This window comes from Chelmon rostratus, chromosome 2, assembly GCF_017976325.1.
Source record: "Chelmon rostratus isolate fCheRos1 chromosome 2, fCheRos1.pri, whole genome shotgun sequence".
Lineage (NCBI taxonomy): Eukaryota > Metazoa > Chordata > Actinopteri > Chaetodontiformes > Chaetodontidae > Chelmon > Chelmon rostratus.
The window spans coordinates 2,217,872-2,321,450 of NC_055659.1; the positions used below are offsets into that span (position 1 = coordinate 2,217,872).

Consider the following 103,579-nt stretch of genomic DNA (forward strand, 5'->3'; position numbering starts at 1 on the left):
CCTAAATGGGGTCAAAATGTGGTATGAATTCATGAAAATCTTATGTCTTTTTATCTATAAAGTGGTACTCAACACTGGTAATGTGTGCATACCTTTTTATTTTTCTGCCTGTTCAGCAATTAGAGCAGCACATATAAAATCTTTCACAAACCAGCTCTTTTATGTTCTGTCAGTCGAGAAACATAAATATTCATTAACCATCAGCATTTTGCCTGCTGTTACATGCTTATCTATCTCTGTAACGATCATACATATTTGGACTTGTGTACATAAGCGTGTTTTAGCACATCAGTGCTGGACCTGACTCATTCTGCTTTTAGGAAAATAATTTTGGGCAGTGCCTTTTTCTTAGAAAATATATAATATAAACATACTAAATTGTGTCACGCCCGTGTACTGCTGGGCAAGATAACATAGCACTGTGCCAGAAGACGAAGTATAACACTTCAAATTGAGAAGCAGAGTGTCAGAGGAGTGAATGCCACGTTCTAAACATCAAACATTGATAATACCGGGGATTTGTCTGCATGTGTGAACTATTAGACTGACAGTTGCAATAACAGCCAAACAGTATAAATAGAAACAGTGACAGACAGAGTGCCATCAATGACAGAGAGAGGGACCGTCACGAGGCTGCAGGAGCGTGACCATGTCTTGGTCATAACGTTGTCTTTGTTTTCAAGGTTGATTCACCACAGACTGACTGAGAAAGTAACAGCAGAAATAGACTGCTGTGACCTCAGACACAAAGGCACTTAATGGAAACAGCCAGTTAAACAGACAAAGACAGAGCAGATGGAGAGTTTAGATCTTGTCCTGTCTTGCTGCTTGTTCTACATTCAGAACAGACTGCAGTCGTGGCCCCAGCTCACCTCTTCAGAGGCACCAACACTGACAAGTGAAAAGTGCTGCTTCGACTTTTATCTCTGACTTCCTGCTAAGCTATTTGCATTCATTTTTTTCTAATGCTATCAGAAAGTTAGGTTCCTGCAAACATTTCTTTAGAAGTAGTGGAATTTGCAGGTTAATGCTTTGTTGGGACAGTTGGGAAGCTTTAAAATTTAATTTCATTATTCAACTGTTGTTGCTTCATTTGAAATGTTGCTTAAGCAGTTTTAAAGCCACAAATCCAACACTGAGAGACATCAGGATGGTGACCTCTGACCTCTGTATATCTTTGAACTGTCCTGAATACACACTTGTGACATATTTACATTGTACTTGTTTGCATATTTACAGTTTATTATCTGTAGTTTTTGTACTTTATGTTTTAGGACACATTACATCTGACTTTGAGTACTTTGGCATGAAGGAATTGCATTGGCACGCTTCCCTTCTACATGACACCAGTATGGAGATGCTCTGACAAAATAGCATATTTTACTTCACATTACAAGCTTGGGTTCATATGTTTTCCCTGTTTGCAATATTTACAGCTACCAGTATCCAAAGCGTAGCATTAGTTTGGTGCATCACCACAGTAGGCAGCCATGGTAAAGAGTGTTTTGAGACGTACAAAGAAAGAAATAGCGATAGATAAAAGTCTTCACTGGTTTTTGGTTAAGGGTCCACCAGAAATGCATCTCACCCTTAGGGGAAATATCAATTTTTGACATTTTAGTCCTGCACAGGGAGACTTACAGCCTCTACAACACTAGACTAAGCTCTGAGGTCTGTTGTTTTCTGGGTGTGCTGGTCAGGTCATGAGGATTATTCACATCAGCAGTGCCCGGTACAGCAGGGACTGTGGCTGTGTTCAGTCAGGCTCTGATGCTAACGTCATGCTGCTGTCACGGGACGGGCCGACAGTGACGGTGGAAGCGATGAGAGCAGATGAGGGCACAGCTTTGGGTATTTATGTGGTTTGTGAACTCTGCCTACAAATGAAATGGCTTTTGAATTTTCTGAAATGTGAAAAATATCTAGACTCATCAATAATGAATCAGAATAGTTGCCACCCAACAATTCAGAAACCAAACTGTCACGCTGCAGCCATTTCTTTCTTCAGATTTCACGACAGTGGCTCAGATTGTCAGATTTTCACCTCCTCATCTTTTCTCCTCTCCCTCCTCCTCCACAGTGATCTGCAGCTTCCGGGGCTCAGTGGCTCAGGGTCTGGCTCTGGAGGTCGGAGAGACGGTCCAGATCCTGGAAAAATGTGAAGGTAAGATTTCGACCTGATGACTAACTTGATGAGATGCTGCGAGGGTGGATGTTTGATGCAGCAGTAATGTCCTTGATCATTCAACAACAGTACTAGAGCACCACTAAAGCACCAGTAATGGCTGTAAACATCCTCCAGGGTTAGAGATGCTGGTCTCCCTCCGAGTCATTTGCATACAAACAGTAAGAATGAAAATCAGGAGGGAAGTGATGTCGATGGGAAAATCTGGACTTTGAGGCCCTTTAAGGAGCCGTTGGTTAACGGTGGCGTTCTGCACAGATGAAGCATGTGTGTCATCACTTACCAACAAAACGAGGAGGAAGAAAAGTAGTTGAACTGCTCTGAAATGCTTTTATATGCACATTTTTCTTTTGATCCTTGTAGAAATTAAATTGTAACCTGTTGGCTGAGTGTCAGACTCAGCAGCTTTAAGAACTCTGCTCATGAGAACCTGTAATCAGGTTTTCAAACCACCATAGTGTGAATGTGAATTAACATTAATTAATGTCATAGAGCTGCTGTTGTGGTACTGCTGTAGGTATTCATTTAAACTTCTCTTCAGGGGGTTGTTTCAAGACTGCACTCTAACTGTTGTATTCACAGAACACATTGTTGGATGATGTTGGATTATTCATGAGCGCCACGTCTTTTTCTGGTCACACACACACACAGTCATGACACACATGAATCACACATGATAACTCAGGATGGTTGATTTGTGGAGGCTCTTTTGCCACCAACTCTTCTGAACGCCTGTAAATACTGCTGAGATGCTCCATGCAGCCTCATCTACAACGTCGTTAAACTGTAATGAATCAACGTCCGTTTCAGAAAGAAAAGCTTCCACGTTAATGCTCCTCTGGCTGCGTTGTCACAGATTCACCACAGTCGTAGTCATCCTCATTGCTGAATCCATAGTTCTCTGAAATAATGAGTGTAAACAGCCTGTGATAACCTAGTGCAGGCCTGGGGGAGAGCCCAGGTTATTGGTCGATGTTGCTTCCTACTTTGACTCGCAGAAATTAGCAGCTCGAGTCCGGATGTGTGTGAAGCCAGGAAGCGTTGTCCTTTGCAGATAATGAGTGAGTATGTGCTTCATTAGCCACAGCTGGGCAGGCCGCTCCCATCGATCCAGTGCCAGCTGCTGATTGGGTCTTTCTTTACTCATGAAGAAGAGCGAGAGGGGCGGAGACGGCGTGTTCAGTTGATGGAAAGAGAGAACGACATGGGTTTACTTCTTTCTTCTGGCCTCACCTCCTCCATCCTCTTCTCTTTCTCTCTCCGGTCATCTTTATTGTCCTGCCGCCTTCCTCTCTTTCTTTTCCTCTGCATTTTTCCTCTCTTATTGTCTGCTTGTATTCAGCCTTATATTCAACCCTTGAGCTAACTTCATGGCTTCAAATCAGCCTCTAATTTGCTCTTGTTATTAAATGCGACCCTTCTCGAGGAGGACAGGAGCTATTATCTGAGCCGTTGTGGCAAAAACTGGCATCACAGCTTCCTTTAACACACAGTGATTATCAGGGCAAGCCAGGGCTAACTGTTGTCCAAGATCCCCACGCCAATTTCAAGATTTCCCCAGCTTCTGTCATTATATAAATATGCAAATACGCTTTTAGAAAATACCCTCAAAACAATGGTTGGCCAGTGGTGCAAAACAGATATTTATGAGAGTGTTTGTTTGCATACTTAGAAGTTATTTATATTCAAACATGTTTTTAAGATGTGTCCTTTACAAAAAACTGCAATAATACTTAGAAATGTGGTCAGTGATTATGTTTTATGTCCTTTCTCTTTTTCTTTACTTTCATTTGTCTACACCTCTCATTTCTACTGCAGAGCTTTTATTTAGAAAGTACACCGACTGTCGACGATGCAGAGAAAATGTTCAGATGTATCTGTGGATTGGCTTTCCCTGCCCTCTTGCACTGTGGCTAACACTTGTCTGCCTGCACTAATGCCAAATTATCCCCCCCAGACAGAAACTCAGTGGCTATTATGACAGTTGATATGGAGATGTCAGCGACAGGAATGCAATCCCCAAATTCCGTCCTTAAAATACAGATTACAGTCATAACACTTGAGAAAGCATTAGACTTCGATGAAGGGCGTAGCTGCAGTTTGAAGTGTGAGATTTTGACGCTTAGTACCGTCAGCGTTACTGAAGGGCCCGCAGTCACAGCGAAGAGCAGCCTCTCGTTATTTTGGAGAGGCTTCTCAGCTGTTACAAATCTTTTATAGCAAGCTGCTGCTGTTGTTGGTGTCCATGAGAGAGATGGCTGCTGGTAAATAACACTGAAGAATTAAACAACTAGGCTGTGAGGAGATAACCCGACCTCAAATCATGATGTGGGTAACATGAGTCGCTTTGGTAGATGTAGAACTATAGTGTTTAATTTAGTTTGTTTTACAGGAAAGTATATTGTCTTCAAATCTATTTTCTGCTTGATAACACCGTGAGTCACACACCAGCGGTGGATTCAGACTGATTTTGAATTGAATGTGTTGCAGATTTAATATTGGGAGAACTCAAGCTAAAGGCGGCAAATTCTTTTATATGTGGCACCCATCATAAAAGATAAAAAAAAGATAAAAGAGGAACAGACAACTATAAATATATCTGACAGTTTATGTGCAAATGATGTTTCCATTGATCATCTTCATCTTTAAATGAATGTTGTGTAAATAACAGAATCAATCAGCATATCAGTCATCCCCTAATTTTAATAGTTGGGCCTCCACTGAACTGCTCCGTGACCATTTAGCCCTTTTCATATAGACCAAAAAAAGCACGAGTATAAGAAAAATGAAGTTACGACCCACCAGCATGTGTGGACCTACCTTGCATTCATGTTTTGGGATGTATCCTCATGGTTGAATGCACTTCCTGTAAGTCGCTTTGGATAAAAGTGTCAGCTAAATAAATGTAATGTAACAGGATGCTGCTTTTATCTTAAGAGCAGGAGAAGGAGACAATGTGCTTCAGTCCATTATTGTTAACTTTACTGCTGCTGTTTTGTGGGTGATGACTATAAATGTTGGCGATAGTTGTCTCCCCATCCATCGGTAATGAACTTGGCAGTAAAGGAGAGTGGATTGAGCTAACTTCAGTAATATTTTTTGCAAAGTTTCTCCTTAATTGCATCATATCTGCTAATTGTTTGACAGTGTGTTTGCAGCTTTACAGCAAAGAGATGAGACATGAGTAAGTGCCAGCGAGGGTTACTCATTTCTAGTCCCAGAAGGCAGAAGATGGGCAGTGACTGTGTTGTCCAGACATGAGTGCAGAGCTCATTGCACCACTCTGGAGCCAGAACAGAGAAGAGCCTTGACAGAGGTGGGCGAGCACAGGCAGAGGAGCAGGCAGAGGAGCAGGCAGAGGAGCAGGCAGAGGTGCAGTGGTCTGGATGGGATGTGACCATTGCTTCACTGCCCTGAAGACCAGCACCAGAGTTGGGTGGGAGCAGCAGCAGGAGTGGTGAGGAAAGTCCTGGTTGAATGTCAGGCGAGCAGCAGCAGGAGTAACTGCAGAGGTCTGATCGTAAGGAGAAAGGGAGGAGGACGTTGCGGTAGTTCAGGTTGGAGGTGATAAGTGCCTTGATGAGCACCTGAGCTCCCTGGTGAGGAAGGAGTGAATGCTCCTGGTGTTGTGAAGGAGAAATTGACGGAGCTACTGCCGCGATGTTTGCAGGAACGACAGGGTCACTCCCAGGTTTCCCTGCATCCCGGCTGACACCGCATGTTGGTGGACTCCTCCGTGACGAGACCCTTAACCTGGAGTTGTCTGGATTGATTGAGGTGGTGCCTTGACATCCACACAGATGTGTCAGGCAGACGAGCAGCGGACAGCGATGTGTGTCAGAGCTGTTTTATATCCAGAAGTAGCTGAAAGGTGGAAGGATGGAACAGTGGCTGGTTGTTCGGCAGCGTGAATGATTCTCAAGTTTTCTCTATTTGTTGTTATGACAACCAATGAAGTACCCATGGTGCGTTATCAGTCTTTTCCCTGGCCTGATCATGCATGTTCCCAGTGAGTAGTGTGTTGAATCAGCTGCAGTTCACATCTGCAGTTAGTGAGTCACTGTAATTACAATCAAAAACACCCTCTTGGGTACTATTACTGCATCGATAAACAATTCCTTTCTTCTTAAGCTCTCTGAAAGTTTGCTCTACAGGGACACGAAGCATAATTCAAGACTCGTATTTGCCTGATTTGATAGCTTGATGGAAACCTGCGTTTGTTGTAGAATGCTGTATGCTTCATAATGAGTTCAGTCCTCACCTGCTTTAACTCAACAGAAGGGGCTCCTTGAGTTCTCCCACTTACAGATGATTTACAGTGATTATTAGTTTGAATTATTTTGATAACGGAGCTAAATGATTATTCTAATCACAGCTTAGTGAGCCGTTTGGATATGGGAGGCGAGATGATTACTCTTCTTCATACGTGCACACAAACACCTGCTCTGTCGTCTCTGCTGTCATGGATAAAACATAATCATATACACAACCACACGTACAGATTCATGTTTCTTCTCCAACTTTCTGTCCTCTTGTGTTTCTCTCATCTCATACTGATGCAGAAAACTCACTCAGCTGCAGACACACACACACACACACACACACACATCCTCATTTCAACCCGTACAAATATGCCTAGACACTGCTGGTCCCGCCCCAGGCTGATTTCCATATAGATGAGAGGCTCGGGAGTAAACACAGCCATCTTAACGAGGGAGATAAATGAATCTTGATTGGTTATTAATTAACTGGCCAATTAAGCCTCCATCTTCATATTCATATCAGATTATGTAGAACTGCTGAAGAATGGAACAGGATTTTGCAGGAAGATAAGATGAAAGTTAGTATGAGGCATCCTGGCTGAAGCAGTGTTAGTGCTGGTATCACTGGAGCGTTTTTCTAAATGTTTAATCAGAAACAGGTAATGATCGGTTCTCAAGGACATCACTGTGTTTCAGGGTGCCATTATTATTTTTTACACTCTTTTAAGACATTTCTTTACAGAACTGTCTTAAACTGTGTCTTATGGAGCACAAGAAGTACACTGTGAAAACTCAGATAATGTCAGAATGCTGTCAACTCTGATAAAAGTAGAATAACTTGTCTTTCCAGCCGTGTACCCTGTGGTAGTTTAAGAAGGTCAAAGTAATAATATGCATCATTTTGACATAAATAAATGTCTCTTTTGCTTCTGTCACTGACAGACAGTGGTCATCCAAGCTTTACATTTCCATGAGCCGGAGACATAATCATTTTTATTTCCACTTGGATGGAGACAAATGATGTCCCCGCGGACCGAGAGGATTTGTGGGTGCTTCCCTGTATGCATTCAGTCCCTCGATACACGTCATTTTCAGCTGTCAAGTTTTTACTTCAAGTTGAGTCAACTTTAATGACAGCTTTCTGCTCCGCAGAGACATCTGATGAGTGTCCGTCCATGTGGAAAGAACTGTTGTGCTCTCTGAGACTTGTTGGAGAAGGGGGATCGTCACTGGCCCACACACACACAGAATAGTCCAGTACTGCAGGTCACACAAGGTTACGGGTAGCAGCTCCTTACAGCTCCAAAATTTCCCAGACTTTTTTCAGTATCAAAGTAGTCCAATGATGGTTGTACGTCCATTCATACACTGCAAACAGTAACTGCTAATAGCTAATTCAGCATACTTTCAATGATGCCAAAATATAAGCAGATATAGATTAAATGACAGGTTGGTTTTCTTTAGCTCACACAACCTTCACCTTCAAACCAAATCTAATCCTGAGCCCTTTGAAGAAGTTAATCTGTAGATTCAAGCATACAGTCGACCTCTGCTTTAAGAAAACTCTGTTTCTTTGTTTGGAAAGTAAACTGGAAAACTGGAAAAGAAGCAGATGTAACTTTAAATATTAACCAGTCACAGACTGGAGCTGTCTGACTTTGTTATTAATCCTTATTAACTATCGTACATTGCTCATATAGTAGACCCAGTAATCAGTTGCCAGTCAAATAATGCAAATTGTGCAGAAATCTGTAACCTTTTGTTTATTAGGTTATTGCTTTGAAAAGACAAAACTAGTTCTGGCTTTGATTTCTGAAGCAAGTATTTTTGGTACTGCAGCACTGAACTACAGTAGTAACACTGCAAAAAAAAATCAGTTATCAAAAACAAAAAAGCTTTAAAATGGGGGAAAAATAACTTTAAATAAGCAAAATTATCTGGCAACAGAAGAGGAAAATTTCATTTACCAAGGTTTGTAAAACAAACAAAGATATCTAGTCTGAGAGCTCAGTTATCTAAATCTGGGTTGTTCATCCAGAGTAAAACATGTTTGTCTGCATACAAAGAAATTCTGCAGATGGACTTAGTGATGAAATAGTTTTATAATTCTGGAAATTCTAGTTTCGAGCGTTAAAGCTGTAAGTAAGAAGTTATATTATTAAGATAATTATAGACTTAAAAGCTTGAAAGAAGTGAAAAGGCTCTAACATAAAAGCTGCCTGGTGAAAAGATGAGTCTTGTCTTGTCATATATTGCCTTTAGATTTCATCTTACTTACATTCACTTTTTGCAGTGGATACCAGCATTTCTGCATGTTTTAGTCCCAAATCCGGAATGCTGTACAGTATTACAGACCAGGTTCCAGTGCACGGTGGACTTTCAGGGTGTTTTTTTGTTTTTTTTCATACTTCGTGAGGCAGTCATTGCTTCCATGGACCTCTCTTTTCTTTCTTTATTTCTTTTGGCGAGCTTCTTGTTGAAAAATGTTTAAATGTTGAAGCCGAAGTCGCCTTGCACATTCAGTCAGACTGCTGACTCATAACCGTTTTTGTCTCCTCACTGAATCTCTGTTTGCTCGACTGTCTTAGTCACTCGTGTTTGTGTTTGCTTTCAGGATGGTACCGAGGATTCTCGACGAGGAAGCCAAATGTCAAGGTAAGAGAGACTGACAGCTTCTGCTCTTCAGCTTTTCTCTCTTCACTCTTTCACTATTAACTTTTTATTTCTCTGAAACTCTTGTTTTCTCCTTTCCCTCTTTTTCTTCCCACATCTTTGATTCTCTTTCTTCCCAATCTTTCTCAGCTGTGGCGATGTTGAGAAATGGGTTATTAATACAGCCAACGTCTCTGACTGCATTCTCAATGTGAAGGAGACTTGTGTAAATAATCTGTCCAGCTAGTTCCTACTTTGTTTTGTCTTAATCTCGTATCTTTGCTCTCATGTCCGGCAGAATTTCAGCTTCACGCAGTGGTAGACGATGATGGACACTGTTTAATGCTTGAATTTTATGCTGCAGAAACAAAGAGTGTGAAGTGTCTCTCAACCATTGAAGCACATAATAGTTAGCTTCTTGTAAACAGAGCAATATATGATTCCCAGCAAAAAATCAAGCACTGAATCAAGAAGCATAAGCACTAAATAAACATTCCTGTGATCAAATAGTGTAATCCTGCTAAAAACACTTTGCGTCTCCGAAGGCTGCGTGTAGGAGTCATGACTTCAGTGCTTCTCACTTTCTGCCTGTAGTGCAGAAATTGCAGAAACAACACAAATGCTTGAATTTAGCTGAGATGTTGCTTTGCATGCTAACGATAATTAGCTACTGAATCTAGACTCTAATCTAGATTCCCACGAGCCATTAACTTGAAATGTAAACTTGGACCCCCCGCATTGTGGTAATTTATTTCTTCATTAACGCATTTTTGCAATGTTAAATCTGTGACATAGACTGAATATTTGCTTCAGCAGAGGAAACACTGGGCCGTACTTGACATTCAGATTGGCTGCTCGTGCTTTTCAGGGGGAACATTTCACGCCTTTAAACAGTCGAGACATGTCAGGAGGGGGGAGAGATGTGGAGGGACAACAAAGGTGCTGGCTGATTGTGAAGTGGGGGCATTGCAGGTTGGCTGAAAGGGCGCCAACACAACTGTTAACACTATTATAAGTTATGGATAATCTTACTCATCGTATTGAAGTGCTGTAAAAACACAGGTGTGTTGCATCAGTGAATGTTAGTCCATACTGTGCACCACAGTGTGTGATGGTCCAACATAATTCTAGCTCTCAGTTGATTGTAAGCATGTTTTTATCGTTAGCAAGACTTTCTGCATCTGATTCACAGCAGTGACGGCAGTAACCTGGTCTGTGGTTTGATGAACCCAGCACAGCAGCACATGGTCTGATCTTTGAATGCAAAGCAGCCTGGGGGCTGTCGGGGGTTTGTATCTTACTTAGATGCTCTGTACATCACACTAACTATGATAGCAATGTGACATGATGGTAACTACAGAGAAGCAGTTCTGTTTGTTGCAAACGTGCCCTGTAGCTGCAGCTGATGATATCACACTGTTGTCAGATGAAACCCACATATCGTGAAAAAGTCTTTCAGGAAGGAAGAAAGAATACTAAAGTCTAAAACCCTGACAAGTGTTCTGGAAACTAAACAATAGGTTTTTGAGGAGTTTTTTTTTTTTGACATAATCATTTTAAAAACACCCTCAAACATAAATGTGTCCTCTTTTAAGGATGAAAAACAAATACTCACAAATGGGTTTGTCGTCCACAAACTCTGCAAAGCATAAATCACTCCATCAAGGCCATGACAACATACTGCACTGTACAGTGAATTTTAGGCACATAAGTGCTCCTCAGATTGTCCAACAGCATCTGTTTGGCACTGTGACTGTCTGAAAGTGTGCAATATTTACTCAACAGCTACGAACACTGTTATGTTGTGGTCGGACGACACATCGAACAAACTACCTGCAGCTCTTTTTGAGCATCGTCACACCTGTAGAGTAACATGCTGGTATTAAAAATGATGCCTCTTATTATAGCTCTCAGATAAACAACTTCATTGCAGTCTGTAAAATTCCATCAGCACTTCCTGCAGCTCCTCGAAGCCTCATATTCAAATATATCCAGGTTGATGCTTTTACCCTAATTGGCTCTCAGTTCTGCCTGTGTGTAGGATATTGCACAGGTAATCTCACTGGGAAATGAACCCAAAGCCCTTCCAGGTTCATGCATCATGTCCACAGGTTGAGGATAACCATCATATATATACAGTCGAATGTGTAGCATGTGTCCTGTATAACAGATTGGTAGTTCATCATAAGCAGGGGCTGGAAAATGGATTAGAAGATGTCAGTTTCATAAAAAATTCACCTTTTCACAGGATGAAATTGAGTGTGATTGGATAAAAAAGGAGACTTTAAAAAGTATTTGTCAAAATTTCTTCATGTTCACTTTATATTTTGTGCTGTTTAGAAGCAAAGACGAAGCCCAGAAGTTTCAGAAGAGTAACAGTTTCAGTAAGAGTGTGTGACTTGCAGTCCTGCAGTGGATTATATCTGCTGAATGCAGCACAGTGCGATTAGGTAATCAACAGTCTCTTAACTAATTTTATTACAGCAGCCGGATGTGACTCACACTAACAGCTTTACATCCATCTCTCTGTTTTAAACACCATGTCTGGATCATGAGATAACAGCCTTCTAGGTTTTCAGTCTTAAAGAAAAGATCCTCTTCTTTTGTAAGAGACTTCACCGTCCAGCTTTACTGTATCTACACAGCAGTGTTTCCTCTGGCTGTCCCTGCTGGGTGTTCTGTGCTGTGGATAGGAGAGGAATTACCATTAGAGTGGTCATCTGCTCTGTTTTTTTATTTCTTCTTAGAAATCAGCAGTCAGAGAAGGTGAGAGGTGAGAAATTAAATCAGGAACACCCAAAACACGGACAACAAACCAACAATGCTGATTTGAAGTGACAGTTAATTTTCTGGTGGAGTCTTTTGATGTGGAGCTGGTAGGCTGTCATGCAGAAACTCACACTGTTATTACCTGCTACTATAGCGAGAGGTGAGCGTGTGGTGTTCCTGCAGCACATGAACATCAGCTCTGATGGCGGCTGCAGCGCCTCCAGCCTGTTTGCATTCACAGCTCATGTTTCAGCATCCAGAAACGGTCCGACTTCGCAGTTCTGCCGTGTTGTTGTGCATCAGTGCGATTGGTCCATTTCATCTGGCTGCTCTCGCCAACAGCTGTGTGTCCCACAAGGATATTTTACAGCCTCCTAATTGAAATTCCAAAAGTTTCTTATGAAAGGACATATGTACAATATTGTTACCAAACTATAAAAGAGAACTGCATCCATATAGCCTCCCTCTGAGACTGGCTGTGTGGTGCTACTGTCTGATATATGAACACACTCGTATTTCCATGTCACACAGTTCCAGGATGCTGCTGAGCCTCTGATAAATGAGAAGGACTCCTAGAGGTCATGGGCTCAGCCGTTAGAACCACTGAATTAGGCTTTAAACAGATAAAGTTTGGGTGAGGAGTTCAGGGATAGAGTTTGTTTAGACATTGTAATGTCAAGTATGTAATGTATGTAGCACGTGAAAACATTTCTTGGACGACGTGTTAGTAAGCTCAAAATAAGAGTAAAATGTGAAACGCAGAGTGAGTCTTTAAAAAGCTGTCAGATAGGTACACAGAAAGGTTGAGCTCACTTACAAGTGAAAATCAGCTCTCACTGAGAGCTTCCAAGGCTGCACCTCCAGAAAAAACCTTGACTTATAGTGGACTAATATAACAGCTTGGCTGTGGGCGGCACACTGCCACTCATTTCTGTAGGTTACAGGAAGGGCAATGGGATGCAGCACAGCAGGGATAATAAGAAAGAAAAAGTTGAGGCTCAGGTTTCCTCATGCAAATCAAATATCAGGGATCTTGAGAGCACTGCAGAAGAGATCAGTGTTTAACAAAGAGAGCTCAGCTACCCCACCTGCATATATACTGCATGTCTCCTTCACTTTTCTTACCACTGAAGCACACAAGAGGAAACAGAACCAAATAGTAAAAGTGTGAATCTCAACTTTCATCACAATAAGATTCTTTGGACAGCGATACAGTATGTGATGACATCACAATGTCTGCCACGATACGGCTTCAGGCCGATTCAGTTCAGGGGCCTGCAGTCGATATGACATGATGTTATTTACATCAACAGCCAAGTCAACTTTAACTGGCTCCACTAACACACGTAAAACAGAAGAAGAACAAGAATATTCGATCAAAGAATAAATTGGGCTCAATAATACCTGTAAAGGTTCACAAACAAAGCAATTGTTTTGCATTTTGCAATGATAAATTAGCCTAGTATTAGCTAGTGGGCTTTTCCTCTACTCATCACAAATGCATATATTATTTAACGTTATTCTTTATCTAACTCACCGCTGGTTTAAATCATTGATCTCCCGACAGAATACGATGGTTGGATTTCAGCCTGTGTTGAATCAGAACAGTTAATATTGGTATAGTGAGAGCAACACGTCAGTACTGCAGAGCGAGAAGCTCGAAGATTTAAAATCATGAAGTATCGAGTAATGTAGCGACCTCAGGAACCAGGATGTCGCTTAGAGGATGAGATAATGGGCCTATAGTCTATTTGTCTGACGCGCTTCTCCAATGATCTGCTGACACAGAAACGTGCATGGTGCGGTCAACAAAAAATACGGCGACCCACTCAAACCTCTTCCCTGGTGAACACAGGTGAACAGGTGCTTAAATCAACTAAGTGACACCCCCCATATTCCCGTGACCCAGATTCCGCAAATCACTGCCACCAATCACAACAAAAAAAATACCAGAACCAATCAAGAGCATAATCAAACCTTTACCTCGCCTTCATGGCTCCTACAAGTAAACTTTAAACTGAAACATGCTTAATAACAGCTGTTGTAGTTTCTTTCTTCATGACAACAACACAGTTTAGGAAAGTGTGTTTATAACGTAGGAGCTCGTCTGTCCGCTGATCGAACACCAGACAGTTAATTTGTGTTACGGAGGAGGAATTTAGAGGAAGGTTTGTTTGTTATTGTTGAATGTTCAGTAGGAAGCATACTGGCCTGTGTGTGTGTGTGTGTGTGTGTGTGTGTGTGTGTGTTTGTGTTTAGTACAGTATAAAGAGAGACAGGTGGAGATGTGTGTCATTGTGTCATGTATGCAAACAAGCAGCACAGCTTGTATGATTATGCCCACTTGCAGGCTCCAGTATGGATTTGTATCCCTGCATACCTTGCTGTGTTGTGTGTTTGTGTGTGTAAATGTGAATGTGTGCGCTCTCTCTTCCTCTCCCAGCAGCGAGGCATCAGCCCAATCCCGTTAGTTCCGCCCTAATCACCTGGTTTCTCTACAATAGGCTCGCTGATCGAAACGAATCGCTGTGTCTCCCTGAGGAAACGCCTTCCCGCTCTGACTCGTCTCTAATGCAGCAGCGCTATAGACAACTTCGCACTTTGAGCTTCATCATGATTCAGATTACGTGGACCATCAGGGCCACAGAGAGGGCAGCTCACAGTCAGAGGGAGCAGTGTTTCCCGAAGCTTCGATCAGAGTCAGGAATCAGTCCAGTACAGCATTAAATACAGCTTCATGACCACAGAGATACATGAAGACATCTGACACAGCTGAAAGTGCTCGAAGCTTCAGATAGGATTTATGATAGAGGAATATTCTGTTAGACTGCTTTTGATTATACTGCACTGTATTAGCACATACAGCTGTATAAAATAAAAAAGAGAAACCATGAAATACCAGCATGCTTCAGCAGGAGAAGCCTTCATCACAGTGTTTGGGCTTCACTGACACGCAAATGATGATTCTTCCCAAATCTTGAATTTGAGGAATCTGAGGAGGAAATTCTGTTGAACTTCTTCTGCTGCTGCACCATCGACAGCATCCTTAGCACCTGCGTGTCTGTTGGTCCTCCTCCCCTCAGGGAGGTGCTAGAGGACTCGTTGTTCCAGGACCAGCAGACTTCTTCTCTTCAGCTGTCACCTTGCTGATCTCTGCATCTTGTCTGCTAACATAAGAAACCATAAAAACCAAGTTTAATTTTCTGGATGTAACAAGCTTTTTGATCAGTTTGCATCACTTGGTTAAATATGTAATATGTGGGCCTTTTTTTCTTATACGACTTATGTTTGAACACTGTTACCATGGAGAGTAGCACTGCGTTAAAGTAAAGAGTCCTGCTGTAAACTGCTGAAGCTGAGCCAACAAAGGTCTTCAGAGATGTTCGCCCTGACCTTTGAATAGAATACATTCTAAAGAGAATTATAATAAAAGCAGCAGCTGCTGGCTGCACAGACAGTGAAGAACCCTGAAGACACGATCTGAAGTGGGCACGTGTGTGTGTTTGTCTTCGACTGTGTGTGTGCTGTGCACTGTCGGCATTTAGAGACATTTAGTTGTGAGTTTTGTTGGCAATAGTTTGTTAATTGGGTAAGTTTAAGATTGTTTTCTCTAAGTTTATAATATAATCTTAAGTGTCAGAGAAACATTTTTGAAAATTAAAGTGTGTGTCTGCGTGTGTGTGTGTGTGTGTGTGTGTGTGTGTGTGTGTATGTAACTGATTTTGTGCTGTCACTGATGCACCCCCCACAGCAGGACAGTGAAGGACGATATGTTTGTGTATGAGGTGACTCCTGATTCAAAGTGCCAAAACTGAACACACACCTGTCTGCCAACTACTCTGAGCCAGGTGTAGATACACACACACACACACACACACACACACACACACTGCAAAGTGACCACAGTCTTTTTTTCCCAAAGACATCTAGCCTAAATACTCTGTGTGTGCGCGTGCGTGTGTGTGTGTATGTGTGTGTTTGTGTGTGCTTGGCTCAGTTGAGTGGAAGCGACTGCCTGTCCACTCACCTTCCAGCAGAGATTAGACCAATCAGGGTGTCGGAAACAAAGGACACACACACACACACACACACATACACACAGAACCAGTGGGGCCTTTGGGACTCTGCTTGCTGTGCATTAGTCGCGGTCATCACTCCATTTTAACATGGATCAACACAGTTTGGCTCACTGCTCTCATGTTCGACTCTCTGCAGTCAATATTAACTGTACACACTCCAGTTACCAGATAATAGAATATAATAAATATAATAATATAAGATATAGGTCGTCGCTTCAGAATTAATGTAACTGAGACACTGAGTGTGACCTCAAATGACTCGACTACATGGTCTCATTTATGAGGTAAAAACGCTCTAAATCAAAATTTAAATCTAATAATCTACAGAAAGATCTGTTGATGAGCTCGGTTATACGGTTTAAACATTAAAAACTGGTACTAATATAAACATTTTAAATAAAAAGTATGCAAATATGGTTTTGAAGTCTTGAAGCTGTTTGAGCGATGCTTGATACCTCAGCTGCTCATGTACTCAGCTTTAAAGTAGACTTTAAAGTTTCAGTCAAACTTTTGCCAAATAACATATCATGTATTTATACTGCTGCAAATTCACTCTCTAAATTGGTGTTTTTATACTTTGTGTAATATATATAGATATATATGTTTCATTATAAAGCTAGGGGCTGAAAGTTGACCTGAAGTGAACTACAGTAATGAGCGGTGAGGCTTTTAAAATGATTTTATCTGTTTTGCAGGTGGACAGGAGGCACTAATCTGTAAACATTCTCAAGTTTGTCTTTGGTTCCACTGTGTTTTAGATGAAATGTACAAAGATTTCTAAGAGGAGCTTTATAATAGAGGAACTGAGGGCCAGTGTGTGTCTATACATTCAATTAAACAGTCTTTTAAGTGTTTTTCAAACATTTTTTGACTGTGGTTTTACATTTCTTCTACATATAACATGTAAAATGTGATACGTGTTTCTGTGCTTTGGTTGTCAGTGACGTTCAGTGTGGGATTATTCTGTGACGTCTGTCAGTTTAGACCCAGTTCGGCTTTGGATCATCTCTACATCCAGCATTGATGAAATGCAGCTTGTTAGAGGTTCTGTATGTTTTGTGTGTGTGTGTGTGCATGCGTGTGTGAGTGTTTTGCCACACATGTAACATGCTCTTTTAGCATCAGGATTGTAAATTTCCTTGTTATGAATGAGGGTCAGATTATCGACCCTGAAGCTCCTCCAGGTTGGACATCTGAAAGCAAATTATTTGAAAGGAAGAAAACATGGAGAGAGAAAGGAAATGTTTTTGAGTGTGTTTACTGCTGGCTGTTTGCTTTCACTGAGTTTTATCACTCTGGGATGTTGAGCTCCTACCACTGCTCCAAACAGTGGGCATTGAAGGCTTCTCTCCAGGGAACAGTGTGTAGAGATTACACCTGGCACAGTATAAACTGCTTTTAGACTGCCTGAGTCTGGGCTGCCAGCACCTGTGTGTTTGTGTTGTACATAATTTAGGAAGGGACAGAGGATCTATTCAAAGTCAGATGTCTCCAGACTGTTGACATCTACGATATGGAAATTTAAGACGTGGGCCCAGATGCTGAACAGAGGTTCTCCTGCTGGACTGTTGGAGAGCTGTAGCTTGTTTTTGAGAAGCTAATAATAATATAGATGATGATCCATTTTATTTCTAAACACCTTTCAAGTCACCAAAGGACACTTTACAAATCAACATGAGACAGCCGATGCATATATGTATAGTGATAAAAGAACAGATTTATTAGGAGTTAGCAGCAGGAGAGAATAATGTGAACAGGTGAGTGCGGAGGTGCTCTGGTGCAGAGGGAGAGCCTGCCCTGCCTCCACACTGTGGAGCCTGGAGGGGGGAGTGGAGAGTGGATGGCCATCAGAGGAACATGATGAGCGAGTAGGTGTGCAGGGACCATCAGATCGGTAGGGAGGCATCAAACCATGGAGACATTTAGAAACAAAGAGAAGTACTTTAATGCAAATACATAAGTATAGTAGTATTATACTTAGTATTTAACTGGGAGCCTGTGCAGGTGCTGGAGGTTAGAGGTGCTGTACCTCCTGCACCACATGCAGCTGATTTCTGGACATACTGTGGTCTTCTTAACCCCCAGTGGCTGCACAAGAGGAAGAGACTCCTCATCCTCGAAGCCTTTCCTCTTGTATAAAATTGAAATATTAAATGAAATCACTAGCAGGATGTAAATCACTTCCTCACTCCTGTTTCTTACAGTCTTTCTGAGCTCTTCATCATCTTGGACAGTTTCTGCAGTGTAGACATTGAGAGCTTTGGACTTTTCATTTTCATTTGTCATGACTTTATGATCTCTGCTGCAGCAAAATACGTAAACGAGCCAATATAGGACACTATAAATGGACTAAAAGACACTCACTAGCCTATCAACTATAAGCTGCAAACAACCCATGATGACTGCAAGGCGCTCTGTGGGAGCTGATGTGACATCTCTACTCTCTGTTCAGAAATAGCTTCTGATGTTGTGAACACATGAATGTCTCATTCTCAAATACGAGAAGACCACCAGAAAACAAAAAAATCGTCTCTCTTTGTGGTCAATATTTACAATCACAGCTAAGATGAGTCACCACAAACGTGTTTCTGCATTGATGTGAAAGGGTCATGAGTTGTGTGTGAGGTGTTTTCTAATCTGAGTGAACAGCAGAGACTTCCATGTCGCTGATTGATTACATTGCAGTTAGATTATTTAGTTACAGTTACAGTGCAAAGTGGGAAAGAATGCAAATATAAACCATCAATAAACAGAATAAACGTATCCATAAAGCCAGTACTGACATGAAGGATAATAGCTGAGGGATGAAGCAGTGTCTCGTCGTTTCAGTCAAAACTCAAAAGCTCAAACTGCAGCCGAACTGTGTTGAAAAGCAGCAGAAAAGATGCAGCTACAAAAGCGATGTTTTTATTTATTGTTACACAGAGCATGTGTGTCTTTTGGGCACTGCTGTCAGGTCATATAACTATGAAGTATAACCAGATGTGAGCGGTCTTCCAAAAATATCAGCCAGGAGCAGCTATTTAGAAATTTAGCAGACCGGCCTGACATAAAGAGGAAAAAGAGAAGAGAATATGCACACGTTCATTATGACTCCCCCCGCCTTCACCGAGCTAATAACAAAATCTCACTGCAGTGCAAATGTCCCCTCTCACACTGTTTAGAAAGATGAGCTTTGTCGAAGAATCAAACAACAACAAAGGAGGAAGTTGTGCAGTTCTGCAGTTGTGATGTAATCACTATTATTTTATCATCCCGGCAGAGTCAGACACGCTGTGTGAAATTATAGACCGGGACCGTTACGGTGCTGCATGGAGACAAGGACGATGAACAGAGCAGAATACAACAAAAGAGCTCTGAAAAGATGAGAAGAGAAGCGATGGGAGGGTTAAGGTTAGAAGATAAACTCTGTGAGAACAGTGGAAGGACCAAACCGAAGAAGAAAGAAAAGAAAAGGAAGACTGAAGCACACAAGCAGCTTTTTTTCAGAACTGACGGCAATACAAGCTCATCAACAGGTGTGACAGGAAGGAAACAAAAGAGAGTAATTACTGTGCAGCGGTGGAAACAAAAGAGGAGGAAGGAGAGAAAGGGGCTGACGATGACCTCTGACCTTTACAACATGTCAGGAAACATGATGGCAGACAGGAGGAGGAAACACAGAGTGATGTTCCTCTGCAGCAGCCACTGATGCTCGAGATCACGTTGAGATGAGTGCGCTAAACGAGCTAAAAATGGTGAAACCGGCACATTGAGCACGGTGCAATCTGCTAATGTTTTCAACCATGACTTGTGAACTTTTGTGCAGCGTTTGAAAGCCGCGTGCTCTGCTGACTTTGATACGAACTCATAAGTGCTTTAAACTCCTGATATCTGAAGTGTTTTTTAATATGTCATGGCCTCTAAGTGGTCACCGCCCACTGTCTTTATATAAAGGATCGTCAAGGACTCTGGCTCCGCTGCATGCGGTGCTGTACTTTTTGTTCCTTTCACAGCCGATGCCCTGCGCTGAACTGCAGCAGTTGTGATTATATGCAGACGTTTTCAGTGTGTCTTGTCTGCAGAGACCTTCTCTGAAAGTCCACCTGTTTGATATAAGACCGGACATCGACACTGAGAGTAAATTTACTGTGAATAATCTGGAATATTTGAGCGCTGCTGCTTTACTGAATCCATCTTGTCAGATTAAGGCAGAATTCACATCAAAATGTTCCTGTTCTGAATCTGAAACCATCTTTTTTTTTTTTAAGACGTGAACAGTTTTCAGGTTGTCCATCCGTCTGTCTGTCTGAAGAATTAATACGCTGATTATGACAAAACTTCACACAAATGTCTTAATAGGATAAAGTATTGAGATTTTCTATCCGTCAGGTCAAAGGTCAGCTTCACTGTGACATCATCATGATGTGTCTTTTCTGTCTGTTATTCAGCAGCAGAACTCAGCAGAAGGCAGGTTGTGACCATGTTTCACATTTGGTCAGATACTGAATTGGTGTATCTGATCTTCCACCTTGAGACTGAGCTGATTGTAAAGATCTTCTGTGCTGCAGGTTTAACGAGTGAGAAGTGTCCACGTTTGCTGATATTGATCTTCAGGTGATGAGTCCTCTGGACTCCTCTGGAAAAATCGTCTTTAAGTGAAGACAGCATGTTTCTCTCTGGTTGTTATTGACCAGAATCAGACATGTCGATGCAGTGAGAACTCCCATTTCACCAGCAAATACACCAAATACCTTTTTTATTAAATCCCTTCACTGCTTGTGAGTCTGGACAGACATGGATGTAAATGAACTTGACTGGTTGGTGAAGGTAAACAACCAGGAAGTGGTAATTTTACTTTAAACAAATCATCTTGTGGAGGTTTGATGTGGTTCGGCTGCCTGGTGGAGGTCAGGTTTCAGTGAAATGATCTGCACTCTTCAGATTTGGTCGACTTGACTGTTGTACATGTACTGATACTCCCCCTCATATTGTAGTATCCAGTTTTCAGAGCATTTTTATGTTCTAGTCAAAGATGGCTGAGCATGGATCTGAGCTTTTTGTGCCATCTTATGTAACTTAAACACGTTACACAGTTTCCTCAGCGGCGGCGCCTTCGACTCTCGACCTCAGCGTGGCTCCATTAGAACAGTGCGAGTGTGAAGATGTGATCGCCGCCTTGTGCTGACCTCTAAGCTGCCTCTGAATTCCAGCTCAGATTGTCCTGTTTAATTCACACCTCACTCTGCCTGCACAAATGATCCGACCCTGAACTACCTTTACTCTACGAATTTCATGTTTCCAGTCATGTGAATGTGCAAAGTTAGTCTGTGTATCAGCTTCTTTTTTTGGAGGACCAAATCATTTATGACCCGGAGTGTTTTCACCACCGGTCAGCAGTAAGTTTACAAAGAGCGTGAATTATTTAAGAGTGTAGCAAAGAGAGACGTGGGAGAGAGAGAGTGGAGGGAGGAAGTCAGTCTGATATCAGGCCAGCGTTGTTATTTCACTGAAAGCAAACATGAGCGACTGACTGCTGATACGATGATCTCTGACCACAGTTACAGTCTGAATCCCTGCAATTAATTCAAATCATTGTTTTTACGTTTTTGTGAATTTTCAACATATTTAAAGGACAAAGACATACAACATACAAACATTTAGTGTTTTATTAGTCTGACGTGTACAGAGAATTTCTGACTTATTATGGTGCTTTTCCATAAATGTGTCAGTGCATTCAAAAGGGTTTTTTACCCAGAAAATTATGCTACAAGACATCAGATCAAAATGTGACAAACTTGAGTTTAAGAATAAAAAAATGCGAAGTATTTTTTCAGGTAACCTGTAACCTCGCAGTTGCTTTTGAGGAGTATTTGATAAACAAACTAAAACTACGTGTGAAATACTGAATATAACTGGATGTGAGTTGCGTTTATTCGGTTGTGTTTGAGCAGAACAGATGAAGACAGAGGAGTCAGACTGTCCATTCAGACAGATGGACTGAATGTTGTAGTTGGTGAGATGTTGAATAATTTACAGCGGCAGTGAAAAGCAGCACCTACTTTAAACTTTAGAGGCAGGACTGTTGCCTGCGTCTCGTCTCTCTAACCTCAGTGAAACACGACGGACTCGTCTGCGCTCGCTGCTGTAATCTGCCTCATCCGGAGTTCATGTTAGTTAACAGCTGAACCTCAACACCTTCAGCTGTTTGCTCGTCTGTCCTGCTCAGCCTACGAGACGACAGGCACTCAGCACCACATTCATTTTACATCACAACTCCCAAACTACCTTCATGCTCCTGATTAGATTCAAACTTACAACAAAGTGTTTGAAGACGCACGTTAGTGAACATCTAACGTCCTCACACATCCCACTCTGATTGTAACTGACTGAGACATTTGTCCCCGGTATGTCCCAGCTGTTCCCAACAGCATGTTTCTCTGGGACATGTTGAGACATTCAGTTCATTCCAGCTTCCTTTCAACAGTTGTTCAGTGCCGGCAGAGTTTCCCCTTCCTGGTTGGTTTTGCTCAAATCAAAGGAAGTAAAGATTTCCAGCTTTAAATAATAATAATAATAACACTTCAATCATGCTGATGTGAACATGCTAAGCTTTATCATGAGGCCTCACAGGAGTTTGTTGAAATGGCTAATTAGTATGATTAATATAGTCTGATTAATATATAAGTAGGAAAATCCTGGAAATGAAAGCATCTCTTTACACAGTTGGACATTGAATGGCACAGTATAGTATAGTAGTAGTATAAATGGCAGTATAAGCCAATATTGTTTGCATAAGCAGATACACATTTGCACACAATCTCACACACACACACACACACACCACACAAACACACACACATATGGCCAGTGGAGCCTATCAGACACAGTGGTGTTTGGGGTATTTAGCTGGATAATAAACCATTATTTGTGTTTGTCTCTCTGACAGTTTTAGGAAACAAACAACTGTCTGTGAGGTACCTTTGACAAACACTGAACACCTGTTGGGAGTTGTGAGGTAGACAGGAAGGGAGAGGGGGGTGTAATTATGTGTCTCTGTATTATAATCATCCCCCCGCCCCAGTCTTCCTCTCCATCTATTTCTTTTTTTTCTGATTTTCCACTGCACGTCTCTCTCATAAAGAGTGTTCCTTCTTTTTCTTTGACTCGTGTTGAGATACGTCATATCTCAGAAGTGTCACAATGATTGGCCCCTGGAAGGCCCTTAAAACACAGGTGAGAACAAGGTGACGTACTGCACTTCCAGCACACCGGTCCAGAGGGAGGCCGCTATTTGTGGGTGGATGACATTTTTACTGCAGCTTTGTTTCTCTTCTGTCTCTCTCCCTCACTAATCCTTGTGCCTGTATCCTGTATCCTGCTTCTGTCTGTCTCTCTGTCTGTCTCTCTGTCTGTCTCTCTGTCTGTCTTTACAGGAGTTTATATTCATCTCTTTTTGTCTCTGTCTCCATCTCTTCTCTCTTTTTTTCTCTGACGAGATGACCTTTTTAAGTGAACCAGTGCTTCAACACCATCAGCTAAATTAGGAACAGCTCAAACTCTATGACCTCCTGCCCATCACACACACACGCACACACACACACACACACACATTCACACTTTGAGCAAGGTAGCATCAGAGAGGAGCCTGAGGTGCTCTGAGTGCACTGACCTGTTAACAACCATCCGTTGTCACAGCTAACTAAGCAGAGACAGGAACAAGATGTACTGTGTGTGTGTGTGTGTGTGTGTGTGTGTGTGTGTGTGTGTGTGTGTGTGTGTGTATGTGTGTGTGTGTGTGTGTGTGTTTCCCCATGCACACTCTTTTTGTTTCATACTATCTGGTCTACATCTGATGTCTCCATTATCACAGCAACCCTGTTTTATAAAATGAACTTGACATCAGAACGGTCTCTTTCTTTCTCCTCTTGCACTCACATTTTTAGAGTTATGTATCAAACTCGGACACATTTTTTAGAGAATATGTGCAGTGGCCGACAAGGGCAAACGCTCTGCGGAAGCCTAAAAACATGCAAGTCCAGAACAAATCCAACAATGGAAACGTGCTGCAAATGAAAGCTACAACAAATAAATCACAAGCAACCACGCAGCAGATACAGAAACAACGCAATGTCTAAAACACACAAACTCTGAAAACAAATGCAAAAGAAAGACGCTATATTTCCAGACAACACAGCGGAAGAGCTCCAGGCCTCCAGGGGGCGCACTAAGTGGAACAGCTTGATTTCTGACCTGGGAAACACCAGACGAGAGAGTGTTTGTTTTTGATGCGGGAAGAAAAGGGGAGTAGAGTGGCTGCTTGCTGTTGCTTTGTTGTAAAATTTTAATAGACTAAGGCCAACTTTAACAAGAATACGAACCTTTTTATGTCTTGTCACTTCTTTACTCCACTTTTCTTCACGCATCAGACACAAGCCTGGAGCTCGTCTGCTGTGTTGTCTGGAGTTTGTGTGTTTTTGCATTATTTCTGTCTTTGCAGCGTGTTTGCTTTTAGTGGATTTGTTTTGCTTTCTACAGCATGTTTTTTCATTTGCAGCACGTTTCCGTTGTGAGTAAAATCCAAACTATAAAACAAGGTGAAATAATTACAACGAATAGCATCAGTTAAGAAAAAGCCATAAGATAGAAGAAAGATTTAAAGATGGTTCTGAGGATTATATGATAGTGTTTGTTTCCACTGCAGCAAAAACAGCCTCATTTTCATGTAGTTCATCATCCAGACGCTTCAGCTGAGACGTGGCTGTGAAACAGTGAGGCTGCTAACAGAGAGCTGTGTTGTGCATTAGGCCTGATACTGGGGATCAATGATCTGTGTTCTCCAATTAGTCTAAAAAACACATTTTAGCAAATTCTGAGTCTGCAGGGGTCTCCGAGCTCAATATCCACCAGTTATTTATTTATTTGTTGTGTTTCAGTCTGATCTACTGTCTGATTCCTGATAACAAAGTTACCGTCATCATTAAATCGGTTGGAGAAAATTGGAGATTTTTACAGCAGTGGAAAACAACCTTTATAGGCTCCGGCAGTTCAGAGTGTCTGAGAGAAACAGCTCCTGTGAGAGTTATATTACATTTGTGGATTAGCATTTTTCTGTTGTAGCTGGTTAAGGTGGAGCCTTTTTTATAGGTCTACCTTTCAGGATTTTCCTAAAAAACTAGCGTACAGACTCATAGAAGGTGAATCCCTGTCAATCATCACATGACCCACTTGATGTGCGGGGGGGGTGTTCGTCCGCAGAGACCCTGCCCTCTGCCTGTATTTCCTCATTTTCTTGTTACTTTGCTGGGTTGGGGATGTTTCTGGGCTGCCTTTGGGCAGTGGGTTTGTACCATTCAGCCAATAACAGCAGGCAGGTGAGGTCTGGACTTTATAGACAGGTAGCGACCAGGCTGACGCTGTAATCTGTGTCTGAAGCTTGTCTAAGTTCTCCTGAGTGGACACAAAGGCAGTTAGTTAATGTTGCTGTTGGCTTGTTGACTGCTGTCTGTAACTAGACACATAATTGTTGTCTACTGATGTGCATATTAATGAGCTTGGCTGAAGACGGCTAAACTCGTTGGCTAATTAGAGCCAGTAATCCGACCACAGCATTGCTGTTTATTCATTTATAGAAACAATTCCATTAACACATGATAAACCCAAACTCTTGAGCCGCTGTCTTGCGCAGGTATGTGAAGCTGCAGGTGGTGCACTGTGTTGTGTGTGTGTTCTGGTAACTGTGGTCAGGGTCAGGGTCAGGGTCAGGGGGGCGTGAGCTCCCTGTGGTATTGATCCGGGGAGGAGGGACCTGCAGGGTTTGAATGTTATGTCTACAAACAGTAGGTGACAGTTCCTGCGTAGTCTGGGTTGTGAGGCCGGTAAGAGTTGGAACAGGACTGTTTCCAAACTGTGTGTGTTCACGGCTCTGGGCAGACAGGTAATTGAGCGAGCTCCCTGGAGGCTGGGCCGGCACCTCTGAACCACTCCTGTCAAACGCATGGCTCACCACAGTTACTCCATTTCTCCTTAGCACGATTGTTCTCATTTCTTCCCGCCTTTATAGGTCTCTCTCCGACACCCTCCGTCTCTTCCAAAAATACATTCACACTTGAATAACACCCGCAGGTGCTCCCCTGTGTTTTATTATGCGATGTTTGACCCTAAAAGGTCTTTTGACAGGCTGGCAGAAAACATCTCTGTCGACAGGAGAAGCAGCTGAAACGTCGTCGAAACGACAGCAGGGTTATTATGCATGATGGCACAGGAGGACTTTCTTTCCTGAGCGCCGGAGGCTGCGCTTTCATAGCACAGATAGGACATACATCTTCATCCGCACGCACGCACGCACACACACACACACATATGCAGACGTGCTGGCAGCTAAGCTAATACTGTACCTACATTTTCTGCAGCTGAGGGAACACATCAGTAGGAAACTAACACACACACATAAACATGTACAACGGTGTGCAGAAGGTTGTTTTCATTTAGGATCAACCAACCAAGCATGACACACACACACACACACACACAAACACACACACACACACACACACAAACACACACACACACACACACACACACACAAACATGTCCAATCTTAAAATAGACTCCCTCCTCTCTGCTCCTCTTCTCCTCACTGAAACATGTAGTAGAATATGGATAAAATCCCTCCAGTGTGAAGGTTTGTCTCAGTAGACATCTGCAGCACCAGCTACAGTTTGTTAATTCAACATTATTTTTTCATTTTCTTCACTCATAATTCGCATAAAATATTTCCTCAGTCCTCATTCCTTACTGCCACATTTGATGAAGACTGTGTGAAGTGTGTAAAGATTAAGTAGGAGGACCAAGAACAAACACTTATACTTCAGATAGAGATATCCAGCACTTTCCTTCACACTGAACCACGCAGGGTGTCAGTGGGTCCTCACAGCAGGGGCCACACATGCTGCAGAGACACTGATTGGCTTGTCAGAGACCTGGGGTGAAAACTGTGCCGCACATCTGTTGTTTTGCAGCTTTAAAGAGAAAATAAACTAATTTGACAGTAACCTAGTCGGACAAGTTCTCCATGAAAATTAGCCTGTCATATGTTATATAAACATGCAACCAAACGTTTTTCATGATAAATTGAGAAATAATGAGCCTAACAGGGAGAAATGTTCAAGAGAGAAATCCAGTATGCTCTGCACAGTGCCTGCTGGGCGCAGTGGCCAGTGCACATCAAGTGAGGTGTACTGTCATCAGTAAATGAGTGGAGACACAAACATCCAACAGAGGAGTTTACTCCAAACTGTTCTGTAAAACAGGTAAAGTGAGTGAAGACCAAGAAAAGGTATTTCTATATATCTACTGTATCTGCAGTGTGAGTGTTTATAATAGGCGCTGCAGTCATATGAAAACCAAGTGAAGCGACCTGCGTAGCATGCTAGCATCTCCCATTATAACCTTCACAGTGCCTTACATGAATTATTCAGCAGTGCACCTCTGAGACACCGTGCATGTGCTGTAGCAGGGCTGCGCACGTCGCTCGTCTTCACTCTACTTGTATTTAGCTTGTTCTGTCTGCTTGTGTTACAGGTTGGGGGGGTAGTGGAGGGAACTTTACATACATGAAATATTGGTAAAAAGAGCTTCACTAACCCTTTTAGCCGCTCTAGCAGCATGGCGAGGTCGTTCGGCCGGTTAGTCCCCTGCTGTCGAATGTTGGATGGATTACTGTGAAAGACATTAAGGAGTTAGGTTTAGTCATGGAAATAGCTGCGGAGAATCCAGCCCTCCATTTTCTGCCCCTTATGTAGATCCGTGTTGTGCTAGCATCAGGAGAGGAGGCAGAAAGGACCGATTGGTCACACTGTTTCAGATATACAATGCATTATGGAAAGTGTTTAAGACAGCACTTCACAGAATGTACACCAGAATTATGTCGCTCCTCTGAGACTAACTAGCAACACTGATTGGAATTTAGTGGCCTGACAGCAGGATGTTCTGTAGGTTTCTGCATTCAAAAGCATATAATGCAAACATAATGTTGACATGTCATTATGTGCACATTAAAAATCAAATTGAGACATTTTTGTCTTTGAAAAACCATCAACCAAAGTGGAGAATGTTATATTCATGCTGTAATCACATAGCGCTGTAAGAAGAAGTGATGCAGAGGGTGAGGTGGCAGCACTCGCTCAGCTCCTGAAGATGTGCAGGGTGCCTTCATTTCATTTGTTTGTGGCGCATGTGGCTACAAACTGCACAGTATCTCCTCATTAGTGCAACCACAGAAAGGATGGTTTGAAGCTGTTTTTTTGTCTTTCTTGACTGTTTTCTCTGTCTCTGTCTCTCCAGGGAGTTTTCCCAGCCAGCTACGTTCACCTGAAGAAAGCCATCGTCACCAACCGAGGGTGAGTTTACCAGCCTGTGAAACTACACCGAGCACAGTCTCAGTCTCACTCTTTCCACACACCTTAGTCTTTTTTCTCTTCCTGTTCACATCTTTTTCTGTCTTTTGTGTAACACAGATGTCAGTAGCACCTTACGTGTATATTACCTGTTTTAAATAAAGATGAAGTGACTGTAGGCGAGCAGCCACAAGTTCACTTTGTAAGAGAGAAAGACGAGGCCTGATACTGTACATTTAATCAGCTGAATATGACAGAAGTTGGTGAAAGATGGGGTGGATATGAAACCATGCAGAATGTGATGTAAGTGTAATAAAGTGAGCAGTGAGCTGGACACAGTCTGTTTCAGATCAGACAGCTGGAGCTGCTCCACACTGCTGCTGCTTTCACTTTCCTTTCATGGTGTCAGGTCGCGGCGTGTTGGGACGCTACATCATATCTAATGTAAAGTTTGAAACGATGATTGAGCCCCGTCAGCTTGATCCTTTTATCAGATTAGCACTCAGTTCCTTCCTTTTTCCGTCTTTCCAAATCGATTTTCAGCCTCTGGAGCCTTGACGCAGCATCTTTTTGGTAATTTTTCTCCTGCTGATAAGAAGCGGTGAAACGGCGCTCATGGTGCCTCGTACAGCAGACGCAGCGGGGTGCACTGTGTGAGCGTCACACACAGGATATGAGCCTGGTTTTTAATAGCAACAGTGTTTGTGTGTCAGCGTCTTTGTGCCATTCAACACTGACCTGATTGTGTGAGACAATGCAAGCTTAAGTCGCAGTCGTCTATCTGGGACGATGCCACAGATGAGTATACTTCATTTTCCACACTGCTGGGAGGCCTTTTCTTCCTCTTCTAGCTAAAGCCATTTAGGGGCTAATTTGATGAAATCTGCTTCTCTGTTGGGATCTGTTGTTTTGAGACCCATTCTCTCTAAATAAGGTATGAGCCTCCTCGCTTCTGATTCCCTTCCAAGTTCAAGAGTACATATTTTAATACATTTGCATAATGATTGGAAAAGCTTTTTTTTTTTTTTAACTTCAGATTAATCAGAGTTACAGAGCGTGGCTCGATTTGCATAAGAGTTTTTTAATTAAAGGCAGGGAGAGTAAATTAATTGGAATTAGCGAATCCTTTACTGTTTCAAGTAGACCTCCAGGGCAAAGAAAGCGAGAGTTTGCAGTGGAGAGAGTTGGAGTGTGTTTTACTGAATCTAGGCATCTGGTGCAAATACAAGGTATGGAGTATTGACCAGGTAGATCTGAGAGGAGCATAGATACATGCATGTGTGTCATATGTGTGGGTGTGTGCTTGTGTGTGAGAGAGAGCATGAACATACTTATTATTATATTACAATCTCATTGCTAGATTAAATTAAAGGTCAGTAAATGTTGGGGCGTTCCGGTAGCTCACCTTGCAGAGTGCGTTCAGGTAGCTCACCTGGTAGAATGCATACTAACATGCATCAAAGCTGAGTCTTTATTGCAGCGGCTCGGGTTTAAGTCCAGCCTGGACCCTCTGCTGTTTGTTCCAGACAAAACAACAAACGATGGAGGTATATTCCACTTCTTCAGACTAGCTATCCAACATCAAAAAAAGATGAATTTTGCCCTGCGCAGACCCTTCCGGATGGCAGAGAGCCTCCCAAAAGCAGCAGAAGTATTAGCCAATGAGCACAGACTTTCTCTTCTTCTGCGGTGGATATGCGGCACTATTCCTCCTCAACCTCCAATTCCTTTGCTTTCTTTTTAATGGCCCAGTGATTTTAATTAATCTTTTCAACAGTTTACAACCTGGATGTGAGAAAATAAATGTGCATAGACAAAGTTTCCGGTTGAAATGTACTGTGAGTGCACATAATTTAATTTAAAGTAGTTTGACAAATTTACAACCTATAATAAATCCTTTCCTTTAGCTCATTGTTCTGTGCCGCCTGCAGTCTCTATACTCTGGAAGCTGCCAGTCATCTTCAGGGCCTCATTAGTGTAAGTCATCACAGTGAGACGTGGGTATTTATATGTAAGTGCAACATGCAGTAAAATGTGTTTTATTGATTTTAAATTGTTCGTGTTGTCAGCCCAAACATCACCGCGGAGTTAATACATGGCAACACAGACGTGCAGCAGCCTCCAGTTTCAACACTGCGTCAGGTTGTCAGGATGTTGTGATGAACGCTTTGCCAGCTGTCTGCTTCTCTGCAGGATAAATACACTCTGAGAGCTGACATTTATAAATATCAGACAGCAGCACCCCCGCACTTCAGGATCACACCCAGAGAGACAAATAAACCTGTGAACACACAGTGAGACACACAGACAAGCGGCAGTAAACATGCATGTGGAAGGCATATCCAACAACACACACAGCAGGTATGAAAGAAGGAAACCCAGGTACACACACCTCAAACATCTCAGACCCCCTAAACAAACGTCCTCCTGTAAGTCCACTGCTCCCTGAGTGAGCTCCATCACCTGCAGTTAGTCACTTTGCTGTTTCAGTTGTTTTCATGCAGGTGCAGAGCAGGATTAAGGTATTAGTTTACGATGGCTGGAAGTTTTTGGGATGGATAGACGTGAAAAGTGTTTGACCAGTGACTTCAGCCCCAGAGACGAGGGTTCACATCCACCTTCTAAATAATATATAAATATATGTAAATATGCCCCTTTTCCTTCGTGTCTCCTCCTCAACAGCTCGTACAACACAAGAAACGAGTATGTGTTTGTAGTGATCATATAAGTATCTTTGTCTGTTGTTTCCAAGAATGTCCAAAGCTTGACTGCAAAAGAACCATTGTTGGACAAAACTATTAAGACACTTCTGGTCAAGAGTCATTTTTTATTTCTTGTCCTGTGTAGATGAAGCTCTCCATGTACACAAAAAAGTATTCATATCGATGTGCGTTCGTGCAGTGTCGTAAATACTGTTGCAGCCATAACTGAACATATGATGGCTTATCTGCACAGAACATGTGGTCTGCAGTCTACTGATCAGATCGTAACTGAGCTACACACACATACACACACCACCTGCATGTATAAAATACAGGATGTTTCTCTTGCCTGAGTTGTGTTTTTCAACTGGTCAACTTTGTATATCCAGTTTAGCAGCTTATCTATACTTTCAGAGTTACGTGAATGAATCATTACTTGGTTTTCACCATCAACTCGTGAGTGTTTCGGTTCACGTGGATGTGAATGAACAAGGAAGCTTTAAAAGTCAAAGTGATTTTTTTGAGATTGTGATTGACAGATCAGCTTTGTTCTAACATCAGATCCAGCGTCACCATCTTTGATGCTCGAGCTCTTTTTGTGTTGAGACCTCAGTCCAGCCGCAGACATCGACTGATCAGTTCAACTCAGTCACTTTACAGTGAAGTTCAAATGAAAGATTAATGCAGGAATCATATCAGAAAATAGAATATATTGTCCTGTTTACCAGACAACATTCAAGGTATAAAGGCTGAATAAAAACATTCAGCATATCTGAGATCCTTTCAGACGTATTTGTACTAACTGACAGGTCCCGAGATAAATATGTCAGAATAATGTCATACTGGTAAAATCATGGAAAGATCTGACTGTGTTTTACACAATGCAATGAAAAGTCATGAAATCACAAGACTGGATCTGTGGTGAAACAAAGTCAAGAGACTGAATAATAAACTGCTTTAAAGTTTTTAGCAGCTGTGGGCTTTAATTATTTTCTGGACCAAGAAAAGAAAAGAAGTTCCCAAAACTCACTTTTCTTCTTGAAAACAGAGACAGAGAGTGTTTGTAATTCTCTATGCAAATGTTTTATTCTCAGAGGGAATTACATGAGAAGAGACTGCTGGGGTGGAGGAGAGAGAAATGTTAGGGTGGAGCGAGACTGATGGAGGACAGAAGTGTCAGCTTGGGGCAGAGAGACGCTCAGAGACAATCAGAAGGTGCTTTGAGAAAATATGGACGCACATTTGTACACAAAAGGAAGAAAGACGAGAGGACAGAGAGGTGAGGCAAGGTGAAAGGAAGAAGAATGAAAGCTGGAAGGATGAGAGCGAGAAAAGACAGCAGGTAGAGAAGAGAAGGAGGAAACAAGGAGGAGAGAGATGGACGAAATTAGAGGAGAAGGGGTAAGGAGAGAAGACTCGAGGAGAAGCAGAAGGAGGGAGAGATTAGATTGAGTGAAAAGTAGAACAGAGGGGAAAAGGAGGAGAACCGTCTGAGATACAAGTGTAACTAATGTGGGTGAAATCACCAGGCGGCCGCCAGCTACGGCTCAGCTGGGAGATCAGCTAATCCAGCGCCGCTTTTATTAATTAATCAGTTATGAGAGGGAGAGAGAAGAATAGAAGAGAGGGAGGAGAGGGAGGGCGACACAGAGAGGGGAGAGGTGCTCTAATATTCCTGACTCCAGGGCTGAGACAGTGACTCAGCTTTCAATCTCCTTCATGTTTAACCTGATGTATGAAGGCGGAGGAAAGGAAGCGCAGAGCTAGCGAGCGATGACGGTGCTTCGCTCGTTCACTCACTTTGGAAACATTTGGAGGGTTGGCGCCTAACAGCGCAAACTCCCCGTGGAAGAGGGTAGTTATTTTTATCTGCCGTCGTTTCTGTGCTTCTCTTTAAGATATTCAACACGTCAGTTTGTTTCGTTAAAGGTCGGGAATGTCGTGATGGAGCGAGTGCACGTTAATAAGGCGGCAAAGTCTGAATGCGACAGTGGTGGAAGAAGTATTCAAGTACAGTACAGAGTTATTATGAACAACTAATGATGCTGAATGGCCCCCTTGCTTATTATCTAGGATCACTTTAAATGTGTCCAGTGAGTCACAGCTATGTGCTGTATTTAGTGAGAGGGGTGATTATAAAATAAGAAGAAACTAAGGAGAGAGAGAATGACCTTTGGTGAGTAGGAATAAGTTATGAAAGTTCATCATTTCCCAAATAAATCCTCAGAGCTGACCGTCACCTCATACCTCAACTTTTTTAGTTTTCGAAAAAAAAAAGCATCCTCTGTCAATGGCTGACAGACCTTTCGGACGGTCCTGTCTTGTCAAACCCAGATGTAAGTGATATCAGTAATAATGACTGCATTGCTGTCAGGTGAGCAGGCGTTGGTTACACATCACATCACTGGGTTCTCTGATTAACCAGCACATGACAGGTAGCTGTGAACGGGTCGTTCTACCTCTGCTGCTCTGACGAGTTTCGACACATTTCACTTTAATTCACCGTTGTTGAAGCATAACTGTCTGTGAAGCAGCACAACAGACCGAAGTCTGAGGCAACAAACAAGGTCAACTGTTTATTGGATTTCTCCCTGTCTGTTTCTGTTCACTGCTTGCTGTTAAAAGTAGATTTATACTGGACACGTTGCTCTTTGTGTCCTTTATTAAATGTGCTTTGCTTGTGGTCGTCTGAACTCGGTGTCAGCAGTCATTAAACTCGGTGTCTGTGATTAAAGCATGTGTGTGTTTTTCTGCCGTCTCCCTGTACAGGCCACATGAGACTGTGGTGCCTCTCGAAGACCCCATTGTTACCGAGGTGACGTCAACTCTACAGGAGTGGGCCTTACTATGGAAGCAGCTCTATGTGGTAAGAAGCTCAGAATATTACCTCGTACATCGTATTACATCGTATAACGTCCCCATAAAGAATTGATTTACAGTAGTAGCTTGGAAGACCTCATTATTTATACGTTTCATGGGACATGGGGGGTTTCTCATTGCAGTCTCCTTCCACTTTGACTGCACTCAGTCAAACAGTCAGTCTCCTTCATAAATTCATCAGCCTTTCTGCTGGTAGAAGCTAACTTTGTGCACATGCATGCACTCCATGACTTCAGCTTCGCTGCGTCTCAGTCAGTTTGTCAAACAGAGATGTGTCTTAAAGATGTTTGGTAATGTTTGCAGGGATGACGGCTCTGAATGTCCACATTATGTCGATCAGTGGGGCGTTTTCACTCACCAGTAGATCACATGTTAAGATTTAGAAGGAGAGACAGCTGCACAAATGGAGGCTTTCAGTCTTCCCTCAGATATGTGAAGCATTCCACATTTGCTTGTAGTGTTCATTTCTTGTCCTCGTGCTGAGAAACCCGCAGCATTATGCAGAACGATATTTTTCACTTTGTGCTTTCCTTTGAGGTTTTGTGCTCGACATTGTGCGTCTGCGCTGCTGTGTTTGTGTGTTTGTGTGTGTTTAGCGGTTTAATCCCGTGTTAAAGATGTCTCCCTCTGACACTTTGAGGTTGGTAAAGAGCTGAAGATCTGCCACAGGTTGTCGACGTTTTGTTTTCAGGGTTTTTGTACCTTTGAATCTTTACCCTCCTTTTCTTTTTTGGGGGTTTTGTCGAGTCTGTCGAGTGTCAAAAAGAAAAAGTTTACAAAGTTCCTTAACCACTGAACAATATATTATTTTACATGCTAAATTTTACATTTTCTTTTGCCTTCATAATAAGTGATACATCCTTTCTATTCACACTTCCTGCATGTATAAAAATGTGCTCTATTTTTAACTTTATTTTATTACCACTGTTCAGCTGAGTTTACTTTCTATGTTCTCTTTATGAAAGCCTGTGGTTTGTGTTTTTTAACCCCCACAGCACCACAACAGGGTGGTTTCTTTGGGCTGCAGTTTCAGGTTGTTTCCAGCACAGATAATACCCTATGTATGTTCTGTTCTGGGGTCGGCTGAAACAGGCTTATGTCGGTTAATCAAGAGCTGTAGTGAATCTGTGTCCTTCAGGAAACTGGGAGGCTCTGTTATACTCGTTTGTTTCAGACGTGCTGATTGGTGCACACCAGGTGAAGTTCTTCCTCAGTTCTTGTGTCTTTGATGTGAAGCACTTGGTGCACTTGATTTTCTTTGCTGTAAATTTAAATGAAAGCTGCTATACAACTAAATTATTATTATTATGTTATTATAAAAATGACAGTCTCTATTATTGTATAAACTCAGGGATGAGTCATCTCCTTAACATTTAAAGTTGAAGCAATGAATACTCACCCAATTATGGACTAACAGGTTATTTTTTCATTCTCGATAATAAAGAAACGCTGAGCTGCCTCTTACACCCAATAACAGTAGTGGAAACACCACGTGGCTCCTGAGAAGAGATAAAGTCCACTTCTTTGGGACTCAAGCTAAAAATGTTTGACAATAGCAATAAAATGCATTATTATATTATTAACATGTGTCATTATACTGTAGGTTTGATAGAAATGCTCCTGAAAGCACTGATGACAGAGCTGTCAGTCAGACTGTGTGACTGAACATGTGGAGGCAACATGAGCCCCCTAAATGTAAATCATTACATTTTAGAGTGATGTCTTGGTTTAATGCTTAATGTTAATGTTTGGTTTAAGCTTATGGTTACAGTAGGAGCTGGAAGGATGCACATATGGGGATAGACAGTAAAGAACGACTGACTTACATATACACAGTGTGTGTTTGGATAAATCCATGTGGAAAAAAATAAGAAAACACAAGACAATAAACAATGAAAAGATGAGGGAGGGATGGAGGATGCTGAACTGGGTGTATATGAATGGGTGAACTGTGGAACCAGATAAACACCAGCTCTAAGTGATCTTCTGGCTTGTCAGAAGGGGCAACAAAAGTTAAAAAGTGTGATATAATAGTTTACAGTTGAATTATTATTATTAAGAGGAGAAATCACATTGAGCACCAACAGACTACGACCTCACACAGCTTGCTACATACTGTATATCAGACTGTTCAGTAATATAAAATTAATGTTGTATCAACTCTTTGAATAAGACACACAGCATTTCCCTAACCTATGATGAAGGGAATCACATGTATGGATGCACATGCACATACAGAGCGTAACACACAGTCCAGGCATCTCTCTCGCTCTCTCTCTCTCTCTCTGTCACACACACTCACACATACACACACACACACACACATGCATGTGTGCATGGTGCAGTGACACCTGGATGAACTCACAGCGTACAGACACAGTGATGTACTGAATTCTCAGTAAATGGATGTTTGGTGACAGAGAGCCGAAAGGCAGAGTGACTCTCTCTATCCCACACCAACACACACACACACACACACACACACACACACACACACACACAGGTGCACACAGAAGCACACAGGTACAGTGCTTTTGTGTCCTTCACTGTATTATGTGGGTACATTTTGTCTGTCAGTGTCATTTTGTGAACACACACCCACTCTTGTGCTTTGTTTGTCTCTCTCTTTCTTGTGTTCATGGCCTTTGCACACTGCCGCAGGGAATTTATACATCGCTGGATGTGTGTGTGTGTGTGTGTGTGAGTGTGTGAGTGAGTGGAAGAGAGTGTGTAACATGTAGAATGTTGGGAAGCATGTCTGAAAGCAGAAGGGAGAGGGGGAGGAAATAGCAACTGTCAAGGGAGCAACAGAGGAGAGAAATTATAGACTGAAATTATAGACTGAAATTATAGCCAAAGAAAAGGACAAACTACTGAAAACTTGGATCTACTACATAAACTCAACATAAAGTGCTGTTTAGCTCAGAGTAGAGGGTGGCAGATTATCTGAGCACTGCAGCGACCAGAACTTGAGACAGAAAGCAACTTAATGAATAATAAATAGTAACTGAGAGACCAGAAGCTGGTCAGAGAGACCGGTGGACATGATGCAGAACCAAAGAACCAAGAACCAAAATCTTAACAAAAATATAACCTACATACCAAGAATTCAGCACACCCTCGCAGCAAAACAAGACTTAGTAGTTACTTGGGGGGAAAAGTGACACCGATAGTGGAGAAGAATGAGCTGAGCTCTGACTCCTGATTTATTCTTATTTTATCTCTCGTGTTTTATGGTTCTCATCACTACCATTTTATTCAATTTGTTAACTTGTATTTGGCAGAAAACCCAAAATATATTATAAGTACAGCAGTACAGTGTAACACTGGACATTTCTGTCAAGCACCTTCAGATACAACAAGCACATACAGACGCAGCAGAGGAGGCTTTAATGTAACAACAAACCAGCTGAGCTTGTTGCCGTATGAAGCGTGGCGCTAACGTTAGCTCTGGCTTTCTGGTTCTTTAACTGGCTTCAAACAAGGCTTAATGTTCACACAGTTTATCTCGACTCTTCCTTAAATATTAAATACTACGGATAAAAACAGTAAATCAACATAAAAATGGCAAAACTTAAAGGTTTGAAGTTTGAAATCTGTGTTGATCCACCCTTGAGCTTCAGTTTTGAAGTGAACTGAAAGTGAAGTGATTTGCACATGCATATAGCATAAAGGTTTTCTGTTTGTTGTTGTTGGGACATCAGTGGGGTCAGTGTTATGTAGCGCAGCCCTCTACCTGCATGTGATCCCAGCCTCAGTAAAGCACATCTGCTTTAACATTTGTCAAACACCAGTGACAGTGATGAAGCCAGCACAGGTCACCAGCCGCCTGGACTACCAGCAGGTCAAAATTCAGTTTTTCTAATACTTTGATTTATGACCCAGTAAACTGAAAACTAGTTAATCAGCCTCAGCTGTCCAACTGATTTTAATGCTAATTAGTAAATTTTATCATGCTAACAGTAAGATGGTGCGATAACAAATATTATACCTACAAAACATTGTCTCCTCGTGAGCATGTTGGCGTGTTGATGTCAGCCTTCAGATCAAAGCACTGCTGTCCTTCAGTACAGCCCCACACAGCTCTTGACTCTTAGTCTTGTTTCATAACACGATGCAGCATGATAGTTGTATAGTGTTTTTTTTTTCATTTCACATCATCATTGTCCTGACATTGTCAGCTCTTCACAACCTTCATGCCACTACTTTGCTTAATTATAGTCATGCCAATTAGGCAAACCTGAAAAACTGAGCAGAAGAATGAGAACAGAGGGAGGAAGTGCAGCGATGTAGCGAGAGCGAGTTTAAGAAAGCAAGATAAAGTTTGCAAGAAAAAGAATTCAGACTGAGAGAGAAACAGACACATCACATGACCTGGATCCAGCACTCTGCTGCACTCTTCTCTGTTCTCGCTTTCTTTTTCCTCCATGTTTTTGATGCTCTCTCTGTCTTTTCCCTCTATCCCAGCCCATCGTCCTTCTCCTACATTCCTCTTCACTCTCTGCTGTCTGTTACATGCTGATGTCAAACTAGATAAGATTGCGTGTGTGTGTGTGTGCATGTGCATGTGTGTGTGTGTGTAGGTGGGATAGATGTGTGAACAGGAAGGCGGGCAGAGAGGGAGTGGTGACAACTGAACAATGATGGAGGGATGAACGCAGAGGGAGACATTTTTTTTTGCTGTGAATTGTGCAGAGAAGTGTGTGTGTGTGTGTGTGTGTGTGTGGGCGTGCGAGCGAGCGTGCGTGCATGCATGTGTGAAGCCGAGAGAAAGACGAATAGGGGGGAATGACAGGAAAGACATCCAGTAGGAGGAGGCCTCGTTCAGCTCTTTTAGCTTTACAATGCAATAACACGTTCTATAGCTGCACAGAAGAAACGACACGAACAAAGTGAATGCACACAGACCCCGGGTGGAGTTCAGGGCTGAAATGTACAGTATGTACTGTGTGGATGATGGGATGATGGATAGCCAAAGTTTATTATTCAGTGTGTGAAGGTTCAACGACCCTTGATGTAAACTTGTCTGACATTGTCCATCTAAACCTTTAGTTCATATTGCTTTTAGCGTCTTTTTGAGTAATGCAGCAGTGATTCAACCTTTGGCTGTACTGTGTGCACATGTAGTTTCATATTGATCTGCCTCATCGGAGTTTTATTTTATTCTTCCGACCACATAAAGTCATGTTATTTAAGTATTGAGCAGAGATAACTAGAGCGAACATACAAAACATCCACAAAAATCCAAGGAGAAAATGTCACTCTGCAAAGAGAGAAGAGAAAAACACAAACAAGCTGTAGGATCATCACTTTCAAAGATGACCTGCTAGTTAATAAAGTTACAACTCAGTCGCTGATTCAGTCCGTCATTAATGAAGCTGCTCGTAAAGTGAACAGAAAACAGAAGATCCTGGAGGTTTCTTAAAAAGCTGTTTTAAAAAAGAGAATCAACATATTAAAAAACAGTTAGAGGCCACCGAAAGATTTGTCACAAAAGCTTTTAGAGCTAAGCTAAACACACACACACACACACACACACACACACACACACACACACACACACACACACACAAAGCACTTGCTGTAAGACATTGTTGAACAGGCTGCAGGCCATGAGACCAATCACTGCTACATCATCGTCCTCTGTCTGCACAGGCATATATACATGCACATGCTTTCATATGCACGTGTAGTTGAGCCCACATGCAGATGCACACAGACAAATGAACTACTTCTACACTTAGACATGTAATGAAACAGGCATTTTACATTGGAAATAATATGCATGTACATATATATATGGAGCCTGATCACATTTTGTTTATTAAGGAATGAAAGTTGCATCGTGAGAACTCAACCAGGGCAGCAGTGATCCTATAATCCCTCTGAAATCACTGCAGCAGGGGACAGACGGCAGAGACAGAGCAGCACTGAGACACACACATACTGAGATAAATTAGAGGGAAGGAAGGAAAATAATGCAGCAGAGACACATGAAGACAGTGACAGAGGAGACCTGAACTGAGCCAGATAAAAAGAAAAACAGTGAGAGTGAGACGCTCACTCTCAGGATCTTTGAACAGTCTAAATAAAATCATAAACAGGAGACTGAAAAAGAAAAAACTGTGATACAGAGAGAGACCAAAATTCAGGTTTATTCAAGAATCAAGAGGAGGAAATGGCTCAAAAAAAATAAAAAGATGGTGAATCTCTGAAAAACATGAGTGAAAATTAATCAAAAGAAAATACATGTGGATGCTTTGCTATGCTCTTTGTGATGTGGCGTCCAAAGAAAGAAAAAAACAGCTCCGCTTAAATCCACACTCAGACTTTAATGATTGAAAGAAACGAAAGATGCTCTTCGTTGATTGCTCGTTCTGTGGTTTAATGGGGACTCTTCCTTTGACAGTCTCGGTCGAGGCTGTAGTGTCTGGAGATAATTGGTGTGTGGTCAGCGGGGTTGTTTGAGGATAAAGCTTTGTAGAACATGTCATAACAGAAGACAGATAATAGCAGAAACTCGAAAATGCCTTAATGTTGGTTTCTGTCTGGTTTGTGAGTGCGGTCGACTGGAACTGGACTGGTTTTTGTTCTTTATAGTGAGAGATGTAGCAGTCACAGCGGAGGTCCAGCAGCAGCAGCCCTGTCTCCCAGAAACTGCGTTTATATACTGCAAACAGCTTTTTCACAGCAGACATTTGACTGATCAGTGCAGGAGAAGGTGGAAGTAATAACATTAATAATACCTCCGCAAGCTGCTCCAGTGAGGCAGAGCACAGCACCGCGAGTACAGCCTCCATCACCTGTGCTTTTCCTGATAGGACACGTGAAAAAGGTCTGTTTACAACAGGAAACACGCTCCCCGGCCACTTCATTAGGTACGCCTATACAATTTAATGCAAACCAGTACAACACATAATTCTACATTTAACCAGGTTATGCTGTTAGTTTGTTGCTGACACTGTCAGAGAGGTGTTAAAGGTCCAGTGTGGAGGATTTAGGGGCATCTAGCAGTGAGGTTACAGGTTGCAACCACCTGAATTCCCCTCGCCTCACCCTCCCCTACGGCGGCCGCCCTCTCTAGAGTCAGCGTTTGGTTTGTCTGTTCTGGGCTACTGTAGAAACATGGCGGACTCCTTGGTAGAGGACCTGCTCACTCTGTAGATATAAAGAGCTCATTCTAAACAAAAACACAACGATTCTTATTTTCATGTGATTCTACATGAAAACATACTCACAAGTATTATTATTATTATTATTATTATTATTATTACACACTGGACCTTTATTTCAACTATCTGAGTACTGCTGTGGTCATAGACAGTGATGGTGTTGTACTGGACTGCTTGTATTAAAAGGTATTTTATTTCATATTAAAATGTGTTTCTCATGTTAACCATGCAAAACATGAGAAACTCCTCACTACCAGGCTGCATCTCCAGATCACTATGAACTGATATTAGCACAGTTGTTGTGTTTGTTTTATGATGTTCGGTCACCTCGAGTGTCCAGAAAGGCACCTGTAAATAAAATGTGTTATTATTATTAGTTCTTGTCTTTTTAATCCACAGTTTGGATCAAAATGACTGTGACGGACTTCAACTTTGATGTTTTAATTCACATAATTCAGCAGTGATGGGCGTCGGAGATGGAGACTGTCAGAGTTATGGTTCATTAGCCGTGTGCGACCGTGTGCTGTCTGATCAGTCTTCGCTCCTCCAGGCCCGTCTTGTCATTTGCTGTATAGTTTGACTGACAGCTCTGTGTAGTGAAGGTAACAGCACAGTGTTAAAACGCCACCTCTGGTTTTGGCCTTTGACACACATCTGTCTGTGGCTGTCTCTCACACTGTGTGTCTGCTCTGTGTGATGACATGGTGGGGGGAGGGGTGACTGTGGAATGCAGGTGAATGCAGGAGCGTCGACCACAGCCGCTGTCCTCAAACCAGACCAGTGTGTGTGTTTACAGCCCCACAGGATGGAAACATGTGGAAAACAGCTGTGCATGAGTATGTTTGCCCTCAGCTTGTCGTTGTGGTGGTCGAGCTGCGGTTCATCTCTTCCCGCTGAAATGTGATCAGATGATGTGTGGAAGCTTCAGTGGTTCACTTCAGATAAAGAAGAGAAAAAAGCTGAATATGTAATTATGAAAAACGAGGTAAACCACACATGTTTCCACACACTGGAAATAATTCAACAAAGTGAGGAAAAGAAAGTTCCAGCATGTTTTTAATGATTTTTGTTTACGATTGCAAGCTTCTGCACAAACAGTGGAGTCTGTTCTGAAACAGCAGACAGGTGCACATATGTTGATGCTGGAATTATTCCTCTGTTCATGCTGTGAAGAGATCTCTTCCTCCACCGTCCTCATTCTGTCTAAAAATACAGTTCTGAGTGTATTTAAAGTTAATATGAGGCTTCAACAGTCTGAGTGACACAGATCAGGTGGATATCTTCCTTTTTCTTACGAATGTCCCTGTTTTTGTGGCTGCAGCCCTCCACTGCAGCCCAGCAAGCAAACAGCACTAAACACAGGGAGCTGTGAAGCAAAGGCCGAAACTCTGGAGGACATCCACTTGATTTGTCTTATCCAGACTGCTGCAGCCTCATTAAACCTTGGAATATGTTTTCGCACAAAGCGTGTTAGAAGGGCTTCTTTTAATGGACACAATGAACAGGAGGAGTGATTACAGCAAGCTAAAGCTGTGAATATGGTTTCATGTCGGACTGATAGTATACTGTTGGTATATTTTATGCTGCTGGTATATTTTATTGTTTATTGTTCTAGTATAGTTTTATTGCCTTAGTATATTTTCCTTTCTGCTATATTTTTATTGCATTTATACATATTTTTATCTGCATGTTAGTATATTTTATTCTAGTATCTTTATTTTATTTTATTATTACTTTCTTATATTTTTTATTGTTTCTAACATGGGGGTTGCAATACAAGTTTCATTGACATGCTACGCTCAGTGATAATAAAGACGATCTTGAATCTTGAATCCTGATGATCAAGCCGATGCTCTAAGCTTTTGGCCTGTTGCTGAAACGTTGTGCTCGTTGTCAAGAAAGGATTCTTCCTTATCGTTAAGAGGTTGAGGGTGAAGTCTCTGTCACCAGCACCTCTAGCACATCTGATAATAATAATGATGATGATGATGATATTTATATAGCAGCTTTCAAGAGCAGACAAAGTGCTTCACAAACAAAAAAGAAATGAAAAGCCACACAAGGCTCCAAACGAGATTACGAGAATCTGAAACTGGGAAGCCAGTGTGAAGACATCAGGAAGGTGTTGCATGAGCCCTTTTGGAGGACTTGGTCGGCAGCATTTTGTACCACTTGTTAACAGTTCAGGGATGTCTTATTAAGGCAGGTGAAAAGGGAGTTGCAGTAATGAAGACGGGAGGAAATAAACTCTGTATAATCATCTCCATCTCAGCTCTGGGCACAACGAGGTTATTAATGTTCCTCAGCAGGTAGAAGCGGGAGCGAATCAGACCATTTATATGCTTGTCAAAACTCAAGGCCAGGCCCATAGAAACGCCCAGATTAGGACAAAGAGCCAAGACTTGCCATCATCTTCAGGATAAAACCATCAGGGGCAGAAATAAGAACATATTTAGCTGTAAACTTGTACAACAGACAGGTCTGAAGTGAAAAGTAAACTCTACAGTATACTTTCAGTTTGTTATCAAATATTAATCTGCTCTTCATCTGTCCTCTCATCTCTTTCTCTGTCTGTCTGCAACAAATGATCAGAGTTTGGAGTTTGATGCATAAAACCTTAAATCTGTTCTGCACTGTCAAACTTTGACTGGTTTGCTCGAGTGAAGCTTGATGCAATTATCAAGGTGAAGCGCGGCGTCGTTTCTTTGCCCAGAGGGAGCGCAGGGGACGACATACTGTTGGTTCTCTCTCCGTCTAACCTGCTGTAGCTGCCTTTTCATGTGTCTGGCCTCCGCCTTTCCATCTTTCACATACACACAAACATCACACATCTGATTTCAAGGCTCTCTGTGGGCAAAGGCCTCGGGGTGTCGGCCCCGCTGTCAGACGTCTTTATCATCAAGTGCGCCGTATATCTCTATCTTTAGAGTCCACACCTCGCTGTATCTTCTCTCAGCTTTGTGCACTCTCTCCAACATCGCAAAAGTGTCGAGGAGCTTGCCGCTGCAGACTGGCCTGTGGGTGGGTGGGTGGCTGAGAGAGAGAGAGGGAGGGGGGGTGAGAAGAGAGAAAAAGAAAGATGAGAAAGATGGAGACTGCGAGCAGGTCAGAGGATGGGAGGGAGGCTTAGGTACACATACGTAGACACACGAGCAGAGAGAGGGAGTGCACTGGGAGTCGTTTGACAGGCTATGATTTTCCTCCCGTCCGCCGGTCTGGATTGCTTTTTAGCGGCGTGCCAGTGGTAGAAGCAGAGAGGAGCGAGCGGATTTATCATCCTATCACACCTGTAAGTAGCTGCAACCATCTCTTACGTTTGTGCATACAAGTGTGTGTCTGTTTCAGAGCAGAGCTTCTGTCATTCAGGTGTGTGTGCGTGTGTGCGTGTGTGTGTGTGTGTGTGTGTGTGTGTGTGTGTGAGACTTTTCCACAGAGAGTGAAAGTGTGTTTTTTTTGTCCGGACTTGTGGATTTGAGCTGTATGTGAACGTGGACGTCCGTGTCTGTCCAGGATCTATAGGCTTCAGTAAGTGCCGTGTCATATCATTGCCATGATGAGTCACTCGTCGTTGCCACGGCGACGAGGCCATTGTTGCCGTACAGTAGATGTTTTTATTGCATCAGTGGATCTGCTGTTTGTTTTATTCTGCCTCAGCTTCTTTAGCTGTGTAAGCTTAAGACACATGTGGCAAAGTGTGTCCAGTTATAGTCCTCCATGATATCCAGCAGTGTTTAGTTTTACTGTTACATGACGTAAGTTATACTGAAGAAGCAGTTTTAATAGTTTCATGTGATGCGTGGCCTCATCTCAGTCATTATCACTGTTTTTCTGATGCTTGACGTCACTTCTGTATGAACTCTGCTGTCTCTGTGAGGACCTTCACATCCTCGTCTTGTCATCGTGTTTGAATTGAAACAGGAGTTTAATGTTACTCAGATCAGTCAGAGGAGAGTTTTACGTCCTAATGTCTCCTGTCCCTTTATGGGATCGAGATGCTGTCAAGCTTTTAGCTCTTATTTTGACGTAGTGTGTGTTATACCATAGTAAAAGCTGTCTAACTCATTACATTCAAAATGAAACTACAGAAAATCCTTGGCGTCAATTTCACACTCAGGAGAAACCTCTCGATAAGAAGAGCTCTGACTCCGACTGCAAAGACACTAATATTTATCAGCTCCAAGTTTATACACTGAAAAATATGTTAGGATTCAGTAGAATATGATGATGATGATGATTAAGAAGTTCATTTGGACCAGGACAGAATGTACAACAAAGCATACAGTGACTCTGCGTCAGTGCGACTTAAACAGCGACATAAAAACATCTTGTCATGACCACATCACTGACATCTAGTGCAATGATTTGCAGTGTTTAAGTAACTGAATGTTGTAGCAGCTTAAATTTATCTGGCTGGTGATTTTCCACTAAGAACTTTTCAATTCAATTCAATTTCAATGCTAATTGAAAAATACCATCAGTGGTTCACTTGTTCCCAGTTTGTGTTGATGGTTTAATGTCCTCACTCTGTCACTGAATCTGAAGACATAAAGGAAGCGGCCTGTTGAACGGAGACTGTCCTCACAAGAAAAACACTTGTTTCAGCAAGTGGACAAAAACCACACGTTTAGGTTCGAGTAGTAGCGCCCTCGAGTGGCCGCAAGTAACTACGCCTCCTGTCCATCGAGCGAAGGAGGAAATAGCATGACGTTGTTTTAGAAAGCAGAGAGAGGAGGTCGGCCTGGAAGGGCCAACAAAAAGTCAGACTTTAACGTGAGAGAGATGCAGTGCGTTTCCATTTGACAGTCAGCGATGGTTTCTCTTTACCGTGACCACCATCATCCCCTGATGTTAGCCACTTATTGTAACCATGACAACAGAGGCCCCTTAACCTTCACAGAGTCGTCATTTTAACCCAAACCACAGTGTTTCTTCAACCTGATGCAAGTAGTTTGTGTGTCCAAACCTGAACAAACCTTGACTATAACTGTGTCCAATCAGAAAACAGTGTTTTAAGACGCATGGTATCAGAAAGCACAGGTATGTGACTTTCTGAGGGCAGAAATGATGCATTCAGAGGGCTTTTTGGCTAAATGTGCTAATTTGCCCTTATTCCTGACCTTATTATCCATTTTGATCCTGTACAGCGACATATGGAAACTGGCATTCCAGCTCTTTTTGTTTTGAGCCCTGTGTAACTGTAATTTACCTCCAGGACATCGTCACTTTTGACCTCTCTGAGAGGGGGAGCTCCTTCCAGAATGTCCCTTTTAGTGCTGTAAGGGAAGCTTGTCCTTCCAACCTGTCTATTCCTGCACTGTTAGGCTGTATATGGAGCCCCTCCTTCCAAAATGTTCGCTCATGCAGTCTATTGTCATTCAATACAATGTGTTTCCCCCCCAATAATAATATGAAAGGAGATGTCCTTCAAAAATCTAAGCTTCCTGTCAGCTCTTGCTGGAATATCCACTTATGTCTATTTTTACACCAAATGTCTGAAAGTCTGAATTTCACATAGCTGATGTTTTTTTGTTTTCTGTTTGTTTGTTCGTATCTACTTTTAAAGGTGATTTATACTTCATAAATAACGTTTAGACAGGAGTCATAAGAACAGACAGATCAGCATCTGCAGTTCTGCAAACGAGAGAGAAATGATAATTGTAGCTGGAGGGTGAGATGGAGTTGGGAGTGAGGGAGTGGAGCCGGGGTCTGGGGGTCAGGGGGTGCAGCCGGGGCCCTGAGAGGGGCCAGGAGGGACACTGCTAACATTTGTTCTCCTCTCTGTTCGGTTTAGAGTTCGTTGTGAGCCACGGGGAAGTCACGACAACTTATTTCCATGTTCTGTGGATCCAAACACATCTGAAAATACCTCATTCGCTGTATTTTAACTTCATCTGTGCCACATGTGACTGCAGTCACCTGCACCAGGTGGACAAAACGTATCCTACAGTCAGAGAGGAAACTGTCCGTCTGTCCACCTCCTGAACTACACACAGCGTGGAACACCAAAGGCTGGCATCCCTGCTGGCATCTGTGTGTGTGTGTGTGTGTGTGTGTGTGTGTGTGTGTGTGTGTGTGTGTGTCTTGCGTTGCGTTGCGTGTCACCAGGCATGGTTCACACAAGGTCAGGGGAGGATTTAGGAGGACTTTGCACCAACATGCACGGGACACACACGCACATGCATGCACACACATACACATGCGTGTACACACATACACATGCTCACACACACATACACATGCGCGCACACACAACACAACACTACTTGCACACTGCATGGGGCCCAACTCCTGCTAGAAAAGGTTGCTTTTACCAAACTCTTTGACAGATTGCAGGAGCTGGAGGCTGAGCACAGAAGCACTGTGGTTTGGTTTTTAAATTTCAGTGAAGTTGTTTTATTTTGTTGATGTTACTCTGCAATATAAACTACTTTAATTAACAGTAGCTCTAAATATTTATTCCCACCTACAGCTCAGTGTCACCTGTTTTGCCAATGCTGCCCCGAAAAGGGCATTTATTAAGTACTTGTTCTACTAGCTGTGAAAAGCCTGTGTGTTAACCTTAGGAAAAGTACAATACAACAATAACACACACACACACGTACAACAATGAAAAGGCATCATGTATTTGAGAAGATGCTTTACTGAAATCACAATCTCTAATAATACTCTGATACTCTGATACACTTGGTCGTGACCTGAAGGTCAGTTTGTCCTTCAGTTCGGATGAGACTCCTCTATCTGTTGCCGGTCCAGGCTTTGGACTGAAAGATATGTTTCCCATCAGACTCTTGCCTTGTTCAGATATATCCTAAGGAAGCAGTTGCAGCGTGTTACAATAACAGCTGAGCAGTTGAGACCAAACCAGGATCCAGAGGCTCTTTGTTTGTGGTCCCTGGTGATTCGCCTCAGCGCTTTTGTTTCCAGTAGCGCAGCAGCCGCTTTGACAGGTGTGAAAATGAAGGAGGACGTCTGCTAATGGATCAGAGGTGTTGAGAGCGTCCCCTCTGATTTGGGAGGTGCCAGGCTGACTCACATCCTATTAGGAGGCCTCAAACTGGCAACTTCCTGAAAGTAATCAGTTACACATTACAGATTACCTGATTAAATTTGCAGTCCAACTTGTCAGAGTGAGTTACTGTCCAGTATCGGTGCAGCAGGCTGTGTTGAGTTAACGCAAAGCTTCTTCAATACAGGAAGAATCTGCAGTGCTGAAGTGTCCTTGAGCAAAATATGAGGGTCTGACCTCATACATTCATTCATAGTATTACTGTACTTTACTGCAGGCCAGTGAAGTATGAGCACTTAATAAATAAATATGTCCAAGAATTTAAAGAATTACCAAAACAAGCCACGTTTATGCCAGAATGACACCATGAAGGTCATCTAAATATACTTTTTGGTTTGGATCAAACAGTAAAGTTAAGTTTCAGTTTTTGATGTGGGAGGGGTCCGTAGCGACAAACAGTCTCTGCAGCTCAAAGCAGCATTTTAGCGTCTTTCAGCCGATTGTTTTGGTCTTTTCTGCCTGACTTCCCCGTTTTGTTCCGTCTCATGAGCATCGTTCCAGTTGCTGTTTTCAGCACACGCTCTGATAACCCTGCTGAACACCAGCTGCTCAGCAGCATGCAGCCGACAGACACAGTTAGCAACTCGAACTGTGAACACAGGGAGCGTTTAGCAAGTGTAAGGCGCTGCCCTGTTTCTCGCGAGTTGGTGAAGACAAAAACAGAGCTGCTAAAAAAGCAGAAATAAAAGATATATAAATATAATAAAATGTGCATGTGTTTCTGCATGTTTGTGCATGTACATTTCTGCCTTTTAAAGATTAAACAAGAGATTTTTTTATACATATATTATTCATGTTTTTTATTCTAAATGAAACTGTAACCTTTTGAAATATTTAATGAGTTAAATATGCTAATTTAATGAGTTAAATATGCTAATCCAACATTTAAACCTCATCCCTTACACACTCAGGCACTTCAGACCCCAGTGAAACCAGTGAAACTTGAAAACTTGGCTTTTACTTTGCTCGAATGTCAGGTGTGAAAATGAAGCAGGATGTCACTAATGGAAAAGAGGTGTTGCAAATGTCCCATTAGATATCAGAGTGTCAGACCAAATCAAATCGCGTTATACATTAATGTCAAACTGAGACAGTCTCTTACACAGGGTCCCTTTGGTCCCTGACCCCCAGCTTGGAAAACCACTGATGTAGTTTTATGTTCTGGTAGAAACTGCGGGGGAGACGTTGTGGTGGGCCTGTCACAGTGATTAACATCTTCATATTCTGCCCCTCTGACTCTGAAAAGCAAAAGGCCAATGCAGCAATAAAGAGGAAAGTAAATGTTTGATTTAGTCCGCTGTGGAAGGAGCTGCAGCCCAGCTGGAAGCGTCCTCGTCAGGCTAAACTGGAGTGGTTGTTTTCTTTCTCTTGGTGCTCAGCATCACGCTTTGCTGTGGCTACGAAGGAGCTGAATTTTTATCTCCGTATCATTGTTTTGTTTTACTTGGTTAATATGAAGATGGTGTGTGAGTATGAGGTCCAATGAAACAGAGCAGCTTCTATAAACAGCATCATTATGTGAGAGTTGCTCGGCTGGTTTTTATTGTGCTGAGGTGGTAAAGATGTGTTAAACGGTGCTGGTTTGTGTGTTTGTGTACTCGTTCCCACTGGATGTGAAGGTGTGATTACTCAGTCCAGCTGGGGAAAGAGGCAGAGGAGGCAGTTAGAGAGGGAGAGACGTAGGAGGGAGACTAAATCCACAAATAGTCGACACAAAAGAGATTTCCACTCTGCGGCTGAAAAAAACTTCAGAGCTCGGTTGCACCTCTGAGGTAGACGAACTGGGCAGCTTCATTTCAAAGCACCGCACGCCGGATGGCTGCAGTTTGTGTGCCAGCTCCAGGCGCCGAGGAGACTCGGTTCCCTCCTGTTCTGGCTGCTGGTGCACCTGTTCCAAGTCGAGTTGATCGACTCATAGGAGGGTCAAAGGTCAGAGCACGTCCACCCACTGACGGGGACGGCCAGATGTCCCGGATAAATCTATGGTCCTGGTTGTAAAGCCTGCAGACTGGCTGTTTGAGGAGAAGACGTGCAGATGGCTCGCGGCTCACCGATACCTCGGCACCCGCCCTCATGATTTTATTCCTCCAATGCAGCAAAATCACATTTGTTAGTCAGTTTTCTCATTACGACTGTGTTTGGAGAAAAAAAATTACAACCAACAAAGAGTTCATTAGAAAAATGGTAGTTAGTGGTGGGGGATGGGGGAAGTGTTTAAACACTGGAGGAACCTGCACCAGAATCTGGTCCACATGTCGACGTTTTATATGACATGATGTCAAACGTTTGAAAACCTCCTGGCCTTGTAATTAAAACTCATAAAACTCATCAAGTCCTGGAAAGTTTTGATTTGCATTAGAGGCCGCATGGCGAGATTAATCTGCTCGGAGGTCCAGGGACCAGCAGGCCACACGTGGCTGCTTCAGTATTCGCCCCTGGACTCAACTTCCTGTGTGGAATACTACCTTGCACCAGGTTGTCTGTGTGTCAGTTACCTTGAGGCAGTTTGATTAATATTCACCATTTGAATACAATTCAACAATATAAAGTGTAATACACCTGAAAGCCTCACCTGCAGGTTATTCCAGCCTTGAATGGCTGCGATGGATCGTTGTAATGGCTGTGAGGCGCTTCACACAGTGTGGCTTCACGTGATTCTGCATCACCTCAGTAAAAAATGACCGAGCAGTTAGTGAATGTGCACCTAATATTTATTCATTTCTCCAGTCATTCAGCTTTTAGTGCTCTGGAGTCTCTATGAAAGTACAGTTTACTCCAGATTTTCTGCTTTGTGTCTCTGTAGTTCTGAAGGAGAGTGACACACGACTCTTTTCTTCTGTTGAGGTGAACTTGAGCCGAGCACACACTTTACTGCTTCCCCAGCGGCTCCTGTGGCTGACGGTGGGCAGCCCGAGTCGGGCAGCTCTCTGGTGTAAATGTATTTGTGAACCTTGCTCCTGCTGCAGCTCCTCTCGCAGCCTGCTGCTGTAAATAAGAACAGTGTGTGTCTGCAGGGTTCTGGTCTGTGCAGCACTCTGGGTTTATTGCTGACTCCTGCGCTGCTGCTTTGATTGAGGAGCACCCTCGGGAACAGAGTGTATTCTGCCAAACTAAAGTTTAAAACCATTTATGCTCTAAATGGACCTATATGAGCTGAATGAACTGAACACTCTGGACTGGCTTTGGCCTCAGGACACAACCTATTGTAGACCTGAGACCTGAAAACAGGAGTAAACAGGTGAAATGACGTAGAAAGGTAATCTTTTTTATATTTAGCCTCTTGTCTGGCCCGTCTTCCTCTCAGGTCTTCATCTCAGTGCTCTGTATTGCAGCGTTTTTGCTTTTACTTTTCATCTGCAGCACGTTTTCATTCTTGTGTTTGTCTTGAGTTTGTTTGTATTTGTATGTTTTGGGCCGTTGTAACACGTAACAGGACAGCGTGATCTGGTTTTTGACAGCTCCTTCAAATGAGATAAACACATTAGTTCAGTTGTGAAAACTGACTTTTATCAGTTTAGCCAAAGTAGAGGCCTCTGAGAGTTATTCATCTTTTTATTACCTCTCGGTTAGATTGTTGTATTTCTTTCTACGTTGTTGTAGAGCAGTCATCTCTTCGTTGCCTTGTACCTGTAAAAAGAAGGCGGGGTCACAGAACACCTGTTCTGGCCTCTCTTCAGTGGCTTCGTGTCGGTTTCAGGATCAAGATTTTATTGCTTGTGTTAAATATGTTAAATGGGCTGGTGAAACCTTACTTAGCAGAAGTCCTGCAGCATCATGGTCTTTGTGGTGGAACAGCTGTGGAACAGCCCACCTCAATGCTGAAGACTGTACCCTCCTCATTGGTATTCGAGCTGGTCTTGACAGCTGGACTTCTATTATTGAGTAATAACTCTAAATTTCTGTTTTACTGTTGTTGTTATTCTTTATTCTTATTTGTTATTTACTTTTAGATTCATATTTTAAGTTAACTGTGGTTGTTTTAAATGTGTTAAACAATGAAACTTTGACTTGACTATTCTTAATGAAAATGGTTGAAGTGTACTCCTGTCTGTCCTTTTCAGATGATGTGTAAAAGTTTGTACTCTGAAAGCTGCTCCTGCATCATTAATGAGCTCATGCTCATGCAGAATTTTAATACGGACTGTGTGTATCCAAGAGCATTAAGCTTCTGTGTCCACTGGGCATCTCCTTACAAACAAATGCTAAACAGATGCTGAAGGGAACTGCTGTGCGTGACTGTTGTTGTTGCTAAGCAACTCCTCCAAATCCACTTGAAACGTGGCATTCTTTGGCTGAAGGTTGTAGTATCTTTAACCTCAAGTGTTACAACATGCTAATCACTGGCAGGATGGTGCAACAGGGTTCACAACAGCACTACTGTGCTGTGAGAAGGGCTTCCCTGTGGACTCAGAGTTGTATTATGATTTAGAAACGACTGTTACAGGAAACCAGCCTTTTACAATGATGCCATGTTTTAAATATAATCTCATACGCTCAGGCACAAGCTGGAAGTAGACATATAGTCTGGATGAACGTCACTATGTGTGAGCGAGAACACTGAGTCTCCTGCAGCCAGTGAAAAAAACACCGTTATCTGCTGCTGTACAAGCGCAGGTCTTTTGAAAACTTATTTTCTTTGATCAGCTGGAGTTGCCTGAAGTTTTGTGAAGTGCTGCAGTGTGTGTCGGCTGGTTGGCTCATTTGCTGGTGGTGGAGTAGGTGCTCCACCTTGCTAACATTGGTCTCAGGTGATGGCGTGTGAATTGTGTTCGTCTTGCAGAGATAATTGTTAAGCTATTAAATTCTAAATGAGCCCAAACGTTTGCCTTCTTTGCTGATGAAGATCACACCACCACCTCTCTGATGAGTTCAGCCGCCTTTGTCCTTCTGTTAACACGATGTTCTCAGCTATACACAGAAATGTCTTAATATTTTTGATTCTATCGATCAGGTCAGAATTTCACAAGAATTTGTGTTGTTTTAATTCTTACTGTGCGTGAATTGACTTTTTTCTCTCTTCCCAAATAAACGAGAGACAGAATAAAAGACAGGAGCCATTAAGACCATATTTTGTCTATAAAAAAGCATCAGTGAAACTGACTCAAAGGTTTTGTGAGTATTACACGGTTGAAAGCTGAGGTGAACGAGGAACTCTGACGGTCTTAAAGGAGAAGTTCTTGGGCAGAATCAAACCCGGGAAATTCGGCAGATACACGGTATCTTAAGATAGCAATCCCCGTCCTCACACTCGGACTAATGTTTAAATATTAGAGAATCTCAGTGCGCACTTATTCCTGGCTGGGCTCGACCCAGAACAGCAGAAACGCCTTCCGGGCAAGTCAGTGGTCGATATCAGATCCACCTCAACTGTGTTCACCAAACTCTATGTTGTCATATTTCTGAGATGAGTTTCCCAAAAACAGCTCCGCCTCCACTGCAGCCTGCGTTATATAACGGTTCTGATGCACAGAGGCCTCCTGTGCATCACAGATACCAACATGGAGGCACGCTGACACTGTCCTTGTGCTTCCAGTTATTTATGCATGTTTGGTCACCTGCATGCATATACGAGGTGTGTGTGTGTATACAGTCTGTATATATATGTGAATGCCAATGTACCAACCGTATCCCATGCATACAGTATAGCTGTATGTAATGCACTATATGTGTGTGTGTTTTTGTCTGCTTATCTTGCCATTCTGCCCCCCAAAGCCTGCTGCTGAGGGCCTGCAGGGTGAATTACAGAACAAGCTATAGGATGTGTGTTCCACTGTGTGTGTGTGTGTGTGTGTGTGCGCGTGTGTGTGTTCACCTGTTTGTGTAGTTGCTGTCCTGTCTCAGTTGAATCACCGAGCTGTTGACCTGTTGCAGTCTAATGTGCTGCCTTTGTTCTCAGAGAAGCCTTCAGATCTAGAAGCAGCTGAGGAGTCTGTGAAACTGTATTCAGGGTTCATTCGATGGTGACCGTGTTATTATGTGCAGGAAAAATGTGATTAAAACAGTTATAGAGCTGAAATCTCTCTCAAAAATCTTTAAGTAGTTAAACATTTAGTTAAGTTAAAAAAGTGACAAATATTTCCAGAGTTCAAGTTGAGACTTTTAATATCAAACCAGGAGTCTAAAACCCAGATATTCAGGGTACCACGATACAAACAGGAGAAAAACTGCAACTCCTCTGATCTGAGAAGCTGGAGCCAGAGATTTTGTGTGTTTTTGACAGATTGATCATATCAAAACTGTTGCAGATTAATTCTCTTTAAACTAATGATAGATATGTGAGTAAAGCAGGATGCACTCCATCATATCAAAGCTGATGTAGACCGTTTGAGATCAAATGATGGATGGACTGTGGCAAAAAGAAATGTCTTTCTTCTGTGTGAAGGGTTAAAAGTAGTAAAAGAGTTTGACCCTTAACAGTTAAATTAATAAGGCTTGATTTGTTTTAAATCTGGAAAAATCCCACGATCCTGTAGTTGAGCTGGTTAAAAAGGCAAAAACACGACTGCAACTTCTGAATTCAGGTTTCTCTCTTTCTCTGCCTCGTTAACTCCACATTAAACACACTTCATTCAAGCTTGACAGACACAAAACTCACAACTTTGTTCATCTCCCTGCTGTTCCCACAGCCAGCAGCTCTGGTTTGGTTGATGTAAACAGATTTAGTTTAGTTGTGGAAATGTTCTGGTTTTCCTGCTGCTTCACTCCTTTCAGAGGCCGCTCGCTCGTTCTTCACAAACACACTCAGCCAATCATCAACAGCTGATATATTCATCCAATCACCCGCCATTATTCACTCTTTGTCATAGAAGACACGACGTCCATGTTTGCGTCCTCTGTGTCCAAACCCTCTGCTCAGAGCCAGAAGGTCAGGGGTTTGTGTGTTCTCACTAAACGTCCAAATGTCTGCAGGGGGGGTGGACGGGCCGCTGGGGATGTGTTTGTTGGTATGAGCTCAGTGACAGACTGTGATCTGTTCAGTGTTTCTCTGCCTCCTGGCCAATATATGCTGGCATGAGCTCCAGCCCTCTCTGTGGGCGTAAATAGGAATAATCTGGTAGAACAAGGAGCTCGTTCACCTTAACCGTGTTGGATTGTGAGTGATTGTTGGAACGGCCTCGTGGCGCCAGAGAACGGCGGCTCACTCAGCTCAATCGAACGACATGACTGTAGCGTGCCGAACAGCAGGTGGATCTGACCCCCCCGTCTCTCTGTGTCTGCTTCAGAAACACAAAGTGGATCTGTTCTACAAGGTTCGCCACGTCATGATGGAGCTGATCGACCTGAGGAGGCAGCTCCTGTCCGGCCACCTGACGCAGGACCAGAGCCGAGACGTCAAGAGACACATCACCGTCCGGCTGGACTGGGGCAACGAGTGAGAATACGAGCACACACACACACTCAGGCAGTTTTCATACACACACATATTTCAGTGTGGTATTCTGTAGGTCCAAACATGATCCCAGACTGGACCCTTATCATGGTTTCTATAAGTCTATCGTAAAGATGTTTTTCACTGATTCTGTTCTTTATCAGCATGTTTCCAACACGTCTTATGATGTGTTTGATTCTAAACACCTTCAGTGAATTTACGATAAAGTATTTTTGTATACTACTACATGTTAATAGACTTATTGACATGAAGCATGTTCTGCTGAAGAAGAACACAAACGTCCCACACATGGATGTGTTGATGTTTGAAGACGATCTGAACTCTAAATCAGTGCTACAGACGGCAGATCCGCGGCCTCCTCCGACACCCACTCAGGGCAAATAAAAGCATGATTGGAGGCAGGTGGGTGAAGCTGCGCAGCAGGTTGGAAAATCTCACAGGAGAAAGGAATAGTTCAGTGCTGGTAGTGATGTTAAACTATACAGTATATATACTTAATGTGTACAAGCTGAGGGTACTGGTCCTGTAAACAGATATTTGAGCCAAGCAGTGACAAACATTAACAAGAACTGACTGAGCTAACAAACATTTGAAGCCACAGCGGGGCCAAAACCAAGCTAACGAGGGGCTGCTTATCTCATCCAGCTGATCACCGCTAATTCAGTCCCCGGCTGAGAGAGAAGAGGAGCGACGTGTCACATAGAAACGAGCAGCGGCCGAGGCAGCGGCGTCAGCTCATAAAGCTGATTCACACTGAAAGGCAGCGTGGAGGGAAAACAAGCTCGGCCGTTTCTTCTTCTGTTGTGGACGCCTTGTTTTACATTTTGTTAAATTGTTTGCACTCCTCTCATCACTGTAGAGATTAGTGGTTGTATTAATCAATCAAATAGTCAATCAAAGGAAAATTAATCCACAATTATTTTAATTCTTGGTTAATCATTTGAGCGTGCGTGTTCTATGAGGAGCAAAGACACTATGATCAACCAATTCATCAAGAAAATCATCCTCAGAAGCAACACTTTGATACACACATAACTCATTTTTATAGAAACAAGGGGAGCTGTTACAGAGGAAACGAGGAGTCACTGCAGAGTAAAATGTAATGAATAAAACCCTCCGTTCTTAAACTTTATCAGCCAGTGAATGATAAGCTTCCTCCGCCTCTGAAGCCAAATATACAGGCCATCCTCTGCCACCAAGAACACAGAAACAGACATTTAACTTCTCACTGGCAGGAAAAGAAACCGTTCACTGCGATTATTCTGCCCCGTGTCTTTAAGAGCAAGGTCACCGACCTGCAGGTGAGAGATGTGCTCGTGGAGAATGAACAGAAAGTAATCCTGAGGAACAAAACCCCCGGAGGCCACATCTGAAATGACTTCAATACTGTGTGTGTGTGTGTGTGTGTGTGTGTGTGTGTGTGTGTGTGTGTGTGTGTGTGTGTGTGTGTGTGTGTGTGTGTCTTTATCGGAGATAGTGTACAAGGTTTGTGTGAAGGTTATAAAAGACACTGATGTTTTCTCCCCTCTCTGTCTCTCTCTCTGTTCCTTGATGTCTCTCGCTCTCTCTCTCTCCCCCTGTCTCACTCTCTCCCCCTCCCCCTCCCCCTTTCAGACACCTGGGTCTGGACTTGGTGCCAAGAAAGGAGTTTGAGATGGTGGATGAAGACCAGATAAGCGTGTCAGATCTTTATAAGATGGTGAGACCTTGATGCAGTGCAGGTAGACTCAGCTGTTGGCAGCTGGATTACATCACCATTATGAGTCCAGTGTAAGATACACACAAACACAAAACCCTCACAACTTTGCTCCCTCACTTCTTTATAAAGCTGTTTTAAAGTTCATTCAAAGGACACACCTTTAAAAAGAAGCAAAGTTAATGATGAATCCATCTCTTTCTGATTAGAGTTACAGCTGCCCCGTGCTAACAGATGTTTTATGAAACATTTTATCCCTCCTCACTCCTCTTTATCAGCAAAGATGGATGGATGACACACTGTAGGTAGCAGCTTCTCACTGTTTCTGCTTAGAGTGAAATCGAATCAGCTGCAGCTGATCGAAACGTCACTTCGGTTTAAGATGAAATGAAAAGTTTGCCCTCTGGTTGATGTGTCTCTGCCGCTGGACTCTGGATCCACACAAAGATTGTTTGAGAGTGAAAAGATGCATCACTCTGCAACACCTCTGTGTGTTTGTGTAGTTCAGCAGAGGAACGATCAGCTGATCCCAGTTCAACTTTGATTGATTTCAGGTCATTATTTTAATCTGATCAGCTTCATAGTTCTGAATCAGCAGCTTTGATATGTGGAGTCAGCAGTTCAGGAGGCTCCAGCTCAGCGTGTCACATACATTTCATTCACATACTCAGGCTGTGAACATTAATCAGACAGCAACTAAAAACCGCTTCTACCTTCTGAGAGAACAAAACCTGATCAGACATCTTTGAGCTATTTTAGCCTTTAATTACTTTCACATGTTGAAAGTTAAACATAATTTGGGTTCAGTAGGTGGACATACTTGATGCTGTGTTTGAATCTGATAATTAAATGTGATGAAACTTTAGTTTCACCTTTAGTTTTGATGTGTGGCAGGTTTATCATTTTACAGACAACTGAAACATGTGATGATCAGTAATCAGGTCAGAACAGCAACAATTAAACTATACGAAGCGGAGAGATGATGCTCAGCCTCATCACCTTCCTCACATATTTTCCTCCTCATCCTCTTCATCCCCTCCTGCTGTCGTTTTTTCTTTTTGTTCATGTGTAAAATACCAAGCACTCATAACTGCGCGCTGCAGATGAAGAATATGACTTCATCACACATTGATCGCACCCTGTGAGGAGATTCTTATGTTTCTGTATAAAATAAAGGCCAATCGAGCTTCTAATGTTTTAACTTTGTCACATTCGGAGGTTTCCAGTGCGGTCGCAGTCCATCAGGGAACTTCTTTAATGCTTCGTCCCACAACAACATGCTGTTGTTCACAATTTTGGCAGCTATTTGAGCTCTTATGCTGCATTTGAGTCCAGCAAGAAATATCAGAAATGCAAGCTGACACACATGAACGATCTAAAAAAAGAGTAAATGTCAGAGATCCTTTGTGTCGTCACTAAACTCCTGACGTGTGACGTGTTTATGCACTGACGTTACCGTCTGATGGTCAGTGAGGATTTTTTTAATCAGTTCAGTTTGGATGGATACTCTGTGCGTCACATTTCCACTTCTGTTTTAAGACATGTTGAATGGAAGCGGAGCTGCCTCATGTCGGTGTGAGCTGCTGCAGCGTGAGGAGTATTCTTAGTTGTTCATGGTCTCTTAGTAATACTTGATGTTCTGTGTTCTTTCATCAGTCCTGCTTTAAATAGCTGAGCTGTACCAGTCAAACGCTGTAGTCGTGGTGATTCCCCCTTTGTTCCGTTGCCTAGAGACTGATGTGGAGACGGGGTGAGAGGAAGAGGAAGAAAGAGGAATAAGAGAGAGGGAAAGTGGTAAAGTTGATAGATGGTAGGATGAAAGGTGGCGTAGAGCTGACGTGCAACAGGGAAGAAACACTAGAAACATCGACGGAGGCACGTTCACTGACGAGAAAAACGAGAACAAATCGAGTTCCACAGAGAAAAGACGAGTATCACATTCTCATTCAAATGCTTCCCCGCTGCTAAATTGTTTATTTTCTGTAATGGAAACGACTGTTTCCTTGTGTTCCCGTCTCTTAGATTTGACCAAGAAAAGGTCAAGACAAAGAAAACACGAGCTAAGATCAAATTAAACTTCCTTTCGTTTGTGTGGTGAATTTACATAAATGCAGCAGCAGCAGAAGATGCTAGAACACAAAATAAGCAATAAGAAAGTTTCCATAATAATACAGTCGGAAAAACAATCAATGCAACATAAATGACTGTGAGCATAAAACTGAGAAGAGCATGTATTTGATCCCAATAATACAAATGTCAGTATGTGTATATTTATAACATCAGATCACGGATATCAATAGGGATCGATAGATAATATAGTAAAAGCATTGATAGTGTTATTAAAAGGCTATCCACTGACCATTAACATGTGCAGTAAATGGAGACCCTCCAGCAGCAGGTATGTCCACAGTAGAACATCCATAATGTACAAACACGTGTCGTATTTGCTTGATCCAGCTGTCATGAAGACAACACTGATGATATCATTCTCACACCAGCCGAACACGATGAAGCAGCAAAACATCTCTGATTGGTTTCCAATCAGAGCAAATGTGAACGTGGCCGCAGGCTGGTGTTAATTCTCCGCTCAGGTTGGAATATTCGCAGATGTTTTGCATTCGACAGTCATTACTTCAATTCATCAAACAGGTTTACGGTTCTCGCTCCCTCTCCTCTCATACAGCCACTCAGAGATGTGGGGAGACAAGTCGGAGTAATGAGTCTCTGGGGCGTTTAAGCATTTTCATCACCCGAGGAAGAGAATGAAGAGAACAGAATGGAGTACAATAGAGCCGAGCATAGAGGATAACAGAGCTGGAGGAGATCAGAGGAGGGAAGGAGAGGGATGGAGAGGAGAGGAGACAAGGAGAGGAAATGAGGAGAGAAGACAAGACAAGGAAAGAAAGAGAGGACACAAAGAGGAGAGGAGATGAAACAATAGACAGAGAGAGGAGACAAGAAGAGGAAATGAGGAGAGGAGACAAGGGGAGGAAATGAGGAGAGAAGACAAGATGAGGAAAGAAAGAGAGGACACAAAGAGGAGAGGAGATGAAACAATAGAGAGAGGAGACAAGAAGAGGAAATGAGGAGAAGAGAGGACACGGAGAGAGGAGGGCATGAAACAAGAAGAGCCAAGGAGAGAGGAGACAAGGAAAGGAAATGAGGAGAGGAGACCAGAGGAGAGAAGATTAGACGAGGAGACAATAAGATGAATTGAGGAGAGGAGAAGACACAGAAAGAGGAGGACATGAAACAAGAATAGACAAGGAGAGAAGGAGAGGGAGACTAGGAGAGGAAATGGGCAAAGGAAAGGAGAGGAAATCAGGAGAGGAGACAAGACAAGGAAAGCAAGAGAGGACACAAAGAGGAGGAGATGAAACAAGATTAGACAAGGAAAAAGGAGAGGAAGGGAGGACAGGACACAGAGAGAGGAGGGCATGAACCAAGAATAGAAAAGGAGAGAGGAGACAAGAAGAGGACATGAGCAGTAGAGAAGAGAGGAGATGAAACAAGAGAAAATAAAGAAAGGAGAGGAAACACCAATAGAGGAGCAAAGAGGAAGCAAGGAGAAGAACACTAGGAGACAAGGAGAGTAAACAAGGAGAGGAAAGGATAAAAAACAAGGAGAAGAGAGGAGATGATAAGAAAGGGGAGGAAACATGAGGAGAGGAACCAAAACACACAGAAGAGAGGAAATGAGGAGCGAGGTGAGGTGACAAGGAGAGGAGACAAGAGTAGAAAAAATGAGAGGAGATGAGGAGTGAAGATGATAGCTAACACCTGATGATGTTTTGTGTTGCTCTCTTCCACAGCATCTGTCCAGCAGACACAGTGTACAGCAGAGTACCACACAGGTAACACAGGATACTGCAGTAAAGACTGTGTAATACTGTACATGTCAAGTATTACAGGAAAGAATTACATATATTACTTTTTATCATTAATACTTCAGTAAACATTTGAATGCAGGTCTGGACAGTATGTTATTAAAGTGTTGCCCAAATTTCAGCCAGGCAGCTCAAACCGAGTCCTAAAAAAGGTTTTATATACATGATTTATACAAACGGTAAAATTTAGCTTTTTACTGCCTTTTACTATTCAAAACATATGAAAATATTCATGAAATAATTAATGTCGAGTGTTTTATTTAGTGGCCTAAGTTAACAACTGAAGTCTATGACAGTACGTTCTGTGATGCTTTTACACACAGTGAAGTGTTAGTTGTAAAATGTGACAATAAAAAGACGACTTTCATTAAATATACTCACTCGGCCAGAAGCTGCGACATCCAGCGTCGCCTCCTGCGTCCACACAGCCGTCAGGTTTCTTTATTATGTACATGATGGTGCTTAGAACTACTATCAATAAATGAGATCTTGTTCCAGAGTTGATATGTTCGTTTATTATTCATGTTAAATTTCTCTACAGGACTGATGTGCTCAAATGCGGCCACATAAAATCATCAGTTTTCCAGTAATTCTTGTTTTGTGGTGGATTTCCAGGGCGACGGCACCCGGCAGCGACACGGCGAGCCCTGCAGAGTTCCAGTCCCACACCACCTCCTGGTCAACCTGAAGAGCTTCACTTACAACAGCATCGGAGAGGACACTGACATATTCTTCTCCCTCTATGACCTGAGAGAGGGGAAGGCCATCAGGTGGAAACACACACACACACGCTGCTACAGATCATGTGGGCAGAACTCTTTAGTCCAGTTTGGTTTCTGTTGGCATGTTTTGGCTTTTCTTTGACTTTCTCTCAGCTGGTTTTCATGGATTTGCTGGTGTGACTGTAAAGTAGGAAAGCAGCAGTCAACAGACTAAATAATCTCAAGCTTAAACATCTGGAGAAGTGTTTCACATAGATGATAGAATAGTAAAGAAGATTTGATATGTGTAAACATGCAGTTCATGCAGACCGCAGTCAGTATGTGTGTGTGTGTGTGTGTGTGTTTAACAGATGTGTATCTGCTTTAATATCTTTTCTCCTGTTCAAATCTGCTTTATTGGCATGATCACAGTTAAACCAGCAGTGATTGATGACACATGCCATCACCTGTTGAGCTGATGCCATGATCTTGTTATCATACAGTCACTTATTTCCACATCCAGCAGTAACAAAGAAACATTATTGTTCGTTTGTGTGACCTGATGGATGTCAGGCAGGTATTTACTCTGTTTTTGGTCTCCACCACCTCTCTCTCTCTCTCTGTCTTCCTGTCTCTGTCTCTCTCTCTCTCTGTGTGTGTGTCTCTCTCTCTCTGTCTTCCTGTCTCTGTCTCTCTCTAGCTCATACCTGACATTTTACCTTCATAATGTGGAACAAATGGTGGCAAGTGGCCACACAGAGCTGCTGTGAATAATACATGACCCCCCCGCTGTAATGATTGCTCATCAATTATGCATTAGTGGAGTCATCACAATGCTAACAGATACTACAGCTAATGCTGTCGTAGTACGTGTGTGTGTGTGTGTGTGTGCGTGTGTGTCTGTGTGTGTGTGTGTGTTGGAAGTTATAAATGTGTAGCAGAGTGCAGTTCAGTGTAGGGTCAATGAGAAAATTATACACAGATTTTGATGTGTAACTGTGTGTGTGTGTGTGTGTGTGTGTGTGTGTGTGTGTGTGTGTGTGTGTGTGTGTGTGTGTGTGTGTGTGTTATAGAGAGAGAAGAAATTGGTCCCTACAGGAAACAAACAACAAACACTCCCTCATCTTTTTGTTCATTTTTCTTCTGTTTCTTCTCAAACGAGCTAGAGGCATTGTCCTCTCATAACACACACACACACACACACACACACACACACCATGCACCCACACACACACATACATGTACACACACACACCACAAATACACTTGACCTTGGCAGCCGGTTTTCAATGTCTAGTCTGACTCAGCTTTAGAGTGTAATGACAAGACCTGCTCCTCTGAGACTCCCAGATGGGAGGAGAGAGGACAGGAGAGGAGAAAAGAGAGGGAAGGAGAGAAAAGAGAGGAGAGGAGAAAAGAGAGGGGACCAGAAGAGAGAAAAGAGAGGGGAGGAGAAAAGAGAGGGGAGGTGAAAAGAGAGGGAAGGAGTGAAAAGAGAGGAGAGGAGAAAAGAGAGGGGAGGTGAAAAGAGAGGGAAGGAGTGAAAAGAGAGGGGAGGAGAGGAGAAAAGAGAGGGGACCAGAGGAGAGAAAGGTGAGGGGAGGAGAGAAAAGAGAGGGAACCAGAGGATAGAAAAGAGAGGTGGGGAGTGAAAAGAGAGGGGACCAGAGGAGAGGAGAAAAGAGAGGGGAGGAGAAAAGAGAGGGGACCAGAAGAGAGAGAAGAGAGGAGAGGAGAGGAGAGGAGAGGAGGAACTCATGGCTGACAGGAGGTTTCCAAAAATCCTCCAGCTATTGAGATTTAATTCACCCATTGAGACTGTTTCCCCTCAGAGCTGCTCCGCCTGCAAGAATTATTTGTGCAACTAAACCTCCAACCTGTGTGTGTGTGTGTGTGTGTGTGTGTGTGTGTGCGTGTGCATGTGCGTGCAAGAGTATCTGTGCCTGCATGTGCATGTGTGTTTGTTTCAGTGTGTGTGTGTCTCTATATGAGTGTGCATATATTTGTGTGCGTGTGCGTGTGTGTGCGTCAGTATGCCCTCCTCTTGTTGTGTGTCCGGTGAGCACGGTGGTCCCTCAGGTGAGGCTGCGATGGAGGCGGAGTTGTGTGGTGTGGTTGATCTCAGGTGTTGCTCTGGTCTCCTTCACTGTGTCTTTGTGAGGAAGCTGAAACCTTCCACAGATATTTGTCTCGTGTTTCCTCTTCCCACTCCTGTTTTGTCTGATGTGACACTCTCGCTGCTGGATTTAGCGTTTCGACGTAGTTTGAGTTCATTCTAAGTTGGTGGTAAATCTTTGGTCAGGAGGCTGAAATGCTCTGTTAGCTCAAGGCTGCTAACTGAGGCTATCCAGGGCCTAACAGTGGAAGTTTGTTCTCTCTTGGTCTGAACCTACACTGAAATGATGTGTGGCCCTCAGAAGACCCTCATTAAGATTAGTTAAGTTATTTTATATTTGAAGATGCCCCCTTTGAGACACACATATAAGAAACCACATGACACTCATGGTCCGGATGCCTCCTCCGTCAGCTGGTCTTTCCCTGCAGCCGCCTGGTTTCTCCAGCAGGATTTAGCGGTGATCTTCCTCTGTGAGTCGAGACTTTTCCACAGCAGCTCTCTGTGTTCTGTCACCGGCCTTTAAAATCTCATCTCTACAAGGTGTGACACACAGCAGCGTCAGCTCCCTTCTTCTTTTAACCGTGGTGTTGTTCATCACTGAAACATGAATCCTTCTGTCTTCCATGATGTTACACTGATCACAGGAGTGAAGTCGGGCCATTGTTGCATGTTCTTTGTGATCATGGCAACCCTGGAAAAATCCTGTAAATCTATGAGAGATGTAGTGAAGGGAAGTGTTGGCGCAGCATACTCAGCTGTGATATAATGCAGTAAAAAGGTTAAATTTAAAGGCCTTTAATCTGAAACTGAGTCTCATAGAACTAATAGAGAATAATCACCATATATTTGTATAGCCCAGTATCACATATGAGGGCTAAATAAATGCTGGTAATCTTATCAGTTATGGGTTGTCTGGGTAGTGTAAGTGACCAGGTTATAGATTTCTTACAGTTTTCTACTCATCACCCTCACTGGAATAATTAAGAAATATCAGTAGGCCTTGAAATTTCAGCCACCAAAAAAGTCAATGTTCAAAATTAAACGGATTGTGTTTGCATAGCCCAACGTTACGTACGCTGTGTCAGTGGGATTTACAGGCTTTCCTGTTTCCTAACTGAGCTTCTTTTAAGTTCCATTAAAAGACTGAGAAAAAGTCATTAAAAGCCTCCGTACGTCGGGGGATTGCCTCTGATCCCACTGCTGCAGGTGCAAAGCAAGCTGTAGGTGTGAAAATGACAATTACAAAAGCTGTAGGAGAGTATTTATGTCCAAGCATTTATGATAGACTGTGCTGTAGGTGGATTGTGGGTGACAGTGGGGGGGTCAGTGGACGGGACACTGTGGAGGATCTGTGTGATGCATAATGTCAATGAGGTTTCTGGTTTGAATCCTGTCATCAGGGGGAAAACCTGGGCAGAGGCTCCTCCTGAGTGCTCGCTGCAGGGCTTCTGCTCAGTGGCTGAAGGATGCGTTTGATCCGGGCGCCTTCACGCGTGTGAATTTTAATAACGTGTGTGTTTGGACAAGTTGGACTGATAAATAAAGGCTGAGAAGCGGCCTTCGTACCGACCGTGTGTGAGAGCGGAGGCTCTGCTGCAGATGTGGTACATTAACAGGATGAATGGCAATGGTGTGGAAATGATCGGTTCATATGTATTTCCACAAGAGTGTGTGTGTGCTTACTGTATGTACACATGACAGAGTGCATCCATGCCATCTACTGAACGTGTGTGTGTGTACATGTGCACGTGTGTATACACGTATGTTTGAACATGTTTCTATCAAGCAGAACATTTTCTGATTGAATATCCATCCATCCATTATCTATCCATCCATCCATTATCTATACACCGCTGAATCCTTTGGAGCCTATCCCAGCCGTCTCTCGGGCGAAGGCAGGGGACACCCTGGGCAGGTCGCCTACCACAGGGCTACACATACAGACAAACAACCACACGCTCATTCACACCTATGGACAATTTAGAGTTATCAATTAACCTAAACATGTTTTTGGACTGTGGGAGGAAGCCGGAGAACCCGGTGAGAACCCACGCTGCACAGGGAGAACATGCAAATTCCACACAGAAAGACCCCAGGCGGGATCGAACCGGGGATCTTCTAGCTGTGAGGCGACGCTGCTAACCACCGAGCCACCGTGCAGCCCCTGATTGAATATGGAAAACAACAAACTCCTCTCACACACACACACACACACACACACACACACACACACACACACACACACACCCACACACACACACACACAAACACACACACACACACACACACACACACACACACCCACACACACACACACACACACACACACACACACACACAACACACACACACACACACACACACACACACACACACACACACACACACAGTCCTACTGTTTGGGGAGAAACACACATTTATTCTCTCTTGTTGTATTTGTTTGTTTGGGCCGCGGTATCTCTGGGGGATTAGAATAAATTGGTGAGTTTAGAGAGTCGGACATGGTGTGTGTTGTGGGGATTTGTCGCTCCTCATGTTGTTTGCAGGGAATTGTTCAAATATTAGCAACAACCTGAGAGTTGTTTTCATTGTGTGGGAGTGTATCCTGAATAATAAAGACTATATGAGGAGCTGTTTCTCTATAATGAGATACAGTTTTTTCCAGACTCAATCCTGCAAAGTGACACAGAATTGTGACAAATTCGAGTAGTTTGGAAATGATAGAAGGCGAGACACGGTTTATGAAATGCTCGTGTTATTATAGGATAAAGACGAAGTTCAGGTAGTGGAATATGTGTAGTGACTGTATTACTGTAGACCAGTTGTTCTCCAGCAAATGAATGAGCTGGAAGCAGTCAGCAGAAAGCACACTTTGTTCAAACATTTGTTATTTTAATATGACTAAATGAATTAAAATAAACTAAACACTCTGTGGCTTTGTTCCTCTGCGTGCACCCGTGTTTAATTATCACACACAGTAATTCTAATCTCACCCTGAAACCTGAACGAGGAACAGTTTCCTCACCTCAACTCTCGCTTTGAAGGATTGTTGAGTCGGGACTGAATCTCAGTGTCCAGCTGTGGATCAACACTCAGTTCATGTTACACCTGACACCTGAAGCGCTGTGACTTAGATAGAGGAACAGATAGCGATGGGTGGAGAGCGAGAGAGTGGAGGTTCACATCAGATGAGTAAGTCCTGCGAGGGGAGGGTCTTCTGCTGACCGCTAACTTGCTCCACCGCAGAGCGAGCACACATTTCCTGCCTCGCACTCGTGGCTCATCGGCAGGTTGTAGTGAACGAGGAGGCTCGTAAACCGGAGCGAGCGAGTGAGCTCAGGTACGCGGCTGCTGTGCTTGTGCAGCATTATTGACTCAAACTGAATGTGTGCAGCAGCAGCAGGGATGGGGGTGAGCCTGTTACAGCAGCGGCGTCACACGGAGTCATGGTGGCAGAGCGTGCGAGTGAAAGATCCAGCTGATCCATGATGAAGTCAAACATGATGGATTTTACTTACGAGCAGCAAGAACTTCAGCTGTCAACGAGAGCTGAGAAAGGAGGATGAGTGATGGACACTGAGTTCATCTCCTCTGTTTTCAGACGCGTCTTCCTCACAACCGGGTGCTGTTGTGTGTGAATCAACACTGAAAATCAGCGAATGTCAGCGGATTAGTTTCTGCTGCTCCGTCTGCTCAGAGTCACTTCTGATTGGAGGAATCTCATAATGTGACTGAGGCTTAACCGCATTAATGTCAAACACACCGTTATTGAATAAAAGCATGTCGGCTTAGTCATTTTCCCCTGGAAGAGTTCGGGTTAAAGAACAGAGTCGCTGACACCAGCAGACAATATTTTGCTGTTCCCTGAAGCGAAAAAGGCTGAGAGACGCTGCTTGAGAGTTTGCTCGCTGCCGGTACTCCGGGGGGAGGAGAGAGGAGGCATGAGGAGAAATCTGAAAAGAGTTTTATCTCTCAGAAATCCCCCGAGGAGATTCAGCGAGGGCACCAGGGGTAAAATGTCAGAGGATGGAGGCGAGTCTCTTCACCTCAGAGGGCTGAGCAGGTGGAGGTCACAGCCATTTCTAAAACCACTATAATGATATTTGGTTGATACGCTGAACTTTTAATTAGATTATTATTAGTGTGAAATTTCTACGTAGCTTTATTTCCCTCCACACAATGAAAGAATGAAAAGTGTGAGATTCTCAAATTCACGTCATAACTTCAGAGCTAACTTACAATCATAACTGGAACTTTGTGAGGTAAAAAACTGAATCTGGGGTCTCCTCATGTGTGTCAGAGACCCCCAACACCCTCCGCTTGTCAGTTTGTCTAAGGTCAAAGGTCAGTTCAGGGAGTCTCACACACTGACAGTAAACCTCTGTTGTTCTGTTTGTGGCTTTCAGTGAGAAGTTCATGGTCAGACTGAACAAGAACGGAGGACCGAAGAATCCAGAGAAGGTGGACAGGCTGTGTGCCCTGTTCACGGTAACACACACACACACACACACACACACACACACACACACACACACACATCACATGTAGAACCTGCTCATAATGCAGATGTTTATTGTAGTTTCGGAGAGAACATTTGGAGAACTGGGAGGGAGAATATGAATGTAAGGCTGCGCTGCCCCCTGTTGTTCTGTTGTAGAATCGTCCTGGAGAAGAAGCAGCTTCACAGGCTCATTTCTGTGTTTTTATGTGGCCTTTTGGACAGAAACTCCTCCAGTTTGCTCAGACGGTATCAGGATATTAGGAGTGCTTCAGCAATTATAGAAAACCAATTCAAGCCAATATTTTTTAATGACTAAAACATCCCAAATGTAAGACACACTCCAGGTTTGTGTGAGGCTGAGCACTAAGAACATAAAACACATACATACATGACAATACAGGAAGCGATGTGAAGAGACAATAACAAACACGGCAGTCTGAAGCTCCTGTTGTTCAGGGTTTACGACCACAAACCAGCTCCCTACTGTATCTAATAAAGGCACAAAACAATAATAAGACTTTAAAAGGCAGAAATCATCAGAGCTGCATCTCAGCTGTGTGTTTTTCTGTCTCTCTGCAGGACCTGAGCAACAAAGACATGAAGAGAGATCTCTACATCATCTCCCAGGTCATCAGAACAGGTGAGGCTGTATGAATGTGCTGAGTGAACGCGATCCTCGTCTGTGTCCGGCGCGTCTCACTCACACACACTTCCTGTCGCAGGTCGCATGCTGCTCAATGACAGTAAGAAGGGTCCTCCGCATGTCCAGTACCGCCGACCTTACGGCTGTGCCGTCCTGGCCATGAGCGACGTGCTGCAAACCATCTCAGAGCTCAAAGAGGAGAAAGACTTTGTCCTTAAAGTCTACACGTAGGTGGCAGCACACACAGAATATCAGCACACACATACAGTGCAGCAAATTTACCATAAATTCAGAACTGAACACACCAGGATTTATGATTTCTCAGACACAGTAATCAGTAATCAGGTCCCAAGGTGTTATATGACAAAGCTTATAATAATATTTTAGTCATATGTCATATAATAAGATATTACACTGAGTATGTTTATTCACTCGATTGCTATTCTTTTGTTTTCATACAAAACTATTGAGAGCTGCTCAATAGCTCAATCACTGCTGAAGTGTTTCTACTGCTAGCTTTACATACCGTCACTGAGATGCTGTTCAAACACACACACACACAGAAACACACACACACACACACAGCTCTATAGTGACATTTTAGAAAAATGTGGTGAATAAATGAATGAATGAGAAAGAGTCAGATTCAATACAGGAGGGTGACATAGAATATCTTTTCACTATATCTTTACTCTCATTCTTTTTGCCTTCTTAACCACCGACCTTTTCCTTTCTCTCTTCCCTTTGTCTGTTTATTCTTTACCATGGCATTAAACCCCCCCCTCTCTGACATTCAATTATGTAAAGGAGAGGGAGAGAGAGAGAGAGAGAGAGAGAGAGAGAGAGAGAGAGAGAGAGAGAGAGAGCTTCAGACAGCCACTTCACTGTTTTGTCACAGAGTCGTCTCTGCAGTCTTATAGCGCCATCAGCACTCTGCCATTCACTAACACACACGCACACACACACACGCACACACACACACGCACACACACACACGCACACACACACACACAGTGGATGGCAGACATTAGGGAATCCCCTTTGGCTAAAACTTCTGAAGACTTGCCTGCAGGAGCCCCACAGTTCTCACAGTCACAACATGATGCAACTGTGACTGCGTGTGTGTGTGTGTGTGTGTGTGTGTGTGTGTGTGTGTGTGAGCGAGCGTGCGTGCGTGCGTGCGTGCGTGTGCGTGTGTGCGTGTTTCGTGGCTCACAGCAACCTCAGCTGAACTCCTGAGGACGCTTCATGCTTCATGGGTGGTTACACATCCTGTCTGTGTGCCTCAGGCCTCCAGCTTCTCGAACCTCTCGTGATGTCGATGTGACTGAAAACAGTAAAATGTTTCCGACATCATACGACAGCTCAGCCAGCAACAAAATACCAACAACCACCTCAGCAATCGGCCGGTAGCTCCGCTGCACGGAGGAGCGGCGGTGCCGTCATCTGTGTTGCTTTAGCTGCTGTAATATGAACTGAATGCACTTCATTGCATTCTCCTCAACATGAAGCCCGAATCGACCTTTTAATGCTTTTTGTTATTTGTTTGAATAATGACAAAAAACTTTTTTTAATTTCAGAATATACCAGTGTGGAGTAAAACGAACACACAGTCGGGTTAACCGAGCCTCTCTCACATGTTTTTATTTCTGCTCATATAAACATGTTCTGGTTAATAACACCTGACATTTGTTGTTATTCCTCAGGTGCAACAACGAGACCGAGTGGTACCAGATCCACGAGAACATCATCCGCAAGTCCAGCACCAAATACACAGCTCCCAGCACCAACTACGGTGTGTGTGTGTGTGTGTGTGTGTGCGTGTGTGCGTGTGTGTGTGTGTGTGTGTGTTGGTCTGCTGGACAACAAACCGAACCCAAAACTGATCAAATGCTTTTGTTTTAGATGAAAAAGTTCTTGAACCATTTTCATGTTGAGTGAGAGTTATTGTGTCTTCAGGTTGTCTGTCTGTCCATCTGTTCATGATACCTGAGGAACACCTTCAGGGGATTTCTTCAAATTTGGCACAAATGTCCACTTTGACTCAGTGATGAACTGCTGAAATTTTGGTGGTCAGAGGTCAAAGGTCACTCTGACCTCACAAAACGTAATTGTGACCATTCACTCACGAATTATGATAAAATTTCACACAAATGCCTCAGAAGATAAAATGATGAAGTGATGACATTTTATATCCATCAGGTCAAAGGTCAGCTTCACTGTGACATGATGATGTGCAGAAACTCTTATATGTCCGTTATTCAGCAGCAGAACTCAGGAGCAGAAGGCAGATTGTGACCATATTTCACATTTGGTCAGATAATCTTGGGCGTCCACCTTGAAACTTCACTGATTGTAAAGATCTTCTGAGCTGCAGGTTCAACATGTGTGAAGCCTCCTGCAGCTTCTCTGCAGCAACGGCCATGTTTGAAGCTCTGTAGCCCACAAGCTGATTAGTTGTCCTGATATTGATCTTCAGGTGATTGTTGTTGCTCCATGTGATGAAGCTCTCTGTCAGTCCTCTGGACCAACAGCCTCTAAGTGAAGACAGCATGTTTCTCTCTGGACATTATTCACTGTAATCAGACATGTCAATACAACGAGAACTTCCATTTCACCAGCAAATACACTGAGTACCTTTAATTAAACTCCTTCAGAGTCTTCACTGCAGATATTATATGAGTCTGGACAGACGTGGAGGTAAATGCAACTTGGCTGGCTTTAGGGGGAAAACAACCAGGAGGAGGCAATTGTAGTTATTTTAAAGATGGTCGCCTGTAGTTATGATACATTACTAAACATCACTTACTTCAAGTTTACCCTAAAACATAAGGAAGTGTTGTCTCCATAGTGACATGACATTAATAACACTGCCTGTAATAAAACATGTAAACAGTTTGTTTGCTGTAGGTGCGTCTGCTTCGTTTTTCTCCTCCATGTTTGAAAGTCACCTTATCAACTCTGTGAAAGCACACAGCTCAGAGGTTTGTCCAGCAGCATCAGTGACTTGTGTTTCTGCATCAGTCAGTCACACACACACACACACACACACAAATCAACTGTTTTCATAGACACTAATAAACTTGAGCTCATAAAGTCAGTTAGAAAACAAACTCAAAGCTCCCCGCAGCGACTCGTGCAGTCTGAGACGTCACGTCAGCCGTCAGCTGGAAAATCATGTTAATGGGTGTGACTGCAGGGACCCTCAGCCTCCTCTCGTTAAACTCCGTGAACTCCTGTGGTCCCGGAAGTTCGTCTTTTAGAGATGCAGCTGCAGTTTAAGGTCTTCCTGAAAGGAGGTTTTCATGCACGCTTTTCAATGTAGTTGTTCTCACTTTTAGCTGTTCAGTATGTTTATTTCAGTAATATCAAGCTGAAATCTGCCTTTATTTTTTGTTTTTTGAAATGTGTTTGACGCGATAAACACGGCTGCATTCAGCAGACACTGAAGTGTGTTGATCTCTGTATCTGTTCCTCCTCTTCCTCCCCTTCCTGTCCATCTCTCCCTCCGTCCTGCAGGTCTGATCATCTCTCTGCAGCTCCTGAGGGGCGACATGGAGCAGGTCCGCAGAGAAAACCCGCTCATTTTCAGCAGGGGGGTGGCTAACACTCGCAAACTGGGCTTCCCTGATGTCATCATGCCAGGTGAGTCGGCCACATGTGCCCAATCACAGCACGACGAGGTGTTCAGTTCATTTTTTATGACATGAATTAGACAACAGAATCAGCTATATTATTATAGGAAATGTTAGATGAGTTAATTATTATTCTAAACATTTAAAGCTTTGCTTAGATGTAAGAATAGATGTATGAATAGGTGAGTCGAGTCGAGTTCAGACTGTAAGAAAGCTCAGGTGACCCCTGCAGCTCGGTGGTAAACACAGAACAAGTACACAAAAATGTACAAGGACCAGACCACAGAGCAGCAAACTCACACACAAATCAAAGTTAATAAATCACCACTAGAAAAATAATTGAACTGAGGTTCAATTTTCTGGTCAGATTAACGTTTAAGTTTCCAATTGGCTGCAGCCTGATGAAGACTGACACATTTCATCTAGCAGAGAGACGGACGTGTCTGCGTTTGTGTGCGGACGCTGCAGCGTCTCGAGAATGAGGCCATACATCATCCTGAAGTGCTGGATTTACATAGCGAGCATCAGTTCAGTGCCTGAACGTGGATGTTTTCAGTCAACAGAAATGTGGTGTCCAGCAGCTGCTCAGAAAACTCGAGCTGTTACAGAGGAGGACAGAATGACTGCGAGGAGGTGTCAGCGTTTAGCTTTAGTTTTCTTTTAATTCAGGAGTGCTGACCGTGAATGCACCAGCACAAAGATGCTGCAGACTGACGCTGCTGAGTGGAGCGATACAAACAGAACTCACACTGGACATGAACAGATTTCCATCAGCGACCTCAAACAAGCTCAAGGCTGTTCTGTGTTCCAGACTTCCTCTCAGCTAACTGCTGATGTCTTCAAACACATTTCAAGTTTGATTCATCTCTGTCCTGCAACTTCAAACAAGTCTGACTGCATCTTTTGACTTCTTAATAAGTTGTCGTGTTTCTAACCACCAAGAAGCCTCAGTTTGTGTCCCGCTGTGATTCATAAACCCACGGTACGAACACACATACGACGCAGTGATAAGGGTCATGTGACACAGACAGCGCCGACCCTCAGACGACCTGCTCTTCTGTCTGTGTTTCAGCTGCAAGAAGAAGGTGGCAGAGAGACTCTGATATGTTTTTGATCATCTAAAAAGTCCACTGAATGTGTTAAAAGGCTGTTTCACCCAAAACACACAAAACGTTTTCTCGCCTCCCTCCTGTGGAGTGTTGAACAGGCCTCTGAGGCGTCTGCTGCGAGCCCAGTGTAATGGAGATCAATAGGATTTCTTTCATCATACTCAGACCACTGGAATTATTTTAGCAACATCAAAAGCAACTCAGCTTTTTGGAAACAAACATGACTGTACCATGTGACTAAAGACGACGCTGTTTAACTGATGACGGTGAAAACTGTCAATCTGAGAGTCTTAACACAAAGACATCAACATCACCTTCAAAGTGCCCTCCGAAACACACACACACACACACACACACGCACACGCTCTCCATATGTCTTTCACACCTGCATGTCACACACACACACACACACAGGCAGTGATGGAGTGTGTTTTTAAGCCCCATCGTGAAACTTTAAGGGTGACACCCCCTCTATAAGCAGAGGCGGATGTGATAAATGACTCCACACACATGAGCACAGGTCATTCGTCTTGTGTGTGTCAGCTTTAACCGTGTGAGACACTCTGCCTCTCTCTGTGTTACACATATAGCGTGTCCTTGCCACTGAAGAGGCTCCCAGGGGGCACTTTAGTGCACGTTTTGGCGTCCAAGAGGGCATTTTAGTGCGTGTTTTGGCTCCCAGGGGGCATTTTAGCTCGCGTTTTGGCTTCCAAGAGGGCATTTTAGCGCGTGTTTTGGCTCCCAGGGGGCACTTTAGCACGCGTTTTGGCGTCCAAGAGGGCACTTTAGCACGCGTTTTTCAAAAACTGGGCCACTAGGGGGGGCCTAGCCCCCCCTGTGCACGCCACTGGTCAGGCTGGTATTGATGTCTTACCATCGTAGCATTTCTCAGGTGAAATATGGAGCAAACTGTAAGATTTATATATATATGTGTGTGTGTCGGTGTGTGTGTGTGTGTGTGTGTGTGTGTGTGTGTATGTAAATGTGTCCCTCCCTGACCAGGTGACATCCGGAACGACCTGTACCTGACGCTGGAGCGAGGGGACTTTGAGAGAGGAGGGAAGAGCGTTCAGAAGAACATTGAGGTCACCGTCTATGTGCTCTACGCCGATGGAGAGATCCTCAAGGTAGAGAAGCAGTGCTGCCATACACCTTTCATCAACCTTCAGGACACTTTAAACACTGCTCTGCTGTCTGTTCCTTCCTCTAAAGCTTTCTTTTCTCTAAAATAACTCAAACTACAAGAAGTAAAAAATGTGACAGCAGACGCAGGGAATCGTCGGTGAAAAGGAAGCAGTTGGTCGGCCGCACGTTTAGCTTTGCTTTCCTGTCAGAGTTAATTCTAAAGCTTTGTTCCCTTTTTCCAACAGTCACAAGTTAAAGTAGCTTCTCAGTCTTCAGAGTTCAATTTCAGCCACTAATGAGCCGCATCCGTACACATCCAGTACATCATGTGGCTGTCACAGACACACACAGTTTTTTCTCAGGACGTATTCAGCTGGCTTCGTTTCCTCGTCCTTCCCGTTGCAGCAGCGCTGCAGTGCAGCCACGTGGAGGACGGCTGGTGTTTACGTCCGCTGCCAACACATTCATGAGTACCCACAGGCTGAGAGGCACTTACTAACTGACGTGTCTGAGAGTGATTAATTACATCACACATCATTTTATGACTTCCATGATTTCAACAGTAATGATGACAGATGTGTGACACACTAAGAGCGTTCTGCACCGATTCTAACCAAACGATTTATATTTGAATTCACAAAAAAAACCCCAGCCCTGCCAAGACATTTGTATTTTCCCTCCTGTTGACCATTTGTCTCGAGACTAAGCTGCCGTCCCTCTTGTCCCTCTGCAGGACTGCATCAGTCTGGGTTCAGGTGAGCCCAGCGTGCCGGAGCACCGCTCCTTCGTGCTCTACCATAACAACAGCCCCCGATGGAGCGAAGTTATTAAACTGCCGATTCCCATCGACCGTTTCAGAGGGTCCCACCTGCGCTTCGAGTTCAGACACTGCTCCAGTGAGTCGCTGGTCGGGGTCGCAGTGGAGTTGATTTTTTAATACATAGAGGTGACCCAGACATTAGCAGTGTGAGATAGATGCAACTTTGCACTTCTTTGTTGACTTGAGCATAAAGTAGTGAAGCCTGTGAAGTTTCTTTTAAAGGGAACTCTAAAGGACCAGTGTGTGGGATTTAGTGACATCTAGTGGTGAGACTGCAGATTGCAACCAACTAAACTCCCCCTCACCCCTGCTCCCTCTGCACATATAAAGAGCTCATTCTAAGGTAGATCCACCTAAATCCTACACACTTCAAGCTTCAGTGAAGCAGGACGTACTGACCAAAGACAGGAGTGTGTGTGTGCTGGCTCAGAGGGATGGAAATAATTATAAACATTATTTATAAACCACAGTTCATGCAGAAATGTAACCCGGATAAAACAATAAAAACAAGGAAAATAAAGTAAAGTGAAGTGGAATTGAAGCATGTGCAGCCATGACAGCATAAACAAGATGCTGCTGAAGTGGTTTTCCATCTTTTATTCACTACATGGTCTCTTTTATCTTCACAGTAAAGTATCAACCAGAACACATTTCAAACCTTATTTGATAAAGTAAAGCATTTAAAAGAACGGCTGACCTCAGTGTGAACTTCCTCCTCTGTGTTCCCGTGTCTCTGTTCTTTGTTCTTCTGATGTTTTATTCTTTGTTGTTTTCCCTCCACAGCAAAAGACAAAGGTGAGAAGAAGCTGTTTGGTTTTGCCTTCACTCCTCTGATGAGGGAGGATGGAACCACTCTCTCAGACGAGAGCCACGAACTCTACGTTTACAAGGTCAGACACGATGGCTGCATCACTGCTTTTCTTCTGTCTTCACTCACTTCCTGTTTTCTTGCTTCTAGACACAGATCTTCACCACTTCACCACTAAGTGCCACACCAACATCATTGATGTTTAAAATCTAAATTCCTTCCTGGTATTTACTTTGTGTAGATTCTGTGGTGTGACTGTCATCATAAAATGAGCTGCATCAAGTTAGAGTTCATAAGTAACTTAAACAAGCGGTGCATTTTAACATCTGGCCTTTCACTCCACCGTAACACACCACCACTACAAAACACACACAAGATGTGTGTGGTGCGCAGCCCTTTGAGTTAATAGCTGTTTTAGTAGATATATGAGTCTGGTGTGGAACAGTGAAGGTGGAGATGGATGGTGGTTTGTGCTTGCTGTTAAACTGTCAGTTCAGCATTATTTAGAGTGAGTAGAAGCAGCCACAGTGCATCACTTCAATAAAACATGTTTTTCTGCCATAACTGTGCACCTGTGCAGCGTTACCAGCTTGGTCTGGTTTTCTGAGATGGCTGGAGTTGCAGATGTTACCTGACAGACGAGAGTTTGTTCTAAAACTTGTCTTCCTCGTCCCTCGTCTTGGCCTCAGTGCGATGAGAACACCACCTTCAGTAACCACGCCCTCTACCTGGGCCTGCCCTGCTGTAAAGAGGACTTCAACAGCTGCCCCAGCATCCCCTCCAGCCTCATCTTCCAGCGCAGCGCCAAGGAGACGTTCTGGATCTCCACGCAGCTCTCCTCCACGAAGCTCACTCAGAACGGTACCCTGCAGCTTTACCTTCAGCTCGGTTAGATTTCTGACGTGGACACGTCATACACACCGATCCACCTTGTTGGGTGTGGATTCTGGACTCTGATGTTGTTGATGAACTGCTGGAGACCTGGTCAGAGATGAGCTTGTGTCTTTTCTGGTCGTTGACATCGGTGTTGTCTTCCAGTGGACCTGCTGGCCCTGCTGAAGTGGAAGGCCCATCCGGACCGGGTCATGGACATCCTGGGCCGGCTCCGACACGTCAGCGGAGAGGAGATAGTGAAGGTGAGGTCAGATCTGTGACACAGTCAGGAACAAAGAACCGACACATGTGAAATGTGACATGATGCACATCACTTAGCTGTACTCAAGCCCGAGTTCAGCGTCTCACGCAGCAGGTTGTGTTTGTATCATGGCTGTAATCCTTCAGTCTCTGGATCAGCAGCACGACAGTCATGTCTAAAACTACAAAAGCAGTAAAACTAAATAAACTTGGTGGTCAGACTGACGGACCTGCAGCCAGCAGGTCACAGCTTAAATCATGTGTGTCAGCCGCCATGTGAGTGTAACCAGGCAACTACAGGAGCTACAGGTGCGTTCCTTTCCTATCAGTCAAAAACTTAATGATGATTGTAACTGTAACTGTGTGTCTGTGTGTGTCTTTGTGTGTTTGACAGTTTCTTCAAGACATTCTGGACACATTATTTTCCATTTTGGACGACAACACTGACAAATATGGACCACTGGTGTTCCAGTCATTGGTAAGTGTGTGTGTGTGTGTGTGTGTGTGTGTGTGTGTGTGTGTGTGTGTGTGTGTGTGTGTGTGTGTGTGTGTGAATCAACTAAAAGCTCCTCTTACAGTCAGTCAGTAACAGACTTGACTTATCTGTGAGGAACATGATGAACAAGTTTATTTTTCTTTGCAAATATTAGAAATAAAATAGAAATAAAAAGCAAAACAGTTTCCAGACAATATCAACAATATCACAGTTGATCAAGTTTGTGTAAGACCATGATCTGGTTTGTTATGGGATGGATTATGAGAATCTGATCGATTGATTGGTAGTTAACCTCTTCTCTATGGACGTAAGGCTCAGTGTGTCCCATTCATGGACTGTTACGTTAACATCTCTCTGTCTTTCAGGTGTTCATCATCAACCTGCTCAGGGACAGTAAATATTACCACTTCAGGCCGGTGATGGACACTTACATCCAGAAGCACTTTGCTGGCGCGTTGGCTTACAAGTGAGTGTTGGACTGTTTTACCCTGAGCGCAGCCTCACAGGCTGCTTCAGTGCTGAGTGCACAGACAAGCCTGGCTGTGTTGTGTGTGTGTGTGTTCACAGTCTGGAGTATGAACACTGCAGGACATCATTCTTATCAACACCCCTGAAGTTTTTTATCTCATTCTCAGTACATTTACACACACATAAATAACTACATTATTGTATAATATTCAGATTAAGGTCAATTGTGTTAACATAGTTTGCATTTTCCAAACTTCCTCAATAAGCAGTTTTCCTGATTTCTTTGCTGTTCTGTTATTTCTGGTTTGTTAATTTATGACTAACTCAGCGTGAGTCAAAGAAAGGCTCCACGAGCGCTCATCTAGTGCGAAATCATTTCAGGGTATTTCCCTCTAAAAGCAGCAGTGAGCGCTGAGCTGCGGTGAGAACAGAGTCGGACTCACCGGCGCTCCCATGTTGTGTTTCAGAGAGCTGATCCGCTGTCTGAAGTGGTACATGGACCGCTCTGCAGAGGTGGTGAGACAGGACCACATACAGGAAGCAATGAGGGTAAGAGCCACCACAAACGTCCTCAGTGTGTTCAACCAAAGCTGCTTTTGACTCATCTGAAGAGTTAAAATCAGGGCTGGCTGCTCTCTCAGTACCAACACAATGAGTGAAAAGTTGTTTTTTAAAGCAACTTTTAACTTCCTGCTTAAAACTGTGCTTTTTACTCGAGTATTTTGGGGGCGAGTAATCTACTTTTAACCTCACTACATTTGCTGTTTATACCTTTATTACAACTGGCTGCAGCTCCACAGGAGAGCTTTAACAGGTGTGCCTTACCTTACAAAGAGACTCTGGACAGACAGTCATGAGCTGAGCACGTGCAGACATTAAGAAAACCAGGTGAATACCTTCCCAGTGTAACGTTTGGCTGTTCTATTCATGTGACTCAGATCCAGGAAGTGTGCACTGATGACCGTGTGGGAGAGCAGCCTGCATCGATGTTATGTTATTGAGGGTGGGGTTATTTTGTTGACTCATCTGTTTCGAGCCTGCAGGGTCTCGGTGTGTATCTGTGTTTCTGCTTCAGCACACAGATACACACTTCCACTCATTCACCCTCTGAGGGAGTAAAGAACCACGTTTATCTGCTCTGTTCTTATTTTCTGTTTTCTGTTCTGGTTTGTCCTGAAAACACGATACAAACACCAAATCTACCTGAAGATTATGGACGTATGCAGGTTACTGCTTTCAACTGTATATATAATAATTATCTTAAATCAACATGTGAAACCCTTTCTAAAAAAATCTTTGCTTAAATATGACTTTTAACAAGCTCATATAAAATGTTTTCTGCTCGTCTTAACCTGCATATCTGGAACTGATGCAGCAGCAGAGAAACACTTACAGTCATGAGTGAAATGAAATGAGAACGCAGTCACACCTGCTGCTGGATGAAAACACAATAGTTGTGAAATAGTAATAAAAAAGGTGCATTTGAACCTTTTCTATAATGTTTTTATTCCATTTTTCAGTATTTTTTTGCATCTTTCTTGAATAAAATGATGAAACTAAAAGTGAATAAGATGAGAAATCCTCTGATGTTCATGAGGAAATCAAACGTTTCTGTTATATTCATATTTTCACGTCTCTGATTGTGGCTTCTTCTCCTCGTTCACACACAAACAAACGTCGTTCAGGCTCTGGAGTATCTGTTCAAGTTCATCGTCCAGTCGCGGATCCTCTACTCTCGAGCCACCTGTGGGATGGAGGAGGAGCAGTTCCGCACCAGCATCCAGGAACTGTTCCAGTCCATCCGCTTCGTCCTGAGCCTGGACAGCCGCAACTCAGAGACCCTCATCTTCACACAGGTGAGGGACACACACACACGCACACACACACACACACAGAGCACAGGAACACCACACACACACACACACACACACACACACAGAGCACAGGAACACCACACACACACACACACACACACACACACACACAGAGCACAGGAACACCACACACACACATACACAGCACACAGAACACAGGAACACACATACACACACAGAAGACACACAGAGAGAACAAACACACACACACACACACACACACACACAGAGAACACACAACACAGGAAAACACACACACATACACACACACAGAGCACAGGAACACACACACACACACACACACACACACACAGAACACAACACAGGAAAACACACACACACACACACAGCGCACACACACATACACACACACAGAACACACACACACACAAACACAGAGCGCACACACACACACAGAACACACACACATACACAGCACACACAACACAGGAACACACACACACAGCACACAGAGAACACATACACACACACACAGAGCACAGGAACATGCATTCAGATTGTTTTAACTGTTTTGTTTTGAATTTTTTTCTTTTTCTTTATAGATCATCAGATATTAAACTGGTTGTTCTTTGATCTTCTGTCTGTTTCACAGCTGAAATGTGATTTGATGTAACTGTAACTTGTGTGTTTGTAGTTTAGATGAGACTTTAACAGCAGCTAATCTCCTGACTTCTTCTTATAGTCTAGAAAAGTTTTTCTTTGTGTGTTTCGTCCCTTTCAGCTGCTTTAATCTCACTCTTCTCTCCTTTACGTTCCTCTTTCTACCTGTACCTCGGACCTTTCCTTGCTTCCTTCCCTCACCTTCTCTTTCAATCTCCCACAATTCTTTGCTCCATCCTCTGGGTCCCCGTTGTTCCTCCTGGACCTCTTCCCTCCACCCCCATACACCACAGGGCTCCCAGCCTTGTCCAGGCCCCAATCAGGCCCCAGGCCCCAGCGCTGGGCCCACTGCTTCCTTAGCTCTAGCCCCTGCCCCGGGCCAAGCCCAGCCCCCTGCCCCAGGACCGGGTCCTGGCAGCGGGCAGGCCAACTGCACTCAGGCCTGGAGCTCCAACGCTCTGCGGCCATCTCCTCTGTCAGTAAGTAGACGTCTGGATGAAAACCACGACCCCCCCGTTCCCTGTGTGAAGCCCCAATTCACCTGTTCAGCCGTCTGTGAGCTTAACCCCACACACACTCCTGCGATCCTCCACGTCCCGACTGCTTTCACATACACAACCACACATCTGTCACACGACCTGCACCCACTGCTCAGTCCTAAACCATCACAGTCTCTAACTGGAAACCAACACCTGGCCCGGTCATACCTGCAGCCTCAGCTGCAGCTCACAGAATCATCAGTCACCATGACAACAGGGAACAGCAAGCGCCGGCACGGACAGTTTATACTTTAAACCAATTTATCAAGAAAATCATCTGCAGATTATTTGATCTGGAAAAAGTAATTTTGAGAGCAAGAATAAAATAAGATTAGACTTTATTTATCCCGCGCCAGGAAACTCCATGTGTTACAGAAAACTGAACAAATAGACAATAAAAAGATACAAAATAAAATCAACTATAGATAAAAACATACAAAATAAAACATAGGTAAAAGGCTATGTACATTATATAGAAAGAGTATAAAAATAAACATACTGCCAAAAACACAGTGTCCAGGGTTTAATGATTTTAGTGTTTGGTGACATAAATAATGGAGGAGTGCAGAGAAGTAGGTTTGTGACATTCAACACAGTGCTACATCAGGCGATGCTGAAGTCAGGAGATCTTCATCCGAGACTCCTCGGGTTTGACTTGCGGAGGCTGCAGAGGTGCCAGCTGTGGTCGCTCAGTCCTACGAACATGATATTTGCTCTTGAGAAGATGACAGACAGGATGTTTGTTCATGGAGTGTAGCTTCAGCAGCCAGGATACAGGAGAAAACACGTTGCCCTCGAAAGACAAGAGCGTTCAGTCCTCGCCATCGTTCTTCTGCTCGAATCACAAACTCTATAACCCCGAGAACTGCTGTCAACACGCGACTGAAACATTAAACGTCTCATCAGCGTCCTGAAGGCCGCCGGCGTCTCCTGGACGTTGTCCTCTCTCATCAGATTTGTTGCTGTGCTGTGAGTTTTTCATTGTGTTGGATTAATATCGCTCGTTTTCTCCCCCAGTCTTTGTGCTTCTTCTTCTCTCCTTTTTTGTCTTTTTCTGAATCTTTTAATCTTGTTGTGATTTCTTACCTGCGAATGGATTCACTAAAACTCACCTTGTGTTACAGAATGAAGTCACGGTCACTTTTCTCTCACTACAAGCACAGACGCTAACGTCATTAACACTCCGCCCTCCTCCGCGGAAACTCCTCTCACCTCGTCACTCACCTTCGTCTCTCCCTCGTCTTCCTCAGGCCGCTCTGTTGAACTCGTTTCCGGCCATCTTTGATGAGCTGCTGCAGATGTTTACGGTGCAAGAAGTGGCAGAGTTCGTGCGCGGCACGCTGGGCAGCATGCCGTCCACGGTGCACATTGGACAGTCCATGGACGTGGTCAAACTGCAGTCCATCGCCCGGACAGTGGACAGCAGACTCTTCTCTTTCCCAGGTAGTTTCAGTCCAAACATAAACACAGCTCATTGTTTTTCCTCTGATTTATACGTCTCCATGATGTGAAAGAGTTGTGAGTGTGTCATATATACAGTGTATATACGTCCAGTCCAAACGGCACCTGCAGTATATACACCTGAACAGGTGCTGTCATGTTCTGATTGTTCCAGTGTGGAAACTCTTTCTGTGCACTATCTTTGTTATTTTTACTTCTTTACAACCTGCAAATGTAAAGTCAGATTATATTTGGCAAATTATTTTAAAAACCAACTTAAAGATGAATCAACTGATTTAGGTATTAATCTGTTAAACGTGTGTGTGTGTGTGTGTGTGTGTGTCCTCAGAGTCTCGAAGGATCCTGCTTCCTGTGGTCCTGCATCACATCCATCTCCATCTGAGGCAGCAGAAAGAGCTGCTCATCTGCTCTGGGATACTCAGCTCTATATTCTCCATTATCAAGACCAGCTCACTGGTAACACACACACACACACACGCACACACACTGTGTGTCCATGTGTTGTTGGGAAAGTCTAAATGAAGCTCAGAGAAGTGACGAGGTGTGATGTCAGAGTCGGGCTGCAGGTGAGGTCACCTCCTTTGGTGACCCTGAATATCCAGAACACAGTTCATGACACTTCAGCTGCTGCTGAGACGTCTGTCTTTAGATTTACAGACAAAATGATTAGCAATGTCCTTTATAGCATGTTAATATACACCAGTCTCCCCAGTCCTCCAGGTGTCTGTGAATGCTGGGACACTTTGTTAATATAAAGGAAACATGTTTCACTGGACTTCCTGTTTGTTTCTCACCTCTTCCTCCCCTTTCTGCTCTCTATCGTCTCACCACTCCCGTCCATACTTTCCATGCACTCTTCCTCCAGGACACGTCAGTGCAGGAGGAGGTGGAGATGATGGTCGAGTCCCTGCTGGACGTCCTCCTGCAGACCCTGCTGTCAATCATGAGCAAGAGCCAATCGCAGGAGGCGGTAAGGGGTCAACGCTGTCCGCAGTGCACCGCGGAGATCACTGTTAGTAACTAACAATACAACTACTTCAGCTTCACCTCCCGCTGCCTCCACCCATCCTGTGTCTGTCCACCCCTCCATCCGCCTCAGGGCTGGGCAATATCTTAAAATTACTGTTTAGCGTTTAGTTGTTCACAGTTCTCTCATATTAACAACAAGAACAAGTTAAAATCTGTCACAATGTGAGATTTAAAATTAATGTTCTGAAAAAATAATTTGACTCATCAGCAGAGTCACAATATTTAAAGTTTAGCATCATAAACTTGTCAAGATTAATGATGGATCACTATCATAATGTTTATTTTGTCCCTGTTGCCCTCCCCTCCGTCCACCCGTCCTGTCCCTGACCCGTCTGTCCACCAGCTCATGGCCTCTCATCTTTGGTTTGATCTCTAATTAAACACCACTCAGCCTTCATCCTCCTCCCTCTCCTCATCCTCCTCCAGTAATGATCATTAAAGTTCTCGTTTGGCTCCTGCTTGCTTTGACCTTTGACCTTTGCTGTGTTTCATTCTGGGGGAGAGCAGGTTGTGTCTAATGTGTTTTATTCTCCTTGTTTGATTTCTGAGTCAGGTACAGTTCTTTCTTCCTCATATTGTTGCATGACTCTTCACTTCATCTTCATTCACATTCCTCTCGTTTCACCTCAGGTTCAGTCTCAGTCCGGCCTCGACTCGCTCCGTCCACTGCAGCGCCAGTTACTGAACACAGCGCCTTATTATGGGCTTTATTCAGGCCTTTTATTGGCCAGGTAGTGAGGTAGAAGTGGAAAATACAACCATCCAACTGGGAGTCCTCACTGGTGTTAACTTTACCTTCTTCACTCGCACTAATTAGAAGCGTGAGTGCCAGATAATGAAGCAGAGATCATTAATTTAAGCTCCATTTTGCTGCTTCGTGAACATCATTCATGCACATGAATCTATAGCTGCATTTTCCTTCCACAGACTTTTCTTGGTGGATTTAAGTCAAATAAAAGGAAATGTTGCTTTAATTAGTCTTCAATCCAGATGTACATGCAGCAATAAAAAGAGTGATTGGCTGTCAGTGTCCATGCCGGGTGACGAGCCGGAAGAGATCGGCCTGAGAAGGAGCCTGTGTTATCCTGCTGTCATCATGTCTGACTCTTCTCTTACTGCTGAACGCTTCCACGTGATTGGCTCACATGCCTGTCCCCCGCTTTCCCATTGGCAGGGAGAGTACGTGTCCTGCCTCCTGTCCCTCCTGCGGCAGATGACGGACATCCACTTCCAGCGCCTGATGGAAAACTTTCAGAGCAAGGAGGAGCTCAAGGTACCGGAGGCTGATGTCCTGAGTGCAGCTCTGATTGACAAACACATCACAATCCTGTCGCTTAGCAACGTGACAGTCAGGCTGAGGGCTGGTCAGATACTTTAGATGAAAGGAACAGAACTTTATCATCATCATCATCTCTCAATCTCTCTTTTCAGGAGTTCTTGTTGAAGATTTTGTGTGTGTTCAGAAATCTGATGAAGCTCAGCATTTTCCCCCGCGACTGGAATGTCATGAGGCTCCTCACCAGCAAGTAAGACACTAAGAAATCTGCCATGTTAGACAGTTTGCCTGCATCACTGACCTGCCAACCCTGACCAGCTGCTGTCTGTGTGTGCAGCATCATCCTGACCACAGCTCAGTACCTCTCCCCTGCTCTGCACAAGAACTTCACAGAAGCCGACTTCGACTTTAAGGTACGCGACTGTAACTGACACACATGAACCGCAAAGCATGTAACTGTGGCGAGAGTGCAACCGGCGGCTGCGGCGTCCTCTCCTCACCCACGACAGAAATTAATCTCCCCATTTTCACCGCGGACGCGTCGTCGAGCATTTCTTTCACGTCGCCGCTCTGCGTTCACCTCCAGTGATGAACAGCTTAAAACAGAACGGCGAACAAACAGCAGCGATGCACTGAGCGTGAAAAGCATCTGAGCTGCAGGCGGGAGGAGCAGGAGCTGCCGACTTCCTCGACAAGTGAAGCCGCTCGGCGCACGAGAGGCGAGAAAAATGTCACCTCGGGAGGCTCGAGGCTCTTTTTTCTGCCACCAGGAGAAACAGTGAATCATCGTCGATCAGTGGAGCTCTGATGTTCTGTTCAACGTTTGCTCTCACACACTCAGGAAACTGATGAATAGAAGCTGTGTGCAGGGAAAACACTGAGAGGACAGACTGCTACTCATGAATATGCTGTAATGACAGTGTGTGTGTGTGTGTGTGTGTGTGAGCAGGTGTGGAACTCCTACTTCAGCCTGGCAGTGCTGTACATCAACCAGCCCAGTTTACAGCTGGAAAACCTGAGTCCTGCTAAGAGGAAGAAGGTCTTAGACAAGTAAGAACACACACACACACACACACACACACACACACAGAACCCCCCCCCCCAGTCAACTTCCTCAGGCACAGAGAGCTGCTGCTGCCTCTGTCGAGCCTCAACAGATGTGAAAATTAGACAAATGGCGGCCCGGATTGAGATGAATGAGGAGAAACAGAGAAGTGTTGTAGGAGAGAAATGATGCAGAGGTGGAGCGAAACATTAACACAGGAAGGATTTATCAGCACCTCAAATTTCAACAGTGCAGCGAACACACGACAACAATCCCACAATGCAACGCGCTGCATTTCACAGCCGTCAGTGCAAAATGATAATAAGTAAATGTCAGATTTGACTTGACTGCTCAGTGTTGAGTGTCTGCTGATGACAGGAAGTTTCTCCTCTCCAGTCTTCCTCAGCGATCGCTGTATTATTCCTTCTGTCCAGAAGCTCCTCCACTGCCTGTCAGACACCAGCAAGGAAAAAACTGTGATACAATCAGCATCAGCAGTTCTGAGGTTTGCACTCTTTGATTTTCGACTGTCTGCAGGTACGGAGACATGAGAGTGATGATGACCTACGAGCTGTTCAGTATGTGGCAGAACCTCGGTAAGACTTCCCAAATCTCTGCTGCTGCAGCTGGAAGCTGGTTTGTCAGTGAAACCCAAAGCAGAAACAGAGAGATAATTAACTGAGTAACTATCGGCCGACTGAAAGGTGAGCTGAAACACGTCTGCCGTCTGCAGGTGAGAATAAGATCCATTTCATCCCCGGCATGATCGGCCCGTTCCTGGGAGTGACGCTGGTTCCGCAGGTGGAGGTGCGAAACATCATGATCCCCATCTTCCACGACATGATGGACTGGGAGCAACGCAAGAACGGAAACTTCAAACAGGTACAAACACACGTTATCAGCATGGAAAACCCCAGAGGAAGACAGGCTGACCATCGCTCTTCTTCTCTTTGTTTTCTCTCTCTGTGTGTGTGTGTGTGTGCGCGCGCAGGTGGAGGCTGAGCTGATTGACAAGTTGGACAGTTTGGTTTCTGAGGGAAAAGGCGACGAGAACTACAGAGAACTCTTCAGTTTGCTGTGAGGACGTTTTCCTTCTAACTTCTGCTTTTCCTCCAGCCTGAATCCCACCATCCTCTCTCTCTCTCTCCTCCATCATGAATCCCTCCATCATGAATCCCTCCATCCTCTCTCTCTCTCTCCTCCATCATGAATCCCTCCATCCTCTCTCTCTCTCTCCTCCATCATGAATCCCTCCATCCTCTCTCTCTCTCTCTCCTCCATCATGAATCCCTCCATCCTCTCTCTCTCTCTCTCCTCCATCATGAATCCCTCCATCCTCTCTCTCTCTCTCCTCCTCTGTCCTCTCTCCTCTCTCTCTCCTCCAGCCTGAATCCCTCCATCCTCTCTCTCTCTCTCCTCCATCATGAATCCCTCCATCCTCTCTCTCTGTCTCTCCTCCATCATGAATCCATCCATCCTCTCTCCCTCTCTCTCCTCCATCATGAATCCCTCCATCCTCTCTCTCTCTCTCCTCCATCATGAATCCCTCCATCCTCTCTCTCTGTCTCTCCTCCATCATGAATCCATCCATCCTCTCTCCCTCTCTCTCCTCCATCATGAATCCCTCCATCCTCTCTCTCTGGAAACAGAGTGAACTCTCAGTTTTTCTGCTCTAACGCTGCTGTTTGCTGTTTGCTTTGCTCTGTGCTGCGGGACTAGAACCCAGCTGTTTGGGCCCTACCCCAGGTACGACACCGCCTACACACTGGAGACATGTTGTTTTATGTTATCCATCAGTCCACCTGAGACCAGCTGGACTCGTCCAACCAATCGCTGCGTGTACTGCGGTTGTTAATGAGCTTTTGCTCAGTCAGGTTATAAACGGAGCCTCGTTCCTCTTGTAAAACGACATTATGCATATTTTAATGATCGGATGATCTTTAAGAATCCAGAGAAGCTAAAGTTGAGTCTTGTCTCACAGATCTTTACTGTCTAACTAACGTTTATTGAAAATGGAAACCAGCTTCATGCACACAGTGAGATCCCCCAGCTTTGGTCTGGTGGTTTGTTGGGTTGCAGGTTTGTTGTGTTTCCATCAGCCTGTAAACGACCGTTTTCTCATCTCAGTCACAGCGTGAGATCGAATCTATTCTCAGCAGCTCGCAAGGACGCGACGTCGTATAATTTTTGTCTGTTTTCCCCGAAGTCTGCTGGAGAAGATCGAGCAGGAGACGTGGAGAGAGACGGGCATCTCGTTCGTTACCTCGGTCACTCGGCTGATGGAGCGACTGCTGGACTACCGGTAACAACCAGGACACACAGTCATTGAGTTCAGTAAAGAGGCTCATCGTGAGAACGGTGGAGCTTTTCACCGTGACGCCGTTGTTTATCACGTTGTTCTGTCTCGTCTTTAGAGACTGCATGAAGGGAGACGAGACGGAGAACAAGAAGATCGGCTGCACTGTCAACCTCCTGGTAAGAGTCATGTTTGAGCTGTTCCTCAACAACCTGCTGATCTTCACACTAGACTACTGCAGTACTGTAACTACTGCAAGTACTGCAAACCTGCTGGTATTCACAAGTATTTAGAATCACTGCAAGATGTTGTAGTTTTGGATCAAAACTGAAAAAATGCCCTGAAGATTTGAGACTTTAAGACTTTGACTGAAAGGTTTTACACATAAATGACTTTCTGTGTGTGTTTTGTGTCTTCTCAGAATTTCTACAAGTCAGAGATCAACAAGGAGGAGATGTACATCCGCTACATCCACAAACTGTGTGACATGCATCTGCAGGCTGAGAACTACACCGGTACAGCACACACACACACACACACACACCACACACACACACACACACACACACACACACACATACTGTGGACGATGTGTGACGGTTGTCCTGCTGGACTCGGCTTGTTTGTCCACAGAGGCTGCGTTCACCCTGCTGTTATACTGGGAGCTGCTGCACTGGGACGAGCGGCCTCTCAAAGAGTTCCTGCATTATCCTGCTCAGACCGAGTGGCATCGCAAAGAGGGGCTCTGCCGCAAAGTCATCCACTACTTCAACAAGGGAAAGGTGAGGAGACGACGGCAACACGGCAGAGCCAGAGTTACTAACACGTGAAGAACGTTGGGTTCATTATTTCCTCTGAGAGGACGAGTGATGTGTTTGGGGACAGCAGGCAGGAAGAGAAGCCGTGATCAGTCATCATCCAGTTTTTTACGTGGTGTCACCACCAACAGCGAGTTTAAAATAGATTCAGGTTGAGAAAAGGTAGAAACACAACAAACGAATCTTACAGGAGGAACAACTGACAGAGACTTACCCTCATCACTAACATAAAACAGCAGCTCATCACCACACACAGTCAGACTACAGACCATCAGGGGGCGGAGACGAGTTGTGGGGCTGCTGCAGGAGCCTGTAGACCATTTAACAGCACTGACTGATTCATACCTTTCATACACAGTCACCACACCTGTCACACATCATACCTTCAACATGTTCACAGATGGAGAGAAACACATGAACACGTCAGAATACGTGATTTCTTTCCTGTGGCCGTGGTTCAAACACACACAATATACACAATACTGTATGTAACAGATCACAGGATCGACGAGGTAAAGGTGTGGGATCTCCTTCACACACACACACACACCACAGGTAGAATAGCCTCTGTTTGATTAAGCTGATGGAGATCTTGGTAAATGAAATGTTCATCATGCACTGAAAATCATGAATCTTGTGTTTTTGATGAAAGCCACATTAAAGAAGTCTGTCTGTTTCTGTGTGTGTGTGTGTGTGTGTGTGTCCACCAGTGCTGGGAGTTCGGTATTCCTCTGTGCAGGGAGCTGGCCTTCCAGTATGAATCTCTGTATGACTACCAGAGTCTGAGCTGGATCCGGGTGAGCTGCCTCAGTCTCATACATGAAGAAGAACTATAATTATCACTTCTCTATCAGTGGCATTAGTTTATTTATCGTGACAGCAAAACTCATTTTGATTTTAATAAAGTCAGAAAAGGCAGTGACTTCATGCTGCTCATCATCATCTTCCTTTTGTGTGTGTGTGTAGAAAATGGAGGCAGCGTACTACGACAACATCATGGAGCAGCAGCGTCTGGAGCCGGAGTTCTTCAGGGTTGGATTCTACGGCAGGAAGTTCCCGTTCTTCCTCAGAGTGAGTGAAACCGTTTAGTGATGCAGGTGTTCTGTCTGACAGGTTTTATCTGACGTCATCAATAAAAAAAAGGATTTCTGCTGAAGCTCGCTTGTTAAAATCAGAATATCTGTGCTTTTATACGAAGAGTTAAACTGGAGGTCGTTTTATTGTCTCATAAATATTCTGCTGATTAACTTGATGACTTTTATTAAATCTCGGTTTTGATTCTCCACACCAGAACAAAGAGTTTGTCTGTCGCGGCCACGACTACGAAAGGCTAGAGGCCTTCCAGCAAAGGATGCTGGGAGAATTCCCACAGGCCATTGCGATGCAGCACCCCAACCAGCCAGACGAGGCCATTCTGCAGTGTGACGCACAGTGTATCCTTCATAAAGAGAAGCATCTGTGCTTGATGGTTCTCCAATGAGTGATTGATTAGAGTATTGATACATCACCGACTGTTTAAAAGGAACAGAATGAGACACAATTTGATTCTCGTTTAAGATCTCGTATAAAAAACACTGATGTCTCCATACTGTCTTCAGACTCATGAAGGGAAACCAGTCAGACCAAACCAGAGTTTTTCTTTGACCCGCTGGCCTCAGACCTCCAGATCTACGCAGTAACTCCGGTGCCGGACAGCGTCAGCGTCCTCCAGATGGACAGAGTCCCCGATCGCATCAAGAGCTTCTACCGTGTCAACAATGTTCGCCGTTTCCGCTACGACCGACCCTTCCACAAAGGGCCCAAAGACCGAGACAATGAGTTCAAGGTGAACATTACAGACATGAAACCCAACAAGTCTCCTGAGTCCAAACAGGCTAAATAAGTGACATGAATAGATTCTCACCTAATCTGAGCTGTGCAGTGTGATCATTACATGAATCTGAACATCATGACTAATGATGTTAAAATGCTACATTAAAATGTTTAAACAGGACGATTTGAGGGGCTCGCTGTCTGACTTTCAGCACTGTGACAGATCTCAGAGCAGCTCGTGTCGCCTTGTGGCTTCGGGACGGTCTGACCTGCTGCTGGCTGTGTTGTGTTTCAGAGTCTGTGGATAGAGAGGACGACCCTGATCCTCACCCACCCCCTGCCGGGCATTTCACGCTGGTTTGAGGTGGACAAGAGAGAGCTGGTGAGAGTGGTGTTACTCGTGCTGTGTTTTATGTTCCTGCAGCAGACAAAGAGGAAGCAGACCTGGGGTAGTTAGCATGAGAGGCAGCAGTAAGACGTACAGCTGGTCCACCAACAGGAAGTCATTGTTTTGTTGATCTCCATTTCTCACTTTGACTCCATCTTCCGTCACTCAGGTGGAGGTGAGTCCGTTAGAGAACGCCATCTCTGTGGTGGAGAACAAGAACCAGGAGCTGCGGACCCTGATCAGCCAGTACCAACACAAGCAGCTGCACGGCAACATCAACCTGCTCAGCATGACGCTGAACGGGGTCATCGACGCCGCTGTGAACGGAGGCATCGCCAGATACCAAGAGGTCGGACAAAAAGACGCACAGAGATTCTAACTCACATCCACTGACAAACAGCCTCACACACAATAAACTGCTTCAAGCGTCTGAACAGTCTGACACCGAGCTCTTGTCCCTCGTGGTTTTCTAATATAAAGACGTTACAGGTGACTTCAGGTTAGCGTGGAGCAGCAGTGACGCACTTTGTGTTTTGATAGAAGTTAGAAAGATGTTTTTATTTTATGTTCTGACATTGTTGAATAAACACACAACAACCAAAATCTACGTAAGATGAAATCAAGGTGATATATGCTCGTTTGTTGTCTGACGAGATAAAAGTTTTTGCTGTGCAGCCACAGGTTATTACTGAAGGTTACACTCAGCGGCCATCCGAACAGTCCCATCACTGATTAACACGACACATCGTGCACGGTAGCGGTCTGACCTCAGTATTAAAGGAGTCCTTTGTAAGCACAGCTGTTTCCTTTGTCACCAGGCTTTCTTTGATAAGGATTACATCAGCAGCCACCCTGAAGACACAGAGAAGATCACACAGCTCAAAGACCTGATGCAGGAGCAGGTGAGACGCCATTTAAACAACGTGTGTGTGTGTGTGTGTGTGTGTGTGGACTCAACATACTGAACTAGAAGCTCACAGTGACGCCACTGAAAATTAAAATAAGTTTACTTCAATCACTTTGGAAAACTGCTCCTCTTAGAAATTAGAAACGCTTCAGTTATTGACTGATGATCGTTCGAGTTTATTAGTAAAATGCTTCTACTGCTGCCACATTAACAGGACACAATAACTTTCCTCCAACAGAATCTCTGTAAATCCTCATGTGGTTTCATCCGGTGGCCTTTAACCGCCTCAGCTGTCAGTGCAGATACGATGCTCTCAGCTACACACATCAAATTTGACCTTTTTCACAGCAGCGTGATCAGTTTAGCAGCGAGGTCTTCAGTTTGCTGCTTTCAGGTGTGAACACATGAAAAAAGGAAACGAGAATTAGTCACTATGTTAAAGTGTTGGATGGAACAAACAACATGCATTTCTGACTTCTGTCAGTGCAAAGCTTCAGCTCTTCCACTCTGGCTGCACAGTAAAGAGGAGGTTTTGTCATTTTCCCGCAGGTTCACGTCCTCGGAGTCGGCCTGGCCGTGCACGAGAAGCTGGTGCACCCAGAAATGCGTCCCCTGCACAAGAAGCTGATCGATCAGTTCCAGATGATGAGGAGCAGCCTCTGCCATGTGAGTGCAGAAAGCGTTTCACTTTGTTTAGATAGTTAGAAAACATTCGTACAAATGTTGCTCAGAAATAATTTCTTGTGCTCCTCATGAGCCTAAATGTGATGAACCAAAGCTACAGCACTGCTGAATGTAGAGGAGGATTCATGCTGCTGCAAACATGCTGGAAGTGTGGATCATCAGCAGCTTCTTCAAACAGGATGTTATCGTGCTTCCAGCTAACATAAGTGTGTCACTGCTAACAGTCTGAACTTAGTCAACATCTCACCTTTTCAAGTCCTCATTTCATTAAGATTTTACTTCATACAGCAGGTTCAGCTGATTATTCCGACAACACTGTACGTGTATGTGTGTGGACGGCACTTTCACACATGAGATGCTGAGGGCAGTGTGAATATTCAGAGCAGTGTTTCTATGTGGCGCTGCAGGGTCTGCCGGGTTTAGACAAGGCCGGTTCAGGAACCAACACTCCCAGAGGGATGCTGGCCTCTCACGGCCCCATGAGCCCCGAGAGCTTCAAACTCATGCACCGGCACAGGTCAGCAACACACACACACACACACACACACACACACACACACACAGTGGTCTTCCTCTCGCTGTCGTCTTCATCTCTTCACAACACTCAGTTCATCTGCTGTCTCTCATTAATGATCTTTGCTAATTTCCTCACTGTGTCTGCACACATCACACTTTCTGAAATTCTACCATTTTCTTTCTCTCTGTCTGTCTGTCTCTCTCTGTCTCTCTCTGTCTCTCTTTCTGTCTCCTCCGTCTCTGCGTCTTGCTTCTTGCTGTAAACTCCTGCATCTTTCTCATTCCCACTGAATCACTTCATGCATGTTTTGGTTGTTCCTGTTTTCGGTTGTACTCTGCACGCCTCCTCGCTCGGTTCTTTTTTCCTCCCTCCCTCCCTTCCCTCCCGTACTCCTTTCCTCTCCTCCCTGTGCTTCTACCCTCTCTCTCCTCCACCCCTCTCCTGCTTTCCTACCATCCGTGCTTGGTTCCTCCTCCCAGTCCCATAGCTGTTTTGACTCCGGTGCGCAACTCCTCCTCCTCTCTGTCCTCTCACAACTCCAGCGAGGCAGGGGCCGTTGGCAGTCTGCTGATCCTGGCTGACGGCATGGTGGTGGAGAACCCCGAGGACTTCTACCGCATGCAGGTCGGTGGTTCTCTGCAGGGTCAGGGTCAACAAAAGAGATCAAATAAGACGGAAACAGATAAATAACAGTTTTTAATAATAAATATAAGAATATAAGAACACACTGAAAAGGTATCTACATTATATACATCACAATATTAGACTTGTGCGTCGTTTAGGAAGCTGTATAATAGAAGGACTGCAGGGATTCATTCATTCTGTCAGTTTAAACTCACAGAGTCTCTTTGTTAGTGGTGACCATGGCATCAATATTACACTGCATTAGTTTAAATGTATGAAAAAAAAACAACTGATGCTTCCAACATCTGGATGTGTTTGAAAAGAAAACTCTGGAGTCGCAGTCACTGAAAAAAAATATGATCAGGAACACATCTTTTAAACTGTCTAAGACATAAGATTAGTTTTATTTTGAGACTTCAGACATCCTGTAGTCTACTTTCTAATTACAGCTGGGAACAGTTTGAAGGATAAGAACTTCAATCACAACTGTTGGGATCATCTTCACTTTTTTTTTTTTAATGTCAATACTGTAGTTTGTATTAACTTACATCACAACCTCCTCGCTGCAGGCAAGCCCCTCCTCCTCCAGCCTGAGCTCCACCCACTCTGCACCGTCACAGATGATAAACTCCGCCCCCTCCACCATCAGAGGTAAGCGGCTCAGAAACAGCACGCTGTATGAGGTCGGCTTCAGAGCTTTATTTTAGTACTTCTTCCTGGTAAACTGTTCGTCGTGTCTGTCGCTCTGCAGTCGGATCTCCGTCCCTGCCAGACAAATACAGACACAACAGAGAGATGCTGATGCTGCTGCCGCCGCACAGAGAGCGACCGAGCAGCGCCATGTACACCAACATCACCGAGAACGGACAGGTATGATGTCGTTCAGGTTGGAACGGATGTGGGTGTAGAGGCTACAGGTGAGAGGTGCTCACCTGTCGGCGGGACCAATGTGGACGAGGTGCATGAAGTGTAATGAGCAACTTTTTCTCTACAGCCAACCAACTTCCAGCGAGCGTTGTTCCATCAGGTGATTGGTCCCTGCAAACCCTGCAGTGACCCCAACCTCTCTGTGGCTGAGAAAGGTAAACACACACACACACACACACACACACACACACACACACTCTTGTCGCACACTGTGCAAGATTACAGAGTATGTACGAAAATACTCCATTTATCTTTTCCTCCTCCTCTCACCTCCTTTCCCCTCTCCTCCTCACCTCTTCTTCCTTGCCTCCTTTTATTTTCCATCCTTCCTCCTCTCTCCTCCTCCTCTCTCTCTCCTCCAGTCCTCACCACTCCCAGTAGTTGGAGTTTGGACAGTGGTACCAGAGAAGCCCTCCCCTTCCTCTCTGCCCATGTTGGCAGCGTCATGGCGCCTCCCGTCCCCCCACGCAACCTGCCTCATGGTATGGCTCTACTGTTAACTGTCTGTGTGTGTGTGTTGCTGTAATCATGCAGTTGTAGTATTGTTGTTTTATTTAGCAGTCAGAAATGTTCCTGTTGGTGTTTATTTCCGTCATTTTATTACTGCTCGTATTTTACTTTCAGCAGGAGATCAGAGATCCTTTCAGTCACTTTGTTTATTCTAAATCTTTAACGACTCTGATCTGAAGAATTATTCCCAGTGAAACCTGCTCACACTGAGCAGGTTTCAAGTAAGGGGAAGCAGGAGGTGCCGAGACCCCTAAAAGAGGCCTGAACTCCCCTGAAAGCACCAAAAGTCTAGGCCCGAATCCACCAGCAGTTTGTCTGCAGGCTGCTCTCGTCTGTGTGTGAACTGTGCAGATCTGATGTCAGATCAGCGATTGGCAGCGGCCCCCCATCGACCCACAAGTGAAAGCCTCACTGCTCCTCATGAGCGCACAGCTGCTCGGCCACAAAAACAACATTTCTGAACAGCCAAGAAACAACGTCTGCTGCTGTGTTCATGTAGCTCACCAAACATCTTCAGCCCGAAGCCTCGGTGTCAGTCACACTGTGGACTCAGACGTTCAGCAGCTCATATTTTAACACAAAAAACTCCCGAAACTGGAATTTGAAGGACTGAACAGGCCCCGTCAAACACCTCCCGTCCCACACTCCTCCTCTCTGCTCCAGCTTCTCCCTCCTAGTCTTCCTCCCCACTTCTTCTTCCCTCTCTCTCCTTCCTCCTACTCTTCTTCTTCACCACCTCCTCCTCCTCCTCTCCTTCTCTGGTCTGAGGTGTGTGTGTGTGTGTGCATCGCTCTCAGTCCTGCTGTGTCTCCCCTTGTAGGGCAGCACCTGTCGATGCACTTTGACGCTTTCCACCACCAGGTCAGCGACCTCCCTCCAGCTCTCCCTGCGCGCTCCTTGAGAAAGGTACCCTCCTCCTCCTCCTCCTCCTCCTGACCACTCCTCACTCCTGCTGTTGGTTTGGATGATTGTCTGTCTGTCTGTCCGTCTGCACTCCCCGAGAAAGGCACATTACTATCCTTCTGCATTTCTTTGTGTCCATTTTGTTTGTACTTTGGATCGTCACATCGTATGTTTTCGTCACTGCATCACTTTGACTTTGATGACTCTAATTAAACTTTATGCAAAAAAGAGGCTTTTTAAATCATAAAATCATATCACAAACTACAATGTTGGAGATAATAACTGAACAAATGTGATGCTGCCGTTCGTTTCCACGTCCACCACCCAGAGACGGACTCTGAGCATCATTCTGTCCCTGTGAGCACCGAGATTCAAGATAAATAAATCAAAGAATCAGTTAAGGACAGGAAGTGTCCATCTGGTTTCTCTCTTCTACTTTTCATGGACTTTCCTCTTCTTTCTCTGTGTGTCCTGTTTTCTGTCCCTTTCTCAGTTTTATTTTTGCTCCTCGTGTACTTTTCTAACCTCCCTGTCGTCAGTTTGATTCGTGAAACACAGAACAAACCTTTGACTTCTTCACAGAAAGTACCGTAAAATACACAATCTGGAGATTTCGAGTGCAGAGACGCTGCTCTTATCTTTGTTTGAGCCGTATAAACACCTGGTCTGAGCGGGTTCAGGTGATTATTTCCAGGAGCTTTAAGACCACATTTAAATAATAAATAAATACAGATTAGATGTGAGCGCATGTTGGATGGAACGAGCTTGTAACCATCAGCTTGGCTACGGCAAATAAATTGGCTGATCTGTAGTCGACTATTAATATTATTAGTGCTAATGATGACCGTGTTTAATTTTTTCAAGAATTATTTTCATCACTCAAATGGACAAACTTTAGTTTTTCTTTCTGATCATTGGATCTCACATTAAAATCCTTGAATAAATCCAGCTGTTTGCATCAATCAGTGAACATGCTGGCTGTCAGTGTTAACTCTGTATCTGCCTCTTTGTGCCCCCCCCCCCCCTCTCTCTGCAGTCCCCCCTGCACCCTATACCTGCCTCGCCCACCAGTCCACAGTCCATCCTGGATGGCAGTAACTCCACCTTGTCGGGCAGCGCCAGCTCTGGAGTCTCCTCCCTCAGTGAGAGTAACTTCGGCGGCCCCGCCTCCTCCTCCGACCCCCCGGCCAGTCGCACAGACACCCTGGAGTCCGCCCCCAGCAGCCAGGCCTGGACCACCGACCAGGAAGACCTGGACTCACCTTACCAACCCGTCAGGTACAGCGTCTCCGAGCCGGAAGTCCTGGACGGAGTCAAACCCCCGCCCTGCCGCAGCCACTCCGCCCCGGGAGGCGTCACCCCGGCCCATGCAGGGGGCCAAATCCAGCCCCAGGCTCCGGCCTCCAGCGGAGCTCCTCAACAACCGCAGCAGCAGGATGGGCTGCCGCACCCCCAACACCACCTCTACTACCACCACTTCCACCCGCACTACATCCCCCACCACCCACCTCTCTACCACCTCCACGAGCCCCCTCCAGCCCTGCCCCCCAAACCCTACCTCAGAGAGGGGTGCATCCCTGAAGAAGACCCCCTGAACACCCAGTCCGCACCGCCTCCCCCTGCACCCCGACCCATGCCACGCAAGATCTCCCAGCCCATAATCGCAGCGACCAAGGATGAGCAAGCTAAGGTGGCCTGGGAGCACGGCATCAGTGAGGAGTGACACGGCGCTGATGATGACGAGACGAAGAGTCTAACAGTGATGGTGACAAACTGTCCCCGGTTGTCCCAGTTCAATAACCAAACTAATCACTAAAGATGAAGAGTGATCGGCTCTCACAGCCGCGACAGTCAGCTTCATCATCCTTTAACCAAACGACCTTCCTCATGTCGCTGCATCCGTGTGTGAGCACGTCAAGCTTCGTTCGTTCGCTTAAACTAAAAAAAAAAATTTAATCAGCTTCTTCACTAAATCCATCATGACAATGTTCACAAACACGTATTTCTACATGCAGTCGCACATGTACTGAAACTGCACAGATAAGAATCTCTCATCTCGTTATTGATTTCATTTTCATTGGTAACATTCATCAATCAATCAGAAGATTTTAGATAAATAAAATGATTATATCCTGTTCTGAGGATTTTACAAGCAGCACTTTAACAAAACAACAGAGCACCAAAACAGTGAGAATTATAATCTGAACATATTTATTATAAAAGCAGATTAAGTAAAATGATCTCACTGAAAACAAGATGAAAAGAAAGAAATTGTCGGAGTTCTGAATAACAGCCAATCAAACGACATGTTGAGATCCTCCCCTTCATTTTATTGGTCAGATAAACTGCAGAAACAAACATATTTTCCAACAAAGTCTGTAGATAAATGTAATACAGTATATAGACGTATAGAATTTATATTTAATCCTACTGCTTTGATTGAAGGTGAAACCTCTGTAGAAATATGCAAGACAAATGGCTTCCTGAGCCTTCAGTAGCTGCGGTGACGACGCCTCGCACACAAACACTCTGCGGGTGTTGTGGTGGTGTATCCCACGACTCCAGGGGTCGAGAAACAACTGAGGTTTCTTACGATGAAGAGCCGTTTTAACCTGTGAGGATTTTTTTTAGGTGTGGAGGGAAGAACCTGCGAGGCACCAGACGGATGATATTTATAGAGAATATTAACTAGAATAAATATACACTTTTTGCCATTTTTTATGAAATTAATGAACTGAAATGTACATTTTTTTAATCAGGAAACTGTTTTGTATGCATGTTCGTTCATTGGAAGTTACAGCTTGGACAGACTGAGCGTAAACTACTGGAGGACTTGTGTGCACTGATGTCTTTACGGTTCAGGCAGAGAACTTGAATCATGAAGGATTTTAATCTACAGGATTTAATCTCGGTGATCTGGTGTAAAAGTACTGCGGGGGGGTAATACTTTTATATTTTGTTTGTTTTTAAGATGTTAAACTTTTTACTTTTAGCAACCAGCTCATATTATGTTCATGCTGTCATCATCCTGTGATCCACCTGATCGCTCCTCTTTGGTTGAAATGAGGGAAACTGAACTGTGAACAGCTGTTAGCTCACCTGGTTTAGCTTCGTAACTAGCACACTGCGTCTGTCACAGCTGTTTAAAGTGCTCAGTCTGCCCGATGCTGGGGGGTACATGGTGAACTAGACCTGAACCACAACATCTCAAAGATCCTTGTAAAGTTTGAAGTCCTGAATTTATAATTTCAAAGACAGTAAAACTTCAGACTGGTCATATTCTGATTTTTCCTGCACTGTATTTTAGTTTGACTCCATCTGACACACTTGATTTCTTCCACACTATTTGTGAGCTGTTTTACATTTACCTCTGCAGTAGGAACCAATGAGCCACAGACAGTTGTCTCAAAATATTAAGAGAAAAAACAACACCAGCCTTATTCTTTAAATCTGTTAGCGGTTTTTAGCTCATACAAAAGTTAGTTAATAATTACCATGTTTGTATTTTACTTAAATATCTTAATTACCTGCTGCAGATGCTGGTTTTTAAGCAGCCGTGAAGCGTTCAGTCCACAGGTGGAGGATAGTGGAACGCTGCCCCTCCCCGCCGGTTACCTGTGATGAGTGATTGACAGGTCGTTAGCAGGATGGACTTTTTCACAGCCGACATTTTGACAAAGCACAGATGAGATTAATGAATCAACGATGGCTGCGTTCCATTCAGGTGTCCCATTTTCTGGCTGAGTGGGACACTAAACAAGTTGTGCTGTGTCAAAATGTTCAGAGAAAAAGTTTTACTGAACAAATGAAAACAACATTACACGACAAATGTGATTTTTCACTGTAAAAACTAATTAATCCAAGTGAAGACGAAAAGTAATATTTAATCTGGAACAGGCCAGAAAACCATTGAACAGTTCACAAAGAGCTTTTGTTAGTGAGGTTTGATGTCAATGCTGTCATGTTTATCTTTTTAGATTTGGAAAACCTTTAAGTTTACTGTTCCTTTAATGAAAACAGTATCTGAAAATACATCATCATCATCATCACTCAGGATCAAAGATGAAGCATTAAGTTTGTGATTTTGTGGGACTGATACACGAATTATTTTCTGTGTTGGTCTTCGTTCTGCTAAAAGCTAAGTGACACAGTGCAGCTGAGTCAGAACAAATGTTCACATCAGCATTTATTTATTTAGAAAGTATACTTTAAGGGGCATTTTTTCACTGAAGCGGTGAGGAAAGTTCATTTGTCCCCGACAGTACAGTGATTATTTCTGTTTCACATGGCACTGAGTCGTGATCTAAATGATGCTAAACGATCTTTTCTCCTGTTTGCTGCCTTCACATCAGACAGCGGGTGTCAGACTGTGTCCTCCTGCTGTGTGAGGAGTAAATCCACCCGTCAGATGCTACAATATGAATTAGGATTCACAGGCTTTGACTGCAGATTGTGCTGTGTGGGTTCAATTAGCAATTTATGAAGATTTTTTTTATCAATTTAAGTAAGATTTTACACAGTGTGTGAAGGAATTGTTTGGCCATAATATTATGTTACAGTCTTTACAATAAGCCGACTGTGTGAAATAAATTAAATATAAAGGCCTGGACAGTCAGTTAGCTGTTTATTAGCTACACCAAGCTAAAGCTAACGCGGTCCAATGCAACAGAAGGAAGGTCAGAAAGTTCAGTTTGTGTTGAGACTGTTTCAGAGATGACTTTCTGTTATTTGGTCTACCACAGTGAAATACATGTGGTGGACAAAATAATAGAAACATCTCTCACATTAATACAACTGAACAGCACCACAAACTACATCCTCCAAAATGATGATCCAGTTGAATCAGCACCTTTCTGAGACAGTCTCTGCACAAACTGAACATTATAAGATATATATATTTATATAAGGGAGGATTTACTGCAGGCCTGCTGTATTAGGCTACATTAGTTTCAGGCAGGTGTACCTAATAAACTGGACACAGAGTATTCTCACAGTCATCCAAACCTTCAAAATTGTTCACACGTCTATGGAAAAAGACAAGAACTATGCAAAGCCTTTCATGATCAGAGATTTTCTATTCGATGTCCAGTTTGAATTATTTTGTTTCTTTCAGCACTGAAGTTTGTTTTCTTTGTACTTTGTTGAGTTGTTAAAAAAAAAACACATGAACATGCTTGAGAGATGGGAAATTTGATCAAATGTGGTACTTTCTGAACGTAAAAGAAGACGTGTCCTGTAAGAAGACATGTGGTCAACACGTGGACGTGAACAGAGGACATGTCGGCTCGTCTGATGTGCTGACTGAGGCTTAAGTACACTGCTTGTCTCTGTATACAGTCTGAAGCTGAGGACATAATTCTGTCTTAGTGATGCACCGGTTAGACTAACAGCCAGCATGCTGTGACACTAAAACCACTGAACTCACTCGTTTGTACGTCTTTGTTTTTTGTAAACGCTGTCACGGATAAAAAGAGCAGGGACGTGAAGGGAAACTCGATATTCAGTGCACGGAGGAGACGGGTTGATTTCTGTGTACATAAACAAGAGACAGAGTATTTATACTGATCATAAAGGGCAAACCTTGTATACATGTAGATTGTGATTGTCTCGCCTTGTACTTTCTGATGTAAAACTGTTTTTAAACCTAGACAACAGCAAACAATACAACTTCCTTTTGTCTAATTATTCTGATTATTTCAGGGCAGCTGAGCGGAGGTTCATTATTATTTTGTGTATTTTGCATCAATGAAAAATCCAGATAGTGAGTTACTATGATGGTATTCCTTTGTACAATGATGCTAGTAAGTATTTCTTGTATATAAAAGTCTTTATTGTGTTAGCATGGGTATAAACTGTGACGTGTACGACAGTAGGTGTAAATACTCACGTTTTTTCCTACTCACTAAACAAACTGCTGTGTTGTGGATTCATAATTAATGACAAACATTAAACAATGTTTTATTGATCAGCTATGATTCAGTCTGCCTTCATTCTAAATGTTTAGATCAATTTTCTCAAGTATTGACTCCACAGTGTAGAAATACTCCACTACATGTAAAAGTCAAGTTAATATGTTACAGTACAGAAGTATTATCAGGAGATTTTACTAGTACACACTATGCTGGGAAAAATGGTCTGTCAGAGCTATGATATATAATGTTCTACTGGATTATTATGATTATTGCTCTTTATTCTCATTATCATTAGTATTCATCAAAATCAAAAATAATGATCACATTGGAAAGAATCACAGAAATCACACAGCAGTGCAGAATATTAAGTGGAGGACATAATTATTTGATCCCTCACTGATTTTGCACATTTGCCTACTGACAAAGAAATGAACGGTGTATAATTTTAGTACTAGTATAATTTTAGTTTATTTAAACAGTGAGAGACAGAATATCAAAAAGAAAATGCAGAAAATCACATTTAAAAAATAAATACTAATTGATTTGCATCTCATTGTGAGTGAAATAAGTATTTGATCCCCTACCAACCGTAAAGGATTCTGGCTCCCACAGATTAGTCCTTTCGCTTTAAGAAAGTACTGCTGCTAAAGTACAACTCGTAACCTGCATAAAAGACACCTGTCCACAGAATCAATCAATCAGACTCCAACCTCTCCATCATGGAGAGGACATCAGGGACAAGATTGTAGACTTGCACAAGACT

General features: G+C 43.7%; 1 protein-coding gene across 1 annotated transcript; it reads left to right on the forward strand.

Moving 5' to 3' along the window:
* The first annotated feature begins 1,703 nt into the window (after positions 1-1,703).
* Positions 1,704-98,835, forward strand: LOC121611979 (dedicator of cytokinesis protein 3-like). Its single transcript, XM_041944727.1, has 54 exons — positions 1,704-1,851; positions 2,081-2,164; positions 9,062-9,102; positions 28,272-28,327; positions 33,796-33,892; positions 55,368-55,516; positions 57,149-57,233; positions 61,043-61,084; positions 61,733-61,887; positions 68,341-68,422; positions 69,015-69,075; positions 69,158-69,305; positions 70,785-70,873; positions 72,598-72,723; positions 74,825-74,949; positions 75,681-75,843; positions 76,551-76,657; positions 77,265-77,436; positions 77,614-77,711; positions 78,104-78,187; positions 78,571-78,671; positions 79,141-79,222; positions 80,359-80,529; positions 82,958-83,150; positions 83,497-83,624; positions 84,034-84,180; positions 85,372-85,470; positions 85,629-85,723; positions 85,811-85,886; positions 86,423-86,523; positions 87,056-87,114; positions 87,252-87,400; positions 87,510-87,595; positions 88,238-88,264; positions 88,725-88,820; positions 88,933-88,993; positions 89,236-89,329; positions 89,448-89,596; positions 90,343-90,429; positions 90,599-90,703; positions 90,924-91,065; positions 91,291-91,457; positions 91,740-91,826; positions 92,002-92,181; positions 92,651-92,734; positions 93,289-93,405; positions 93,810-93,940; positions 94,483-94,564; positions 95,134-95,215; positions 95,316-95,434; positions 95,559-95,646; positions 95,854-95,973; positions 96,795-96,907; positions 97,941-98,835. The coding sequence occupies exons 1-54, from the start codon at positions 1,704-1,706 to the stop codon at positions 98,625-98,627; spliced, it is 6,417 nt and encodes a 2,138-aa protein (XP_041800661.1). The 3' UTR covers positions 98,628-98,835.
* The last annotated feature ends 4,744 nt before the right edge of the window (positions 98,836-103,579 follow it).

What these genes read in the sequence shown, in the direction of transcription:
- LOC121611979 (XM_041944727.1), top strand. Translation starts at nt 1,704, where the DNA reads ATGAGGATTATTCACATCAGCAGTGCCCGGTACAGCAGGGACTGTGGC. An exon ending in TACAGCAGAGTACCACACAG is followed by an intron (nt 61,085 to 61,732) that starts GTAACACAGGAT and finishes GTGGATTTCCAG; the next exon opens with GGCGACGGCACCCGGCAGCG. An exon ending in AGCTCCCAGCACCAACTACG is followed by an intron (nt 70,874 to 72,597) that starts GTGTGTGTGTGT and finishes TCCGTCCTGCAG; the next exon opens with GTCTGATCATCTCTCTGCAG.